At 49.2% G+C, this 144,179-nt stretch overlaps 1 long non-coding RNA gene and 1 pseudogene across 1 annotated transcript; one reads left to right on the top strand and one right to left on the bottom strand.

Annotated features, from left to right (window-relative positions):
• The first annotated feature begins 1,888 nt into the window (after positions 1-1,888).
• Positions 1,889-85,804, top strand: LOC109760660 (protein ENHANCED PSEUDOMONAS SUSCEPTIBILITY 1-like; annotated as a pseudogene).
• Positions 85,805-103,123: 17,319 nt separating this feature from the next.
• LOC141021029 (uncharacterized) lies at positions 103,124-103,958 on the bottom strand. The gene is made up of 2 exons (XR_012181029.1): positions 103,744-103,958; positions 103,124-103,652 (listed from the first exon to the last, which is right to left on the bottom strand). It is a non-coding gene; the product is annotated as an uncharacterized lncRNA (long non-coding RNA).
• Between the last annotated feature and the right edge of the window lie 40,221 nt (positions 103,959-144,179).

Consider the following 144,179-nt stretch of genomic DNA (forward strand, 5'->3'; position numbering starts at 1 on the left):
AACCGTTCATCCTAGCCAATGATGTGGCACAGGTTATCTATGTGAAGGACATGTCTACCAGACGGAGAAAAATAAAAGGTAAGGAAGCGAATACATCATACGATGAGCCAAAACGCCACATAGTTCTTTCAGGAAAAAGGGACATTGTGGGAGTGGAGGGCAAGACAGACATGTCTGAAGATTATGAAAAGTTTCATGAAATTCCTCCCTTCAAAGTCAAGGCTGACCCAAGCATGCTGATAAACTATGAAGATTATCCATGGTTACGGCGCAATAAAGCAAATGACACAAGCGAAGAAAAAGTGAAGACTTTCTCCCGCAACTATTATGATGATACCATGCCAACTTTGTAACAGACGAGTATGATACCATTGTCCGTTTTGTACACGAAGTGCATCCAGTTTTTGCCATAACCCTCTCAACTTTCTTGCACATGCTATGTGGATGAAATGATGATACCATGCCAACTTTCAACCTTTTCAGAGTTCATTTGAAAAGCTTTTCAATTTCAGGGTCTTATAGCTCAAAATAATCAATAAATGCATGAAAAATAGCAAATGAAGTCAGAAAGGGTTGAAAATTGATGATGTGGCTTTGAATGGTGCATTTTGAACACACAAAAAGTCAGGAGTTCAAATAAGTTCTAAAAAATGAAATCCTTTTGTAACAGACGAGTTTCCGTATGAAATCCTGATACTTCGAAAGAGATTGTCCGGTTTGTACACGAAGTGCATCCAGTTTTTGCCGTAACCCTCTCAACTTTTTTGCACATGCTATGTGGATGAAATGATGATACCATGCCAACTTTCAACCTTTTCAGAGTTCATTTGAACTGCTTTTCAATTTTAGGGTCTTATAGCTCAAAATAATCAATAAATGCATGAAAAATGGTGCATGAAAAATAACAAATGAAATAAATAAGTAATTAGAAACAAAATAATATAAACTTTAATAAAATATATAAGTAGAAACAAAATAAAATAAACTTTAATAAAATAAATAAAATTTATGAAACTAAAATTATCAAAGTATTTTCTGTTCAAAACATTATAAGCAACCTCTAGTATTATTGAAACTAAAATTATATAAAATTGATGTAACTAAAATTATCAAAGTATTTTCTGCTCAAAATCATTGAAAGCAAAAAGAATTTTCATAAAGAACTTTTTTTGTTAGAAACTTTAATAGCAAAAATAATTATCATAAAGTAAAATAAATAAGTAATTAGAAACAAAATAAAATAAAATAAATAAGTTTTTTGTTGTGAGTAGAAACAAAAAAATAAATAAAGCAAAAAAAGAAAACAAAAAAACAGGCAAAAAATAAAAATTATGCCACCTACTGGGCCACCACGGCCTGAATACGACTAGAAACTCATCCGTGGGCTAGGATTCAGGCCCGCAGAAGGCCCAATAGGCCCACAAGCATGTACAGAGAGGTTAGGCCCGTAAGCCTGCTTTAGAGAGGAGCTCGACAGCTCAGGCGCACCGCACGTTATAAACAGGTGCGGCTCTCTCTCAGCTAGCGAGGTAGGACTAAACTCCCACCACCACGCCGCTGTGCAAGGCTTTCCTTCCCGGTTGGTGGCACCAACCGGGACTAAAGGGGGCCTTTGGTGCCACCAACCGGGACGAATGCCCCCCTTTAGTCCCGGTTGGTGCCACCAATTGGGACCAAAGGCCGCCGCTTCCCGCCCTTTGGGCTGCTGAAAAGAGACCTTTGGTCCCGGTTGGTGGCACAAACCGGGACTAAAGGGGTCATTGGTCCCGGTTGGTGCCACGAACCGGTACCAATGCCCTGGATATATAAGCAAACACTTAGCAGTTTCGACCAAATCCATCACTTCTTCACCCCCGACGCCCGTACTCCTCCTCGCCGTCGCCGCCCGATGCCCCTGCTTCACGTTGCCATCACCGCCTCCACCGACGCCGTCAGGATGCTCGACATCGCCGTCGCGGCCGCCACCGACGCCGTCAGGCTGGTCAACATCGCCGCCGCCGCTTTCGCCCTCTGCCCCTGCTCCTCCGAGTCGCCCTCGCCGCCCTTTGCCGTCGACGTCACCCCTGATCCACCGTGCCCCGCCGCCCCCTATGAGCACCAGCCTGCTCCCACGCCCCTCCCCTGTCCCGCACCTCTGCGCCCCGCCCCGCCGGCGCCGGCCCCTCCGCCCCTGCATGGTGCACGGGGCGGATGTTTTGTAGATGTTTTTAGATGTTTTTTTAGATGTTTTTAGATGCTATTCTTAGATGTTTTTACATGTTTTTTAGATTATTTTAGTTTATGTTTAGTTTAGTTTTAAGATTAGGAAAAATTCAGATGTGTAGTAATATTTATTTAGATGTGTACTTAATTTAGATGTTGTAATTTGTTCGTAAAAATTGTGCACTTTTGTATAGAAACTTTATTTTTTTTCATATGTACGAAAATGTAGAGTGAAAACGAAAACAAACATATATGAAAAAAAGGAAAAAATGAAGAAGGAAAAGAAAACCGCCCGGCCCGGCCACCACCGCATTTTCATAAAGTGTTTCCACCGAGTCCACGTCGCACCGATCGAGCACCCGCGGCGAAGCAAGTCTTTTTTTAAGGTAGTTCTTTGTTAATGTGAGGGGGGACGTCAGACATTACATGAGGCGGGGGGCGTCGGACATGACATGAGGGGGGACGTCGGAAAAAATAAGAAGAGGAAGAAGAAGAAAAAAAGAAATCTTCCACTCCTCTATTCCTTTTTCTTCTCCACTTTTTTTTCTTCTTCTTTTTTATCGGGAATGAGGGTGTCGAGGATCGCCGAGCGGTCGAGGGTCGGGAACTAGGGCGGAGGGTCGAGGGTCACCGAGGGGTCGAGGGTCATCGAGGGGTCGAGGGTCATCGAGGGTTCGAGGTGTGAGGGTCGTCGAGGGGTCGAGGATCGAGGAACGCCGATTGGTTTTGTTGAATCGTTTGACACTAGCTACACAAACGTGAAGCGTTGCCGAGGCCACCCCAAACCCGGGAGAAGCTAGATCTACATTTGCCACAAATATATCCACCTGCTTCATGTTTAGAAAAGTGTGTATATGTATGTATGTTCTCTGTGTATATATGTTCATATATGCAAAAGTTAGATTTTTAGAAAAGTGAGCACCCACTCTCAACCGTGATAACTTATACCACGGGAGCACCCCCCGGCCATCTCAGCGGAGAAGCAGCGTGGCTTCCACCGAGCTGCTTCAGCCGGAGCATGTCTTGACGGCTCCTGCTAGCTACCCCGTGGATGCTATCACGGAGTCTCAACATTGCCACCTTATGACGCAATGGCAGAACTTCAAAGTCAAGGCGGCTGTTGGCTCTGTTTTACCTCCTGAACGCGGCGCAACCTACCACTGCTGGCCGATTCCAGAAGGATATGCTAGGGTGATGGTGGATGAAATAACAGAGGGATTTGAGGACCTCCAGCTTGACCACCCTACCGGTGAAGGGGACACTCGGCTGGGTTCTGCTCTGAAGACTCCATGCCTATGGCGGAAGGAGCTCATCAACCTTCCGAACTGGACGCCTCCGGCGAGTAAGGGCACTCCGCCTCCTCCTCCGCCTCCTCCTCCGGCGAGTGATCAGGGCACTCAGCCTCCTTCTCTAGCGCGTGGCGGCACTCCGCCTCCTCCTCCGGCGAGTGATCAGGGCACTCAGCCTCCTTCTCCTGCGCGTGGCGGCACTCCGCCTCCTTCTCCGCCTGCGCCGGCGCACCCGAGCAGCCAGCCTCCTCCTCCGCCTCGTCAGCCAGGGCGGAAGAGACCCGCCGCCGCTCCGGCTGCTCCGGCGCGTCGTAGTCCTTCTCCTCCGCCTCGTAAGCAAGGAAAGAAGACAGCCGCAGCCGCTCTGTCTGCTCTACCGGCGTCTAGCAGTACAGCCAGAGGCGGGAGGCAATACAGATTCGGTCCTTCTCTGAAGACTCTAGAGAAGTTACCATACGAGAGGACCGAGGAGGAAACCACGAAGATCGTGCGAGCCGAAGTGACGAACTTCTTTGAAGGGGTGAAAGCAAAGAAACATCCACCTCCGGAGGAGAAGGTAGATCTGGTGAAAGCGAAGCGCACTCTGGCTGCCCTGAGAAAACCACCAAAGTCTCCGCCGAGAGGCAACTATGAGCGCATTATTGCAAAGACATTTGTCGAAGCGGAGCGGTCGGGAAGTACTGTAAGTGATCAAAGGTTAAAAGAACGATGAGCTGGGAAAAAATTGCCCAGCTCGGCGAACAGGCGAACCAATCGTGCCCCCCGCTCAAGGTGTCTAGCGACATCGTCGCTAATGCTCCGAGGATGGTGCCCGGTTATAGCAATCTTGGAGATTACCTTCCCGATGATGTACATTATGATTTCTTGGAGGTGGACGAACACAAATACCATTACGGGAAGCCTCTCGTCAAAGATGAAAGATCTCTAACAACGATGATGCGAAGATTACATGATTGGTACATGAAAACCTCCAGAAAGTCTCGGGTAGGAATACTTTGATGCTGAGAGTTAAAGAGGAGCATGACCTCGTTGGAATTGAGCTGTTGAATGTTCCATTTGAGGAGTTCTTCCAGTTTTTCAATCAAAAGGCCCTCGATAAATCAACGGTCACTTGCTACTGTCTGTAAGTAGTACTACTTCTGTCATTAAGTCTCTCTATATAGGTCAGCTCTTCCATTGCATGTATTTATAATTATCCTCAGTATATTATGCAGATTGAAGATCGCCGAATTGAAGAAAAGACAAATCGGTGATATTGGGTTCATTAACACAAATCTCATAGATGCAACTGAGGTTAAATATCATGCCAAAAATACCGAGGCCAACTTGCTACGATCGTTGGTAATAAATGAAAACAAAGATATAATACTCTTTCCTTACAACTTCAAGTGAGTGTTACTGTCTTATGCATATTCGGTTTCCCTTATTAGTCCAGGTTATAGTAATGTAATTGATGACTTATGCATGCGTGCGCAGCTTCCACTATATTCTCCTAGAGATTAAGCTTGAGCAGGGAGTAGTAACCGTCTTAGACTCAAGACGAAAAGATCCCCAGGACTATGCGGACATGACTCAAATGCTCGAGAAGTAAGTTAAATCGATCATTATCCACCATATCAGCAACTTTGTTCATTTCCTGATATCAAGTAGTTGTCTTCTTTGTCTGGCAGGGTTTGGAGAAAATTCACCAAAAAATCTCCGGGACTGCCGAATAAGCTGCAATTTAGACACCCAAAAGTATGTAATATAGTAGCATGTTCCGCGCATCTCCTAGTGATTCAAGCTCTAGTTTCATCAATACCATTTAGCATGCTTTCTTATCAGTTTGATTGACCTCTATTTCTTGTAAAGTGGTTGTGGCAGGAACAAGGGAATGATTTCTGTGGATACTACGTTTGCGAGTCCATCCGCCACACGACCTGTGAGCGGGGCTACTCTGACGAACAATATGAAGTGCGTAAGAAATAATATTCACAATTTTATTTTATTACCATCATTTGTGTTGAGTTTCATTTATTCATATATATATATATATATATATATATATGTATTGACCCCCTTCTTCAAATTAGATCTTTCGGATGCGGGATGAACTCCTAGCACCAGATCGTATGCGAGCAATTCAAGAGGAATTGGCGGCATTCTTCCTTGACCATGTGATCGCTAAAAACGGAGAATACTATGTGGACCCTGTGTTCTTACAATTTAATTAGGAGATTATATTGTAAGAGATAATTATTGTATATATGTAGCCGGTAGTGTCAGATAGATATACGAGAACTTGTTGTTCGACCAATCTCGCGGAGAAGGAGAGGTGGTCGATATCACTTCTCTCGGTATGCATATGTTCATGACGATCTTCTGTTTCCTTCATTTGCTTACTAGCTAGCGTGTCTACTCCACTCCATAAGTATACAGTACGTAGCGTCGACCAAGCACGGAGATAAGAGAGGACACTTCTCTCTATTAATTAGCTAGCTAACACAATATATGAAACACCTAAATTAACCCCCCAAAACCCCCAACCCCCCCCCCCCCCCCCTTAAGAAAAACAAAAACCCCAGCCCCTGACGCGTGGATGCCTATTGGTCCCGGTTAGTGCCACCAACCAGGACCAAAGGCCCTCCTGCTTGGGCTCGCCGCACCGGCCACGTGGAGGCCCATCTGTCCCGGTTCGTGTAAGAACCGGGACTAAAGGGTTAGGGCATTAGTAACGACCCTTTAGTCCCGGTTCAAAAACCGGGACAAAACGCCCTTACCAACCGGGACAATAGGCCCTTTTTCTACTAGTGATATATAACAGAAAACAGCTCGTACCATAAGTTTCTCGACACAGTTGGACCTGTTCAACGAGTGCAGCAGTGGCACACATTCCCACGTGGCCTTCCACCATTGAAACGCCCCACAAGGACCTCAAGACGATAAATAAAGTGTAGGAACTTGTGGATGTCGATCCAGTCAACTTCAGTGCCATTAGTAACATCCGAGTTATTACAGAGTAACAAATGAGCAGACTGCTTAACTCTGAAAAAACCTACACGTGCCACCAATTATAAGAAAATATTAGTTAGAAGTAGCATCTTCGTGAGAGATTCATTGCTACTTCTAAAGTTAAATTGTGATTAGTTAGACAAAATAGGTGGATTAAGAAGTAATCGAGGCAACAAGCAAGAACCAGATACAAAACTAACATGGATGAACAATTGGAACGACGTCGGGGTGGAAGATCGCAGTGAAGATGAGACCAGGTTCTGCTATTTCCATCAACGTTCGTGCGCCAACTTTCTGTCCGTAACACTTGAGAAAGTTTATCCAAGTTCGGCCATAAAAAAGCAGCGATCTTCTTGGTTCATGAACCCAACTCGGAACTTATATCCATGGTTTGTCTTCACTGTGACCATTAAACTAGTGTATTCAGTAATGGCAAGGCCGAGCATCTTGAGTACATGTGTTCGGGCAGAGCAAATAATACATTGTAGGAAAAATAATATGAGAACACAGCATGTTCAAAAAACCCCCCACCCTCCCGGATAGAAAAGAGGATTCTACGAACATACTGTGCGCGTTTCAAAATGCTGTGTTAGGATGAGAAGGAACAAGTGTGGCGTCTCGCCGAGGGCGCAGAAACTTGTAGGGTACTCGCACTTTGGGCACTTCAAATGAAACACACTAGATTCAGTAGGAAGAAAAATGCATCAACGGCGGCGGCTGCCATCCTAGGATTACCTGCGACCAAGGGACTTGGATTTATCGGGGATGGATGAAGATTCGTACCTGGTTCTCCATGAGAAAACCCTATGCAATCGCCGAGAGGGGGTTTTCTCTGAACAAGCAGACGAGGGAGAAGGGGATTCAGGCCCAGTGAAATATTGCTGCTTCGTCCGTCCAGCTTACTGCTAAAGCTGGAATGGGGGGGTTGTGAATTGACAGCTCATTGGGCATTACTGCGGCGCTACGACTGGGGTGTGTCTACCATGAAGTTGTGCACTTTAATTTGTGCATATGGCAGGTGGACCCCGTCGCCGGTTGCCTCACATATCAGCGAAAGGAAGTAGAAAGACAGGAGTAACTAGTTACACATAAATATATTTTTTGACAGAGAGATACTCCCTCTGTAAAGAAATATACAAATCTTTTATATCACAGGCTCACCTTGTCGAGATATGTACTCCCTCTGCAACGCACGGGCATTATGGGGGTTCAGCTGAGAATATAATACTCAGATCGGCTCACGGTTCTGGACTTTGGGCCGCAGGCCGACCCTGCATGTTTGGGGGCCCATGTGTTCTACCTCAGCACTTTTCATATTGCAAGCGATCGGTACGGCGCTGGTTTTAGATGTTGTCGCAAGGCGAATACACAAAATTGAATAAAGCATGACAGTTGTTGGAATGAAATCGAACGACAGTTCCTAACCAGCAATCAGAGTTGCAATTCTATCAACGATATACCATGTCATAAATAATATTGTCGTACTACTTATACACACAGGACACTTGTTTCACCATGCCAGATTATTACATTAAAAATCTCTCAGAGGATAGATCAGTTTGGCAGTTACGTGCTGCTACTGAAGAATTTCAAAGTTGATTTGGACCAGCTCTCCTTGCCGAGAAAGTTCGATTTTGAGATCATCCCCTACTGCAAGATATGATTTAGATTTGAACCTTGACCATCCTTTAGCATCAATCATCATGCGACCATCCTTTGTACTTACGGTATATTGAGCAGGTTCATTCACACCAAGGCTGCGCATGGTAAGAGAAACTTGGCTGCGGTCGCCCGAATTGTTGAACGACTCCCTCGTTGCTCTAGGAGTTCTCTGTTTGCAAACAATAAGACATACCCAAATAGTTAGATCAACACAGTGAATCATGTGAAACAAAATGGAAAGAAAAAAGAACGAAGCACTTGGGCGGCCAATGCTTATCAAGAAGGTGGACCTGTCGGTTTTCGTAAGGACTTTGGTATATGAAGTGCGAACTGCAGCCCAGTCTGTTGCTAGTGCAACTGCACGGGCCGGAGTAGATGCAAGTGCAAGTGTTGGTGCAGGTGCCGAAGCCGCTGCTGCTGCCGGAGATGGTGCTCCTTGTATAGCTGGTGCCGGTGTCGGAGCAGGTGCCGGTGTCGATGTCCGATCCTCCGGTAGATCAGACTAATCCGCTGACGCGGTCGGTGCCCAATCCTCAGCTGGATCAGATTGAGCTGCTGCCACTGTCAGTGCTAGAGCAACTGCCGGTGCTCGATCTGTGCGAGACAGCGGCGATCGTGTCTGGTCTGCTATGATCAGCTTTCTAACTTGACTAGGATCCGTGACCGTGATCCAGTTTTTTTCTTCATTTCTTTTAAACGCGAGAAGGAATAATTGTGGCATTTTTGTTAAACCAAACTACAGTTCATCATAGGGATTCAGCTTGTACTCAGCCAATAGACTGATCCAATTTTTCCCAGTAATATAAGTGATGGACAGTGCCTTCGTTACTGACACGACATAAGAAGTGAAACCTGCAAAAATAGCCATCTAGAGCAAACCAAACGGTTTATTCTGTGATGACTGTCACACGGCAAAACCTGCATCGTAAAATTGCAGGAAAAGAAAGAAAACATGACATTAAATCAATAAGATTTAGACAGTAAGTCAATAAGATTTACATGATGTGACACGAGTGAATCCTTACCAGGAAATCACTATGTTGAAGTACTAAACAGAGATTGATCGTCCAACTACGCGTGGCATGCAGGGGCCCCGCCTACTCCCACAAGCAGGACAGTCCAAAGGTCGTGACAAATCGTATGGACCGAACATCCATGGGACTGGAAATCCTGGTGGGTGCGATAAACCCTGCAATGCATACAGATATTGCAGTGTAACCATAATTGATAAACCGTCCTCACAAAAAATATGATCTGGATACTTCAAAATATACAGACTAAATTGAGTGGACAGACATTAACATAGACTTTAACATAGACCGTTGACACACCAAAAGCGGCAGTACTAATAAACAATACAGGGTTCACAAACACAAATCAAGTACTGAACAGTAGTACTTACTACAGACAAGCAAAGTTGCACTAACTAAACTCGGCAGACTATTTCTTGCCACCGACCTACGGGATGAACCCCGCATAACTGACTACGCCATGGACTTCGTGTGAGATGTCTACATGCACCATCACCATCTTGTCAACCTTGGAGAACCTAACAGAGTGGTCTTTTGACTCATAAACATGATGATGAAGATAGGCCGCATCAGATTTGTTGGGAAGCTTTACAAGAACCACACCCTTCGTAATCGAAGGCACAGCCAGGAAATTGTTGTGGTCAAGTACAGCCTCGAGAACACGCCTGACAACAATGCTACAGGAAAACACTAGTTCAGGACACGTGGCGACAAGGACACAACAGCTGGATAGTTCAGCAGTAGAACTCATCATCAGGTCTTCCAGTTCACATGGCATGACATTGAGAACTTCATCTCCACCGCGGACCTGGTTCTAATTCAAACAGAAACCATATTTTATTACTACCTCCGTTCAAAAATATAAGATGATTTTCGATATTATACTCCATATATGACTACATATACGCACAGAAATGAGTGAACAAAGACACTAGAACATGTCTTCAAAGGCATGAGAGCAGAGGGATTACATGCAATATCCATAACACAAGTTACTGAGGCAAATATACCCTCTTAAAAGGTAGCATTGATGTTCATAAAGTACTCCCTCCGTCCCAAAATTCTTGTCTTAGATTTGTCTAGATACGGATGTATCAAGTCACATTTTAGTATTAGATACATCCGTATCTAGACAAATCTAAGACAAGAAATTTGGGACAGAGGGAGTAGTTGAAAGTAATCTATAAGAAATCAATGTCAACCTCTCGCATGTTTTGGTCAAAAGAGGAATTTAGAACCGTCATTTGGCACACTAAAAATCCAAGATCACCCAGAAAGTTGTACTACCAGTACTAGTACTGCGTGTTAGATGAAAAAACACGATCAAGATCGAGAAAAAGATCGTCAACAAGAGACATTACCTGGACTTGCTTAATGAGGGATCCCGGAGAGGGGGGCTTGGACAGGGCGATGGCTTTGAGCTTGTCTGCGGTAGTCTCGGCGGCGTGCTTGCGCTTCTTCATACCATGAGCCTCGACGGTTTTGGCCAGAGCCATAGACATCACGTCGGCCGGTGCTTTGGCGTCCATCCAAGAGAGGAAGCTGAGAGAGAAGAGTGAAAGGAGGAACGAGATGAGGGAGAAGCAAAGCGAGTGGGGGTTTTCTTCAAGAGAGGAAGCTGAGAGAGAAGAGTGAAATGATGGTTGCTTCGTCCATCCAACTTACTGCTGGAAAGGAGGGGGTTCTGTGATTTGACGGCTCATTGGGCATTACTGCGGCGGTTCGATCGGGGTAGTCTACCGTCACTCTACTACGGAGTAATTTAGTGCATGGCTGGTCGACCCAGGTGCTGGTTGTCCCACACGTCGGCGAAAGTGAGTAATTTAGTGCATGGCTGGAGGTGGACCCGCACGGTATAGCGTGTCCACTGTTTTTCTGAAGAAAAAAATGATTACAGCAAGCGTTTCCACTCTTACGACGGAGGAGTGCGAAAGACGGCAGCCACTTGAACATACACAGTGCTCCTACTACTAGGCTTGTGCAGTGGTTCATTCGTCAGTACTACACAATCTTGTTGCTAGTGTAGTAAGTATGACGATAACAAATGATGTTGTGCGCATGTCAACTACTCCTATATGTAACATAGTACCGCTTTTTTGACTGTCCGGTCGAGAATGAATGGTGAGATCAATATTAACAGAACTAGGTCCAAAGCGCACGGAGAGTACGGTGCTACAGTACTCCACGAAACATGAACCATATGAAGCACAAATAGTGTTAGGCAGGGTGTATGAAGGGTGCACGGGATGGGAGCAACAGTTCCCTTCTCGACCCACTTTTAGGTGTTTGGCAGAGTGCATGAAGGGTGCATGAGTCCACACTAGTAGGTTGACAAAAATACATGAAGAGGAAACAACTATATTGAGATGAGAATGCAACCAAACACACCCACACGCTCTGTGCTACAGTGACTGATCTGCACCGTCTGAGTTTGATCCAACGGTCATGTTGCACTGAGACATGGACATGCCCATGCAGAGGGCGCCTAAACACCATCGAAGTCCCTCTGCTTCTCAAGGCGCACGACGTTGGTGATGCAGGGTGCAACCGCCCGCAGAGCCCGCTCGCATCGATGGGAGCCAGCTCGTCAAAGACGTCGTCCAATGGCACGAATGGATTCCGGTGACGGAGCCCTGAAAGGATTCGCCCGGCAACGGCGACGGCAGCCCGCAACCCCTCCTTGTCCAGCTCAGCCCCACCATCGCGCGGAGACGGCTCAGCTCCTCGGACATATAGGTGAAGAAGGAGACCAGGTCAGGAAGCCGCAGCTCGTTAAAGTCGACCGGGTGGTCGAACGGGTTTAGCCCGACGGCCGACATCATCGTGCTGGCACGACGGTAGGCATCGCGCAGCCGCAACACGTGCATGGTAACTTGGTTCACCAAGTGGCTGAGGCGATCCTGGACCTCGTCATGATCGGCCCGCTCGCGCTCCAGCCGGCTCCCCTGACGGCCTATCATATCTCCCGCTTTCTGCAGCAACACCGCTGACGCCTCGAGCATCTTTGTGGTGGACGCCTGCCGCTTTTGAAGCTCCGTGAACTGCCGCACATAACGGAGGAGCATGGCACTCCTCTCCTCCTTGAGCTCACGGAGCTCCACATCCTTGGCCCTGAGCTCCGCATCCTTGGCATGGAGCTCTTGTGTCAGGCGCCTCACCTCAGACTCTGTGATCTGCTGCGCCGCCATGGTACCAGGTAGAAGCAATGGGGAGAGGAAGCAAAGGGGGCGAAACGGCTGAAAGGCAATGCAATCTACGGGAAGGCGGAGGGAGCGGGGAATCTTTTGGTTTTCACCAAGGTAAAACACCAGTCGACGACTTCTCACATCAGGGAGCAGTGGGTTTTTACAGGCGGAGTCATCGTGACTAATTGTTGCCGCGCCTGCTCCCGTCAATCAAAAAATTAAAAATCCTGCCGCGCTTGCTCCCGTCAATCAAAAAATTAAAAATCCTGCCGCACCCAAACACCAGAGCAACGCCGCGGTGGATATTTAAATTTACCTGCCGGCAAGTAGATAAAAAAGGGGTGAAAAAACAAATGTGGCGGCGGCCTAGCTAATCGGTCGAATTAGCCCAACTAGCTAGCCACCGTGCTTCACTGATGTACTCAGCGGGAAAGGTGGTGTTTCGTGATTTGACGACTCAGTTACTTGCTTCGGCGCAACGATCGAGGAGGACCCAGAAAACGCGCGGTAGGGCGTCCCACGTCAGGAAGAATAAATGCGTGCACCACCCGGGAGGACCCCGAAACCGCGCGGTAGGGTGTGCCACGTCTCGGCACGGAGGAATAATGTGCCTGTAAAAATATACTATATCAGACGTAGTACCTATGGTTCGACCTCGGGACCCAGCCAGTCGGTCGAAAACACCCCACTAGCCACACGGCTTCATCATGCAAATGTGGCACGGAGGATAGATGTGGTTAGCTCTGTCTCGACCAGCCACAACGTCTCTTGTTCTAGGCGATTCTTCTATTTTCCAAGCTTTTTTTTAGTTGTAATAACACCACGGCAAGCTAGCGCTGCTCTTCGTGTGTGCCCGTGCAAAGGTTAGACGATGGAGAGAAGAGAGATTGAGATCGCAGACCTGGGACCCACCAGTGAGTGAGACAACGGTCATGCACGTGTTGACGAGGCACTCCCTCTACTCTACTCAATGCAAGTACTGTATAAAATCAAGTTATGGGACAAAGCCAACAACCGTTTGTTTTTTCAGGCTATCGACTTACGCTTTGTAGTCCAGGTTGCCAGTTCGAATCTCGTCTTTTAGATTTGTTAGTTTTAGGTCCAAATTTGATTAATGACAAGCGGGACCCCCGTGTGTTGTTCTGATATTTCAGTGTAGGATGGTTTTTTTGAACAAACACTTTGCGCGGTTAGACAAGTAACGGCACGAGTTACACGTATTTTGCAAGTTTACGAACAAAAATGACAGCGGCATAGAATATCACATCCACCCTGCAGCTTAGATACTATGGTGATACGAGTTTTTACACCGTTGGAAGTGAGATCCAATGGCTTGGGAGTAGTCTTTGTAATTATGCGCAATTTCCAAACTCTCCAAAAGTTTTTTTTGCAAATAAAACATTCAGGCCTCGTGTGTGCCGCTGCATCTTCGATCCAACGGCTCCCCGGTGCTCATATTAGGTGCACCCCATAGCTTAATTACCCGCTACGGTGATATGAGCATCTAGGTCGTATGATCAGTGATCAGATGGCACATGCGTAGTACTTGTACTTTCTGCGCATTTCCCAAACTCTATCAGCCGTATATTGCAAAAACATTCAAACCTCCTACTGTGGGCCGTTAGATCTCAGTGAACTCGTATCACCATAGAATCTACGGTGCGGGAGCACCTCATACTCTCCCGTCCGAGAAAACATAAGGTGCTATCGCAGCTTGGACGCTACGGTGATACGAGCTTGGAGGTCGTTTGATCTGAGATCCAATGGCATCTGAGCAGTCTTTGTGCTTGTAAGCAGTGGCCGAACTCTTTTGGGGCTTTTCTGTAAAAAACCATTAGAACCACCGAGGAGGTGTTGGGTCACAAATCCAACGCCTCCGAAGAGCTTGTATCACCAAAGCATCTAAGGTGTGGTTCTTACATATAGGAGAGTACGATGTCCTCCTTTATCTTAGATGCTACAGTGATACGAGCTTCGAGGTCGTTGGATATGGGATCAAAGGGCATCTAAGTAGTTTTTGTACAAATTGTGTGCAATTCTCAAACTCATCAAGGTTTCCTGCAAAAATATTAAGACACATCATGTGAGCTGCTATATCTCATATCTACAAACTCCAAGCAACTCGTATCGGCATATAGCATCTAAGGTATGGGGGCACATGATATTCTCCCGGGGAGGAGGGGTGGGGGTGCACAACCAATCGGTGGTTGGGAGGGTGGGGACAAATATAATCTAGACAACCCTAAACAGAACTCCACAATTTTATCTAAGGTCGAGGGTTTGACCCCCGACAATCATAGCTCCGCCTAAACACAACATTTGCATGTACTGTAGTACTAGACTTAATATTCATGTTTCAGTTTCATGTTCATTTTAAATATTGAAATGAGGACCATGGATGTCTTACATTTTACTCCCTTCGTTCCTAAATATTACTCTTTTTAGAGGCTTCAAATGGACTGGCACATACGGATGTATATAGACATATTTTAGAGTCTAGATTCACTCATTTTGCTCCGTATGTAGTCACTTGTTGAACTCTCTAAAAGACTAATATTTAGGAATAGAAGGAGTATTTTTGAATTCATGTCATACATGCATGGTTTGGAAAAATAGATGCACTATACTTATTGGATTGTTGTTGTGTTCGTGCGTGTGTGTCTCTGTGTGTGTGTGTGTGTGGTCATATGCTTGATACATACAAAGTTTTCTCACCTCCATATTGTTCATCTTTTAAATTTGAATTTGCATTGGAAAACTTACTAGGGATACCATGAAATGTGAAATCCACGTTGAGATCACTATATCACAAACTCACTCTAATTCAACAACATAAATCAATTACCACGTTGAGATTAGTATTTGCAAGGAAAATACGGGTATTGTAATACACATAGATTCATTCGGCAATTTAAAAGGTTCCTTTCGTACCAGCCAGACCTTGGCTCGAGTTGATCCTAAAAAAACCGGGCTCGTGTCCTTCGGTGGCGTGCGTGGTACGCACATTAGGCAACCCCAACCAGTCGAGCCTCAGCGTTTCAAGTCGAAATATCTGGCGGCCAGAATTCCAGCCCTAGGAAATTCCCCTCGTGTCCCCGGTCCATAATGACTACCGATGAACAACGGAGGGATGCTTTAGTAACTAGACAACGTTACCTACCGTGCCGACCACGGTTTAATTCCCTCGGTCGCCGCTCGTCAAGGTCACCCGTCAACTGCATTGCCTAGTACTACTACTACTACTACACCAGGATGAGCACAGAATTGAGCCCGTTTGTTCGTGCCTAGTACTTGAGTTAATATATCACGCAATGCACAGGTACGGAGGGATTATCCTTTTACTCTGCATATATAACTTGTCTGAAGTCTAACTAAGCAAAATGTTTGACCAAATCCTTTCTTAAGAAATACAACAGGACAGATGTATGGCTTGAAAATTTATTGCATGATGCATGTTATGATATTGTTTTGAATCCTCGATCTTAAATTTCAGAAAATCCAAAAGAGAGCATAAATTCATGAAACTAAGCATGGTCACGTGATATGGCACAAATATTACTTCGTAAGTTTTTTCTTCAATTTGAGATAAGCTGCTTATGACAAGTTGCACAAATGAAGAGCCAAGGTATTTTGGAACAAAGACCTGTCATGTTAAGGCGAACGCTTTCACTATTGAAACCGTGGGCGTTTACGTGCCGCCATGAGTCCCCGCTTCTCATTGGCAGGTGCCGTCCGAGCAAGCGTGTGAGTCGGCGGGAGGCGTGTGAGCAGACCGCTGCGCCGGCTGTTAGGGAGGCGTGCGAGCAGACCGCTTTGCAGGCTCACCGGGAGGTGAGCCCTTTGACCAGGCTCCGCCGCCCACCGTCGTCCCAACTGCTCCCACTTTTAATGTCGCTGGCGCCGCAGTTTAAAATCAACCCCGCACTACCCGGTATCGCTACAATCCTCTCTCTTCCTCTCCGATTCTCCTGTCATCTACCTCCAACTAGCCTGACCTAAACGTACGCCATGCCGCATCACGATGGTCTGCCCTTAGTGTTCCAGTTTCCCGAGGAAGACACCCAGCCGGAGTCTCAAGAACATAAGGCGCTTTGGGACGAGCTTGAACTGGCCTTGCGGGAAGACGTCGCGCCTGTCCCCGCTCCTGTTCCGGCTCCCGTCGCCCCGACTGCGCCAGCACCCATCCCCGTGGCATGGATGGGCCGGGAGCCGCACATTGTCGCCGAGCTTGATCCCACGGGGTTCCACGAGGTCCCAGCACCTGTGCACCTGCCAGCGCATGCGCCTGCGTGTGCACTGAGGTGCGCGCCCATGCCGGTGCCCGTGCACACGAATGTCTCCGCCGCGCCGTTGACAGCACCTGTCCCCGCGCGGGTGCCAGTGCCCTCCTCAGCAGCATGGATGGCCGCCGTCGACCGATTCCTTGCACCAACGCCAGTCGCCTCCTCCCGCCAGTTGACTCGCTCCGAAGTCCAGAACATTTTGGCCTTCCTTAAAGCTAGGCCAACATCCAGGAGTACGCCAACAACGGCGCAAGACGCCGCCGTCGCCGTCGGTCAGTGGCCCGACGACACACAGAGCACGGCAGAGGAGCCGCTTCCCACCGCGAGACGCCCCCGCCGCCGCCACGTAATCTAAATTTGCCATGAAAAACGTTCGGATTGCGATGCTTAAAATCCGAACGTTTATCATTTCCGTTTATTTTATATCGATCGTCGTATAATTTCAAGTCGGAGTCAGACTGAATGAAATGTATGGTTTGATCGATTGAATGTTCTGCTAGAGCCGTATCTAATTAAATATAAAACGTCATCAAGCGACATGTATTCCTTGTCATCCAACGACCTAGACTGCTTCAATGTCGAGCGCTCAACACGTTTAGCGTGCAGTTAATTTCATGCCAAAAATAGTGCTAATCACATGACAACACGCAAATAATATCCTAGTAGTTAATATCTGCATGCACTTAATATACTTCCAAATTAATGTACATTGCACATACACACTGACTAGTGCTGCTAGTACGTGAAACACTACTAGGAAAAGGGCTATAGATGGAATGGCCACTAATGGCGCACCAGACATGTGGTGCGCCATTGCTATGTAGCAGTGGCGCACCATGTGCTGGTGCGCCATTAGTGTGAAAGACACTAATGGCGCACCAGACACACGGTGCGCCATTAGTAACAATTTTTTTTCCAAATATACTAATGGCGCACCAGGGCACAGTGCGCCATTACTAGTTCTAACTAGTAATGGCGCACCAGCCACATAGTGCGCCACTACTATATTTTTTTTATTTTTTATTTTTTTGCAAAACTACTAATGGCGCACCAGGGAACAGTGCGCCATTACTAGTTTAAGCTAGTAATGGCGCACTGTTCCACGGTGCGCCATTATTGTATATTTCATGGACACTTGATCTCGATCCCCCTCCATCTCGATCGCTATCCCACCTCGCCAGATCCGGTCCCCCTCGCCGCCGAGCACCCCCCGCACCCTCTACCCCGCTCCACCGGCCGCCGCCGCCGACCCCCCGCACCCTCCCCCGCTCCACCGCCGCCGACGACCCACCGCACCCTTCCCTGCTCCACCGCCGCCGACGACCCACCGCACCCTCCCCCGCTCCACCGCCACCGACGACCCACCGCACCCTAGCTCCCCTGCTCCACCGCCGCCGACGACCCACCGCACCCTCCCCGCCCCGATCCACCGCCGCCGACGACCCCCCGCACCCTCCCCGGCCCGCTCCACCGTCACAAATGAATGCAACTAAAATTGCAAAAAAAACAAATTTGATTATATTTTCAAATAACAAATTTGATGATATTTTCAAATAATAAATTTGATGATATTTTTTCATATTCATAAATATTTTCAAATAACAAATTTGATGATATTTTTTAAAAAATTATTATAGTTTTTGTAAAAAATTATTACTGTTTCATATTCATATTCATTTTCTAAAACATTATTAGATGCAACAAAAAATAATAATTAAAAAAATTACTTATGGCGCACCTCTGGCTGGTGCGCCATTGCTATATAATTTTTTTTACTAATGGCGCACCCATCGTGGGTGCGCCATTGCTATGTAAAAAAAACATTCTAATGGCGCATCGCTCCGGCGTGCGCCATTAGTAAGTTTCCCCCCTTAGCTAATTCCTCCCTCTCCCTCGCCAGTCCACCCGCGCGCTCACCGGCCTGACCCACGACGCCGCCACCCCGACCCCCGCCGCTCGACCCCCGCCGCCCCCGCGGCCCCCACCACTGCAGCTCCCCCGCGCCGCCGCCCCCGCGCCCCCAACACTGCAGCTCCCTCGCGCCGCCGCCCCCGCGTCTACCCGCCGCCCCACCTCGTCTTCCACGCGCCAAATCGAGCGGCGGCTAGGTAAATCCCTCCTGACCCGCCGGCATCCACCTCGACCTCCCTCCTCCCCTCCATTCCCTCCTGACTCCTCCACCTTCCCTTCTCTCTGCAGGATCGGACGAACTCCATCATCGAGCAGAACCGGGGCGAGCTCCAGCCCTACCCACCCGCGTCCAGTGCAGGTATGCTCATCCACCTACACCATCTACCAAAGTCACTGCAATCAAGAGTACACAAAGTCTAGATACACCTGTTAGTTGCTACTCCATGTAACAGTGCTGCCACCATGTTCCTGTCCTGTTAATCAAGAGTGCTACACCATCTAACTGTCATGAGGGATTATGGTGAATTTGTAATGCAATGCCAGTACTACACCTGACGATTTGCAATGCCAGTGTGAATTTGCAGTGCAAAAAAATTGCCAGGTCTGCACAATTGTTGTTCTAGTTACTTTCGAAACAAGGAGAGCTTTGATGTTGACTAGCATGCTGATAAATTATGAGAAACTAAAGTTTCTCAGATATGCCAGCAAGAAAATTCATGTTGTTAAATTCACTGAAAATTCAGTTAATTTGGCTTTACTGAAAACCTTACTGAAACTAAATTTAGTTAGCTGGGTCATCTTCCACTTGAGAGGCTGGAATGATATCAGTGGCAATTATTTCCTATGATATGATGCAGCAGTAGTAGTAGTAGTAGTAGTAGTATATTGTGCTTAGGGCATGAATCATATGCAACAGTAGTAGTAGTATTTTGTGATGAGGTTGGAGATTATGACCCCCAAACTAAATCTCCTAGGACCACAAATCATACCATCTCATCCGTATAAGAAGCTTGAACAACACCTTAACAATGAGGCACTACTAATTGGGCTGCTGTTTCCTCCCCAAAAGAAGGCATCTGTGTGTTGCTTCTCAACCCTGGTGCCTTGCAGGTGAGATCACCTGCTTTACAGCTTTCTCTTGCTGCATAGGAAAGGTATTTTGCAGTGCTCAAGCAAAGTGAGGATAGTTTTTGCACAACAGTTGAATGTAACTGAATTTTTGAACACATGAATTGATTGGCAGAATGTCTTGTTTCAAATATAGCCTATGCATGTCTTGTTTTCTGGTTATGGATATTGTATAGTACTGCATATCTTGTTTTTTGTAATATAATGCTTACCAAAGGTTTCAATATTCTACTGTTACCATTGTTCTTTGAGCATAATTCTTTTTCATTTCCTACTATCCTTATTCTAATTCTCTTAAATTGCTATGTTGTGTGTAATAGAATTAGATCTTGGATCTGCTAGTGGACTTTGGGAGTTTGTTAGCCAGCTTGGTGACTCCAGATTTTTTCTGTGATCTGTGGCTGGCATCTAGACAGCACACACATACATACAGAGGCACATAAATTTTGAAGCTGGAAATAACAAGAAATTGGAGTGCTGAAGATATGCTAGTGCTGAATTTTAGTAGTAGACTAAAATAAATTTTAGAATGACTGAATGTATGCAGCCTGCAGTAGTGTAGCTGTACCAAAATCACATCTGCCCTAATGTATGCAGTCATGTTTTTATGCCATTCTGACTTGTCCACTGGGACTTCTCTCCTGTGATGTCTGTTTTGTTTCTGCAAAAACCCATTCAGTAGTGTGGGATTGTGGATCATTAGCAAGGAAACCGTGCTTTAGTTCAGACTTCAGAGATATTTGCCTTTGCTTCAATAGTTAGTTTGCTCACAGTCTGAGTTGAGCTGATTTTGTTGGGTGACCTATTAGATCTGGAATGTAAGCTCACATAAGTTGAGCTGCTTTTTGTCCATATGAAAGCAGAGGACCATATGGTCTGTGGCCTTTTCATCCATATGAAAGTAGAGGCACATTGTGGTGCTAGTTGGTTGGGTTTTTTCTCCGACCATCGTGTCGTGATGATTTTGCAGGTACCCCGAGAGGCCCTTGAGTTTGCCGGAATGTCGATTAACTTCCGTTCCGGCAAATTCAGGTACTCCATATGCCCTATTTTCAGCAAAGGTCATGCTGAAATTTTCCGTGAATTTTAGCATGACTTTGCTAAAAATAGGACATATGGGGCACTTCCGACTAATGCATGGGCCGGGGTATCTTAGTACTTAATTAAGTAGGATCAACTGCCTCTTGTGTTATACATATAGAAGTGTGATATCTACTCATAGTTATTACTAATGTCAGTTGCTCGTCATCGATAAACCCTAATCTGGTAGGATGACCTACTAAAAAAGCCCATACCACATATTCTATTTGGATGGCCCTGCTAACCCTTGACCATAAATACTTGAGATGGATGTAGCAGGCTTAAAGAAAGAAATGTTTTTAGTCCAACTCCACTGGGCCTGGCTGAAAATGCACAAGCCTGCATGAATAACAATATTCTATTGTAAAGCTAAATTGCTCAAACCAGTTCGAAGGGCGTGTTTTCACCACACTGTGGATTATCTTATTGGACCCAACAGAGATGATGTAGTTTTGAATTATGAACATAGGAAATGTCGTCATCGGACGATGAAAGTCTCCTGGGGGAGTGCGACTGGTGCCACGACGGTCGAGGTCTGTGCGACAGGCCTCACCTGGACGATGATCGGCGCTTCAGCATTAAGCTCGAGGAGACCTTCGAAGTTGAAACGGTACGCAACGACGACAAGTGTTTTTTTCATAATTAAGCATGACTTCAACTATTTCAACGTGTAATTTCATCTTTTACAATTCGAGTATAGTTTATCCCATGCCATGCAAGACGCTATGTCTTGGAGAGGATGGATTTTGAAGATCATGAAAATTTTGAAACGAAGAAAATTCACCTAAGGACACATCATGATGTGGATTTTGAAGTAAATCTATATAATGCTGAGAGCGTAACCCATTTTGGTTGCAAAAATTGGGAAGCATTTTGCAAGATGTATGGTTTTGATGAGGGTATTCTTGTCACCATGGATCTTGGTGATCCTGGCATCGACCAAGACAATATGGACATTTGGGTCCTTGTTGATACGCCTCCAGTTCTACCGCTATGTGAGTTTCTCAAACATAGTTAATTATTAACTAATCTATATTGTTTATTTCAAAATAGTTGACAACTTATTTCCATTGACAGCTTATTTTGATTGTTCAAAAAATGTGCGGAAAATGGTAGACAGAACCCACTCCACCGATGGCTCCGAGTTAACTTATCAGGAGAAAAATCATCTGGACAGATTTTGTACTGGTCTTGAGAATTACAATATCTACAATCAAACTCCTCAACATTATGGTCAATACGTGCCACTAGTGCACGTGTTGAACCACGGTAACTACCATGGAGATACCCTGGTAAGATTTTTTACTATTACGACATCCGTGCATCTTTTGCATACTTCTAAAACTAGTACATCATTGCTAACTATGCACTTATTACTATGTTTTTCAACAGAGAATCCCAGAGGATTGTGTGCCTCATTTGATGTATCAGAATGGCAGCCTTCATGTTTTGAACTTATATCCAGGTCATCCTACGAATCTCAACTGTCCATACCGGATTTCTAGAAGAAGTGGAGACATGCTAATCAGAGAATGGAAAAAATGTATGAACAGTCGTAAGGAGGTTCTTGGAAGCGAAAGGTAGCTCCACGCAAGAATTGGAGACAGGATGATATCCATTCTCCATAATGGAGAGTCAGGGTCTATATTGTTTTATGCTATTTTACCTTAAATAGGGTATTTAGGTCCTGCCTCATACTGATGATCATGTGCTAAGAATAATTAAGTAGGGTTGATTCAATGACTATCAGGATGATGATCGTATGACTTGTTATTAATAACGAGTAGAAGTTGTATGATGATGATTAGTAGGACTTGTTAGGATTAGTATTACTTTCGACAAACTCGCTACTCGCGGTCTCGAGACTTGTAATGTTCTATCTTTGTTCGGTCTTTTTGAATTCGGAGACTAATATGATGAATTGTATTCGGAGACTAATCTTCTATTGTATTCGATGAATCTGTTGTTGCTGTGTGGTGCTGTTTATACTGTCCACTAATATATTTTGTAATCTGTGCAAATATCAGAAAAGAAAAAAATTCCTAATATACATACTAATGGCGCATCACCACAACGTGCACCATTAGTATGCCAAAGGATACTAATGGCGCATCACCCAGCAGTGCGCCATTAGTATGGCAAAGCACATGGGCAAATATGGCCCCCTGGGAGGCATACTAATGGCGCACCGTAGCCTATACTAATGGCGCACTGCCTGGTGCGCCATTAGTATACCAGATACTAATGGCGCACCAGTGGTGCGCCATTAGTAAAAAATACTAGTGGCGTGGTACTAGTGGCGCACCAGTAGTGCGCCATTAGTAGGCAAAACTGGTGCGCCACTAGTAGGCCTTTTCCTAGTAGTGAAACTGGTGCCGTGACTTGTGAACGCGTCCAGATATGGTCAACGGCAACATCGCCCGCGAGTTCCTCCTGTTTGCCTGTGCGTCTAAACGCAGAAGGGGAGGAGAGAAAGAGAGAACAAATGGAACCCACCAGTAAGTGAAGGCGAATAGTACTAAAAATAATATTACATGTTATCCATTAATTAGGTTGTGGTAATATAAAAACATTATGTGAACAAAGGGGGTACAACAAACATTGCTATTGTACGTATGTTGCCTATTGACGTGCGGCTTGAAGGCCCGGTCGCATGTTCGATCCTCGTCCTTTATTTTTTTAATTTGTATATGGGTCCAAATTTGTTTCATGACATGTGGGCCCCTCGGTGTGTAGTTTATAGCACTTTAATTAGTGGGTCAAAATTTGTTCCATTCCAAGTGGACTATCGGTGTGTAGTTTTGTAGCTTATTTATAATAATTAAAGAGAACAACATAGTTTTTTCAATAATACCATGGTGCGACGTTGAAGGTGAGAAAGGACGTGCGAGAGAGTGATGACCAAGCCAGAGGGAAATCAACTAGGGGAGTTGCGTGGGTTGCAACGGTGTTTGGAGTAGTTGTGGGCCGAATGCTACGAAAATATAATCTAAACCGACCGGAATAAATGCCTACACAAATTAATACAAGGTTGGAGTGCCCCTCGCAATGTAAATAGCTCCGGCTTTGCGAGGGATGGAGAGGTAGTAGCTTCAACGCGTGGAAGATACGGTGTGAGAAAGCGAGGTCAATCGAGAGACATATAGATAGAGAGACAAAGTGAGTGTGGTCCGACATTCATTGAACAAATATATATGCTCTGGAGAGATATTGTCCGACTGAGCTTTTTGGCAAGGGTGAGGGCTGTAGGATAGAGCTTGAGAGATGATCCAGTCACAGACGTGTAGATATATTTTGTGCATGGGAGGAAGCAAGGTCAACCGATCACATAGGGTCGCCGTGCGATCGAAAGAGTGAGACGAGTTGGAGAGAGTGACCTAGATAGACGATGTGCGTGAGAGAGTATACAATGTGAATAGGTCGAATTGGGCTCAAACATGGTGATATATCGTTTTTGTTCGAGAAAGAGCGAGGTCAATCGAGACATACGGAGAGAGAGAGAGAGAGATTGAGTGAGTGTGGCCCACCATGAGGTCGAAAGAGTGGCGGCGGCTTGGATGGACTGACCTAGATAGACAATCTGCGTGAGAGAGTATAGAGTGTGTCGATCGAGGCCCGAACAGGGAGATATATCATTTGTGTGTGAAAGAAAACGAGGTTAAACGAGACTCAGATCAAGACAGCGAGATTGAGCGAGTGTGGCACGCCGTGCGGAAGAAAGAGTGAGACAGTCTCGAGGGAGTGACCTAGATATACAACGTGCGTGCGTGCGCACGAGAGGTTGGGGGGGCTAGATAGGCAATGCATGTATTTAGCGCGAGAGGGTGAGAGGGAGAGGGGGGAGAGAGAGAGAGAGCTGGGCATGGGGTGCAATGGCGGGTGTGTGAGGTAAATACATTTGGTAACAGAGTGGAAAAAGGGGTTGCGTAGTTGAAATACTTAGAGATCGAAACATGGAGAGAAAGAATGAACGTGTGTTTGAAACCAATAGCTTCCTAAGGTGGTTAGGAGAGGAAGATTGACCGATACGGGAAGTATGTAGCGTTTGTACGGGGGGGGGGGGGCTAAACACAACATTTGAATGTACATAGTACGAGACTTAATATCAATGTTTCAATTCGGTGTACATTGTAAGATTTGAACCGAGGACCAGGCATACGGGTAATTATTTCGAATTCGTGCCATACTAAGTTTCGAAAAGTTGACATTGACTCAGTTTGTTGTGCTATTTTGTAGGTCATATGTTTAAATCCATCCAAAAGTTTTCTCACTACCATGGTGTTCATCATATACATATGAATTTGTATTAAAAAAGTAGCGTGGATACAGTGAAATGCGAAATCCACGTTAGAATTGGAGATTGCTACGTGACACACACTCTAGTTCAAATAACTAACTACGTGACACACACTCTAATTCAAATAACCAATTATGTGACACACACTCTAATCCATGTTAGCGTGGGTACCATTTTGATTTTTTTTCAAATAACTCCTCATTAATTAATTTATAGTACTCCCTCTGTTCACTTTTATAAGACCTTGAAGACATTTCAGACAATGTGCAAAACAGTTCATTTTAAGTTGTCTGAAATGACTTACAAAACTGAACGGATGGAGTATCTCGTTTCGAATGACTAATTATTGCAAGGAAAACACGGGCATGGTAATACATACAGATTCGTTTGCAAATGAAAGAAGATTCGTTTGCATTCTGAAATGTAGGCGCACCAGGCAGACCAGGGTCGTGTCGGGGTGGACGCTGCTTCGGTGCCTTAAAGGCAACTCCTTTGGGTCACTGACATGTGGGCCACCTACCTGTTGGGCCCACATGTCATGGACACAAAGGCAGGTGTCTTAAGGCACCGAAGCATAGTCCTGTCGAGGTGGTCGCGTGTGTCGGACGGACGCGTAGCACCCAGCCACCCACCCCCCTCCCCCCAAAAAAGGATGACGACAATATAAGTTCGCGCTTCCACGTTTCGGATTGAAATATCTGGCGGCCCCAATTCCAGCCCTACAAAATTTCTCTTCTCCACCGTCCCCTTCCGTGCCCAGATTGCTCAAATCCCTAATTCGCCGCCAACCCACGAATCGCCCCTCGTCTCTTCTCTTTCCCCACCGTTCCCCACCTCTGTGCCGGACGACGACGACGAAGACGACGGTCGCGCTTCACCACCGCACCGGAGCTACCTCATCTACGCCCCCGTCCACCGCACCGGGCGGTCCACCGACAACGTCGGCCTCCGCAACCGACGTGCCTCACAGACACCGAGTTGCACCGCATCAGGTGCGCTTCACCGACGCCGTCTCCCAGCTAACCGGGGCTACTTCACCGAGCACATCGTCGCACCTCCGCCCCCCGAGGCCGTTGGGGCTTCACCAATGGTCTCGTCCACCGCATCGTAGCGCTCCGCTGCCACTCAAGATCTGCATTCGTGCGCGGCCAGCCAACGCCAGCGCATCACCCTCAACGGCTCTGAAGTGACCCGCACTCTAGCTAGACGAGCATGCCCAAACGCCGGCCCGAACTAGGTATCCACACATCACTCCCTTGTGCACTGTTCAACTATGTTTGGATATCCTTTCACTACTCTCTTAGCTTACCCGCCTATGCAACTCTTACTTTAACTCTTATTTCTTCTGGAGATATCATCTGAAACAAGCAAATCCCTTTTTTAGCGAAGCATGATGGCGCTACGGGATCTGGTACACATCCTGCAGACCCGTATAACCTTGTAAGTATCTGTCCTTCGGTACAACATCAAGGTCGATTCCTCTTATTTGATCAACCATTCGCCGTGTCAAAAATGCAGAGGGGGATGCAAGGAGCATAAGGCCTGCACATCCAAGAAAGTGGTAACATGGACTTGTACATGGAACATCCCAAGCGCAAGCAGAGCTGCAGTGAGCCTGTACAACGAGCTAGCGTAAGTCCCTGCATTTCATTTAATTCATACTGGCATTCGTGTATGATTTGTGTGCAGTGGCTGATCCACGAATTCAAGTTACCAGGGGCGAACATTTAACTTAAAAAATACGAAGGCACTTGCACTCCGGAAATCAACATAACTTGAGAAATGCGAAGCTACATGCGCTTTGAAAACCAGCTAATGATCCAAAGTAGTTCAGATTATAAACACTAAATGATGCAAGCACCAAAAAACACAAAATGCAAGATGGTGTACAAGGACTACAAACATGGTATGTACCTGCTTGAATTATTCGTTCTCTGGCTGAAAATATCGAAGTGTAATTGCACGTATAACCAATGCACAAACTGCATATCAATATATCTATCCTGCACAAGTATGCCAATAGTTTCAAACAACAGATTAGAAAAGTATTTATGCTATGTTGTCATGATACGGGGACTTTCCGGTAGATGGCCTCGACATTTCCTGAAGCTATGAAAATGCACTATAATTTTCTTGTCATCAATGCCTGCAAATCTCTGTCTGTCAACATAGTAGATCATCATTACACACTAAATCCTTCAATGAGCTTGCAAAATGCTTTCATTAGATCCCTCATTAGACACTATATGTTCATCACCAGGAGCATGTAAAATGTTTGCATCAAATCCTTCATTAGCAGTCTGTTCATTAGACACTTCAGGCTCAAGAACAACATGAGCTTGTATGTTTGCACCGGAAACTTGATTAGATACATCAGATTCAGTCAGTTCAGTATTGATTGGGGGAGTTATAAAATAAGTAGAAATTGGTTTCATTTTCTCATAGATTCCCTACATACAAGCAGTTTTACAACACCGTCAGGTATAACTATTGGCCAGAAATTGAAGAGTTGAATTAGATATAATCAGGGATATGATGTACCTGCTCGTTGCGCATGCTACTCTTGCAAGCTGCGACTGTCCATTTGCGCAAGCTCGATGCCATGCCCGTGCTACCACCGCTGCCTCCCACGCAGGATACACCCAGGGTTGGATCTTCATATTCTTGTCCTTCCGTTCGCTTGAAGCCCGACGACTGCCCTCCAACGAGGGCGCGAGGAAGTGCTGTGTCAGTCTGTCCAGCGGCGGCTAGGTTAGGAGCGAACCAGATTGGTAGCTGGAGCGAATGAATTGGGATTTTTCCTGCCGTCGATCGATATGGGAGGCGCTCGTTTGGGCCGCGAGCCTGCTATAGGGCCTGCCTTGCACTTATGTTATTGGCCCATCCAAATTGAAACATTTTTCTTCATTTTTTCCATTGCCTGCTTGTGCGTTGGGACGAACAAAACTAGCGTGGGCCAACCTGGACGACTCAAACTAGGTGCACACTTTCCAGCCACCTGAGGCGGCCGCCCATACCAGCCCCTATGGTGGCGTCGCCCCTTTTTGCGCGTATGATTGGATAGTGAAAAATATTCCAGTGGCGCTTTTGATTTACCCACAGAATGGTTGAATTGCTTGTTTCTATGAACTGAGTTCGCCAATAATGTGAAGGATGCCAGTCTTTTCATCCTATTGTAGATTGCTTAGATCTCGATATGCCAAAAGTAATCGCATGAAATATATAGTAAAAGCCAGTGTGATGTGTTTGGCTACAACTAGTCTGACTACACGTCCTCATATATCATATCAAAGACGCACCATCTTACCAGATTAACCATTCGACTTACCCATGCAGTGTGGGAAGAAAGAAGTATTGGGACTGCATATCCAAGCAATTGATGCCATGGACTCCTTCGTACAACCTTGTAAGCGAAAAAGAAGTTGCAGTGTGCCTGTACACAGAACTAGCGTAAGTTCCGCTACCTGCTTCTCGGAATTTTAGTTAGCCACTTATTGCAAAATTGTTCAATTACGTTGCTTGGCTTAATTTAGTTTGCTACTGATTACATAATGGCACAACCGGTTAATCACATTGTAGACTGCGCCTATCTATGTGTTTGATACTTACTATTAAGAATTACCTGTTTGCCTTAACTTAAATATCTACTTGTTTGTTTAATTGCTTTGCTGCTGCAACAGCGGGTTACAATGATGTTAATAACTTCTTTTCAGCATCCAATTGAAACTCTTTAATTCCTTGTTTGTTTAACTGGTTTGCTGTTATAACTCCCAGTTGAGATGTTTTGCTAACTTCTACTTTTTTGAATCCAATCAGAACTTTAATGGCAAAATAGGTTAGCCCAAGATCAAAGAGCGAGGTCCCCATGGACGTTGCATCATCCCATAGCAGTGGCACCGGCCCAATCGTGCATTATGAATTGCCAACTGCTGATGCTCTAGAGGCTAAACTAGTGGTAGAAAGAGATTCTACTTCTGCACTTAGAGATGAAGTTGACATGTTGAGGAAGCAAACAGCACAATCACAAGTAGTACTCAAGACAGCCATTAAATATTTGGTGGATTTCAAAACGAAGCAAGCTGAGACTGACCAGATTGTTAAGGTCCTGATGGAAAAAAGGAAATTAAATTCCTAATTGGTAAATCATAGGTGAAATGTTCTTTCCATAGTTGAATAACCTTTGTGTTGTCTGTTCATGTAATCAATCAAACCATTTGTTTTAGAGATCATGTAATAATTGTTTTTTTTTGTTTTTTGGTTTGTAATTTTATTTGAGCACAAGTCTGTATTAATTGATAAGACTCAGAGACATTTCATTTGGATTGCTGTGCCAGACCTACAAATATGCCAATCGGGCTGAATGTGCATTCAGCAATAGTAGTAGTATAGATGGACCATAAGTGGCACGCATCGGAAAGGGCCAAGATGCTGGCTAAAAAAAGGATGCTGTTGTAGCGAAAAAAAGTACAGCGGCCTGGCTTATGAATGTTAGTTGATATTATTGATCCATATACTCTATAAGTGTTTATATGTCCGTTAGTTCTGTACATTCTTGGTTGATTGACTCGGTATTTGAATCTTGATACATCGCTTGTGTACATATTTAAATGGGAGTACACATTATGCTGCGTGTGACATTTGAGTTGGACATGAAGTGTTCCAAATATTCGAATTCACCTTAAACTGGATTCTGGTTTCTGAATTTGAGTATCGGCATTTGTAAACCATATTCATATATGACAGTGGAATACATCTTTGTCGTCCTTTTGAAGATATATAAAAACACATAGAATGATTTATAAAGATTCATATAGGAATACAAAATGGATTCGTATTTAGTTGCCAGGGTAAACATGGATGCTTATTGTCCCAAAATTCGAAAGAAGCAGGAAAATGTCCACTCCCACGTCGGCTGCCCGAAGCCAAGTGTTTGGGAGATGGAAATTACTGTCTACCCATTACATGGACAATCCATCGGCCCGATTTCCACTACTCTAAATAGGGGTAGGTTAGTAACTTGAATTAGACGTGACACGACCGCCTCTGAGCCCATTCCGACACGGTGGGCGTCAAACATGGGCGGCAAAACTCATTTGATTCAAGCTCGTCCGAAAGACCTCTGTTTCTCCCTCCATTCCCCATTCATACACGGTGGGCGGCAAAACAAACTCGACTCGGCCGAAATCGATTTAGGCAAATATTTTCAATAGGGGCAAGTTTGTAACTTCACTCAGACGTGACACAACCGCCATACCTGTCAGCCCCGTTCATACACCGTGGGCGCCAACCACCCTCTCCTCGCCCGAAATCGCTCTGGGCAAATATTGGTGAGATGCGAGATTACCATCCTATCCCCAACCGACGAGACGTCCAAATTTTAAACGGGGGCTAAGTTCGTAACTTTCCCATATTTCAGACAGGCGCGTCCCAAAAACATGGTTCCCCGTACCTCTCCCTCCATTTTCCCATTCATACACCGTCCGTGCTAGAACACCCCATCCCCACACCAGCCTCCGTCCGCCACCCCATCCATCGCCGTCGTCCTCCACCACATCCATCGCCCCCGTCCTCCACCATGCCGGAGCGCCTACCAAGACCGCGTCATCCACTGCTAGAGATGTACGTTTCTCATCCACGGCGACGGACCAATAGCCTTGCATCGCGTCCTCTCGCTTCATCAGCGCCGTCGTCCTCTTTGCCGGGGCCGCTCACACGACCTTCTCTTCCACCGCAACGGGACTTATCCCCCGATGCACCCGTCTACCGTCGCGGATCTGCTTCAACGCCACCGACAGCCATCGCACCTCCGATGCCTACACGGCGCCGCAAGAGAGGTGGTACTTCATATCTCCTCAACTTTTTGATCTCAACCAGAAAATAGATCTTAACTTGGTTACTCTACTTTCTTTTCAGCTCTTAGAATTTAGTTCTTAGTTCGAAGCAAACAATGGATGCTAAATATCATTTCTCCGGTTTGCAGCTTCAAATCTGCCATGGCACAACCATAATATGGTTTAATTGATCATGCTTAGGGTTTAATTGATCATGTTGGTTCCATGGTGGTTTCATTAATAGAAATCGGAGAGGAAACCCTCTTTTGCTAAAACAAATATGCTTAGAGTTTCCCCCTTTTATGATCACTATACGATCAGAATACGTGCTTTGTGTCATAATAACACTGCTCCACCCATCAAGCTAAACAAGCTTAGTTGTTCAAATACGAATCTGATATTATTAAAACAGAGTTGTTTAATTGGTCAGCTAAATGTTCCTAAATTAGTTTCGAAAATGCATGTTCGCCGCTCGGGTGTGTATCTCTACAGGGTGCCCACGGTGGGCCGGCCCACCCTGGGATTTTGGGTCATCCCAGGCCCCGATTCCCCTATGTTCTACTGCGCGCTTCCGATCTCTACTCGCCACCAATTGCCTGCCACGTCGGCGGCTTGCCGTCCCCGGACGGCATGACTCCAGGAGGAGACGCCGGACTAACAGGAGGCCAGGAGCCGCTCGCCCAACAGCGTCACCGCTGCCCGGGCACGCCGCCGTGCCTACCTTCCCAGTTCGTTCAGGGCTCAGGCGTGCAGCACCAACAAGCCAACCCGATTTATCTTGAGATACATCCTCAACACTCAGCAGCCACTCCTCATCACCCATTTTCTAATTGATTCATTACTCATTAGGCAGGACTGTCATTAGGGTTTGTTGTGTGCTCAGTGCTACCTACACTTAATGGTTTAGATGTATTTCGGTAATCTTTAGTATCTCTAAAGTTCACAGGGTTTTCTAAATTCCGGACCTCGGAACAGAAACTAGTCATTTTGGATTGTTGGTCGTAGTGACATTGACCCAGATTACTACTGCAAGCCAGGTTTGTTGAAAACTTTACTTGTCTTTCTTACACATTCGATATAATATCCAATTATTCATGTCGATTAGTTGCAAACAATAAGTGCTAGACAAACTTCTTCATTCAGATTTTGGACGGTCTCTTACTGCAGTTACAATTCTGCATACTTGTCCTAGTAAGCTCACAAGTAAATGATTTATTCACTACATCTATGCTTGCCTTGTCATATTTGTTGTCAATATTCTTTTAGGGTGGACCACCCTATTTCTAAATACTGGAACCGTAGACATGAGTGAATAGTATTTCTCTATGTGATCTCTTCCATCATGTGTGGGTAACGAACACTGCATTGTATAGAAAGAAAGTGTCATTTCCAACTTTTACATAGGTTTCGATCTTTTACATGGAATACAATCTGCCTACTTGCTTTGTGTCGCACTACCAACACTCCACCCTTGAAGCTAAACGTTACGCCACTCATAATTTCTTAGTTTATTTGTTCAAATACGAATTTCATATGATTCTAATGTTCCTACTTCAGTTTTGAAATGTGTGTCTGCCTGTTATAGAGACATAAGGGGTTTGTTTTTCTGTGTGTGGTCTGGTCAGCACGGTTGGGGAGGTGAACTTTGCATATGCAGGGGTTTATAGGGAGACACTCTCCGAGTTGAATCCGCAATGAATTCCATAGATAATCTGACTACTTTTTATGTTTTCATGAATCTCAGATTCTGAACAGCATCATAATGATTATGAGCTTGCGCGCATGAAAAGAATAAAGCAGAACAATGCCATGGCTGTCAAACTTGGCATTAAGGGACTAAAATCAAGTCTGGATGCAATGCAAACGCTCTCCACCTACAGATTCATGCTCAGAATATGATCCTAACAGTGATTCTGAGCTAGAGGGAGACCTAAGTCAATGCAGCTCCCTAGTGGAGGAGTCAGAGGAAGATGCCCTATCTTATTCACCCATCAAGGTACTTGCTCTAACTTTCCAAGGTTACATTGCTCGCACATATCTTGCAACTAATGCTTTGCATTGCTTCTACTTTGTTGAACTGCCATTAGCTTAGTTTACACATCGTGTATGTGAATACGCCCTGCCTATCCATTTTCAGTACATATTCCATCTGTCATCATACCATATTTATCCATTCAAATGATGTTCTTGTGTATCAGACATTCAAAAGGAAGAGGGCGATTGCTGATCGTGGAGGAGCACAAGCAAAGTATTTGGAAAAGGTAGTGGCACCTGGTAAATCAAATAGCCCATTAGGTGTAGTTGCAATATCACCTGACCCACAAAATACCCCAACTCTAGCAGACTCTAGCCCTACTACACTGGTCATTTCTGATGCCCCAACTCAGCAGACCCCAACTGCAGCAAACAGTATGATTATGCCAGTTGACATAGCACCAGCTGTACGACGCAAAACCCCCATTCCAGCAAAGAGTAAACCAAATCCAGTTGCCAAATCCCTTTTCGAACCAGAGAGAGCCCCAATTGCAGCAAATAGGACCCCTGTTCCATTTCTTCCCAGTTTAGAAGACAAAGCTTATGTTGTTGTTAGGAACTTTGTGCGCATCTTTCCTTCATGGAAAGATTATACCGCAGACACAGAACAATTTCCAGTCTTCCTCCGCAACTTACGCGTAAGTAATGTACTAATGTTATTCTTGGTCATTACTGCATATGCTTCTGCTGACAGAAGACACAAGATTTCATTCTTTTAAATAGGCGAGGAGCAAACTAGATTGTGATGAGGAGCAAGGGTTGGTTGCGCTTTTCAAGCACTCGTTGATGAAGTATCGTTCCTACCTAAGGCAAGCGCACTTCGATGGCAAGCCTCTGAACGAAATTTCTGTAAAGTCTCCGGTGCTACATTTATCCGACGGTGACTGGAATAATCTTGTTACACATTGGTCTCGACTGCAGCGTAAGGTACTGTCTATGATATCACATCCCAATTTGAACTACATTTCTGCATTGCCTTAATGTCTCACTTGTACTAAAACTGTTAGCAGAAGAACATTCGTTCTCAAGGGACCACAGAATCTTGCAACTATACTGCACACTGCATTGCTCTTGTGAGGACCTCTTGCCCTGTATGACCATACTTACTTTCATAGCTGTTTGATTATGTAGCATCACTGCACATGTTAGCCTCCTAATCGTCCATTTGGTGGACATTATAAGATCCGTATGGACTCTTACATAAATTTAGAATCAACCCAATGCTTTTGAAGATGTTTAGCTCTGCAGTCCTCTTGTAAGGATTGAACGTGGTCTATCACTGTACTTACATTAACAGCTACTCCCTCCGTCCCATAATATAAGAACGTTTTGTACAGTACACCAGTGTTCAAAATACTCTTGTATTATGGGAAGAGGGATTGGTTCATTTTGTAGCATTCTGCATCTTATCTCCCTCGCCCACCATTTACTAAAAAAGATCAGATCTATATTTAATCTTACCAACAAGTAGAATACACAGACAATGCCAGTGCAGAAGTCTAGCCCATTGCTCTTGTCAGTACATTTTGTCCTGTAACGCTTGTACTTCCAGGGATTGGTAGTTGATTATGTAGCATCAATCTGCATCTTATCTTCATTATCCTCTATCCCTTCCAGTATTATCATATCTATAATTACTCTCCACAAAATGTAGAGTACAGGCAATGCTTATGAAGAAGATTCTGTGCTGAAATTCTTGAGTTATCCTTCCCTTGACATGGAGAAGGGAATTATAAAGTCGGTGTTAACTGTTAATGTAAGTCAGTCCTTCTAAAGCCTTTATCCTCAACTGCTGTTTAATTTGCTCATACTCCCTATCGTTTACTGCTCTTTAGTTTGCTGTTTCTACCAAAATGCATGTTCGTAAGAACCGTAAGTTCTAAGTTTTACTTGTAAAACCAAATTCCTTATTCATACCATGCACATTACTTAATACTCCCTATATGTATGCTTGTTTTTGTGGATCTATAATCCAGTGTGTGGTGAAGCAGCCCACGTTTGCACCTTTGTCATCTCATGTTTTATCTTACTGATGTGGCTGATGATATGAACAACATGCCATGCACATTATCCAAAATAGATACAATGATTTTCTTTGCCCTTCATCTATGCTTGTTATGTTGACATGGTAATCCAGTAGTGTGGTGAAGCTCCCCGCATTATGAACAATGCCAAATTATGCTATTGATATTTTGAACTTACTCTTTATTTTCTAATTTGAAATTGGATAGAATTGACAGAAAAGTTATCATCTTTGTTTATACACGTGCAAAACCTGTCATCTCCCTGCTTTGTTTCAGGGTGATATGCCTGATGGCATGCACAAGTCTGCTGAAGGCTGTGAGACAAACCCAACATATATTGCAGCAAAGAAGGCAAAACATCTTAAAGATAGCGAGACAACCCCAAAGTCTTCTCTTGATGCAGTGTTCAAGTTACTTGAGACTAACAGTCAGACAAGCTCACAGAATTCGTTGTCTGAATCAGTTAGACTTCTTTAGTCCCAAGTTCTAGCAGAAAGGCATTCTGCAACTCAACTTCGACTTGAAGTCCTATCTATAAGAAAGATTGCGGAGAACACCAATGAGAACCTCATCGCTAAACAGCTACACCTGGAAGCTATGACCGACATGCTAGGCCGGTCTCATAGCCTTGCTCAGCAGCTTGCGCAGCAGTTCCCCCGCAAGGCTAACCTTTCTTGAACTGTCTTGGAAGTGGTCTCGGTTCAGTATTATTTTGTTACGCTGCAATGGTGCCCAGTTTTTGTAATCTGCTTCTTCGTTGCGCTTTATGATCACTGGTGGCGAACTTCGATGCCCAGTGGATGTAATATACCTTAAATCCTTTATTGTATAGTGTACGTTTATTCTTAGTTACTATGCCGTAATTTTTTTATTGTATAGAGTAGGTTTGTTCTTAATTCCTACTAGTTACTGCCATCATTCGCTACCTGAAAAAAACAGATGTAGTCGACCGGACCGAAACATTCGACTCTAACGGGCCAGGTTTTTAGCGGGCCACAATTGGGCCTGCCTGCGTCTTTCTTGGGCCCAAATGATTGGGGCCTTCACACATTGCGCCAGGCCCAAACTTACACCGGCCTATATTTTAGTTGGGCCTTTTGTCGACCCAACGCTTAGTTTGGCCCAGGTAGCGTTGGGCCATTAACAGGCTGAAATATTGTACTGGCCTGTTATGGCCGAGATGAAACCACGGGCCTTTAGCAGGCCAAAATGCACGTTGGGCCTCAATTTTCACTAGTCTTCGACGTGCCTTCAGCAGGCCGAAATGTAGACCGGGCCGTTTTGGGCCCAGTTAGCTCACGGGCCGTTACCAGGCTGAAACATATCTCGGGCCTTAGTTGGTCCACTAATATCATGGGCCTTTAAGAGGCCGAAAGCTTAGCACAGGCATCAACGGGCCGAATTACGCGATAGGCCTTTAACAGGCCCAAAGTCACGTTGGGCTTAACTGTTGCCACCTTTAGCATGGGCCGTTAGTGGGCCCGATGTCCCGTCGAACCATATATGGCCCATGGGCAGCACGGGCCATTCCCAGGCCGAAAGTCACACTGGGCTGAAATGGGCCCATGTCTACATCAGGCCTCTAATAGGCCGAAAGTCACTGGGATGTAGTTGGGCCCAAATATTGGGCGAACAATTAACGGGCCAGATCTGGCTTCGGGCCGTAAATGGGCCCAAATATTGGGCGAACAATTAATGGGCCAGATCTGGCTTCGGGTCGTAAATGGGCCTTTATTAAGCAAGCCGTCATTGGGCTGGCCGACTAGTACCTGATTAAGTTCTACGGTCCTTTGACTGGGCCGGCCTTTTTAACCTATATGGGCCTCTGTTGGGCCCAGCCACGTGTCGACGTATCATAGGCATGTCTCCTCCAATGGACGGGCGACATCTGGCCCACTAAGGAGCTGACAGGTGTTCCCTTCGGCCAATCAAAATTTTACACGTGGAAATTTCCCATTGGTCAGGGCTGTTAACGGGTTATTGGATCCAAAATCCGACCCGATAGCTTAACGGTGTTCCGTTACGGTGGATGCCACGTGTCGGTCACCCTTGATGAAAGCACTTCTGGGACGCGCGATTTATCGTCATGGAAGTGGACACTTCCGTGATGATAATTTTGGTAATGTCATGGAACACTTCTACGACAGCACAGGTATGACTATCTTGATTCTGTCATAAAATAGTCATGGATGTACATGCATGACAAAAAACGCGACCTACTGTGACAAACACGTATCATCACGGAAGTCTATTTTTTTGTAGTGATACTGCTCACGGTTTCTGTACTGATCCTGTCTATCTCCACGTCCCTCACGCCTTGGAGGTGATCTTGGGCTGTGAACCGACTGAACTGTGTCTGCCATTACGGATCTACTATGAATCATATTCCGAGACTGTGACACTGTTGTGCTCTGCTCTCCCGCCGCCCGCAGCAAAGCCCGGATCTGCATCAAACGCCTACCAGCCTCCGACTGGGAAGGCTGAATCGACTCTGCTATTCGGGCAGCAGCTGTGAGATTCTGGATCGGAGTTCGATATACCTGGGTTGGAGGCGGAAAAAGTTGTCGTCGACTGGATTCAGGAACTCGCTACTGAGCACGCTCGTCGAGTGCGTGCTGGAGATTCTCCAGTCGAGTGCGCTCAGCCAAGTTGGCCAGGCGCACCTCCTCCAAGGCCCGGGCCTCGGAGGTTTCTCCAATGATAGGAGTGTGAAGTGCATCCATGTTACGGCGGCGAAGCTCTTCCCTTTGCTGCGAAGAGAGGGGCTCGGGGCGGTACTCCTCGTGGACACGCGACGGATCGCCTCCGCCATCACCACTATCGTCGCGGGGGGAGCCAGGAGGACTGCACGGTCCGTTGACCATCAGGACTTCCGCCGCGGGGTCACTGCTGTCGCACTCGGATGCGGTCTCAACGGAGCCAGTCGAACAGGCCGTAGAGAGTTTCGTCGGGCTCGATTGTTGCGACTTGGGGGGTGGCCAACTAGCGAGCCACCGCGTGCCTCACCCACCGCTGGAGCCTCGACCGACCGGAACGCTTGTGCCGGCGGGCAGCAGGGAGTGAAGACGCCACCCGAGTCGACCGATACTGGGTCAATGGCTGCTCAGGAGGACGCCGCGGACGCACGCGCGAAAGTGCGTTGCCCCGCGGACGGGGAGCGCCTCGACGTCGAGTGGAGCTTCTTGGAGCCAAGCGGAGTCGTCGGCGACGAACACGAGCGCGCCGAGACGGGTCTCGCGGCCTTCGGCCAATCCTCCGCCTGAAACCATGCCGATGGGGATCGGAAATATTGCAACTTCTCCAACAAGTCACAAAGACACCTGCCCCAAGGTGGGCGCCAACTGTCGTGGTTCTAAGTCTGACAGTAGAATGGGGGGCAGGGATGTAGAGGCAAGATCCTAGCTATGGAGAAGCTGTACGCACGAGTTTTACGAGTTCAGGCCCTTCTCGGAGGAAGTATCAGCCCTACGTCTCGGAGCCCGGAGGCGGTCGACTGGATTATATGCGTGTGTGTTACAGGGGGTGCGAACCCTTGTGCATGTGGAGGGGGTGGCTTATATAGAGTGCGCCAGGACCCCGGCTAGCGCACGTTACAAGGGATTTAAGGTACATCAAGAGGGGGGCGTTACTGGTAACGTCCGTAATAAAGTTTTATAAATGGCTATTAAGTCTAGGAGTTAATGCTCGACCGTTGCTGTGTAGAGTGACTTTAGGTCTTCTTTTCGTCGAGTGTTTCTTGTTATGGTCGAGTGATCTTGATTCCCTCGAGTGGAAATGTTTCTGGTCGAGTGGGTGATGGTACCCCTCGAATGCTTCTGGCTTTAGAGTGATGTCCTTGGGGAGGGTATTTAGGTAAAAACCTAATTCCACCGCTGCAACCTTCTATAACCACGAGATCCCATCTTGGGGCCTGTTCCGGAGCTCCGCCGGAGGGGGCATCGATCACGGAGGGCTTCTACATCATCACCATAGCCTCTCCGATGAAGTGTGCACTACAAAAAAATACACTTCCGTGATGATACGTGTTTGTCACAGTAGGTCGCGTTTTTTGTCATGCATGTACATCCATGACAAATTTATGATAGAATCAAGATAGTCATACCTGTGCTGTCGTAGAAGTGTTCCATGACATTACCAAAATTATCATCAAGGAAGTGTCCACTTCCATGACGATAAATCGCGCGTCACAGAAGTGCTTTCGTCAAGGGTGACCGACACGTGGCATCCACTGTAACGGAACGCCGTTACGCTATCGGGTCGGGTTTTGGATCCGATAACCCGTTAACAGCCCCGACCAATGGGGATTTTCCACGTGTAAAATCATCATTGGCTGGAGGAGACACGTGTCAGGTCCGCGTTGGCACAAGTGTCACTCATCCAATGGGCGAGACGCGCATATGATATGTTGACACGTGGACCGGCCCATCAAGTTTAAATGGGCCGGCCCAACGGAAGGCCCACAAGATTTTGCGAACCATAATGGGCCGGCGCATGTGACACCCAAAATTTTTATTTTGGTTTTATCAAAATCTTTTATTTGATTTGAGGAGGGTATTTAAATTTTCTTCTAAAAGTACTTTCCCTCTCAAAAATTTCCTTTTTATGACAAATGTTTTGTTTGGTTTCATCCTAGACTTGGCTATTGGTCTTGGAGGTTTTTCATCTCATGTTGGCTCAAATGTTTTTCATTTGAAAAAAAATATTTGAAAATCTATTAAATAGCCCTATGGCATTTGGAGTGATCTTTTCCCCTTTCAAAAATCCCTCTTGCCATGACCTAAGTGGAAATCCCCTCCCATAAGCCTTTCCCCATCTTTGGATCATGATATACTTCAAATCCCGCAGTTTGAACCTTCCCATAAAGTTTCTTCCATTTAATTCTTATCAAAAATAATTTCTGCTCTCTACTCTACCTCTTGGAGATTTACAAAGGAGCTACCATTTCTACTTTGAGTTTGGCCTCCAAACCAATCTCCCTAGCTAGTTCTTAGAGCCCTCAACCAAGATCCATGAAGATCTACTGGCCTCCAGTTCAAATATTTCCAATTGTGCTTGCTGCAAGTTTGGACCATATTTGCCAAATTTGATGAAATTCAATTGTTTTCTCCTCCTAAAAATCTGAGAAAATTCAGGCAGCCTCTGGATGCATTGAGAGGTCACCTCACCAAGTCCCAGCTCCAGAATTTTTTTTCTTCATGCCAAATCATTTCGTCGAACACCTGCAGAGCATTGTCACTCTGATGTTCAGAGTTCAGATAAACAGTTTCAGTAAACTGCTGTCGTTTTCTTCAGAGCCCGATGTCGATCTCGCCAGTACCGCGGTGACGCCTTGCTCCCTGTCCCCTCCTTCTTATCCCTGCGCCGCACGATCGCCTGGAGGTTTGCGGGCGTCGACGACGAGCAGGAGGAGGTGCGCCACCCCGTGAGCGACGGCAGCAGCGGCTTTGCGGCTGCCAGAGAGAGGCGCAGCATGGACGGCGGCGTCCAGCGCCGCCCAAGCCACCGGAGGCCGCCGCGTGGCCACCCACTCGCCCGTGCGCGCTGCCATCCTTCGTCATAAACTGCTAGGCGCGGAGCGCGCTCTCTGCCACCGCCGTGCCCGTACAGCCGCCCCGTCGAGGATCGGCGCATTACGCCAAGCCCGACCAAGGTTTAGCAGGGGAACGGCACCAGTGAACCACCCTGATTGTACCTAGCCTCCTAAACCCACTGCCTCGCCGTAATCGCTCGCCGGAGCTACCCCGTTCACGGCCACCCCCTCGGATCGCCTATAGATAGAGGCCCCGAGCTCGAACTCGAACCCACACCACCTCTGCACTCCACCAATACCACGCCAAGCCACTGGATGAGCCCCGAGGGAGCCTTCTTCCCCAACTCTGGCCGCCTCGACCCGCCACGGGGTCCAGCTCGATTCACCCCCGTGCGTGCACCTCTACCTCTCAACTCTTGCTAGTAGCTTCCTAATGCATCCATTCTCCTGACCCGCGCTTCAATTTGGAGTTTGCAGCACCCACCGGAGTACTCCACCATCGCCCGAACCACCGTCCGTCGGAGAAAGTGTCGCCGTCGACGGGGTGCTCTCCGACGACCAAGTCCACCACCCACCGACGCGGAAGAACACCCTGAAACTCTTGGTACCCTCCGATCTCTCTGCCTCGCCGTGGTTCGACGCCGGCGACCACCGCAGCCTTCGGGCGCCGGCGAGCTCCATTGGAGTTTTAAACCTGACGGTTGAACCCCCCCGTCAGCCTCTCTTCTTTTTCCCCCCTCAAACCTTTTTCTGTTGGCGCCTTCGGGCAAATGCGTTTTCTCTTTGGGCTGGCGCCTTTTACTCCGAACCATTTTCTGTTTTCTCAAACAAGTCCCTGGTTCTTTTCTGTTTCATCACAGATCAGTCCCTAGACTAAAACCCTTATAACTTTTTAATGAAAGATGATTTTTGAATGCTTCTTTTTCTGTCAGTCTTGTATATTTGTCTAGTTTTTTATAGTATTTATTTGGAAATTTTTTGGGACAATTTTTGTGCACGCGTCGATGTTCCGGAAGAGGTGACGGAGCCGCGAACTTCGCCGAGCTAGACTCCGACTTCCCCAAACCAGGCAAGCATGTTTGAACCTTTGATATGGCGGGTGTTTTGCATGTTTGCTTGAATGGTTTGTGCATGGCATAGGAGCATCGGTGAGTATTTCGTTGCATGCAAGGCAACTGACCGTGTGTTTCAAAGTTATCATGATCTTTGTTGAGAGATGACCTGATCATGTGGTGACACGAAAGGTAGCAAGATGGTATTGTTGTAGCATGCCAGTCTTACGTCATCTGATAAACTCCGACGTTAACGTGGACTGAGCCACGTTACCGTCCTTCCCCTTTCGTGCTGCCACATGTTTTCTGCAAAGGATACTGTTTAGTAAGTTGTTAACCTCTTTCCGTGTACACACCAAATAGAGGGGCCGGGATGAGGGTTCCATGGACCTGGATTAAAGCCAGTCATCCGGTCAGGGGGCATGGGTGTTTCCGGTTGGGACCGAGAGGGGGGCACCCCTTAGAGCGCGCGTATATAAATTTGATCCCATGCTACGCGAGGTTGTAGCCTCCCCGTCTCAAAGTTTTTCTTGAACGTTGCCAAGGGTGATTCCTGGCATCGGAATGTTGAATGGGTGTGTACTGGTTAGATGTGTTTCTTCCAGAACACCGTAAACGGAACTAGTCCCTGTGACTACTGAAATCCGTTGGCTGTGGTTAAAGTACAAACTCTGCAGAGTCAAAACCTTCCGAGTCATCGTGTCTATGGTCAAGGACCATGGCCAGCATATCCATATCTATGTCAGTCCTCGTGGTAAATCCCCGGTGATCAAGCTTGAGTGGTATACCCGTTTGAATTGTTGTTCCTGTGGATGGACTAACCTTTTATTTATCTCGTACCTGAATATTCCTTTGAAATGATTTAAATTCATGAGCTACTGAGATATTAAGTTGTGAAATATAAGCCCTTTATGTGATGTCGCTCAGACGTCCGACTGTGGCACTCTTGTCATTTACTTTCAATATAAGCCCTTTATGTGATGTCGCTCAGACGTCCGACTGTGGCATCTTTAGTGCTTTTTCAGCTTTTTGCAAATGTAGCTATTTTCTGTTGGTCATCATAAATTTATGACATGACTACTCAGAATTTTTGCCTACTTTTGTAGATGGCTGGCAGCAACTGCGAGACTCGGGTGTTCACTAATGTGCCCGAGGGGTTTGTCAAACTCCTCGTCTCCATCACCAAGCTCGCGATCGGGCCAGCGACTCGTCCGGAGTTCACGCTTTACCAGCACAAGCTCAGCGACGACGTGTCTATGTACTAGGCCGTGGTGCAATTCAAGGGAGGACGTTCTGCGTCTCGCCACTTCCGTTTTGTGGGAAGGGCCATGCCTACGGAGAGGCATGCCATGCAGATGGCTGCCCGTGAGGCGATAGCTCGCCTTCGGGACATTCTTCCTTCGATGAAGACTCGTCGCTACCGCTACCTCCCACGCCATGTGCCATATACTTGTCACTATGCATTCGCTTGCCATAGGGGAGAGCGGGATGAAGCTATAGAGATGCTTGTTGAGTATCTCAAAGCTCTGGAGGAAGATTTCGACAACCTCGTGGACGATCTTGTGGCTGCCCGCATGGACTTAGTTCGAGGCGGTTCTGCCAGCAGGAAGGAGCTTCTCCACATGGCACCGCCACTGACGTTCGTCTCGTCCTCAGCATCCTGTTCACCTGCCATTCTGGCCACCGCTCGCCGTCTGCCTACCACTGAGGAGTTCGACCGGGTCATTGCTCCTACTCCAGTCAGAGCTGCACCGCCTGCCGCACCCGCACTACCGCCTGTCGCACCCGCGCCATCACCTCAGCGTAGTGCTACACGCCTGGAGCATATTAGAGAGGAGGTGGAGGTTGAGTCTCTTGCACCGCTGGGTCTTACCCTCGGCAAGGGGAAGGACATCTTCACCATCTCCGACTAAGTGCGCCTAGTCGCCGCGCGTTGTGTCTGCATGTATGATATGTTTTATATGTATGTTAGTAGTTGTGTACGCATCGTGTAGGATCCCGGAGGAGTGAGCTAGCCTTAATAACATGTCAGGAGTGTGTGCGCACATCCTGAGTGATGTATCGTATGTTTGCGTATCGCGTGTAAGATATGTGCTAAGCAGTCCTTCTCCGTGCGAAATCGTTTGTGTCCTTGAAAAATCTTGAGGTCTTTTAAATTTTTGTCTCTGCAAGATTTTCCTTGTGCCACACAGTTTTTCTCTCAAATTTTGCAAAATAATACCCCAGAGTGGAAAATGTCTCGTCCATGGACTCGTTCCATGCCAAATCCCCAAGAAGAAGTTTATGGAACACAGACAAGCAACAACTTCACTCAGGGACAGTCTAGTCAACAGGACAGCGAGGCAGCCTTATCTCAAGTATGCCGCCTTTTCGAACAAAGCCAACGGCAACACCAAGAAATGATGAATCACGTCATCAATATGGGGAATCACCGTGAGCCATACCAACCACACTCCAAGTTGTATGAACTGCAGAAGACACGCCCTCCAACGTTTGCTCACACTGATAGGGCGCTTGAAGCCGATGATTGGCTTCGTGACATCGCAAGAAAGTTGATTATTGCTCAATGTTCTGACCATGAGAAGGTGCTTTATGCACCTCACTACCTCACTGGAGCAGCTGCAGCGTGGTGGGAGAACTTCCTACACATGCATCCCAGCGAACAAAACATCACCTGGGAGGAGTTTAAGGAAGGTTTTCGTGGGGCACACATCCCCAGGAGCATCATAAAAATCAAGAAAAGAGAATTTGATGACCTCAAGCAAAGAGGCATGACAGTGACGGAATACAACAGTCAGTTTACCCAGCTATCTCGTTATGCCTACGATGAGCATATGACTGAGAACAAGAGGATGGAAAAATTCTTGGACGGCCTCGCACCGGCACTAAGATGCCAACTAGTTGTACACACTTTCCCAGATTTCAAAACTCTGGTTGACAAGGCCATTACTTTGGAGAATGAGCGCCGCAGTCTGGAAGATATTCGTAAGCGAAAAAGGGACAAGACGACTCTTGCTCGCAACAACTGAAGCAAGACTGATGTTCAGAGGAATGAAGCGGGAAAATCCACGACTACTGCTCTAAGGCCAACCAGACAGTTTCATTCAAGGGACAAGGACTTTACATACCGTCCAGGGGTCACTTGCTATGCTTGTGGTGAAGAAGGGCACTATGCGAAACAGTGCCCAAAGCCAAGGAACTCAGTCCCCAAGCCGAACAATGGTGGGAATAATCCAGCCCCCAAGCGCAACAATTTCAACCCCAACAACAATCACGGGAAGGGTCACCTGAACCATGTGACCAGGGAAGAAGCGCAGAATGCCCCAGACATCGTGCTCGGCTAATCTCATCGTGTTGGAAAATAAAGGACTGGATGTCATCCTAGGGATGGACTGGTTGACCACCAACAAAGGATTTATTGACTGATTCAATCGGACCGTGATTCTCACTCACCATCACGGCAAGACAATAAAAGTTACCGCTCAAGAGAGACCACGGTCACGACAACCAAAATTGAACAAAGTGGACATTTTAGAACTGAGAAAAGTTCCAGTGGTGTGCGAGTTTCCTGACGTATTTCCTGAAGAACTACCAGGCATGCCACCAGACCGAGAGATAGAGTTCAGCATTGAACTAGCACCTGGCACCAGTCCCATCTATAAGAAACCTTATATAATGGCACCCTCAGAATTGGTAGAATTGAAGAAGCAGATAAAGGAATTACTGGACAAAGGATTTATTCGAGCCAGCTCCTCACCTTGGGGTTCGCCAGTATTATTCGCCAAGAAAAAGGATGGGACACTGAGATTGTGTATAGACTATCGAGCTCTCAATATGGTCACCATCAAAATCAAATATCCGATGCCACGGATAAATGATTTGTTTGACTCGCTCGCACAAGCCAAGGTGTTCTCAAAAATTGATTTAAGATCAGGATATCATCAATTAAAAGTGCGGCCAGAAGATATCCCTAAGACAGCATTCACCTCCAGATATGGATTATATGAGTTCACAGTAATGCCGTTTGGACTGACGAACGCCCCCGCATATTTCGTCCACCTCATGAACAAAGTGTTTATGAAATGGACAAATTTGTTGTGGTGTTCATTGACGATATTCTGGTATACTCAAGGACACCAGAAGAACATGCTGAACATCTCAGAATTGTATTGGGAGAATTAAGGAAACATCATCTGTACGCCAAATTTAGCAAGTGTGAATTTTGGCTAAGACAAGTTGGTTTTCTAGGCCATATATTGACCCAAGAAGGCGTGGCCGTAGACCCAGAAAAAGTCAAAGCGATACTTGACTGGAAACCACCAGCCAACGTGACAGATGTGCGGAGTTTCCTGGGAATGGCCGGATATTACAGAAGATTTATTGAAGGATTCTCCACCGTGGCAGAACCAATGACACAATTGCTCAAGAAAGACAAGAAGTTTGTATGGACGGAAGCATGCGAGAAAAGCTTCCAAGAACTCAAGAAGAAACTAACAACAGCACCAGTTTTGATCGTGCCAGACATACACAAGAGTTTTGAAGTGTATTGTGATGCATCCCGGAAGGGCCTCGGGTGCGTGCTGATGCAGGATGGCAAAGTTGTCGCGTATGCTTCCAGGCAACTACGGAAGCATGAGGAAAATTATCCAACTCATGACTTGGAGCTAGAAGCGGTCATCCATGCACTCAAGGAGTGGAGGCACTTTCTGTTGGGAAATCGTTGTGAAATATATACAGACCATAAGAGCCTTAAATATATTTTCACCCAACCAGAGCTAAATGTACGCCAACGACGCTGGTTGGAATTGGTCAAGGACTATGATGTCGGCATTCACTACCATCTAGGGAAAGCAAATGTAGTGGCAGATGCTCTTAGTCGGAACCCCAGCCCGGGCAACGACGGTCCACAAAACTTGAGGCCTGAGTTTCAGCAGGAGTTCGCTAGACTCAACATGGTGTTAGTCTCTGAGGGCAACGTATCAAATCTGGAGATACATCCCACCCTAATGGAACAAATTAAGAAGGCTCGGCATGGACATCCCAGCATCGGAGGTATAAAGAGGAAGATGAGCCTTGGCAAGGCTTCAGAGTTCATCACAGACAATGAAGGAGTATTATGGTACGGGGACAGACTTTGCGTACCTAACATTGAGGAACTCAAGCAACAAATCCTAACGGAAAGCCACACCGCTCCATACTCGATCCACCTTGGAGGAACCAAAATGTACAAAGACATTCAGGAAAGATTTTGGTGGCACGGTATGAAAAGGGATATCGCCACATTTATTGCTTGTTGCGATTCATGTCAGCGCATTACAGCCGAGCATCAAAAGCCAGCAGGGCTACTCCAGTCAAACAGGATACCTGAGTGGAAATGGGATGAAATTGGAATGGACTTCATCGTCGGACTACCTCGATCGCAACGCGGTAAAGATGCCATATGGGTCATCACAGATAGGCTAACCAAGGTAGCACATTTCATTCCCATGAAGACGACCTACTCCACTCAAAGGCTAGCCAAGCTTTATCTCTCCCGTATAGTTTGTCTGCATGGGGTCCCAAAGACTATAATATCCGACCGAGGCACTCAATTTGTCTCTAAATTTTGGGATCACCTTCAACAAGCTCTGGGCACGCAACTAGCTTTCAGTATAGCGTACCACCCTCAGACTGATGGACAGACGGAACGCGTGAACCAAATCCTAGAGGACATGCTGAGAGCCTGTGTGCTCACCTATGGATCCAGTTGGGAAGAAAGTTGTCGTATGCCGAGTTTGCTTACAACAACAGTTACCAAGCCAGCCTGCAAATGGCACCTTTTGAAGCACTGTACGGACGGAGGTGTCGTACCCCACTAAATTGGTCAGAAACAGGTGACAGTCGTATCTTCGGCCCAGACATGCTCAAGGAAGCCGAGGAGAAGGTTAAACAGATCAGGGACAGACTCAAGACAGCTCAAAGCCGACAAAAGAGCTATTACAATCGAAAACATCGTGAGGTCAGCTTTGAACCCGGTGATTACGTATACCTCCGAGTGTCTCCTATGAGGGGCCTGCAACGGTTCAAAATTAAGGGGAAGCTAGCCCCGAGATTTATTGGACCCTTCTGTATAGTTGCACGAAGAGGCACAGTAGCCTACCAGCTAGACCTACCCAAGGGACTGTCAGACATCCACAACGTGTTCCACGTCTCACAGTTGAGGAAATGTGTGAACATCCCGGAGAAGCAGGTATCTCATGAAAGCATTGATGTGCAACCAGACCTCACCTATAGAGAGTGACCAGTAAAGATATTGGAAGAGTCTAAAAGGAGGACCCGTCAGAAAACGATAAAAAATTTCAAGGTTCAGTGGAGCAATCACACCGAGGATGAAGCTACGTGGGAAAGAGAAGATTTTCTCCTGGAAGAGTACCCACATCTATTTGAGGATCAGCTGAAATCTCGAGGACGAGATTTTTCCTAAGGGGGTAGGTGTTGTGACACCCAAAATTTTTATCTTTTGGTTTTATCAAAATCTTTTATTTGATTTGAGGAGGGTATTTAAATTTTCTTCTAAAAGAACTTTCCCTCTCAAAAATTTCCTTTTTATGACAAATGTTTTGTTTGGTTTCATCCTAGACTTGACTATTGGTCTTGGAGGTTTTTCATCTCATGTTGGCTCAAATGTTTTTCATTTGAAAAAAAAATATTTGAAAATCTTTTAAATAGCCCTTGGCATTTGGAGTGATCTTTTCCCCTTTCAAAAATCCCTCTTGCCATGACCTAAGTGGAAATCCCCTCCCATAAGCCTTTCCCCATCTTTGGATCATGATATACTTCAAATCCAGCAGTTTGAACCTTCCCATAAATTTTCTTCCATTTAATTCTTATCAAAAATAATTTCTGCTCTCTACTCTAGCTCTTGGAGATTTACAAAGGAGCTACCCTTTCTACTTTGAGTTTGGCCTCCAAACCAATCTCCCTAGCTAGTTCTTAGAGCCCTCAACCAAGATCCATGAAGATCTACTGGCCTCCAGTTCAAATATTTCAAATTGTGCTTGCTGCAAGTTTGGACCATATTTGCGAAATTTGATGAAATTCAATTGTTTTCTCCTCCTAAAAATCTGAGAAAATTCAGGCAGCCTCTGGATGCATTGAGAGGTCACCTCACCAAGTCCCAGCTCCAGAAAAATTTTCTTCATGCCAAATCATTTCGTCGAACACCTGCAGAGCATTGTCACTGTCATGTTCAGAGTTCAGATAAACAGTTTCAGTAAACTGCTGTTGTTTTCTTCAGAGCCCGATGTCGATCTTGCCAGTACCGCGGTGGCGCCTTGCTCCCTGTCCCCTCCTTCTTATCCCTGCGCCGCACGATCGCCTGGAGGTTTGCGGGCGTCGGCGACGAGCAGGAGGAGGTGCGCCACCCCGTGAGCGATGGCAGCAGCGGCTTTGCGGCTGCCAGAGAGAGGCGCAGTGTGGACGGCGCCGTCCAGCGCCGCCCAAGCCACCGGAGGCCGCCGCGTGGCCACCCACTCGCCCGTGCGCGCTGCCATCCTTCGTCATAAACTGCTAGGCGCGGAGCGCGCTCTCTACCGCCGCCGTGCCCGTACGGCCGCCCCGTCGAGGATCGGCGCATTACGCCAAGCCCGACCAAGGTTTAGCAGGGGAACGGCACCAGTGAACCACCCTGATGGTACCTAGCCTCCTAAACCCACTGCCCAACCACTCCCTCGCCATAATCGCTCACCGGAGCTACCCCGTTCACGGCCACCCCCTCGGATCGCCTATAAATAGAGGCCCCGAGCTCGAACTCGAACCCACACCACCTCTGCACTCCACCAATACCACGCCAAGCCACTGGAAGAGCCCCGAGGGAGCCTTCTTCCCCAACTCCGGCCGCCTCGACCCGCCACGGGGTCCAGCTCGATTCACCCCCGTGCGTGCACCTCTACCTCTCAACTCTTGCCAGTAGCTTCCTAATGCATCCACTCTCCTGACCCATGCTTCAATTTGGAGTTTGCAGCACCACCGGAGTACTCCACCATCGCCCCAACCACCGTCCGCCGGAGAAAGTGTCGCCGTCAACGTGGTGCTCTCCGACGACCAAGTCCACCACCCACCGACGCGGAAGAACACCCTGAAACTCTTGGTACCCTCCGATCTCTCTGCCTCGCCGTGGTTCGACGGCGGCGACCACCACAGCCTTCGGGCGCCGGCAAGCTCCATTGGAGTTTTAAACCTGACGGGTGAACCCCGCCGTCAGCCTCTCTTGTTTTTCCCCCCTCGAACCGTTTTCTGTTGGCGCCTTCGGGCAAATGCGTTTTCTCTTTGGGCTGGCGCCTTTTACTCCGAACCGTTTTCTGTTTTCTCAAACAAGTCCCTGGTTCTTTTCTGTTTCATCACAAATCAGTCCCTGGACTAAAACCCTTATAACTTTTTAATAAAATATGATTTTTGAATGATTCTTTTTCTGTCAGTCTTGTATTTTTGTCTAGTTTTTTATAGTATTTATTTGGAAAAAAATTGGAACAATTTTTTTGCACGCGTCGATGTTCACGTGAGTATATGGTTTCGTTATATCGTAGGTTCCGGAAGAGGTGACGGAGCCGCGAACTTCGCCGAGCTAGACTCCGACTTCCCCGAACCAGGCAAGCATGTTTGAACCTTTGATATGGCGGGTGTTTTGCATGTTTGCTTGAATGGTTTGTGCATGGCATAGGAGCATCGGTGAGAATTTCGTTGCATGCAAGGCAACTGACCGTGTGTTTCAAAGTTATCATGATCTTTCTTGAGAGATGACCTGATCATGTGGTGACATGAAAGGTAGCAAGATGGTATTGTTGTAGCATGCCAGTCTTACGTCATCTGATAAACTCCGACGTTAACGTGGACTGAGCCACGTTACCGTCCTTCCCCTTTCGTGCTACCACATGTTTTCTGCAAAGGATACGGTTTAGTAAGTTGTTAACCTCTTTCCGTGTACACACCAAATAGAGGGGCCGGGATGAGGGTTCCATGGCCCTGGATTAAAGCCAGTCATCCGGTCAGGGGGCATTGGTGTTTCCGGTTGGGACCGAGAGGGGGGCACCCCTTAGAGCGCGCGTATATAAATTTGATCCCATGCTACGCGAGGTTGTAGCCTCCCCGTCTCAAAGTTTTTCTTGAACATTGCCAAGGGTGATTCCTGGCATCGGAATGTTGAATGGGTGTGTACTGGTTAGATGTGTTTCTTCCAAAACACCGTAAACGGAACTAGTCCCTGTGACTACTGAAATCCGTTGGCTGTGGTTATACTACAAACTCTACAGAGTCAAAACCTTCCGAGTCATCGTGTCTATGGTCAAGGACCATGGCCAGCATATCCATATCTATGTCAGTCCTCGTGGTAAATCCCCGGTGATCAAGCTTGAGTGGTATACCCGTTTGAATTGTTGTTCCTGTGGATGGACTAACCTTTTATTTATCTCGTACCTGAATATTCCTTTGAAATGATTTAAATTCATGAGCTACTAAGATATTAAGTTGTGAAATATAAGCCCTTTATGTGATGTCGCTCAGACGTGCGACTGTGGCACTCTTGTCATTTACTTTCAATATAAGCCCTTTATGTGATGTCGCTCAGACGTCCGACTGTGGCACTCTTGTCATTTACTTTCGATATAAGCCCTTTATGTGATGTCGCTCAGACGTCCGACTGTGGCACTCTTGTCATTTACTTTCGATATAAGCCCTTTATGTGATGTCGCTCAGACGTCCGACTGCGGCACGCACTATCATTTATTTTCCATTATAAGCCCTTTATGTGGTGTCGCCTTGACGCCCGACTACGGCATTGTTATTTCATTTGTATCCTTTCGAGGAGTCATTCAGACACTCGATTGGCCCTCAGTATTACCTTGGGATTTCGGGAGGTCTACCGCCCGACTTCCCTGTTGTTTCCCATGCATTACCATCTCGTTGTCTGAGTGCGCTTTGTTAATCTGTTCATATGCATCATGTTTACATTTGTTATATCTTATGTCCGAACTGTCTTGCGAGTACTTTCATAGTACTCACCTGGCTTGTTGATTTGGCCAGATGTTGACGAAGGCGATCTCTTGGATGAAGAGTTTGATAGTGAGTCCGATGCCTAGAGGAGTCCCAGTCAGTCCCGTGCGATCCTAGATATTGGTCACTTGTATTATATACGCTTCCGTCACCCACAATAAGGATCCTCGAGCCTCACTCCGACGCTCGAAGAGCTGTTAGATTCAGGAGTCATGTCACCCACTTCGCTGTGATATTTCCACCACCGATTTTATCGGGAGTTAGTAGTTATGTCACCCTATCCGCCTTTATGTGTCATTGGCGTGTTTGTAATAAATTGTTGAGCAGTCTCTGCTCAACCTTGTATTATATTTAGTACTCCTGGTTTTTCTTCTGTGATCAAGAAATTGTCTACCCGTGAGAAGGAATTCCTCTCTACTGGTCCGTAAAAGGGATCGGTTTCTCAATAAATATTTTTATTGGAAACCGGTCATGACAGCCCAGCTAAAGGCCCAAGAGATTTTGCGGACCATAATGGGTTGGCCCAGCTAAAGGCCCACAAGATTTTGCGGGCCATAATGGGACGGCCTAGGTAAAGGCCCACAAGATTTTTGTGTGCCATAATGGGCCGGCCCAGGTAAAGGCCCACAAGATTCTTGCGGATCATAATGGGCCTGCCCAGCTAAAGGCCCATGAGATTTCGCCGACATTAATGGGCCGGCCCAGCTGTAGGCCCACAAGATTTTGAGGACCCTAGTAGGCAGGCCCATTAATTGGCTGCCATGTTTTGGGCCAAATGCCGGCCCATATTTGATCCGGTCCATTAATGGCCTGCCACGCTCCGGGCCTAATAGTGGCCCATATGAGATCCGACCCGTTAAAAGCCTACCACATTCTGGGCCAAATTAGGGCCCAGATCAGGTCCGACCCTTTAAGAGGCTTTGGGCTCAATTATGGCCCATATCAGATTCGGCCCGTCAACTGGACACTATGCTTTTCGGCCCACTTGCTTAAGGCCCACTTAGTAATTCGGCCTGACATTAGTTTTGGCCTGTTAAGGGCCCGTTTAACATTTCGGCCCTATATTAATTTCGGCCTGTTAAAAGCTTGTCATATAGTTGGGCCTAACTACGGCCCGGTTTGCATCCGGCCTGCTCGCAGCCGATATCTGATTGGGCCAAACAAGGACCGAGACAATTTTGGCCTGTTAAAAGCCCGTGATTTGATTCACACAATCATAGGCCGGGGTTCATTTCGGGCTGCTGCCAGCCCGTGAGCTGTTCGGCATGTTTCAGGCCCAACCTACATCGTCATTGCATGACGGCCCAATTATGTACCGTAATTTTACGGTTTGGCCGGTTTACTACGAAGATAGGATATATATACAGTAAAATAACTGCAGCATCGTGAATAAGAAAAAACCTAGACTATACAATAAAGAAATTACGGCATATTACATCCACTGGGCATCAAAGTTCGCCACTATGATAATAAAGCACAAGCAGACAGCAGATTACTTACACTGGGCATCAAAGATCGCCACCAGTGCAAATAAACACGCCGACAAAATAATATACAAAACCGATAGCACTTCAATAGAGTTCAAGAAAGGTTAGCCCTGCTGGGGAGCTGCAGTGCAAGCAACTGAGCAAGATGATGAGACTGCGCTTGTTCAACACTTATATCTTCCTCACTCTGAAAGATAAACAAGCAGACAGATGACAGGTTTTGCACATAAAAGTATCAGTTTAATTTACATGGTATGAAGAAGGAACTTGGTTGTACAACTGAAAACTTAAATTGAGAAAGGACAAACTTTTGTTTATGAACTACATAATAAACTTTAAACAAGCAATTTGATGCAAACACCAAATATATACAACAAAGTTTGAAGGCTTGAGATGGACAAACTTACATTATTGGTGAAGACAGGCTCTATAAAGGCCTTGTCCGTGCTGATCGGGGGGCAATTCAAGAAGTTTACCACAGAATCTTCTTCAAAAGCATTTCCTTTATTCTACATTTTGTTAAGAGTAAATATAGATGTGATAATATACGAAAAAATGGAGAATATTTAAGATAAGATGAAGAGTGATGCTACATAACCAAGTAGCTATAAATGTAAGTACAGCGATACAGGAAAAAGGTATAGCCAAGAGCAATGCACAGCTAAACTTCTTCAGTACCAACCTTATGGTAAGGGTAAATATATATCTGATGTGTAGAAAATGGCGGGCAAAGGAAAATAAGCTGCAGAGTGATGGTACATGAACAACTACCTGTCATTATAAGTACACTGATAAAGGACAGCATGTACTTACAAGAACAATGCAGAGCTAAAAAAACATTGGCATTGGATATATTCTACACTAATGTAACCATTCATAGAGATCAGATAATTTGGTGCGAACCATTGATAAGCAAGCTATCATGCATACTTTTGTCACATAATGAACCAGGTATGTATCCAAGTACAGTGATACAGGACAATAGGTACTAACAAGAGCAAAGCAGTGGGCAGCATATTTGCGATATCCTGTCGTTCTTGACAAACAGGAATTCTTCTTCGAACAGATTTCCTGCAAAAAAGATCCGTAAGGCACATGCGGAAAAGTAGAAGTTCAAATTGTCATATGATTTCATAGACAGTACCTCATCCTGGGAACGAGACCAGCGCATAACAAGGTTTTTCCATTCAATCTCTTCTAAATTTAGCACAGGAGACTTCACCAGAAATTCGTTTATAGACTTGACATCAAAGTGTGATTTCCTCAGGTAACACCGATACTTCTGCAATGCTTCCTTGAAAAGCACAAGCAAGCTTTGCTCGTCATGACTATCCAGATTGACCCTTGCCTAGTTACAACAATGTAATGTAAATCATTGATGTGTTCAATCAGCAGAAAACAGGAAAATAATAACCATGAATAATAGCACTTACACGTAAGTTGGACAGGAAGATGTGAAAATGGTGTTTGTCTTCACAATAATCTTCCCATGATGGGAATATATGCACGTAGTCCCTAACAACATTGAAAGCATTGTCTTTTAAACTGGGAATAAATGGAATGGGGTTCCAATCTGCAGGAATTGGCCGTCTCTGTAGTTGGGATAGGTCTTCGGCCGGTGGACTTGTTGTACTTTTTGCTGGAGTGGGATTTTTTTGTGGTACAGCTGGTGCTATGGCAAATGAAATTGGTATACCTTTTGCTGGAGTGCAGGTCCTATGTGGTGGGGCTAGTGGTGTGGCCAGTGAAGTATGGGTACAGTCTGCTGGAGTCGGTCCTACGTTTTGTGTCACTGGTTGTACAGCCAATATAAGTGGGGTGCTGTCTGATTTCTCTGGCACCACCACGTTTTTCAAGGACTTTGCTGGTGCTCCTTCAGGTTCGGCAATCACCCTCTTCCTTTTTGATGTCTGATGCACAAGAACAACATTTGAGTGGAAAACACATGGTATGATGACAGATGGAATATGTATTGATAATGGATGGGCATGGCATCTCGACATATATGATGAGTAAACTAAGCAGATGGCAGTGCAACAAAGTAGAAGAAATGCAAGACAACATATGCAAGATACCCGCAATCAATAAAATATTGCCAAATTAGAACAGGCAACTTGATGGGTGAACAGGACAGGCCATCTGCCTTTGACTCCTCGAGGTTAGAATAGTCATTAGGATCATATTCTGAACAAGAATCAACAGGTGAGGAGCGTATGAGTTTCATTGCATCCAGAATGGCACTCAATGCCTTGGTGCAAATTTTGTAAGTCATTGCAGTGTTTAGCTTAAAGAGTGGACTGCTGCTAGTGCGACACAAAGCAGCTACACGGATCATAGTGTAGATATAACGGGAAAACCTTAAGCATCAGAGTAAAATCAGCAAAGTGGAACTTGCTGGAATATATGTGCTAGTATTGCCGGTACGGCTAGAAAGGCTTCGGATACCAGCTCTCTTCAAGTGAAGGTGCGGTACTGTTAATATCAGTGTAACTCTCAAAGGCGACACAGCTCCCCATATTTCCTTGCTATTCTTATAGGATTCAAGTGGGCAAGCCACTACACATCCTATTCCTATGTTTACAAGATCCTACGAATCAAAGAGGCTCAAAGTGTCCATCACAACCGACCGTATAGACCTCTACACTGCAAATGTCCTTGCTCAACTTCAGTACAAGGAACATACTGTACTACTATCATACTCCCTCCGTTCCAAAATATAAGTCTTGGTAGAGATTTCCACTATGGATCACATACAGATGTATCCAGATACATTTTAGAGTGTAGATTCACTCATTTTGCTCCATATGTAGTCCATGGTGGAATCTATACAAAGACTTGTATTTAGGAACGGAGAGAGTACATATTAAAGAAGAACGGAAGAGGAACATGGTAAAGAAGAGCAAGCAGATTTTGGATAATAAAATGTTGGTTGCGCAATGCCCACACATGATGAACCAGAGCGCATTAAGAATGCAACTCCCAGCTGTCTCGACCATTTCAGGCAGTTGGATGAAGATCCTACGTCTCCTAACCCATCTTCTTCGTCGTCTCTGATTCTTCCCATACAGAACACCGCAAGGGCTGCCGGCCGGACCACCGGCCCCCGCCGCCTGTGTTCCTCCGCCACCCCCACCCCCACCCCCGCCCCAACCCCCACCCGCGTTGAGTTTTCTTTGTTCGGCGAGGCCCCACAACCACCCGAGCCCCTTCGTTCGCACCGGCGAACTCCGGCGAACTCTGGCGAGCTCTGAAAAATCGACTGACCCAATTTTGAAATTTAGTCTACTGTGATTTAACTAGTGTGGAATATAAAAGGGGAAAACCATAAGCATTGGGAGTATAGTGTTGACCGTGCCATGGCGGATCTGAAGGTGCAAACCGGACAAAGGCAACTTCGCAACCAAGACAAGAAATCAGAGTAAAGCAGTGGCGATCTATTTTCTTGCTGCGATAAATAAGTTGAGCAGATACGAAAGAGTACCGCCTCTGGTGCGGCGCCATGTACGCATCTGCTGAGAATTTGACGGTGCTACGGTAGCGATGGCTGTCGGCGGCTTGGAAGCAGATCTAGGAGGGTAGCCGGTGGCGGCGGGGCACGGTGGACGAGACGGTCGTAGGAGCGGCACCGGCAAGGTGGACGACGGCGGGGATGAAGCGAGAGGGCGGGATGCAAGGATCCCGGTCCGAAGCCGTGGATGAGAGAGGTCGATCTCTTGTAATGGACAGCGGCATTGGGGTATTAGCTCCGGCATGGTGGAGGCGGACGACGGTGGATGGGGTGGCGGACGGCGGAGGACGGAGGAGTGTGGGGTGGAGAGGGTGTTTTGGCGCCCACGGAGTACGAATGGGGAAAAGGGAGGTAGAGAGGAAGGGGGGACCATGTATTCAGGGCGCGCTTGTCTCAAATGCGAGGAAATTTACAAACTTAGCCCCCGTTTCAAATTTCTACTACATCACAGCAACATTAGTCGGTTGGGGATAGGACGGTAATCTCGCATACAGCGAATATTTGCCGATGAGAGTTTGTTTTTGGCGCCCACCGTGTATGAATATGAATCGGGGAGGGAGTCGATTTCGGCCGAGGACAGACTGTGTTTTGGCACCCACCGTGTATGAATCCGGGTGAGAGGCGGTTACGTCACGTTTGGGTGAAATTACAAACTTACCCCTATCGAAACCTATAGAAATCCAGCAGATAGGCTTTGCGTGGCAGGGATAGCCAGTAGTTATTTCCATCTCGCAGATTTTGGTTTCGGGCGGTTACTACGACTTTCCCCGCTTCGTTCAAATTTTGCAGAGTGCACGTTTACCGTGCCAACTCAATTTGAATCCCGTTTGTATTCTATTTTTTTCGGGCGGGATCCATTTTCAATTAGAATTACATTCTATATACATCATTTTTTATATATACTTTCAAAAGCACAACAAAGAATTCTGCTCCTTTATATGTATAATATGATTTACAAATACAACGATCTCGAAATCTTAAGGTTGAATTCAAAAAAATTTAACCAAATTATGTTCTACTAAAATTTATGGATCAGTAATATCTACATATTAAATAACATAGATGTGCGTGGATTCGTATGAGTATGCATGTTTGATAGATCAATTTTGGTTCGAGTATGGATTACATGTATCATCATCTCGAATTCAAATATTTGAATCCCTTTTTTCTTCACTCCTTTCACGCCCATGTCTCTCGCATGCATGCTCCTTCAGGTAGCTATCACTCTCTTTTCTCCAGCTCACCCGCACGCTCACTTCATGTTTCTCCTATCCTCGCAAACATGGTCTCTCGACATCTCCCTTGAGAAGTGTCACACTCTCCCTATCATTATACATTACACGGTTTTCATTATCTCTCACGTCTCTACTGTTCTCTGGTATCACTCGGTACCTAAGCTTTCTTTTTCACCGCCACACACACAGTCTCCACTCGTCTTTCACTTTGTCTTTCTCTCTATGGGATTCTCTCACACACCCTATATGTCTCTACATATGACTCATACCACTAAAATTACTCTCTCTCTCCTGTAGACACAACATTTGTTGCGGTCTCCTTTTCGTCTCCATCCCAGACTGACATTATTCATTTGTTTACCGATCAGACAACCCCGACTACCGTCTCCTCTCTCTCTCACAGACACACACACACAACTCCTGCTTCCACTCCCCTTCCTGACTACCGTCTCTCTCACACACACACACAAAACTCTCGCTTTCGCACCCCGACTCGTATTTCTCTCACAAACATTTATCGACTAGCTAGCCTCTAGATAGGTTTATACACCCGCACACTCGTGCTTCCACCATCGTATACATGTCTCTCTCCCGCTCCTTGTATCTATGTAGATTTTTCTTCCCTTCCTGAGACACGCCCTCTCGATCGTGCACACACACACTATCGCCTCATTTTAAGCTGATACCTATCGCACACACAGTCCTTGTGTCTTTGTCACACATGCACTCCGTCCTCCTCCACTCTCCCTCTCTCTCTCACACACACATGGGCCTTTTGCAACAACTAGCAAGATGCCCATGCGTTGCACGGAACATCAAGATGCATTTGTATGAGTAGTTTATCTTGTGGGGGAAAAGGATGAACGAGGGAAGGCCTTATTTGCAAATGTGGAGAGGGGTGTGGGTATCTTTTTGCAAAATTGCCATAGTTTCCTTCCTATCCGTCAGATATAGATCGGACAGCCTATATTGCAGGATGGCAGGCACACGATCATCACCGACAGTGCTTTTTATAAGAGTAGGGATAAAAAATAGAGTTGGTGATGATGGTGGGCCTGCCATCCTGCAATGTAGGTCGTCCGATTTATATCTGACGGATAGGAAGGAAAATATGGCAATTTACCCGCACTCTTCACCACATTTGCAGATAAGGCCTTCCCTCGTTCATCCTTTTCTCCCACAAGATCTTGATGTTCCGTGCAACGCACGGGCATCTTGCTATTAAGAGTAGAAATTAGACATATACCACTTCTCGAATCTTGAAACCAACAACATTCCTCCCTTATCTCATCAAAACCGCCAAAGGAATATATTTTGAGTGAAACATAACATATTTTTAGTGATATACATATTTCAAAACTAGACTTTTTTTCTATCAAATCGGTGAATATGTATTAATCTACTTTGATCGTGTGGCAACGCATTAGCACATTGCTAGTAGTTATCATAATTTTTTGGACACCAGACAAACGGTGGAGTACATATACGAAGAGAAGAGGCGCACGCGCGCAGTCGGCCTCTCGCTGTCTCACACACATGAGTGTTACATAAAGGCGACGTTAACAAATAAACCCTAAAACCCTAGGTGCACGATTGCTGCATTCGCGTGTACCGGGTACGTGGTGGAGCACCTTTGTAGGAATAGTCAGCTCGCGTGATAATTTGATCTGTAGGAGTTGATGGTCGGAACCACAGGTGAACGACTTGGTGCGCGGTGGCTTGCCAGTTGCCACAGATCGAGTAGCCACGTTTAAAATATCGTTTTTTAGTGGGGTTAAGAGTTCCGATTTTCAATGGCGCGTTATAAGTAGTAAGTAGTTTTTTGAACGATTGGTATGGAGCGAAAATGGAATTCATAGTACTACGTACCACCTTGGCGTATGGTTGTATGTTTTTTTTGCGATGGAGGTTGTATGGGTTTATGTTGCGAGATGTTGAACCTGGTAGTTCTAGGGCAAATACTATGGTTTAAATTTAGTTGCTGGTTTTCAGGAATGAAAATCGGAAGGGGAAACCCTTCTTTGATTGAAAAAACTACTACCTCCATTCTGGTTTACTAGTCCCCATCGTACTTTGGGTCAAAGTTTGTCCACGAATTTTACTTGTAAAATGTGAATGGAAAACGAGATTTTGTTATACCCAAACAAAAAAGGACTGGAGGGAGTGATTGCTCTGACACGGACGCGACCTCTCATAGCGCAGGCATTGAACCAACGCGCCGGCCAAGAGGGCCGCACTCGCTGCAGGCCCGGCTGAGCAAGCCTCCTCGCTGCGTGCAACCAGCTTAAGACTGCCCCGCCTGCCTTCATTGAATCCGCGCGTGTGCCGGCAACACGTCCTTTCGCGAGCCGGCAGGCATTTTAGAACACAAAAAATGACTGAAATATAATTAATTTATGCATGGTCTTGACTTGTTGTGCTCGCACTGGTAGCAGGAACTAGTAGAGGATTTTCTTTATTCATAACTCTCCTCACATTTTTTTTGGCTTTGAAGTGAATCATGGTTGTGGACATTATGTATGAATCTGCAGATATCTGTGAACATGAGTTTGATGTGGAAGTTGAACTTGGAATGTCGGGCTTGCGCGTGAACTATACCATATCCAATGCTTCGTCAGCTATTGTTTGGAAAGTAATTGCTGTTATTACATGACCTGAAAAAAAACATTTTGTGCCACATCAGTAGATGCACGGACATCACAACAGGCATGCTGACTGGATAAACATTTGAACCTAGCTATTATGAAGGAAATTTTGTATTGACAACAGTTTTAGATAGCAGGAGACGCCTAGCCTGCTCTGCCTCTGCTAGCTTATTTCTGGCTTCTTCCATCTCTTCTTTGGCTTGGGTGAAGAGAGCATTTGATTACTCTTTTCGCTTCTTCAGGAACTCAGCTACATTCTCAAGGGCTGTTGCACGCTTTTTTTCAGCCTTTACTAATGCCACGAGGACATGAATAGCAGACGACTCCACTTGGCTTGTGTGTAATCCAGCATCATCTGGGAATTTGCTCCTTGTGTCTAATCCAGCATCATTAGGGAACTGGCACCTTGTGTGTAATCCAGCCTCATTTTGTAAACATGATCTCGAGGTTGACCATACTTCCCTCCTCGCAGGAACTGCATCCTGACATGAAGTTACTTCTTTTTTAGATCAATACTCAGAGCAACCTAGATCCATTTAGTAGAAGCCAGATAAACAGACCTCGGAGAAGTGAATTCAAAAGGAAAAAACAGACTACAAGGTGAGAACACCCACTTCCTACATCAAGCTAAAAACGAAAGCATTAGGACGATTAATACTATTCTTATTACACATCGAAGAACACCACGCTTAAGAGAAACAGAAACTACAACATATACACATCGAAGAACACGAGGCTACACGAAAGTAATTGAAAGGGTGTTACTTACCAAAGCTCGTTTTACAGGTTCGGTGCAGCTCCTCTTTAACTTCCCACGCTCCTTGAAGATGTCCCGAATATCCCGTGTTTGCTCTTCATTGCTCCTCTGCATGTTCACACTCGTGGTTTTAAAATCTCAACATGGCAAGAAAAATATACTACTAGTAATACTCGTGCATCTTATGGGCAGCATTAAAGCACTCGTCTGCCATGTTAGAGCATCTCCAACAGAATCGCAACGCGCGGTGCTTTAAAAAAGCGTTTACAGTGCTGAGATCGAGAAGTAGATACTAGAGAGTAGAGGATAGTTCTCAGCATAGATAGAGAAAAAAAGATAATTCAACTACTCCTCGTCGTCCGACTCCTCGGTGATGTCCTCCTCCGACGTCTGACTGTAGGCGTGAAGATACCGATCGTCATCGGATTCCTAGGGCGACACTGCTCCTAGCCTCATGTTGAATTGACCGTCCGCTTTTCGCCTACGCTAGTCCTCGCGATAGGCGGCTCGCTCCGCCCTCCTCTTATCCCTCTCCGCCCTCCTTTGTGCGTAGAACTCGCGCTCTTTGATGATGTCCTGCGGGAAGTGTTGGTGCCACAGCGCCATGGCTTCCTCGTCCATCTCGGCGATGCCAGACGGTGCTCCCGCCTCCGGTTGTCGCGACGATCCTCATCGGCGCTAAGCCGCGGCGGAGGCGCGAGCTCCTGCGCCCGCTCCCGCATCGGCACGTTGGGGAAGTTAAATGTTCTGTGAGGCCACCGGAGGCGCCACACCGCCGCGTCGTATGCGCGGGCGGCCTTGTTGGTGGTGCCGAAATTGCCGAGGCCGAGGCGCATCCCGCGGAACCGGATCTCGGCGAAGAAGCCGCCGGAGGGGCGCGCGCGGCGGCGGCGAGGCGAAAAAGAGCAGGGAGAGAGCGGTGGCGAGGCACAGAGCGGGAGAGAGCGGTGGCAAGGCACAGAGCGGTGGGAGGGCGTTGGATTTTATAAAGCGCGCCGGACGCCGCGCGCCAAAACTAGCGCACGCCCTGCCGCTTTTTCCCGCGCGCGCGGTCCTTTCCCGACGTCTCTGATATCTCTCCTCTCTTCTCTACTGTTATATTTATTTTATATTTAATATTTAATATTTATCTCTACTTCCTTTACTGTCTACTTTTTTTTCTCTATACTTTTTTTCTTGCAATATAGGCCATCCGATTTATATCTGATAGATAGGAAGGAAACAAATGGGAATTTTGCAAAAAGATACCCATACCCCTCTCCAGATTTGCAAATAAGGCCTTCCCTCGTTCATCCTTTTCTCCCACAAGATAAACTACTCATACAAATGCATCTTGATGCGTGCAACGCATGGGCATCTTGCTAGTTCTAAAAACCTTTCCATCATTTGCCACACTACTGGTTGCAGATGAAAAACCTACCCAAGCACAACGCGATACAGGAGCGACGCACAATTACAAGCTAATATTCTGTTGGACAGTCACCACCACGCCCCACTCCTCCTCACCTCTATCATCTTTCTCGACATATAATTTTTTCGATGAAATGGTCGACATACTATTTTCCGATAAAATTCTCAAGATATCATTAGTTTTTACACATGGGATTACTCCTGCCCACGATCAAGAGGAAGACGCTGCCGTCCTCCTCCGAGACTAGCAGGCGGCGGTGATCCTCCAGCGACTCCGGCATGGTGAACGGGTAGCATGTCTCGTACTTGATGTTCTCCGCCAAGGGCCAGCAGTGACCGCTGCACGCATCCGTGAGGCGATGCACCATGTCCGCCGGCGAGCCACAAAACGGCATCGGGCACTCATAGCAGTGGACGAAGGGCTCCTTGGAGGCATCGACCAGGCCGTCCATGAAACGGGAGTGGCTGTAGGGGACGTTGCGCCAGTTGAATATATGAGCAAGTTACTACGAGATTTAATCCGAATAAGCACAAAATAAATCATGACGGCTATAACAGAGATGAAACTAATCATGTGGACTAGCATAGTAGTAGGACACAGAGCAGAAACATGAATTCTACCATGATTTCAAATAGGAAGGACAGAAACACATACGGTGCAACGGGAGCAGCACCGTTGGCGTTGAGGTTGTCGCTCATGTCCAAACACCACGTAGACACGGTCTTTGAGCACGGTTCGTAGTCGTTCCACGCTCGGGCATTGAAGTTTGTAAATATTTTAGATTAGAATATACTACTCCTCCGGTGCTAGTAGTAGAGCAGAGTCCTACTCTACTACTCTACTCAAGCAAGTTAGGGCATAACACTGTAGGGAGTACCAGTACTGTGATCACTCAAGCAAGTTGTCTGGCATCGACATGACCCTACGCTGCTGGTATGTGTCTCGTAAGTCAAGCGGCGTGCTGTAGTCATCATCACATGTCCACTTCCCGCAGCACATATTCGCTTCTCCATCTTTGTCCGCACATAATCTCGTCCAATCTTCCATCCCCGCTAACAATGGCAGAACCGAGCAGCGTCCGTCGAAAGAGTGGCTGGAATTCGCTCCCCAGAGAGGTAATAAATCTCATTGTTTTGCATGTGGACAATCTCAGTACCATGCCGCTCGCCGCGTGCTCGTCGGGGTTGTACCGTTTACTCAAAGCCCTCAGGCCGGAGCTTTTTAAGCCAGCTCCTTGCTTGCTGATGCCGCCTGATCTTTAGAAACGGCGTGTCACGCAGTATAACGATCGTAGGGTGGCGAGCATCAACCCCCTTGACTGCGATCCGATCCCCGTCAGCCTCAACTACATTAACGGTATGTACTGGGTCGGCATGAACACGTCTTGGATGGTGCTCGTCGACGGTCGCGGCAGCTGGATGCTCGTGGAGGTCTACACCTGGCGATTGATCCCCTTCCTTCGATTAACACTGCACTGCTTTGGCACCGCGGCCCAGAATACTCGGAATCTTACAGTAGCCAACATGATACCAAGTTTGATTTGCTCAAGGTTGTAATCTGCCAAGTGCCCACAAGACCTGCGAATTATAAAGACTTCAGGCTAATTGCGTTCTTCAACCACGGTCTCGCCTATCTGACAGGTCACTGCGGTAAGTGGATAAATCTGCAAGTCCATCGGAGGAACATACATCCTCCATGGTTCTCTGATGCCATTGAACACAAGGGCTTCATTTACGCTGTCGACTCCTTCTATGGCTGGACGTATTGCTGGCCTACTCCAGTCATCGCTACAAACGGCTGTTACAGCAGTATGTTACTTTCCTATGATATCATGATGGCGTGCTTATATTACTGTCAACATTTGCTGAAAAAATATTCATGCTCATAACATGTTGTTCTTAAGATTGACTAAATCAAGAGCCCTTTTTTATTTGACTCCAACTTGATATGATGTTGTAGGCCGCCTGGTGTCCCTACCCTTCCTAATCCCAGAACCTTTCAAAGAAAAGCGGCATGGCAGTTGCAGGTGGTTCCTGGCTCGATCAGACGACGGCGAAAGATTGATGATCGTTCGCACGTACCCGACGTGTTGTTTCACGGAATACAATCACAGTCACTGCAAGGTCTTTGAGAAGGATCCCAGCTTCTCTGGGCCTTCAGGAATTTTTGACTGGAGGCTGGTAAGTAGCCTTGGTACACGCTCGCTGTTTGTCGGACTGAATTATCCGATTAACCAGGAGATAACCGACGACAAGGATCATGATGGCAGCGCTGTTTCGTTCATCAGGCAAAATTGTGTGTACACAGCATACCATGCGTCTCTTCATGCACCATACCCTGATATGTGCCGCCACGCTCTGCAGCCCAAAGTAGGAGAGACGGTCGCAAGTATCAGACTTCGACCTGCTGGCTGGAGTTTCCCCCGTCAGGCACCCATCTGGTTCAAGCCGTCAGCCAATCTCCACAGCTTAATAAGTAGTAACGTCTAACTAAGCCAGTTAGTTAGATGCGTACACTTGGTGTAGTAGGATCTTTATTTAGTTTGATGCATACACTTGTTCTTTTTGGTAGCCCTTTTGTAATGATGGTTGATGTTTGGTTTGGAAGAGAGAGCTGCGTCTTCACTCTTCTGGCCTGCTTACTGCTTCTGTTGCACCCCCAGCCCTGGTTGCTGCTGCTGCTGTTTTCAATGTACAATCAGTAGTATATTTCATCTGTTGATTGAATAAATGTGTTGTTAGAACGACAAACACAATGTTTTGGAAGTCGTTGCACGGTTTGATCCTTTAGTGCCCCGTACCGTACGTAGCGCATACTATTTTTCGTACGGAACACATTTTCCACTTGTTGATAACATGCAGCCCACTGATGAAGGCCCAATAGAGAAGCCCATAATTAACTGGAAAGGAGGCTATCACATGAATCCGGCCCAGGTACATGCTCATGGTCCCCTAAACATAAATAAGTAAATAAATAAAGCTAAAAATTCTCATGCACCAGTTCTTTGGGAAAATAGGTAGCTCAGTATTTCTTTTTGAAGAATACCCAAGCTAGGCCTATTTGTTTTCTCCGGATTACTGGGCTGCAAATCTTTCAAGACGAGGAGGGATGCATTCCGGCCTGGCTTAAGAGTATGCTCAATGTCTGTTAAAAGTAATATCAAAAGGGGTTGAAAATTCCAAAAAAATTATAGCAAATGGGATATAAGTTTCTTTTTTTGTTTTTGTTCTTCACTGATATCTTATACGTATTTCATTGGATTTAACATGACATAGTACTAATTTATTTTTAAATTTCTTTTAGTATGGCTATTAACTTTTGGATTAAGAATATTTCGTTCCCCAGCAAAAATTTGCGAATTTTAAAAATTTCCCACATATTTAGTTAATTTTTTTACCCTGGTACTGACCAGAAAATGGCCAGAAATTCTAAAAATGGAAAACGGGCTGCAATAAATTCCATATGAAATAGAAAATGAGTAAAAATTATAAAAATAATAGCAAATGGGCTGTACACGCCACAGATTTCGAGGCTGACTTGTTTACGCAAGGCTTTGTCAGTGAACACACGATTCTAGCAGCAGTGACTGTTGGATGTCCATCCAATGGCCGACGTGCTTCTTCAATCTAAACTTCCTGCTCCAGCCGCCTAAACTAGTGCCAGCGGGACTGCCTACTCCCTCCTCTTGTGGCCCGCTGTGATGCCGCGCAGGCTTCCCCGGCCCACCCTACTCCCTCCGCGGGCCTGGCCGCACGCAGTCAACTGCATCCTTATTACGCGAAAAAAATTGATTCCTCCCATTGACATCTGGGGCGCACTGGTTGGGAGGCTGACCTGTGGGCCTACTAAGTTGACGCGTACGCAGGGATTGTCAACTTAGTCAACAAACGATTCAAGCAGCAGTAACCGTTGGATTTGAATGGAACGGTCCTGCTGCTTCTTCAATCGCTGCTCTTCTTGCACCAGCCGCCCGAACCAGCATCGGGGTGACCGCCTGCTCCTGCCTCCAGTGGCCGGCTGTGCTGCCATTGAGGCCCCATCGCCCCCTACTACTCCCACCGCTAGCCAGGCCCTGCGGCGACGGCAGCCTCACACCGCAGCCGAACCAGTGAACCCTCGTACTCCTCTCCGCATGGGCATCAACTGCCGCGTCTTCCCCGGCTCCGGGTCGTCCCCTTCCTAGGCCTCGCCGTCGTCCACCGTCTTGGTGCTCTCGGTGCGGCGTGGTCAACATGGTCAACGGCATTCCATCGGAAGAGTACTGTACGTGGAGAGGCTGACAGCTGGGTCCACGGCCACATCCCAGTTTTTTTGTGATTTGCCAAGTAAGTCGCTTTGTCGGGCCTGTTGGGCTGCAAATCTTTCAAGACAAGGAGAGCTTTCATTCGGCTGGCCGAGAAAATGGCCCATCAGTAATGAGAAATGGGTTGTACATTTTTAAAACACATCAAACCGGCAATTAGTTTCAAATATCTTTTTTTCATTTTGAGATTTTAAATTACATTAATTTTTATGCGTGGAGAATTTGTTGGATTTCATATTGATATACATTTATTTTTAAAATCAGTTTGAATGTGAGTCGATATTTCGGGATTAAAAACAGTTCGGACCGCACCGAAATATGCAAAATTTCGTATAATTTTTTAACCGTGGCCACAATATGGCCTGTAATGCTAACAAAAAGAATATGGGCTCCAAAAAAACCTTAATAATTAGCAAATGGGCTCTAAATTATTAGAAATAATGGCAGATGGGTTGTATGCTGTTTTCCACAGATTTGAGGCTTTCCTAAAAAATGGTTGACGCACAAGCACTGACTGTTGGATGTCCATCCAACGGCCGTCGTGCTTCTTCAATCTCTGCTCTTCCTGCTCCAGCCGCTCAAACAAGCGCCGGTGGGACTGCCTGCTCCCTCCTCCCCGCGGCCGGCTCTGCTGCCGCGTAGGCCTCACTGCCCCACCGTACTCCCATCGTCGGCCTAACCATCCCTCTACTCACCCACACCTGCTGTTATTCTCTGGCGACGGCAGACGAACCAGTAAACCCTCGTACAGTCGTACTCCCCTCCGCGTGGGAAACAACTGCCGAGTATTCCCTGCCTCCGTGTCATTCCCTTCCTAGGCCTCGCCGTCGTCCACCACCCTGGTGCTCTTGGCGCGGCCTGGTCAACGTGGTCAACGACCGACATGCATCTGAAGTGGACTGTACGTGGAGAGGCCGACAGCTGGGTCCACGGCCGCACGCAAGGAAATGCCTCCTTATTACGCGCCAAATAATGATTCCTCCACCTGACATCAGGGACCCACCGAAAGGGCCTCTGTATTTCGCGAAAAAAACGTTACCGTCGCTGACAGCTCGGACCCACCAGCTATATCTTCGCACGCAAGGAAGTGCCTCCTTATTACGGACAAAAAAATGAATACTCCCCCTACTAGCTGGGACCCACCATGGTGGGAGGCTGACTTGTGGGCCTACTAAGTTGACTGGGATGGGGGCCTTTGTCAACTTTCGTCAATACGAACGATTCTAGCTCTAGTGACCGTACGATGTCCATCCAATGGCCGTAGTGCTTCTTCAACCTCTGGTCTTCTTGCTCTAGCCGCCCAAAGCAGCGCCGGTCGTGCCGCATGCTCCTGCCTCCCGTGGCCGGCGGTGCTGCCACGGAGGCCTCACCGCCCCCTACTATTCCCACCGCTGTCCAGGCCCTGCTGCGACGGCAGCCTCACATCGCAGCCGAACCAGTGAACCCTCGTACTCCTCTCCGCGCGGGCTTCCACTACCACGTCTTCCCCGGCTCCCCGTCGTCCCCTTCCTAGGCCTCGCCGTCGTCCACCACCCTGGTGCTCTCGGCGCGGCGTGGTCAGCGTGGTCAAGGAATGACTTCCATCGGACGTGGACTGTACGTGGAGAGGCTGACAGCTGGGTCCACGGCCACAGAAAGGAAGTGCCTCTTTATTACGCGGAAAATAATGATTCCTCCACCTGACAGCTGGGACCCACCGGACAGGCCACTGTATTTCGCGAAAAAAACGTTTCCCCCTGACTGCTGGGACCCACCAGCTACATCTTCGCACGCAAGGAAGTGCGTCTGGGCAAAAAAATGATTCGCCCCCCTGACTGCTGGGACCCACCAGCTACATCTTCGCAGGCAAGGAAGTGCCTGACAGTCGGGACCCACCTGGTCGAAGCGTACGTAGCGTTGTCATTCTAGTCGCGAACGTGTACGTACATATATACTGGTGGATGTAGAGGCACACACGTGTCGTAGTAGAGGCGCGCACGTAGCATGTACACGTACGTACAGCGGCCAGTGTGCAAGAAAGAAAATACGGCCACGTACGTACATACGGGCAGGGTCTCGAACACCTACTCGCGCATACGTACGGCCAGGGCTCGTGTACATGGCTGGGTCGGAACGGAGAAACAGCGTCGTCGTCGTGTTCATGGTGAGCCAACCGGCTGGGTCGGAACGGAATGCGTCGTCGTGTTCATCGGGTGAGCTTGGACGGAACAGCCGATGGAAACGAGGCCTGGCGTACCGCAGAACGGAGGAAACGGCCTTGTGTTCGACCGGCCACGTTTGAAACGGGATCCTGTTCATCGGGAGGGGTCTAGTGTACCGCAAAACGGAGGAAACGGACCTCCTACGGTCGAAATGGGGGTCCTGTTGATCGGGAGGGGTGTGGCGTACCACAAAACGGAGGAAACGAACTTGTGTTGGAGCGCTACGGTCGAAACGGGGGTCCTGTTCATTAGGAGGGGTGTGGCGTACCGCCAAAACGGGACTCCACGGGATACTGTTCATCTCCACCGTCGACCCCCTCCAGCCTCCATGGGCTACTGTTCATCCACCGTCGACCTCCTCCAGCCTCCACCTGCGACTGTTCATCCACGGGCTCCTGTTCATCCAGCCTCCACCACGCGCTACTCCACCGGCTACTGTTCAACCTGCCCTCTCCACGGGCTCCTGTTCAACCACCCCTCCACGGGCTACTATTCCTCCAGCCCTCCACCGTCTACTGTTCATTCTGCCCTCCACGGGGTCCTGTTCATCCAGCCCCAACCGGCTCGATCGATCGGGGTCCTGTTCATCCAGAGGCAACACCACGGGGTCCTGTTCATCCACCCCCACCGGGAACTGTTCATCCAACCCCCCCCCCAGCAACGCTCACTGTTCATCCAGAGGCAGCATCGATCGGCTTCAGTTAGCAGCAGTAGCGAAGGAATCGCTCGATTGGGTTCAGTTAACATCCATCGATCGATCGCTCGGGTTCAGTAACGCGTAGCCTGCAGTGCAATCGCTCGGGTTCAGTTAGAGCCCAACGCCTCGCTCGGGTTCAGTTAGAGCCAACGCCTCGCACACACGCGCGTACGTGTACGAGAGAAATGTGCATCGCTCGGCCCCCGACCTCCCACCGTAACCGGGAACTCCCCGAAATTTTCCTCGCCCTTGCTTCTACCACGGTTTTTTCCGTCACGGACGGCCCAAAGAATGTCATGCAGCTGCGTCTCCGGCCCGCCCAGGATGAAAAGCCCATTTTCTGTCATGATTTTTTGTCATAGAAGTAGGAGCCCACCACATCTATGATGATACCGGGTTTTGTCACAATTATTGTCATAGAAGTGTCATATGTATGACAGAAAAAAAATTCGTTCGGCACAAAATGTCACGGATGTGTCTTTTTTTTGTAGTGGTGAGTAGTTTACCTCAGACCTTCGGGTCCATAGTTATTAGCTAGATGGCTTCTTCTCTCTTTTTGGATCTCAATACAATGTTCTTGTGGAGATCTATTCAATGTAATCTTCTTTTTGCGGTGTGTTTGTTGAGACCGATGAATTGTGGGTTTATGATCAAGTTTATATATGAACAATATTTGAATCTTCTCTGAATTCTTTTATGTATGATTGGTTATCTTTGCAAGTCTCTTCGAATTATCAGTTTGGTTTGGCCTACTAGATTGATCTTTCTTGCAATGGGAGAAGTGCTTAGCTTTGGGTTCAATCTTGCGGTGTCCTTTCCCAGTGACAGTAGGGGCAGCAAGGCACATATTGTATTGTTGCCATCGAGGATAACAAGATGGGGTTTTTATCATATTGCATGAATTTATCCCTCTACATCATGTCATCTTGCTTAAGGCGTTACTCTGTTTTTATGAATAATACTCTAGATGCATGCTGGATAGCGGTCGATGAGTGGACTAATAGTAGTAGATGCAGGCAGGAGTCGGTCTACTTGTCTTGGACGTGATGCCTATATACATGATCATACCTAGATATTCTCATAACTATGCTCAGTTCTGTCAATTGCTCAACAGTAATTTGTTCACCCACCGTAGAATACTTATGCTCATGAGAGAAGCCACTAGTGAAACCTATGGCCCCCAGTCTATTTTCATCATATTAATCTTCCAACACTTAGTTATTTCCTTTTGTCGGAGATAATGACCACGGGTAGCCTAACCGACTCCCCTGGCTCTTCAAGAAATTATTGGGCCGATCGAGCCTTCAAGCACCCAAAGCACAGGGCCGCCTTCCCCTGGCTGGCTATCCCACGGACCGACTACTGGAAGACGGCCCGGCCCTAAAAACCCTCCCGAAGAGAGCCACAAGATGGCCGACTCCAAGAAGCCGGCCACAAGAGGACTGACTCCCAGAAGCCGGCCACAAGAAGACCGGCTCCCGGCAAGCAGCCAAGATCGCATCCTCAAGGGCTGCACCCACATAACGGTGACGAGACGGGGTGTGGCTACAGTACAGCCTGCCACCCCCGAATCCCGGAGCACGCGTGGCCACAGTGCGCCGTACGGGTCGGCCATCCCCTGTCCAGCCGGATTACCATTGTACCCCTAGGGGTAGGCCTATATAAACCCCCCGGGGCACCCATGCAAAGGGTTGATCTCTTAGTGATCATGCGGAGACCCCGCAGAGCAGGACTAGGGGTGTTATCTCCACGGAGAGCCCCGAACCTGGGTAAGATTCGTTGGCGTGCATGTCTTCGCCTTATCCCGTTTCCAGGCACCGGCGATGTCTTACTGGCTACCACAATGATAAGCCAGGTGCACCGTCGTCCGAAGACATGTTCTGGACGGGAACCCTTTTCCTTCCCAGCTAGCGTAGCCTCGACGCGTTGCAAGGCGTCGATGACGCCTGCGCGGCGAGCTGCCTCGCCGATCTTCTTGGCGAGGCTCGCATCTCCGACGAGCCTGCGTCCGACGCGGGCACAGACTGCCCCGAGAGCCGCCTCGTCAGCCTCCTCGACTAGCTTCACGTCTCCAGCGAGCTTGTTGTGGACCTGGAGTCGGTCGGCTCCACCGACCCGATGCTTGTCGACTCCGACACGGCAACGCTTGACGCCTTCCCCACCAACGTGTTGATCATCGACGACCCTCTTCCTCGAGCCGACAGTGGCAGCAGCGCTGTCACCGAGGTGCTGGTCATCAGCCACGGCGCCGCCTCAGGCGAAAACGCCCACGACGCCCTACAAACGGCGCTACACGACTTATCCGCCCCCATCCCGGCCGACGCCAAGACACTGGAGGCACGCCGCCTCGCCCTCATCACGGAGGGCCAGAAGATAGCATCCATGAGACGCCTCACTGAGGCTCACCAGTGCGAAGTCGACCGCGCTGCCTTTGGCACGCCGCCTCCTGGCGGGCCGAGCCGAGCCGGCATCTTCAAGAAGCGCGGCGCGGCTATCGCCAGCATGCTGGGAGCAGACCGCCCAGTCTACGCCACACCACTCAAGAACCTGCATGCCGCTCAGGCAGCCGTAGACGAGCTAAACGGGCTAGGGGCCGACGAGCTCCCCTACATGACAAGACGCATCCAGCAGCTGATCGATGCGGCCACAGAGCGGCATGAAGCTAGCGCCCGCGGTGAAAGTCCTCCCCCACGCCGAGAGCACGGCGCGACATCCCGGACGCCGACTGTAGACGGCCCCCGCGCGAGAAAAGACAAGGAGCCGGCTGCTAGCCGCAGTCGGACTCGGCTCACCATCGAGCGCGACGCAGAAGGTCGCCCCCGAGCTGTGGAACGACGAGGCGATCCGCCTCCTCCCCCACCTCGTGGGGAGAGATATCCCACCCCGCCGCCTGTTACGCATCCGACTCTCGGCGGCCGACTAGGCCACCGCGAAGGAGTCGGCGAGAATGACGCACGCCACCGGATCGACCACCTAGCGCGATCCCTGGTGCTAGAAGAAGAAGACGATGTCGGCCCACCTTGCTTTGGCCCCCGCATCCGCGACGAACCCTTCCCCAAAGGGTTCTCACTCCCAAGAGACACGCCAAAAAACAACGGCTCCGTGAAGCCGAAAGACTGGTTGATCGATTACTCCACCGCAGTCCGCATAGCGAACAGCAACAGGCGCGTTGCCGTGAAGTACGTCCCGCTCATGGTTCAAGGCACGGCACGCACTTGGTTGAACAGCCTCAAGCCCTACAGCATCAACAGCTGGCTAGACTTCACGGAAGTCTTCATCCGCAATTTCACCAGCACGTCCAAGCAGCCTCCCAAGCCCCGCCAGCTCTCCTTGTGCGTCCAAGGGCCCAGCGAATCAACTTGCGACTACCTCACGCGTTGGACCAAGCTCCACAACTCCTGCGAAGGGGTGCACGAGGTTCAAGCCATAGAGTACTTCACCGCCGGGTGCCGAGAGGGCACCCTCCTCAAGCACCGGCTCCTCTGCGACGAGCCGACTACCCTCGATGAGCTGCTGATCATAGCAGACAAGTACGCCACGGCCGACTCTTCAATGAAGACCGAGCTTCGAGTGGATGCCTCTGGAAAGGTGCTCGCTCCGGCTCCCAAGACGCCGGCTGGTGACTCCAATCGTCGCCCTTACCAGAACGACAACAAGCGCAAGGCCCCTATGCCGCCTTCCACCAGTCGGCAAGTAGCCATAGTCGAAGACGAACAACCTGAAGAGCGGCCCATGCCCAAGAAGCAGAAGGGCGGCAGGCCAGCTTGGCAGCCGGCTTTCTCCTATGTGCAAACCTTTGATGCCCCCTGCAAGTTCCACAGCGGCGTGAAGCCGTCCAACCACACGACTCGGAAGTGTCATTGGCTCACGCGGATTTCCAAAGGCGAAGGGCTGGTGCCGCCTCCACCTGCTGGCCCACCACCTCCAGCCCCTCAGCAGCCGGCTGCTCGACAAGCAGTCGGAGCCATTCAAGACGAGTTCCCGGACGAGCATGCCGCCTACGTCGTCTTTACAAGCCAAACTGAAGACAGCCGCAGTCAGCGCCGACAATGTCAAGAAGTCAACGCGGTCGCCTCTATCAACCCAGAGTTTATGCATTGGTCTGTGAAGCCTATCAGCTGGAGCTGGGCCGATCACCCAGAGGTGATGCCGTCTCCCGGCTCTTATGCATTGGTGTTAGACGCCACCCTCGCGACAGAAAGGCGAGCTGCCCGTTTCTCCCATGTACTGATTGACGGTAGGAGCAGCATCAACATACTGTACCGCGACACCATGGAGAAGCTGAACATCAAGACAAAACAACTCATGCCAAGCCGAAATGTGTTCCATGGCATCGTACCCCGCCTGTCCTGCTCCCCAATCGGCAAGATCAAGATGGATGTTCTCTTCGGAGACAAGGATCACTTCCGCCAAGAGGCAATCTGGTTTGAAGTGGTGGATCTAGAGAGCCCTTACCATGCGTTGCTTGGCCGACCTGCCCTAGCCAAGTTCATGGCTGTGCCCCACTACGCCTACCTCAAGATGAAGATGCCAAGTTCGAAGGGGATCATCACCATAGCCGGAGACTACAAGAAATCCTCCGAGTGTGCTGCAGCCAGCAGCCGGCTGGCCGAGTCCCTCGTGATTGCTGAAGAAAAGAAGATGCTACACCGAGTCGTGGCCATGGCCGGCAAGCAGCCGGCCCTGTCCCCTGACCCCAAGGAATATGATGCTCAAGGCTCCTTCCAGCCGGCCAAGGAAACAAAGAAGATACCTCTAGACCCAGAGAACCCGGAGAGGTTTTCCATCATTGGAGCAAACCTGGACAGCAAATAGGAAGGCGAGCTCGTCGATTTCCTCCGTGAGAATCGGGACATCTTTGCATGGTCCCCAAAGGACATGCCAGGTGTTCCGAAGTATTTCGCCGAGCACAAGCTACACGTCCGAGCAGACGCAAAACCAGTCAAACAACCTCTCCACCGACTGTCGGAGGAAAAGAGAAGGATTGTGGGAGAAGAGATAGCCCGACTTCTGGCAGCCGGCTTCATTATGGAGGTGTTTTTTGCAGAGTGGCTTGCCAACCCGGTCCTTGTATTGAAGGAAAACAATAAATGGCGCATGCGTATAGATTACACCAGCCTCAACAAAGCCTACCCCAAAGATCCGTTTGCCTTACCTCGAATCGATAAAGTGATAGACTCCACAGCCGGATGCGAGCTGTTGAGTTTCTTGGATGCTTACTCAGGCTACCATCAGATCAAGTTGGATCCAGTCGACCGCCTGAAGACCGCCTGCATCACACCATTCGGAGCTTTCTGCTACCTGACTATGACATTTGGCTTGAGAAATGCCGGTGCCACCTTTCAGCGTTGCATGCAGAAATGCCTCCTCAAGCAACTCGGCAAAAATGCCCACGTCTATGTAGACGATATTGTGGTGAAGACGGAGAAGCGCGGCACCCTGCTGGAAGACCTCAGAGAAACATTTGACAACTTGAGCTGGTTTCAGATCAAGCTCAACCCTGAGAAATGCGTGTTTGGAGTACCAGCTTCTAGGCTTCTTGGTCTCCGAACGCGGCATCGAGTGCAACCTAGTGAAGATCAAGGCCATAGAGAGAATGGAGATTCCTACCAAGCTGCGAGACACCCAAATGTTTACCGGGTGCCTGGCCTCCCTGAACCGCTTCATCAGCCGGCTAGGAGAGAAGGCTCTCCCCCATTACCGACTCATGAAAAAGTCCACCCACTTCGAGTGGAACGACCAAGCAGACCAAGATTTTCACGAGTTGAAGAAGATGCTGACCACGCCACCTGTCTTGGCGGCGCCGACTGAGAAAGAGCCCATGCTCCTTTACATTGACGCGACTAGCCGAGTGGTCAGCACATTTATTGTGGTCCAACGCCCAGAAGAAGGTCGGGCTCAGTTAGTCCAGAGGCCGATGTATTATTTGAGCGAAGTACTGTCCACCTCAAAGCAAAACTACCCGCACTACCAGAAGATGTGCTATGGAGTATACTTCACCGCCAAGAAGCTAAAGCCCTACTTTCAAGAGCATCTCATCATGGTCGTTTGTACTGCCCCGCTTGCCGAGATCATAGGCAGCCGGGATGCATCCGGCCGGGTGGCCAAGTGGGCCATTGCGCTGGCTCCTTACACAATCTTCTACCAACCTCGCACTGCCATCAGGTCCCAAGCATTGGCCGACTTCCTTGTCAACTGGGCCGAGACCCAGTACCCACCGCCGGCTCCCGACTCCACTCATTGGCGGATGCACTTCGATGGATCCAAGATGCGCACCGGCTTGGGAGCCGGCATCGTCCTCACCTCTCCCAAGGGCGACAAACTCAGATACACATTGCAAATCCATTTTGCCGCCTCCAACAATGTGGCCGAGTACGAGGCGCTCATACACGGGCTCCGGCTAGCCAAAGAGCTCGGCATCCGCCGGATCCTGTGCTATGCCGACAACGAGCAAGCAGATGCCCTGGCATGAATCGGTTCCACCCGACAAGCTATACCAACTGGCATCTCTCTCCAACGCCTCCTCAAACCGTCTGTCAATCCGTCTCCAGAATCAGACTCCATATTCGTACCGCCTGCCCCTGATGCAGTCGGATCCGACTTGGGGAACCCACCAGGCGGCTCGGGGACTTTGACAGGCGGCCCGGGGACTGCCGTAGTCGCACCCGGCTCGGGGACTTCACAACCCGGCCCGGGGACTGCAGCAGTTGGCCCGGGGACTGCAACGACACAACAGGCGGTGGCTGACTCCAACTCTTCACCACCCAACCAACCCACCCTAGTCGCAGTAGCCGTATTGGCAATAGAAGAAGTCATAGCTCCATCATGGGCCCAACCCATCCTCAACTTCCTGGTAAACAGAGAGCTGTCGGCTGACGAGATCTCGGCAAGACAAGTTCAACGCCGAGCCGGAGCATACACAATAATAAACAGGGAACTCGTGAAGCGCACCGTCACTGGAGTCTTCCACCGCTACGTCGAGCCAGAGAAGGGTATAGCAATCCTTAAGGACATCCACCAAGGCGAATGCGGCCACCACGCGGCCTCAAGATCACTTGTCGCCAAAGCTTTCTGCCATGGGTTCTTCTGGCCGACTGCTTTGGAAGACGCCAAGGAATTAGTCAAATGCTCCAAAGGGTGCCAAGTCTTCGGCTCAAAGCAACACCTGCCGGCTTCTGCACTCAAGACCATCCCCCTCACCTGGCCCTTTGCCGTCTGGGGATTAGACATAGTGGGGCCATTCAAGACGGCGCGCGGCGCCATGACACATCTGCTTGTCGCCATGGACAAATTCACCAAGTGGATTGAAGAGAAGCCAATCAAGAAGCTGAATGGGCCGACTGCCGTGACATTCATCGCAGATATCACCACCCAGTATGGCGTACCACACAGCATCATCACCGACAATGGCATGAATTTTGCCAAAGGAGCACTGGCACGTTTCTGCGCGACACAGGGCATCCGACTGGACTTAGCGTCCGTTGCCCACCCGCACTCAAACGGCCAAGTCGAGCGAGCAAACGGCCTCATCCTCTCCGGCATCAAACCCTGACTGGTCGTACCACTGGAGCGTTCGGCCGGCTGCTGGCTCGATGAGCTGTCGGCCGTCCTCTGGAGTCTGCGTACTACCCCGAACAAGTCAACCGGCTTCACACCTTTCTTCCTTGAATATGGTGCCGAGGCTGTCATCCCAACTGACATTGAGTTCGACTCACCTCGGGTCACCATGTACACGGAGGCGAAGGCCAAGGAAGTGCGAGAAGATGGCGTTGACCTGCTGGAAGAGGGCCGGCTGTTAGCACTCAGCCGGTCCACCATCTACCAGCAGGGTTTGCGCCGTTACCACAACCGGAAGGTCAAGCCAAGATCCTTCCAAGAAGGCGATCTCGTGCTCTGGCTGATCCAGCGAACAGCCGGCCAGCACAAGCTCTCGGCCCCTTGGGAAGGCCCCTTCGCCATCAGCAAGGCTGTAGGCAATGACTCTTACTACCTGATCGACGCACAGAAGCCGAAGGCACGCAAGAGAGATGATTCCGGCAAGGAGTCGGAACGACCATGGAACGCCAATCTCCTCCGAAAATTTTACAGTTAAAAGCAGTATGTACCACGCTACCTTTTGTATTAAGTACAAGACAACAGGCCCCCCGAGGAGCACTCGGGGACTACCATCTTTTATCTATGTATGACGAGTGTCATACCTATGAATGTATTATTACATTTGTTTTTCTGTCCGGCAGCGGGTTCGACCAGTCGGCCCGGGGACTTGCCGCCTTGAGTTATATTAAAGTTCTACCTGCAGTCAGAAAAGTAGTGTGCCGGCACCCAAGCCCTCTCTTGTTGAAAGTCGCAGCTCGAAGAATCGACTGTCCGACTGGCAAGAGTCAAAGGCAGGAAAGGATGCCCACACGAAAAACGGCTAAGGACTAACAAACTTATATAACACAAGCCGGCCTCCTACCCCGCCAACCGGCTGTCAGAACAGCCGGCTGGCCGGATTCCCATTCACCTTGCTACAATCCAAGAAAGCTAGAGTACTTACCCTCCCAAACGGCCAAGCCCTTCCCCAGCCACAGACTGCAGAGCAGCTGTCCGGCTGGGAAGGTGGCGACCAAGGGAGGGCGGCAAAGGAAACAGCCAAAAGGACGAAAAGCAAATACAATCGGAAGCCAAGCACATGCATGATTATATTTACACAAAAGGCCTTCGAAAGGCCGGCATTCAACATAGTTTGAATACACCCCCAGTGGGTGGAACTGCGCAAACTTAACAAATACTGTTCAAAGAGTAATAAACAGGAAAGCAAAGGTGGCGGATCAGGCTAAAGGTGCAACAGGCGAGCCAGGCAGGTCAGTGGAGACGGCAGTGCTGGCTGGAGGAGTGGCCGGCCGGCTGGCGAGTCTCGGCTTGATCATCACCGGCTGCAGGCGGCGCGCTCGCGCGCGCCTCGTTGCTGGAGGCACTATCAAGCTGAGGCTGGCCGGCTGCTCCACCGTCTGGCACGGCGTCTTCACCATCCTCTCCCTCCTCCTCTTCGCCCTCGTCGCTGGAGTCGATCTCCTCCGCCGAGTCCTCACCCTCCGCTGGGTTCAGCCCAAACCACTCCTCCGGCTGAGCAATGCCGTCATCATCCACCTCGGGGGAAAAGGCACTGGTGTCGGTGTAGTCGGCAATCGACGAGGCGCGCTGGATGATAGCTGGCCGCACCGCCTCCAGCTCCTCGTCGGCCTCCTGCTGCCAGGTGGCCAGCTGGTCCAACCTCAGCTCAGGATACCAAGCTTTGACGAACTCCAGCGCCCGCCTGGCGCCTGACAGAGCTGCAGAAGCTTTCCAGGCCTCGAAGCGGCCAACCGCTACCTCCAGCCGGTTGGCAGTCCGACTGGGGGTATGGGGAACCACCTCGCCGGGCCAGAGGGCGGCCAGCACTTGCGCCCCAACGTGCTGAAGACGGCGGAGCATGCGGTGAGCCGGCTGGAGGCAGGCTTAGATCGCTAGAAGCTGCTCTTCAAGCGACCGGCGAGCATCCGGCGCGATCTCAGCACCAGCCTGCCTTTGCGCCTCGCGGTGGGCCTTGATGACTTGGTTGGCGGCAACGGAGTAACCAGGGAAGTACTCTGCGCAAGTAAGAAAGGAAGAGAAAAAAACACAAAATCAAAAATGGACCAAATGGTAGGCGGCAAGCAAAGGAACGAAGAAGAAGGCGGCCTACCGTCAACCAAATCTTTGATCTGGCCATAGCCGTTGATCAGTGATTGCCTTGCCTCAGCCTAGCCCATAGCCTCGGTCTCGTACTCGGCTTGGAGGGCGGCCTCGCTGTCCTGCGCCACCTTCCAGGCCGCCTTATGGCTCTCCTCCTGGTCGGCCAGCTTCTTGACCAAGCGGTCACGCTCCTGAGCCAAGGCGTTGCACTCGGCTTCCTTGGTGCGAAGGGCGGTCTGGGCCCCACCCAACTGCTCCCTCAGGTCGGTATTGGCCTCTACAGATATGGCAATGAAGAAAAAAGCAATAAGAAAGAAGTCGCCAAGAAAGATCCGGCCCGACTGCTCAGCAGTCGGCCCGAATCTCGGGGACTACACCCAGTGGGTGCGCTGACGCGCCCCCACATGAGATAAAAGATGAAGCACTTACTCCGGCTCTCAGCCAGATCAGTGGTCTTCTGGTTCAGCTCCCGGACCTGGGAGTTGAAGGTAGCCGCGCGAAGGTTGTGATAGTCCTACAAATTGGACAGAGGAGCGAATAAGAACAAGATAGCAATCAAAGTCTACTAAGAAGTTCCAAGCCGCCTGCTCAGCAGCCGACTCGGAACTCGGGGACTACACCCAGTGGGTGCGCTGACGCGCCCCCACGGAAGAAATCAAAAACAAGAAAGAAAAAAGCGGGAAGACTCACCCGAATAGCCGTCTGTGTCGCGAGGAACTCTTGATTATACTGCTTCAGCACGGTGGCCTGGGATTGAAGCCGGCTCCGGATTTCTTGCGCCGCCACGTTCAGCGCGGCCGTCCCATCACCCGGCGTCCACCTCGAGCTGGCGCTGGCCATCTCCAGATCCTGGGCCGACGAGCTAGAGCCCGCGGCCTTCTGCGGGTCCGAAGCCGAAGTCACCTTCCCCACGCGCTGGCGCGATGGCGACCGGGCTACAAGGTCTGCCCTCGCAGCCGGCTCGCCCCCAGCCGGTTGCACGGGCGGCGCGCTAGGTCGGCTGCCTTGGTCCGCCCCAGTCGGCGATGGCGGTGCCGCCTCCCTCTCCCGGACGATGATGTCGTCCTCCTCCCTCTCCATCCCCAGCTGGTCGCCACCGGCTTCCTCCGGCGGGGGCTCCGGGATCTCGGGCGCCATAGTGCGCAGGGGGACGACAAGCAGGGCCTCCACCGCCCTCTCTGCGGCTGCAGCCTCCGCTTGGGCCTTGGCCGCCGCGTCGGCTTGTGCCGCCGCCGACTCCTCCACCATCTCCTGCGCCGCCTTGGCAGCGGCTGCCCTCAGCTCCTCCGCCTCCCGCTCCTCCCGCGCCTCCCGCGCATTTCGCTCCGTCGCCGCTTGAAGCTCGGCATGGGGGTCCACGCGGCGGGCGCTAGCGGATCCTCCCGCCGCTCCAACCACGGGGGCGGCAGCGGTCCGCTCAAGAGAAAGCGGAGCCCTGTTTGATGAATCAAGACAAGGACTTAGAAGAATATCAACAAAAAAGAAGAAGGAATACGCGAGAAAATTGACACTTACGCCGAAACCATTTGTGGCTGCTTCACCACCTTGCGGAAGCGGGCAGCCTTCGCGGCTGCCTCGTCCCGCTTGGTCACCGCTGCCGTGCTCTTGGGCTTCTTTGGCCGACTGTCGACTAGGCCCGGCGCGGCCCGGAGCTTCTGCGCGCCGCCTCGGGCAGCCGGCGCGACAGATGAACCCGCGCCATGATCGGACGCCGGCTGGCGGCGCGGGACGACTTCCGCCTCATCATCATCCGGCCAGTCGTCGAAGCTGGCTCCAAGCCCGGAGCAGCCTGCCTCGCCGCCTCCCCCCACGGTGTTGTCGTCCAGAGCGGCCGCCCCCAAGTCGGGGTCGTCCAAGTCGTGCGTCGTCCGGTCGGGAAGATATTGGCGCTCCGCCCCCGCTGCCCCAGCCGCCGGTCGAAGGAGGGGGCTCTACCAAGACAAACCGACTGGTCAGAGTCGGCCAAGGGAAACTTGGTGACAAAAGTAAAGAAGAGAAGATAAAGAAAGCTTACCATAGGCGGGGGATGGGCGCGAAAGTACGACTCCTTGCCAAACTCCCACTCGTCGGTAAGCTTGCAGTTCGCGAGGTAGTTCACCATGAGAGCTACCTCGGCATGAGGCATCTCCTTGGTGCACATCCGACTCGGATCGAGTTGGCCACTCATTTGACAAATCATATGAGGGCGGCCTTGGAGCGGGAGCACCCGGCGCACCACGAAGGCGGCCAGCAGGTCGGGCCCTGTCAGGCCCTCCGACTGGACCATTACCCGGAGTCACGCGACGGCGGTGCCTCCAACAGGCGACAGCGTTCTGGCCCGATAGGACCACTGGGGCCGCCCCCCAGCCGGCGGGCCAGCTACATAAGCCGGCAAGTTGACGAAGTCGCCTTGCGGAGCGACGTTCTTCACATAGAAGTGGGATTTCTGCCAGAGCTTCACCGACTGGATCAGCGTGATGGGAGGAAAAGGGTTGTCGGCTACCGGCCTCCGCACCGCGATGAAGGCGCCGCTCTGAGCCGGCACGCCCTGCATGGCGGTGCCGAGCTTGGACTGGAAGAATTCCCCCCAGAGCTCGAGGGTGGGAAGGACGCCAAGGAAGCCCTCGCACAAAGTGACGAAGGCAGACAGTAGCACCACCATTATTGGAGTGAGGTGGTGCGGCTGGAGCTGGTAGAATTCAAGGAAGGAACGGAAGAAGGCGCTCGCAGGCAGGCCAAGGCCGCGCAGGAAGTGCGAGCGAAAGATTACCCGCTTGCCCTCCTCCGGCGCCGGCGAGATCTCCCTCTCCGGCGCAAGACGGACCCGCACATGGTCCCTGCCGGGCAACCGCCGCGTCTTGCAGAGGAAGTCGATGTGGTCCGCGCGGACGTTGGAGCCGTCCCAGTCTCCGCCGCGCAACATGAGGGAAAGAAGCTGATGAGAAAGGGCGCGGCGACGGCGAAACCACGGCCCCGCGGCGGCGAAGCTGCGGGGTAGTGGGAAGACTAGAGGGACGGCGCGGCGGCGAGGGGCTGCCGCGGCGGAGAGGAAGAGGAAGAAGATGGCGGAGCGAGGGAGAGTGTGCGAGCGTCTGCCGCTCTCCCTCCTCCCCCTATTTATAGCCTCGTGCGGCGAGGCGTGGGGGGGGCGTGGGATTAACTGCGCCCACTCCCCCACGTCCCGCGATTATTGCGCCCTAACGGCGTGAGGAAACTGCCGTTGGAAGGCGAATGGCCCGTTTTGGGCCACAGAAGATCCACACCTAGCCCTAGGCGTGGAAGTGGCGGGCCTCGGCCTGCGGCGGCGTCCCGTCACGCGCGTGGGCTGGCAGGCTCTTCCAGCCGGAGGGTGCCACGTGGCGCGCGGGCGGCAAGCGGCCGGCCCGCAACCCGGCGTGCGCGCCAGCTGGCTCCCGCCTTCAGACTTTAAAACCTCACCAAGACGGCGCACCTGATCAAAGCCAGCTCCTAGCTGCTGGCTCTTCAAGATAGGAAGCTGATTGAGCTTCTCGTCCTCCTTTCAGCCTCGAAGCCCAACCAGCTTCGGGGACTACTGTCGGAGATAATGACCACGGGTAGCCTAACCGACTCCCCCTGGCTCTTCAAGAAATTATTGGGCCGATCGAGCCTTCAAGCACCCAAAGCACAGGGCCGCCTTCCCCTGGCCGGCTATCCCACGGACCGACTACTGGAAGACGGCCCGGCCCTAAAATCCCTCCCGAAGAGAGCCACAAGATGGCCGACTCCAAGAAGCCGGCCACAAGAAGACCGGCTCCCGGCAAGCGGCCAAGATCACATCCTCAAGGGCTGCACCCACATAACAGTGACGAGACGGGGCGTGGCTACAGTACAACCTGCCACCCCCGAATCCCGGAGAACGCGTGGCCACAGTGCGCCGTACGGGTCGGCCATCCCCCGTCCAGCGCAGCACTATTGCCATGTTGACCATGACGCCACCCACGACAGGCTGTCAGTACGGCCCGCGGGCGGCAGGCCCCTTCGGCCAGAGACACGCTCGAAGGCGGCCAAGCCTCCCCCAGTCGGCTGGGGTGAAGCCGGCTCCCAATAGTCGGCTACCTCCCTCCCTCGAAGTATGTGCATCATTAACGAGACAAGCCGAGGTAAGGCTACAGTGAGAGCCCGCCGGGCGGCGGCACTGTAGCCATGCTTACCTCGGCAAAGCCCTCGTCATCAGGGGCGAGGCTACAGTAACCAGCCGCCAGCAAGACCCCCAGGCGGTGGGGCCGGCCTGTCGGCCAAGAGGCCGGCAGCCGGCGGGACCCACCAGTCGGCGGAGAAGCCAGTGAATATAGACACTGACGGCTAGGACCCGCGTCCAGCCGGATTACCATTGTACCCCTGGGGGTAGGCCTATATAAACCCCCCGGGGCACCCATGCAAAGGGTTGATCTCTTAGAGTTTTAGACACCACATAGAGACAAGAGGAGAGCTAGCCTTGCCCTTCTTCTTCCTCTAGCCAAAGTGCGCAAGGAGCCACTTGTAGCCACTTTTTTGATATAGTGATCATGCGGAGACCCCGCAGAGTAGGACTAGGGGTGTTATCTCCACGGAGAGTCCCGAACCTGGGTAAGATTCGCTGGCGTGCATGTCTTCGCCTTATCCCGTTTCCAGGCACCAGCGATGTCTTACTGGCTCCCACAATGATAAGCCACCCGTTGGCATAGGTCGCACCTACCACCCCACACCTTTGCTTTTCTTTTACTTTGCATCTTTATCACAAAAATACCAAAAATATTATCCTATCATATCTATCAGATCACACTTTCGTAAGTGACCGTGTAGGGATTGACAACCCCTTATCGCGTTGGTTGCGAGGATTTATTTGTTTTGTGTAGGTGCGAGGGCCTCGCGCGTAGCCACCTACTAGATTGATACCTTGGTTCTCAAAAACTGATGGAAATACTTACGCTACTTTGCTGCATCACCCTTTCCTCTTCAAGGGAAAACCAACGCAGTGCTCAAGAGGTAGCATCCGTCGGCTTGCCTTCAAATTCTTCTCCAATCTCACCGTCTGCGTCGCTACCGTTGTGACTGCGGGGGGATGTTGAGTAATGTGATTGTATTAGGAAACATAGGTTAGACTAAGAAATATTCTGGCTTGCCTTGTACTCCAAGTAGATCATGTACTCCTATATATATATGCCCACGAGGCTCAAGCAATACAACGAACTATTCCACCAAACCTCTCTCTCCCTTCTAACAGTTTAAACCTATTCAGTGTGGCAAAGCTTTCTAACTAGAATCTAGGATAAATCTTTCAGAATTTTTTGTCCGACATAAATACTAAAAATATGATTTTTTTTAATCACAATAAACGTATTTTCTATATTTATGTTTGACAAAAAAATCTGAAACATTTATCCTAGATTCTACTTAGAAAGCTTTGCCACGCTGCATAGGTTTGAACTTCAAGATATGTTCTATGTGGGAAAAACAAAAAAGAAAAATGTATTTGTACGAATAGCGATGCGGGAAATGGATGGCTAGATAGAAAAGGCCTGGGTGCATGTGCTCTAATATATATTTTCCACACGCTGGCACGTGTGTGCCGGAGGTGGTTCGTCACACGAGCCCCGTGCCGATCCCCTTCCCATTCAGTAAGCTGCAGGACATCGTCCAGCGGTTCAAGCTCCCGTCGGTGCGAGAAGGCTTCTTCACCTTCTCCGCCGCGAGCGTCAAGAAGCTCAAGGTGAGGGCGAATGATGAGATGGCCTGCGGCGCCGCCATCTCCTCGCTCCAGGCCCTGCTGGCGCACCTCTGGCGGGCCGCGTCCCGCACCCGGCGCCTCCCGCCGAGGCAGGAGACATTATGCGCTATGACCATCGGGTGTCGGGGGCGCATGCTCGGCATTCCGCCGGACTACGTGGGAAACGCCATAGAGATCCGTGTAGCTGGCTGCACCGTCGGCGAGATCCTGGACAACGGACAGGGCTAGATGGCGTGGCAGCTGAACCGCGTCGTGGGGTCGTTCGATGAGGCGGGCGTGCAGGAGTGGCTGGATCGCTGGCCCCGGGAGCCCATGATTTTTTTCCCGTCGGAACTCATCGTTTTCTTCTGGCGGCGGGGCGCTGGCGATCTCGAGCTCACCGCGGTTCGACGTGTTCCGGAACGACTTTGGATGTGGGAAGCCGGTGGGAGTGCGGAGCGGCTCCGGGGACAAGATGAACGGGAAGGTGACGGTGTTCGAGGGGCCGGAGCGGGAAGGGAGCATGTCGCTGGAGGTGTGCTTGGCGCCAGAAGCGCTGGAGAGGCTCGTTGCCGACCACGAGTTCATGGACACGGTGTCCGTGCCCGTGCCGCCGGCATGATTGGCTTGTATGTCCATCACAAGAATTTACCTTTCCACAGCGCATGTCGTGCTACTTGGTTCAGGCTGTGTTAATTCAGATTTTTTTTCGAAACGGAGGCAAAAGTTTTGCCTCATCGATTAATTAAGAAGAAGAGAATTGCCCGATTAATTGAAAAAAAACCAGGCGAAAACCTACACAAATAGAGCACGTACTAACTACTCAAATGGCAAGAAATCCCGCAACCGCACAGCCGGCCTTGCCAAACTCTCCGAATGCACAACATCTACAAACCCTGATACTGCTACTACGCCAAGTGAATCCCAACAAGAACACCATGACACAAGACATCATGCACCTCCCAATCCAAGAGGACAGGCCGAAGAGACCGAAGATCATCCATCAAGCAACCAGAGTCGCCTTTCCTATGACGCGGATGGTCGCAGATGAGGGAAGGGCAGCAACATCTGAAACTCCACGCTCAATGGCTAACGCCTGACACCCAATGGACTAGGGCGAGCGAGAGATCGCACCGTCCAAATCACTACTTTCCTTAGCATCAACAATCTGGCTCGACTCCAGGGTGGTGTTGGTGGAAAAGCCACACTCGACATCTCGGGAGGGTCTACCTGTAGTTGCTCGACGCACAAAGGTAAAACCAGGCCCCCACACAACTCCCGAAGCTCGGGCATGATCTGTAGCACCGGAGTCACAACCACATCATTGTCAAGCCCCTCAGAGGCTAATGGCGGTGATCTGGCCCTAGCACGAGGGGGGAAACGACCATGGAGCATGTTTCATGATTGAATTCAGGTTATATTAAAGTTGGAGTACGTAATTCAGGAGCACTTTCCAACTCATTTCGTATGAAGCCAGCGAAAGATGGACATATTTCAAGTTGCATTTTCAAAGATGAAATGCATGTGGTGCGCACTTTTAACCAAGTCCAAAACTTCAGAGTTTCAGAGTGTTGCACGACACTGAAGCAGAAAGAGATGCTGGCAAGTCAAAATCTTTTTTTAAGAGAGTGGTTTTTCTACACCCACCCTTGGTGCATCCACGGTGCACCCACGCAAGAAAACATACCAGAATATTTTGAAAAGATCTGAAACTTTGTGAGAATGATCATCAACAAATGTTAGAGAGGCTTGCAAATTTTTGTGGTCAAATGACATCCGAGGAGCTCTATACAAAAAAGACAAAATTACTCAAAATGTACGTGCACTGTTTGATCAAAATTTGTAATTTCGTCTTTTTTGTATAGAGCTCCTTGGATGTCATTTGACCACCAAACTTGGCAAGCCTCTCTAACATTTGTTGATGATCATTTTCGCAAAGTTTCATATTTTTTTCGAAATGTTTTGATATGTTTTCTTGCGTGGGTGCACCGTGGGTGCTGATGTCTACTACACAACCTTCTTCTTGTAGACATTGTTGGGCCTCCAAGTGCATAGGTTTGTAGGACAGTAGCAAATTTCCCTCAAGTGGATGACCTAAGGTTTATCAATCCGTGGGAGGCGTAGGATGAAGATGGTCTCTCTCAAGCAACCCTGCAACCAAATAACAAAGAGTCTCTTGTGTCCCCAACACACCCAATACAATGGTAAATTGTATAGGTGCACTAGTTCGGCGAAGAGATGGTGATACAAGTGCAATATGGATGGTAGATATAGGTTTTTGTAATCTGAAAATTTAAAAACAGCAAGGTAACTAATGATAAAAGTGAGCACAAACGGTATTGCAATGCTAGGAAACAAGGCCTAGAGTTCATACTTTCACTAGTGCAAGTTCTCTCAACAATAATAACATAATTGGATCATATAACTAACCCTCAACATGCAACAAAGAGTCACTCCAAAGTCACTAATAGCGGAGAACAAACGAAGAGATTATGGTAGGGTACAAAACCACCTCAAAGTTATTCTTTCCGATCAATCCATTGGGCTATTCCTATAAGTGTCACAAACAGCCCTAGAGTTTGTAGTAAAATAACACCTTAAGACACACATCAACCAAAACCCTAATGTCACCTAGATACTCCAATGTCACCTCAAGTATCCGTGGGTATGATTATACGATATGCATCACACAATCTCAGATTCATCTATTCAACCAACACATAGAACCTCAAAGAGTGCCCCAAAGATTCTACCGGAGAGTCAAGACGAAAACGTGTGCCAACCCCTATGCATAGGTTCATGGGCGGAATCCGCAAGTTGATCACCAAAACATACATCAAGTGAATCAAAAGAATAACCCATTGTCACCATGGTTATCCCACGCAAGACATACATCAAGTGTTCTCAAATCATTAAAGACTCAATCTGATAAGATAACTTCAAAGGGAAAAGTCGATCCATTACAAGAGAGTAGAGGGGGAGAAACATAATAAGATCCATCTATAATAGCAAAGCTCGCGATACATCAAGATTGTGCCAAATCAAGAACACGAGAGAGAGATATCAAACACATAGCTACTGGTACATACCCTCAGCCCCGAGGGTGAACTACTCCCTCCTCGTCATGGAGAGCGACGGGATGATGAAGATGGCCACCGGTGAGGGATTCCCCCCTCCGGTAGGGTGCCGGAACAGGGTGCCGATTGGTTTTTGGCGGCTACAGAGGCTTGCCGCGGAGGAACTCCCGATCTATTCTGTTCCTCGAAGGTTTTAGGGTATATTGGTATATATAGGAGGAAGAAATACGTCAGGGGAGCCACGAGGGTCCCACGAGGGTGGAGGGCGTGCCCAGGGGGGTGGGCGCGCCCCCTGCCTCGTGCCCTCCTCATTGATTCCCTGACGTGCACTCCAAGTCCCCTGGATTGCTTCCGTTCCAAAAATAACTTTTCCGAAGGTTTCATTCCGTTTGTACTCCGTTTGATATTCCTTTTCTGCGAAACACTGAAACAAGGGAAAAAACAAAAACTGGCACTGGGCTCTGGGTTAATAGGTTATTCCCAAAAATAATATAAAAGTGCATAGTAAAGCCCATTAAACATCCAAGATGTATAATATAATAGCATGAATACTTCATAAATTATAGATATGTTGGAGACGTATCAGCATCCCCAAGCTTAATTCCTGCTCGTGCTCGAGTAGGTAAATGATAAAAGAAAGAATTTATGAAGTGTGAATGCTAGCAGGTGCACAAGTTTGATCAATGATAATTTCAATCACCTTTTCTAGCATCATTATATGTCATAACAGTAGCTCAGATCATAAAAATTTGCATGATCAAGTAACAAACTATTCACATGTTAAAGTATAGATCATAAACTTTCTTGAAAACAAACAACCGTGTTATTAGTCATCAAACAATTAAAATTCATCTTATTTTCAGGAAGAGTCTATGTCAGAGCTTTGATTCAGCAAACTTCACATACTCAACTATCATTTAGTCTTCCATGATTGCTACCACTCAAAGCATATTTTTAGAACAAATAGTATTCATCGAACACAGAGAAAGATAGGGGCTTAATGTTTCGCCTCCCAACCTTTTACCTCAAGGGTAATGTCAACAGTAATAATTCATGCTCAAATATATTTGAATGGCCATATATGCTTAGAGCTTTCCATCACATGATGCTTGCCAACTAAAGAGTAGGTTGGAATGAGAAGGAATACTACTGACTCTTGCATAAAAGTAAAAGATAGGCCCTTCACAGAGGGAAGCAGGGATTTGCAGAGGTGCCAGAGCTCGAAGCTTTAAAACATAGATGAAAATAATTTTGAGAGGTATGCTTTCATTGTCAACATAACGACCAAGAGTTCCCAATATCTTCCATACTACATACATTATAGGAGGTTCCCAAACAGAAAGGTAAAGATTTTACTCCCCCTCCACCAACATTCACACTCCACGGCTTGTCCGAAACAACAAGTGCCGTCCAACTATCAACATTCCTGGGGGAGTTTTGTTTAAATTATTTGCGAATTTGTTTTTGATCTTTTGATCATAGGACTGGGCATCCCAGTTACCAGCCATTTTCTCGTGAATGATGAGCGGAGTCCACTCATCGTGAGAATAACCCACCTAGCATGGAAGATACTGACAGCCCCTAGTCGCTACATGAGCGATTCGGGCATACAAAACAGATTATTATTTGAAGGTTTAGAGTTTGGCACATGCAAATTTACTTGGAACGGCAGGTAAATACCGTATATAGGTAGATATGGTGGACACTCATGGAAGAAACTTGGTTCAAGGATTTGGATGCACAAGCAGTATTCCCGCTTAGTACAGATATTTTGGCTAGCAAAGGATTCTAAATAGCAAGCACCACATGTTAGAGGATCCATAACAATATAACTTCTATACAAATATACCCAAGCATAACTCATTATGTTGTCTTCCTTGTCCAACTTCAACTAATTTTCTCAGGTTTGAAAATAATTAATGGGGCTCACAATCATAGAAGATGTCCAAGATAGTATATTTATATGTGAAACCTCTCTTCCTTCAATATTCTTTCATGAATTGTTCAAGTGACCAATACAATGTTTGCTAACCTTCAAAAAATTTACCACCTCTACTTCTTATATGTGAAGGCATTACTCCCCATGGGAAAGGCATATGAAACATATATAATTTCAGATTTATGACATTCAAATCATTCAACCCCATTTACTCATAGGATATAAGTGAAGCACACGAGTAAATGACAAACTACTCCAAAAAGATATAAGTGAAGATCAATGAGTAGTTAAATAATTATGTAGCTATGTGAAGACTCTCTATCATTTAAGAATTTCATATCTTGGTGTTTTATTCAAACAACAAGCAAAACAAAATAAAACGACATTTCAAGGATAGCACTCATCATGTGAAGAAGCAAAAACTTAGGCTCAACCGATAGTAACCGATAATTGTTGAAGAAGAAAGGTGGGATGCCTACCGGGGCATCCTCAAGCTTGACCTTTTGTGTCTCCTTAATTCCTCTCATATCACGGTCTTCCTAAACCTCAAAAGCTTCATCCACACAAAACTCAACAAGGACTCGTGAGATAAGTTAGTATAAACCAATGCAAAAACCTTATCATACTATACTGTAATAAATCACTAAAATTATTATTCAACATTGCATACTAAATGCCTCTGCATATTTAATACTCCTATCCTCAAATAGAATCATTAAACAAGCAAACATATGCAAACAATGCAAACATAACAGCAATCTGCCAAAACATTACAGTCTGTAAAGAATGAAAGATTCATCATACTTCACTAGCTCCAAAAATTATGAAAGAAAATTCCCACTGTATTAAATTTATCAGATCCTATTATGCAAAAGGTTTCAACATTTTATCACATTCTGACTTTTCTAGGGAATTTTTGCAACAGCGGTAAACTTTCTGTTTTGAAACAGCAACATGTATACTTGCAAAATAAGCATGGTAAAAGCTATCCTTGACATTTTTATTGAAAAGAAAGATGCAAAAAATTATTCTAAATAACAGCAAGCAAATACTAACAAAATAAAAGGACGCTCCAAGCAAAACACATATCATGTGATGAATAAAAATATAGCTCCAAGTAAAGTTACCGATGAACGAAGACGAAAGAGGGGATGCCATCCGGGGCATCCCCAAGTTTAGGATCTTGGTTGTCCTTGAATATTACCTTGGGGTTCCTTGGGCATACCCAAGCTTAGGCTCTTGCCACTCCTTATTCCATAGTCCATCGAATCTTTACCCAAAACTTGAAAACTTCACAACACAAAACTTAACAGAAAATCTCATGAGCTCCGTTAGCGAAAGAAAACAAAACACCACTTAGGTACTGTTGTGAACTCATTCTAAATTCATGTTGGTGTAATATATACTGTATTCCAACTTCTCTATGGTTCATACCCTCCGATATTACTCATAGATTCATCAAAATAAGCAAACAACATATAGAAAACAGAATCTGTCAAAAACATAGCAGTCTGTAGTAATCTGTATCAAACGTATACTTCTCGAACTCCAAAAATTCTAAAATAAATTGGTGGACCTGTGGAATTTGTCTAGTAATCATCTGCAAAAATAATAAACTAAATATCACTCTCCAGTAAAAAGTTTTAGCTAATCTCGTGAGCGCTAAAGTTTCTGTTTTTTACAGCAAGATCATAAAGACTTCACCCAAGTCTTCCCAAAGGTTCTACTTGGCACAAACACTAATTAAAACATAAAACCACATCTAAACAGAGGCTAGATGGATTATTTATTACTAAACAGAACCAAAAAGCAAGAAACTAAAATAAAGTTGGGTTGCCTCCCAACAAGCGCTAACGTTTAACGCCCCTAGCTAGGCATGATGATTTCAATGATGCTCGCATAAAAGATAAGAATTGAAACATAGTGGGAGCATCATGAAGAATATGACTAGCACATTTAAGTCTAACCCACTTCCTATGCATAGGGATTTTGTGAACAAACAACTTATTGGAGCAAGAATCATCTAGCATAGGAAGGAAAAACAAGCATAGCTTCAAAATTTTCAACACATAGAGAGGAAACATGATATTATTGCAATATGTAGAAGCATATGATCCTCTCTCATAGTAATTTTCAGTAGCATCATGAATGAATTCAACAATATAACCATCACATAAAGCATTCTTTTCATGATCTACAAGCATAGAATTTTTATTACTCTCCACATAAGCAAATCTATTCTCATCAATAGTAGTGGGAGCAAACTCAACAAAATAACTATCATGTGAAGCATAATCCAATTGAAAATTAAAATCATGATGACAAGTTTCATGGTTATATTTATTCTTTATAGCATACGTGTCAACACAATAATAATCATAAATAGGAGACATGCTTTCATCATAATAAATTTGCTCATCAAAACTTGGGGGACAAAAAATGTCATCTTCATCAAACATAGCATCCCCAAGCCTGTGGCTTTGCATATCATTAGCATCATGGGTATTCAAAGAATTCATACTAACAACATTGCAATCATGCTCATCATTCAAATATTTAGTGCCAAACATTTTAATGCATTCTTCCTCTAGCAATTGAGCACAATTTTCCTTTCCGTCATACTCACGAAAGATATTAAAAAGATGAAGCGTATGAGGCAGACTCAATTCCATTTTTTTGTAGTTTTCTTTTATAAACTAAACTAGTGATAAAACAAGAAACTAAAAGATTCGATTGCAAGATCTAAAGATATACCTTCAAGCACTCACCTCCCCGGCAACGGCGCCAGAAACTGCTTAGTTGACGGGGTGTGAGTGCCGCTTACCTAGCCTCCCCGGCAACGGCGCCAGAAACTGCTTGATGTCTACTACACAACCTTCTTCTTGTAGACGTTGTTGGGCCTCCAAGTGCAGAGGTTTGTAGGACAGTAGCAAATTTCCCTCAAGTGAATGACCTAAGGTTTATCAATCCGTGGGAGGCGTAGGATGAAGATGGTCTCTCTCAAGCAACCCTGCAACCAAATAACAAAGAGTCTCTTGTGTCCCCAACACACCCAATACAATGGTAAATTGTATAGGTGCACTAGTTCGGCGAAGAGATGGTGATACAAGTGCAATATGGATGGTAGATATAGGTTTTTGTAATCTGAAAATTTAAAAACAGCAAGGTAGCTAATGATAAAAGTGAGCACAAACGGTATCGCAATGCTAGGAAACAAGGCCTAGGGTTCATACTTTCACTAGTGCAAGTTCTCTCAACAATAATAACATAATTGGATCATATAACTAACCCTCAACATGCAACAAAGAGTCACTCCAAAGTCACTAATAGCGGAGAACAAACGAAGAGATTATGCTAGGGTACAAAACCACCTCAAAGTTATTCTTTCCGATCAATCAATTGGGCTATTCCTATAAGTGTCACAAACAGCCCTAGAGTTCGTAGTAAAATAACACCTTAAGACACACATCAACCAAAACCCTAATGTCACCTAGATAGTCCAATGTCACCTCAAGTATCCGTGGGTATGATTATACGATATGCATCACACAATCTCAGATTCATCTATTCAACCAACACATAGAACCTCAAAGAGTGCCCCAAAGATTCTACCGGAGAGTCAAGACGAAAACGTGTGCCAACCCCTATGCATAGGTTCATGGGCGGAACCCGCAAGTTGATCACCAAAACATACATCAAGTGAATCAATAGAATAACCCATTGTCACCACGGTTATCCCACGCAAGACATACATCAAGTGTTCTCAAATCATTAAAGACTCAATCCGATAAGATAACTTCAAAGGGAAAACTCAATCCATTACAAGAGAGTAGAGGGGGAGAAACATAATAAGATCCAACTATAAAAGCAAAGCTCGCGATACATCAAGATCGTGCCAAATCAAGAAGACGGGAGAGAGAGAGATCAAACACATAGCTACTGGTACATACCCTCAGCCCCGAGGGTGAACTACTCCCTCCTCGTCATGGAGAGCACCAGGATGATGAAGATGGCCACCGGTGAGGGATTCCCCCCTCCGGCAGGGTGCCGGAACAGGGTCCCGATTGGTTTTTGGTGGCTACAGAGGCTTGGGGCGGAGGAACTCCCGATCTATTCTGTTCCCCGAAGGTTTTAGGGTATATTGGTATATATAGGAGGAAGAAATACGTCAGGGGAGCCACGAGGGGCCCACGAGGGTGGAGGGCGCGCCGGGGGTGGGGGGGGGTGGGCGCGCCCCCCTGCCTCGTGCCCTCCTCGTTGATTCCCTGACGTGCACTCCAAGTCCCCTGGATTGCTTCCGTTCCAAAAATAACTTTTCCGAAGGTTTCATTCCGTTTGGACTCCGTTTGATATTTCTTTTCTGCGAAACACTGAAACAAGAAAAAAAACAGAAACTGGCACTGGGCTCTGGGTTAAAAGGTTAGTCCCATAAATAATATAAAATTGCATAGTAAAGCCCATTAAACATCCAAGATGGATAATATAATAGCATGAATACTTCATAAATTATAGATACGTTGGAGACGTATCAGGTGCATCGAGGGTGGGTTCAGCCACTACTTTCCTTTTTTGAAAAGGAGGATGTACCCCCGACCTCTGAATCTGGGCGATGCATGCAGTCATCTATTATATATAAAAAGTATTTGACGGGTCAACCAGAAAAATAGAATTATGCTAGAAATTACCACAAAAATTAGAAAGTTCTGATCGTTTATTTAATAGACTGATATTTTAGAGCCATTTGATATGTTTGAGGTGAAAAAATTACCCACCATTACCATTAATGAAAAAAAAAACGTTTCGTACACCTTAAAAAAGGTTTCATTCACCTTTGCCTTGAAAAAAAGGACTTGTCGATCCTCAAATAAAGGACGGGCCGTTGTCTAATAAAAGGATGACCTGCCGATCAGAAAAATAGGACTAGCGTAGATTGAATATTTTTTTGAGAAGTCACGTGCATGTTTCATACACCTTAAAAAAGGTTTCATTCACCTTTGCCTACCATGAGAATAGGTTCCCATAAAAAAAAATCGCAGGCTGATGCTTTCCATTAAAAAAAAAGGACCTATCGATCCTAAAATAAAGGACGCGCCGTCATAAAAAAATGACGTGCCAGTCAGAAAAATAGGACTAGCGTAGATTGTATTTTTTTGGGAAGTCACGTACATGCATTCTTCTCTTAATACCATGGACGCCCATGTAAAGAAACAAGCATGCATCATGCATTTGATCCGAAGAAACACACGCCCACGGCTAAGTTGGCCCACCCCGGCCCGGTGTATGTACACGTACAGAACAATGCATGTACGCAGCTAGCAAGGCATGTTAAAAAAAAACTAGCAAGGCATGATCAACCCATTAGACTGCTTCCTTCTGCAACTAGCCAAACTAGCAAGGCATGATTAATCCATCAGGCTGCTAGCTTGTGCAAATAGCAGGTAGTGTATAGACAGCTAGCTTGTACGTGTCATGTATGTTGCGGCCGAAAGCATCAGGCTATGAATCACGTCACGTCGTACAAAATACATCAAAAAGTACAACACATACAATCTCTAAATATTTCTATTTTACTATCTTAGGTATTGTGCACCATAAGGAGACATAACCTATTCCATAGGTATGTACTGCATAGAGCTGACGGAAGATGGCACTTCTGGATTGATTTTGCAGCTATGAACTAAATTGACTCCCAATGTGGCAAATTTTTAGAACCGGAAGGATTACAATTTTTAGAGCAAAATATCACTATAAGGTGTTGGTATTAACCGGAAAATCATTATCATATTTGGCACACAGCCGGGTGTCTAAAAGATCAAGTTGAATTAGTATGTCTAAGTTCTATACAGCATCGGCGACTGGCCTCGGTTGTTGAACCCGAGATAGAGGATCATGCGACCCATCCAGAGATAAAACTGGCGAACAAGAGGTAATGTTCATCTCAATGGTGAATATTATCTCATAGCCATTCTCAGGAATCCTCTTGGTAACTATGTGCACACCTTCTTCACATTGCTTTGCCGTTGCACGAGCAGAAATAACAACAAGAGCCAAAAGGGTAGTTGCCGATTACTTAGGAGTAAAGCATGCAAATGTGATTTGATGAGATGTAGCGGTCAGAGAAGACCGATGACAGTGCTCCTCGACAAGCAAGTACATAGTGTATGTGACATCCTTTTTACAGAGAAATATGTTGTGGAAGACCAATGATGGTGAGCCTCGGCAATCAAGTACAAAGTTAAGTTAACCTTCTTGCAAATAAATCCACGTTTTAAAAAAAAAAGGAGGTCATCCCCCGGCCTCTGCATCGGAGAGATGCAAATAAATCCACGTGATGGTGATCCCGCTACGTTCAACTGATTTCTTATCAAATATTGCATATGGTCAAGCAAAACAAGAGACCCCCCCCCCCCCCCCCTAGCAACCTGGAGTGTTACTAAAAATTCAGTTTCTACCTCTGAATTATGTAATTTAGTATTTATCTCTACCAATGTTGCTAGAAGTTAAATTATTTTGCTTCTGAAGCATGTGGTTATGACAAAACATATCTTCTATACTTTTAGATGGTATCAAGAGGCATCAAACTATCAGTAGTAAATTGTCTCACCTGCATTTCTATTGTCTTCTCTATGATTTCTCTTTTATGTATAATCTAAGTGTAAAGTTTCGTGTTGGGTCTAGATGTCTAGCAATTTGCCCCTTCACATTTATTCATGTTTTCTATATATTTTTAGGTTTCAATTCCTGAGAGCACACTAGAGTCCAGAATTTGGAACTAGCTATGAACATTCTTGTGACTCAACTGAACTGTATTTCGTCTGGAGCTCATTGGTAGAAAGCTATTTATCACAATATACGTGGCCTCCACCACATATAGTTCACTAATTCAGTGTTCATGACAACATTTTATGGATGTTCATCATTAAACAAAAGTTTGAATGAATTAAACAAAATTATTACTTTGCAGAAAAGGAATGACCTTCATTTTTGAATCACAACAATAGATTATAAGAAGGCCAGGTTCTTCTCTAATGAAAGATATCATTTGATTTTACAACCATTATTCCCATGAGAGTATATTATTGATTACTCCTATATATTTCACATAGCCTGTTATAAAATAAGACAATCATCACCATTGTTAACAGAACATCGTGTGTCTATATGATCACGACATCATGTAATACATATTGAAGCACAATTTAACAAAAAAATTGGTATGCTCAAAATTCTCACGAAAAAGTGATCCAAAGTTTTTGGCATTTGTACCAATGTAAAATTGCATAGAAAATTCTCACTTAATATGATTCTCAATATGTTATTTTTTTTCCAAAAATAATACAATCCAGTATTTTATAGAAAAGGAAGGTGACATTCAACAAGGAAAGGGATAAATTAAATTTTCTAAAAAAATATTCAGCATCAAACCCATAGTTCTTTGTATTTCATATTTAATTACTAAACATGTTGTATGTAATATGATTGCACACAAGCAAATCAACAGATAAATTCTTAGTTTCTAAACATCCACAAATTGATACACCTTCACAATTATATGTAAATTATTTTCCTATGAATATCAAAACAATAATTAAATAAATCTGAATTTTCACAAGCATTATTATTTCGATTATCCTATATGATTTTTAGGATGATGATCATAATGCGCACACCATGTTACCAACATATTTTATTCTTGGAGAATATTAAAACTCCTGTGAGATTTTTAAGTTTCAGATGAGATGTTGCCCGCCAAACAATATATTCTCACTATGAATAATTACAAATTCTAACCCGCGCATCGAGCGGGCCACTTTGCTAGTTTTATTAATTATTCACAAAGCCCTTACAAGGTAATACATCAGTAAGCCTGAAGCCACCATCTTAGCAACACCTGTCGCTACTCCTATCCCCGTGATGAAGGGGTGCCGAATGTCCGAGCTTAACACCAAACAGACATCACACCAACACCTAACATCTAATGTCGGATGCCCCATCCAAGCCATAATACTTGGACTTGGTTACACACCGGCCCGGCGCATTTTCAGTGGGCACCACATGCACACGCTGCAAGGGCCGTCACTTCATCCATCAATCCCATCCTCAGATCAGATACTGACGTATCTGTTAGAATTGTGTCGAATATTATTGTACAAGGTAGGTTATAGTTGGACTTGGATTTTGACTATGTGTAGACAGGGTATGAGTTGTGTCCATATATAATAGTACACTTGTATCCTAGGCCCCTCATATATAGCGGGGGTAGACACATGATGTAACATATGCCAACATAATAGCACAGGTACGCAGGGGGAGCCGGCGGCGTGTGTTGACGCCCGGGTGGCTGGTGTGCGGTATTGTGACGGTGTCATGGAGAGGAGCACCCGTAGTCAGACCCCGGGGATGTAGCCATATCGGTGAATCTTGTTAACAAATCTCGGTGTCGTGCTTGTGTGATTGCTTGGTCCTCGGTAGATCAACGGAGCACCTTGGATTTATTTTAACAAGTGGTATCATGAGCAAGGTTTGATTTGAGGTTGCGGCTATTGATCTAGAGGTGGAGCAGAATTCGTCGAATTGATCGATGGTCGGCAGTGCGACCGGGAAAGAAAACGACGGGAGTTCTGTTTGTGTCAGAAGTAATCGGAAGCGGCGGCGTAACGTGCGAGCAGCAGATTGATCCGAAGGCGCGGTGGCGGATTCAGATCGGATCGTCGTGTTTCGGCGAGATTGGAGACGAGCCTGCAGTTGGTGCGGTGTGGTCCAGCGAAACGGGCGTCGGTCCGGGTGGCGTACTTGAGCAAGCCGACGGGACGCGATCGAGGCTAGATCGGACACAGTTCAGCGGCGGCGACGTGTACGCAGAGGTGTGCCTCGCGGGCAGCAGGTCCAGAGCGCGTGCGTGAGGGCGGCGGTAAGGGAAGACCGATGTGGCCTTATCCAGTATGAAAGCTGCAAGGCCCACGTGGTGCTTGGGTGATGGGCTGTGATGGGCTAGCCGAGGCGAGGCTGGCCGAGCGGGCCGTGTCAGGCCTGCCCTAGATGGCAGGATGGTGCGTGCGGAGTGCACAGGCAGGCAGGCAGCCGCGTAGCAAGGTTGCCAGAGTACGTGTGGTGCTAAGCCGAAACGTGCAAGACATGAGATTTGTTTGGACAAAAGCTGGATTCGTTTCCGAAGGGAGCTGCTACAGCGTGTTTTTTTGAACATTAATACAAACACAAGCGCTCATATACATGCGCATACACTCAACCCTATGAATGGACACACGCACACCCTATCCCTATGAGCAGTTCCGAAAGACTGAGCCGGCATATCATCTTGAAATTTATGAAGTCACCGTAGACACTTCGTCGTCGACGGGAACGTCTCCTCCTACTAAATGCGCATCGCCGGAAATCCTGAAATAAATCCAAGAATACATGCGAGCACCAGGATTTGAATCCTGATAGGTTGGGGATACCACAGTCCCACTAACCATCCAACCACAGGTTGGTTCGCTCTGCTACAACGCATTAGAACATGAGAGTTCCGATTACCATCAGGTTGATCTATAGCATGCACTAGTAGAAAATAGGCCTTTAGTCTCGGTTCGCAAAGGCCATTAATCCCGGCTGTGCAACCGGGACTAAATATGCGCGACTAAAGGCCCCCCCTTTAGTCGCGCCTCTTACGAACCGTGACTAAAGACCCGTCCACGTGGGCGCCAGGAGTCCGTCGGGGCGGAGAACCTTTAGTCCCGGTTCTCGTGGCTAACCGGGACTAAAGGCCTCCTCCGCAGGTTTAGGGTTTTAGCCCCCCTAAACCTGGTTTCTTTTTAATTTGTAGTGTTTTATTTCTTTATATTTTATTTTGTGTTTTATTTTAATTTTGATAAAGTTTCAGTACACATATTCTACGCTACTATATACATGCATATGAAATTTCAAACAAGAAGAATTCAAGAGGAATATATAATATATATTCAATCTCGGGTGACCATATACAACTTCGAACAAGTTTCCATACACAATTAGGATGGATGACCATATACAACTTCGAACAAGTTTCAATCTCGGGTATGCATATAAATTTCTTCGTCCTCGGTATAGTGTTCTCCTTTAGGATTGATGACTTCCCTCATGGAAAATCCTGCTAATTCATCTTGAATTGGTCGGAAGCGAGCTTCTGGACTAAGCCTCCTCCGCAAGTTATCCGTCCCCTTCCACACGCTATTCGATGCCTTCCGCTCAGAGGTGTGTCTCCGGATGTTCTCACAAACATAGTATCCACATAGATTGGTCCCCGGTGGCTGCTTATCCACATTAACTAACCTTCTAAAATCTAGCTCATGTTTGAATTCACCGACAATTTCTTCTGAGAACCGTCTCCAAACCCTACAGGGCAAAGAAAATTAAATGAACAAGGGAGTTATTAGTTACTTGATATTAGGAAATGAACGAAAGAGACCGATCGATATAGAGCTCAAATGATTGAAAATAATTACTTTTGCAGCATTTTTCTCATGTCGGCCCAACGCTTTGAATCCGAATCCATAGAGTCCATGATTAGAACTCTGGAGGTGTGAAGTTCAATATTTAGCAGAATCCAGTGGAACCTGCGGACACGTTACATGCACAGTCATGCATAACTCATCGGTTAGACATACCATGCATGGAGTAAACAAAAGAGAATGGGCACAAGAGAGAAACACTCACCCAAAATGGTAAGGAAATAGAATATGACTTTTGAGTTGATGTTTCTAAGAAACTTGTACAAGTCTTTCTCCACGTCTTCGGGGTGATTTTGTAACACATGTCCATTAACGATATGTGGGTCAATGAACCCAACATCATGGATGTTTCTTATTTTGCATTCCCAAATCTTCAATCTGCATAATAGCGTACGCAACAATATAGTTAGGACAATATATATATATAGTGCAGGCAATGAAGAACGAGATGAGGTAGAAATAAATCACTTACAGAACGTAGCAACTCAGGATAGATTTGTCGAGCTCGCACAGATTGAACAGCTGGAACAATTCACTCATATGAACTTGTACAGAGTACCGTTTGGTGTGATGCTCCTCTGTAATATCCGCATAAACATATTCTTTGTCGGCCCATATTATGAAATGCTTGTACCAACGTAGCAGATTTCACATTTGTGGTGGTAGACTCTTTTCCCGCGCAGGCTCGACGAGAGGCCCATTCCGCACATATTGTAATGCTATCTCACATACTGGCGCATCCTCAAGGCCTAACGAGGCACGAAGAGTCAAACCCATCTCGGACGCTTGTTTCATGGCACTCGCTACAGTCAATCCAAGTGCTGCCGCAGCTGCTATGATCTCGGGGTCCTCTTCTGGACCAGCTTTCACTATGAGCGGGGGGATCGATTGTTTATTCTACATCCCGAGCTGGTCAACTTGTTTCCCACTTTTTTTACTTTCTTCTTTCTCCTCCTTCAATATTTTTGCTTGCCTACGAAGTTCATGTCCATAGTCGTCAGGCATATTCAGCTCGGCTTGGGACGGTGTCGTCAAAAAATCCTTAGCCCACTTCTTTTGCTTCTCAGTGAATACTTGCTTGGGCTCAGGCTCTTTTATCGCCTTCGTATCCGCCTTCCATTTCTCATAATGAGCAGACGCGTCCAATTTGGTTTCAGCTACACTAAGTTCCCAAGGCCTTGGGAGGAGAGGCTTCAGTGATGGCTCCGGTACCCTTGTGGTCTTAGGTACATAAGGGTCCGGGTTAATAGTCCAGGAGCGGGTTTCCTTGCTGTCCGCCTGCTTCTGCTTCTTCGCTGGAGGTGGATTGGGGGGCGTCGTACCTGCCGGAGGAGGATTGGGGGGCGTCGTACCCGCCGGAGGAGGATTGGGGGGCGGGGGCTGCTTACCCGCCGGAGGTTGTGGATCGGGGGACTGCGTCGAATGGCGTGAAGGAGGTGTAGGTGAACCACCACGACCACCACCACCGCCACCACCACCACCACCACCATCGGAGGGGGGTGGACTTGTTAGCCTTGGCGCCTCGCCTGGAAACACTATGTACTTCTTTTTCCATAGAATGATCTGGCGCTTGACATCTCCAAGTCTTCTCTCCCCTTCGGGTGTAGCTTTGTCATCTCCAGGTCCTCAAACTCTTGGACTATGTCTTCCACCGTGACACGAGCATAGCCATATGCAATGGGGTTGTTGTGGTGGAGTGCTCCAGGTGTACAGGGTAAAGCACTGCCAGTGGCTACCTTCGTGGAAACGTTCCCCACGGGATAATGCAGATCACATTCTTTCATCTCCTTTACATCATCCACGGGGTAGTGAGGCTCCGGTGCACGAATCTCGATCGTCGGTGCATTAGCACCCGGCGGGGCATCCGTGGAAGCCACGCTGCTTCTCCGTTGCTGGCTTCCGCGATCCGCTTCATGATCGGCCCTGCAGCCGATTTTTCTTTTACTAGTTCATGCACGGTCTGCTTCAACTCATGGAGTTCCGATGCAAACTTCGCCAAAAGATCTGCATCCCGGTCCGTCTTTCTCTTATGGCTTCTGTAATAGTACGGGTCATTGTCCTGGGAAAACCCTACTTTCCACGGAATTCTGCCTTTGCCTTGTACACGTCCTCCGTGTTCATCATTCCCGAGGGCTGTTGTCAGTGCGTCTTTCTCTCTGTTGAAGTTGATCAAGCCCTCTTGAGCTTGGGTCCTTGCGTCAATAAGGGCTTGGGTGGGAGCAAACTTTTTCTTCCGGTGAACACACACCCCTGTCTCCGGGTCTAGCGATCCCCCATGCCCGTACCACCAGCTTTTGGCCCTTGGGTCCCATCCCTCTGTACGTAGAGGGATTCCTCGCACCCTCAGGTCCTCCTCCATCTTCTGCCACTTAGGCTCCGAAAGGCGGTATCCTCCTGGCCCCATAATATGATGGAACTTTTTCTTACTCGCATTATCCTTATTTTTTTCGATATTTCCTTGAAATGCTCCGATTTCTTTTGCCTCACAAATTCTGGCCAATCATCTTTCAGTTTCTCATGTTGTCCATTGAAATCCGGAGTCTTGCCCTTGTTGACATAGTCACGGGTTAAATTTTTCTTGAAGTTCCGGAATGCTTCGGCCATCTTCTGAAGAGCGAACTCTTTAACTAGCCTCCTCCTCTCACGTCCACCCGGAACCTCGTTACCGAATTCATCGACTTTGTTGTATTCCGGAGGTAGAATGAAATGTTCCATAAGCTTTCTCCAGCAATCCTTTTTCGTTCTCTTGTCGACAAAACTGAAACCAAGACGTGCCTTCTTTGGCTCCTTCCATTCCTGGACGGTGATCGGGACGTTGTCTCTAACAACGACTCCGCATTGGTTGATAAACTTTGAGGTGTGCTGTAGGGGCTTGCCGGTTTCACTGACAAAATCAATGGTATATGTTTCTCCTGTTTTCATCGCCTTGGATTTGCCACGCTTTGTCGTACTCGATCCGGCCGAGGGCTAAAAAAAGAAAGAGAGTCGCGCGCGTTAATACATATGTATTCACATTTCAGTAAGTTTGTATCACGAGAGGCTCAATGTATATATATACCTCGCCGGAGGTGGTTGCTACTTGCAATTCGAGATCGTCGTTTGTTGACGGTTGACCTCCGTCGACAATGTCCGTTCCTTCACCTTCTTGATCATCGACAATGTCTGTTCCACCGTCAAGGTTCAGAAAAGAAGAGACTACATCCTTTTCTTGCTCATATTCTGAGCCCGGCACATAAGGAATCTCGTTTTTTATGATGCCCATTAAATAACGTTCAGCCTCCGGATCCCTAAGCGGCTCGGCTCTATCGTCCGCCATATGTCACTCCTGCATGTAGTAAAAATTAATTAAGTATAAAGGAATTAAAAAATAAGATTAAGGGGACATAGAGGAGGAGCAGCGACGGTTGAATGATTAAGAGCTATTAAAAAATAAAATTGATGTTTTTTTGGTCAAATTTATACAATTATTCCCAAATAAATTTCCTTTTCTTTTTCCTTTTCTTTTTCCTCTCTGCTCTCTCTTTCCTTTTCTTTTTCCTTTTCAGTTTTTTATTGAGCACTAATTTGCATAGAAGTTTTTGTTGAGCACTGCCAAGTATTTTGTTTTTCCTTTTCTTTTTCCTTTTCTTTTTCCTCCGCCGCCGCTCAAATTTAATGATTTATACAATTATTCCCAAATAAGTTTCCTTTTCTTTTTCCTTTTCTTTTTCCTCTCTGCTCTCTCTTTCCTTTTCTTTTTCCTTTTCAGTTTTTTATTGAGCACTAATTTGCATAGAAGTTTTTGTTTGAGGAGGACGGCAGGCGGCGGCGGGCGAGAAGGCGGGCGAGAAGACGACGGCAGCGGTCCCCTCTTCTTCTAGGCACGCGAGGAGGACGGCAGGCGGCGGCGGGCACCTACGGGAGACGAGGGCGGCGCGGAGAAGACGAGGGCGGCGGCGTGGAGAAGACGAGGGCGGCGCCGCGGAGAAGACGAGGTCCAGGCTGGATGCGTTTGGTGGTTAGCGCGGAGAAGACGAGGGCCGCGGAGAATATATAGGGCAAGCCTTTAGTCCCGGTTGGGGACACCAACCCCGACTAAAGGTACCCTTTAGTCACGGTTGGTGTCCCCAACCGGGACTAAAGGGGTACCTTTAGTCGCGGTTGGTGTCACGACCCGCGACTAAAGGTTCTTTCGCGCCGTTTTCGTTCCCGCGCGGAAAGAGCCTTTAGTCGCGGTTCATGTCACGAACCGCGACTAAAGGCCTTCGGGCCAGCCTGAGGACCTTTAGTCCCGGTTGGCCAGGCCAACCCGGACTAAAGCCCCTCCCGTCCGCCAGCTGTCGACCGAGCGCGCTGGGCCCAGATAGTTGGTCGCGGGTCTCCTCCCGAACCGCGACTAAAGACCCCTTTGGTCGCGGTTCGATTATTTTAGGGACTAATGGGGGCGTATGGAAGCCTCTTTTTCTACTAGTGATGAAAAACTAAAGTACAAGAAGATAGTAAAAAAGAGTCGCTTGAGCTTGCTGCTATACATGTATGAGAAGACTAAAAGGGGACTGCTTCTCGTGTTCTTTGCATGGTACGCTGAGAAGAAGGCATGATGGTTGAAGGTGTTGTTGTTTGACATGGCAGATAAAGGGGGAACAAGGCCGGTGATGTGCGACGCGCCTATAAGGCTCGGAGGAGTCTGGAGTGTGTCGTGCCAAGGATCATGCATACACAGGGCGTCAAGGCAATGCACGGAGATGTGCGGAGGCGGACGCGATGCACGGTGGAGCATGGTTGCAGTCGGATAATTTTGGCTGGGTCGTAATGGACTGTCTGGCGGATCGACGGGGATGTCGGTCAAATCAGAAGACGGTTGTGATTTCAGCGACGACGACATAGGAGCGTGATGCTGATGGTGGCCGATTTCTGGGGCGTGGAAACACGTGGTGCAGGCCTGAGGGCAGCTACGACAAGACTATGGCGTAGGGTTGATTCAAGGCAGTGTACACATGAGAGAGCTTGAAGTCGACGTGGCTCGGGGTAGCATGGCGTAGCTACATGGAGTCATGTTGAAGGTAGAGCTAGAGTCTGATGGACGACTTCACTCCATGTTGATGGAGGGGCTACGGCGTAAGTGCACGGAGAATTGCATCCTATTTCAGCAGGTAAAGCGAGAGACACGTGGATCGGACTACGGCCCAGTGGTCTGATGAAGACGTGATACTTGGCATCGATCGGTGATGATCGGTGGTTCTCTGCAGTAGGGGTTTGAGTGGTGTGGGTTCGCGGCCCTAGAGACTCGACCAGGACAACAGAGGCTCGGCGCGGTGATAGCGACGTGGCGTGCGGTAAGCACGGGACACAGCGACAGGCCAAGGCACTAGTGGTCAGACAGGTGGTCAGACAAATTGTGCAGGGGGTGCTGAAGCAGTGTTGACGAGTACCAGATTCAAGTTGGTGACTGGGTCTAGTGGTGCTAGTTGATGGACATGAGTTGACCATGAAGAATCTGAGAAAGTGGCGGAAAGTCTGAAATTGTCAAAAGCTGAGAGAGTACAACGTCGTATATTCTGTGGTGTTCAGTGCACTTGGCAAAGTGCGGATGACAAGTACAAAAGGAGGCGGAGTGCTATAGCCGTGGGACATGTCAGAAACTATCCGAGAAAAGGATGATACAACTGCGAATTTGTCTCAGGGTGACACAGGGTGACAGTGAAATTCCTTCAAGTTTCAGACAAGCAGTCAAGAAAGAGCGGTGACGTTGAGTTCAGGTAACTTTTATATGTGGTGTCCAATATGCGAGTTGTTCACTTTCACGCAGACAGTTGTCGGTGTGTGATGGCATTGAACGGATTCTCCAGAAGTTGAGAGCACAAAGTAGAGTAATGAGGAACTTAATTTTGCTCGGGTGTGGACTGTGAAGAAAACGAGAAGGGACTAAAGTTGCAGGTGTAGTCACATGGAGTCTGGGAGTAGCAGCGGAGCTCATGGTGTCTCTCAAGTCCAATGTACATGATGGTTCGACGCATGGATGAATCCAAGGTGGTGAAGAATCTTCGCCAAGGTGGAGTTTATTAGAATTGTGTCGAATATTACTGTACAAGGTACGTTAGAGCTGTACTTGGATTTGGACTGTGTGTAGACAGGGTAGGAGTTGTGTCATAATAGGACACTTGTATCCTAGGCCTCTCATATATAGCGGGGGTAGACACACGATGTAACCTATGCCAACATAATAGCACAGGTACGCAGGGGGAGCCGGCGGTGTGTGCCGGCGCCCGGGTGGTCGGTGTGCGGTATTGTGATGGTGTCATGGGGAGGAGCACCCGTAGTCAGGCCCCGGGGATGTAGCCATATCGGTGAAACTCGTTAACAAGTCTCGGTGTCGTGCTCATGTGATTGCTTGGTCCTCGGTAGATCAACGGAGCGCCTCGGATTTATTCTAACAGTATTGAACTTTCCAGGCCTCTCTGCCATCGACACCACCACGACGCCAGACAGCGTCGTCCTCCTGCGCATGTCCATCGCCACCCATCAGATTTGGTATGGATGGAAGTAAGTTTTGATAGGGTTTGGTATGGATGGAAGTAAGTTTTGATACGGTTTGGTACGGATGAAAGTATGCTTTGATAGGGTTTGGTTTGGATGGAAGTGAATTAAGAGGTGGATCTGTTACTGACATGATGCAGCTACTAAAACTTATAAATGGCTTTCCTACTACTACTTTCTTAGGCTAGTTGTATTCTCATTTGAATTTCGTCAACAAAAAATGACTATATACCCAACAAGAATATATACCCACGATCCAGATTCCCTCGTGGAGAATAAAATGGAACTCAAATGGCACAGGGTATTCAGCTTCATGAGCAAAGCAGCCTTCAAGACCCCTGCAGCGCACTCTTAGTCTTAGTAGCAAGATGATTGGTATGGATGCGTTCAAGACGTGCAAACAAACAGAAATGAGTTTCAGGCTAGCTGCTCTATCTGGAATGAGCTGCCGCCATGTTTCAGTTCTTTGTCTTCCTTTACGAAATGTTGCGGTGAGCAGGGTATGTAGATAATCCGCAAGAGTTGAAAGAAATATGCATTACAAGCAAACCAAAAGTGCCGGCACTTGCAAGTTGCCAGGTGGTATGAATTACATATCAGGTGAATTGAGATAAACGTTACTTGTCGGGTGGTAGTGCGATATATGCCAACGGGTGGCTTATCATGGTGGGAGCCAGTAAGACGTCGCCGGTGCCTGGAAACGGGATGAGGTGAAGACATGCACGCCGACGAATCTTACCCAGGTTCGGGGCTCTCTGTGGAGATAACACCCCTAGTCCTGCTCTGCGGGGTCTCCGCATGATCACTAGATCAGAACGAGTAGCTACAAATGCTCCTTGAGCTGTCGGGTTCAAGGGAGAAGAAGAGCAAGGCTAGCTCTCGCTTCCCTCTCTATATGGTGTGTGTGTAACTCTAAGAAGCCAACCCTTTGCATGGTTGCCCCGGGGGGTTTATATAGGCCTACCCCCGGGGGTACAATTGTAATCCGGCTGGGCGCGGGTCCCAGTCGTCAGTGTCTGTGCTCGCCGGCTTCTCCGCCGGCCGTTGGGGCCCGCCGACTGGTGGGTCCCGCCGGCTGCCGGCCTCTTGGTCGACATGCCGGCCCCACTGCCTAGGGGTCTTGTCGGCGGGTGCTTACTGTAGCCTCGTCCCTGATGATGAGGGCTTTGTCGAGGTAAGCGTGGCTACAGTGTGCCGCCTCAAGGGCTCTCACTATAGCCTTACCTCGTCTTGTCTCCTTAATGTGGCACATGCTTCGAGGGAGGGGGTAGCCGGCTTCTGGGGGCCGGCTACGCCCTTGGCCGACTGGGGGAGGCCGGGCCGCCTTCGCGCCTCTCTCTAGCTAAAGGGGCCCGCCGCCCGGGGGCCGTACAGGCGCCTGTCGTGGATGACGTTGAGGCCAGCATGGCTACAGTGCCGAGCCAAACGGGAGATGGCCGGCCCGTACGGCGTCCTGTGGCCATGCCTGCCTCGGGCTTCGGGGGTAGTGGGTCGCACTGTGGCCACACCCCGTCTTGTCACCATTACGTGGGCGTAGTATTGGTGGGTGTGGTCTTTGCCAGCTTCTTGGAGTCAGCACTCTCTACAGCCGGCTTCCGGGAGTCGGCCATCTTGTAGCTATCTTGGGGGAGGTGGCTGAGGCTGGGTCACCTTCTGAGAGTCGGCTTCTAGGGTAGCCGACCGGGGGAAGGCGGCCCAGAGTTTTGAATGCTTGAAGGGTCAAATGGCCTAATAATTTTTGAAGAACCATGGGTAGTCGGTTAGGCTACCCGTGGCCATTTACTCCGACAGTAGTCCCCGAAGCTGATTGGGCTTCGAGGTTGGATGGGAGTCGAGAAGCTCGATCAGCTTCCTATCTTGACGAGCCGGTGGCTGGGAGCCGACTTTGGTTGGGGGCGCCGTCTCGGCGAATTTTTTTTTGGAGTTGGAGGGCGGGAGCTGGCCAGCGCGCGCACCGGGCCACGGGCCGGCCACTTGCCACCTGCGAACCACGTGGCATCCCCTGGCTAAAAAGCCTGCCAGCCCACACGCGCGATGGGACATCTCCACAGGTCGGGGGCCCGCCACGCCCACGCCCGGGCCCAGGCGTGGATTCTCTGCGGCCCGAAGCCGCCCGCACGTCTTCCTGCGGCGGTTTCGGCACGCTTTTAGGGTGTAATAATCGCGAGGCGTGGGGGGAGTGGGTGCAGTTAATCCCACGTCTCACCCCACGCCCTGCCTCCCCAGCTTCACCGTGCGAAGCTATAAGTAGGGTCAGGGGAAGAGCGGCAGGCTCTCGCACGCCCCTCCTCTTTCCACCATCTTCTTCCTCCTGCCCTTTCTTGCAACAACGCCTCGCCGCCGCGCTGTTCCACCACTCGATCCTCCGCCGCCGCGCTCGTTCTCGCCAGCCCCACGCCACGATGCAGCACGGTGGGGATTGGGACGGCTCCAACGTCCATGAGGATCACGTCGAATTCCTCCGCAAGACGCGGCAGCTGCCCGGCGCGGACAAGGTGGAGGTCCGTCTCGCGCCGGCGAAGGAGATTATGCCGGAGCCGCAGGAAGGCGAGCGGGTAGTCTTCCGCTCGCATTTCTTGCGCTCGCATTTCTTGCACGGCATCGGCCTGCCCGTGAGCGCCTTCTTCCGCTCTTGGCTCGAGTTCTACCAACTCCAGCCGCACCACCTCACCCCGAACACGGTGGTGCTGCTGTCCGCCTTCGTCACCTTGTGCGAAGGCTACCTCGGCGTCCTCCCTAACCTCGAGCTCTGGGGGGAGTTCTTCCAGTCCAAGCTGGGCACGCGCATGCAAGGCGTGCCGGCTCAGAGTGGCGCCTTGATCGCGATGCGGAGGGTGGCTGCCGACAACCCCTTCCCCGTCATCACGCTGATCCAGTCGGTGAAGCTATGGCAAAAGTCATACTTCTACGTGAAGAACGTCGCCCCGCAGGGCGACTACGTCAATCTGCCGGCTTATGCAGCCGACCCACCGGCGGGCAGGCGGCCCCAGTGGTCCTATCGGGCCGTGACGCTGACGCCGGCTGGAGCCGCAGCTGTCGCCCGACTACGGGTGATGATCCAGTCGGAGGGCTTGTCGGGGCCCGACCTGCTGGCCGCCTTCGTCACGCGCCGGGTGCTCCCGCTCCAGAGCCACCCTCATCTGATCTGTCAGATGAGCGGCCAGCTCGATCTGAGTCGGATGTGCACCAAAGACATGCCGCACGACGAGGTGGCCCATATGGTGAACTACCTTGCGAACTGCAAACTCTCTGCAGAGTGGCAGTTCGGCAAGGAGCCATATTGCCGAGCTCATCCGCCGCCCACGGTATGTCCTCTTCTTCTCCTTTCCTTCTCTCAGTTTTATTGCCGAGTTCCTTTTGGCCGACTCTGACCAGCCGGCTTGTCTCGTCAGAGCCCTCTTATTCAGCCAGCAGGCGGGTCGGACGCGGAACGCCGATTCGTCCCTGACCGGACAGAGCACGATCTGGAGGACCCCGACTTGGGGGCGGCCGCTATGGACGACAACACCGAGGCGGGCGGTGGCCAAGCCGGCGGCGAAGCAGGCGGCTCCGGGCTTGGAGTTGGCTTCGACGACTGGCCGGACGACGACGAGGCTGAAGTCGTCCCACGCCGTCAGCCGGCGTCTGGCCACGGCGCGGGTTCCTCCGCTGCACCGCCTGCTCGGGGTGGCGGGCAAAAGCGTCGTGCCGCGCCGGGCTTGTTCGGCAGTCGGCCGAAGAAGCCCAGAGGCAGGGCAGCGGCGACCAGGCGGGAGGAGGCGGCCGCGAAGGCGGCTCGCTTCCACAAGGCGGTGAAGCAGCCGCAGACGGTGTCGGCGTAAGCATACTCTCCTTCGTGCATTCTCCTTTCTTTTCTCTGGTAGCTCCTGAATCCTTGTCTTTTTCTCCAAATAACCAGAGCTCCATTGTCGCTCGAGCGGGCTGCTGCTGCCTCCGTCGTTGTGTCGCCGGGAGGATCCGGGAGCACTACTCGCCGCGTGGACCCCCGTGCCGATCTTCAGGCGGCGACGGAGCGGAACGCGCGGGAGGTGCGGGAGGCGGAGGCGTTGAGGGCGGCCGCCGCCAAGGAGGCGCAGGAGGAGGAGGCGGCGAAGGCGCGCGCTGACGCCGCAGCCAAGGCCCAAGCAAAGGCTGCGGCTGCGGCGATGGCGGAGGGGGCCTTGTTGGTCACCCCACTGCGCGTTGCGGCGCCTGGGGCTCCGGAGACCCCGCCAGAAGAAGCCGGCGGTAACCAGCCGGGGCTGGAGAGGGATGACGACGTCGTCATCCTGGAGAGGGCGGCGGTACCGACCCCGCCGACTGGGGCGGCTCAAGGCGGCCAGCCTGATCTGCCGCCTGCGCAGTCGGCAGGGGGCGAGCCGGCCGCGAGGACTGAGCTGGCGGTCCGGACGCCGCTGAGCCGTCACGCGGGGGAGGCTGCGTCGGAGCCGCAGCCGGCCGCGGGCTCCAGCTCGTCGGCCCAGGATGTGGAGGTGGCCAGCGCCACCTCGGGGTGGACGCCGGGCGGAGGGACGGCCGTGATGAATGTGGCCGCGCAGGACGTCCGGACTCGGCTCCAGGCCCAGGCTACGGCGCTGAGGCGATACAACGACGAGTTCCTTGCGACGCGGGCGGCCATCCGGGTTAGTCTTCTTATCTTGCTTCTTTTTGATCTTGGTCTCTTCCGTGGGGGCGCGTCAGCGCACTCACTGGGTGTAGTCCCCGAGTTCCGAGTCGGCTGCTGAGCAGGCGGCTTGGAACTTCTTAGTGGATCTAGCTTTGCTATTCTTGCTCTTACTTTGTTCTTCTGCCTGTCTTGCAGGATTACCACAATCTTTGTGTAGCTGCCTTCAACTCCCAGACTCGGGAGCTGACCCAGAAAACCGCCAACCTAACTGAGAGCCGGGGTAAGTGCTTCGTCCTTTATCTCACATGGGGGCGCGTCAGCGCACCCACTGGGTGTAGTCCCCGAGATTCGGGCCGACTGCTGAGCAGTCGGGTTGGATCTTCCTTGACGACTTCCTCTTATTGCTTCTTCTTTTTCTGCCGTCCTTGCAGCGGCCAAGGCCAGCCTGAGGGCATAGCTGGGAGGGTCTCAGGCTGCCCTTCGTGCCAAGGAGGCCGAGTTTGCCGCCTTGGTGCAGGAACGTGACCGCCTAGCCAAGAGGTTGGCCGACCAGGAAGAGAGGCACAAGGCGGCTCTGAAGGCGGTGCAAGACAGCGAAGCCTCCCTCCAGGCCGAGTACGAGACAGAGGCGGCTAGCTGGGCCGAAGCAAAGCAGACGCTGATCAATGGCTATGGCCAGATCGAAGATTTGGTTGATGGTAAGCCGCCTGCTTCTTCGTCCTTTCTTGCCGCCTGCCGCTTTTGGCTTGTTTTCTGACTTGGTGTTTTCTCTTCTTTCTCTTTCTTTCTTGCACAGAGTACTTCCCTGGCTACTCTACCGCCGCCAACCAGATCATCGAGGCCCGCCGCCAAGCACGAAGGCAGGCTGGCGCCGAGATTGCACCAAACGCTGGCCGTTCGCTGGAGGAGCAGCTCTTGGCGATCCAGGCCCGTCTCCAGCCGGCTCACCGACTGCTCCGCCGGCTTCAATGTGCCGGGGCGCAGGTATTGGCCGCCCTCTGGCCCGGCGAAGTGGTTCCCCGCACCCCCAGTCGGACTGCCGACTGGCTGGAGGTGGCAGTCGGCCGCTTTAAAGCCTGGAAGGCTTCGGTGGCTCGGTCCGGCGCCAGGCGGGCGCTGGAGTTCGTCAAGGCCTGGTATCCCGGCCTGAGTCTGGATCAGCTAGCTACCTGGCGGCAGCAGGCCGACACGGAGCTGGAGCCGGCGCGGCCGACTATCATCCGGCGGGCTTCGGCGATCGCCGACTACACCGACACCAGCGCCTTCGCCCCTGATGTAGATGACAATGGTGTTGCCCAGCCGGAGGAGTGGTTCGGGCTGAACCCGACAGACGGTAAAGACTCGGCGGAGGAGATCGACTCCAGCGACGAGGGCGAAGAGGAGGAGGAGGAGGGTGAAGACGCCGGGCCGGATGGTGGAGTGGCCGGCCAGCCTCAGCCTGACCGCGCCTCCAGCACCACGTCACGCGCGGGTGCGTCGCCTGCCACCGGTGGTGACCAAGCCGAGACCCGCCAGCCGGCCACTCCTTCAGCCGGTGATGCCGTCTCCACCGACCAACCCGGCTCCCGCACCGCGCCTTTAGTCTAGTCAGCTGTCTTTTGTTTTCCTGTCTTGTCACTTTTGGAACAATATTCTGTTAAGTTTACACAATTCCACCCACTGGGGGTGTATTCGAACTATGTCGATTTCCGGCCTGTTGGGGGCTTTATATGTGTATATGACTATGCATGTGTTTGGATTTTCCTCGTTCTTTGCTTTTCATCCTTCTACTGTTTCCTTTGCCGTCCTCCCTTGGTTGCCGCCTCCCCAGTCAGACAGTTGCTCTGCAATCTGTGGCTGGAGAAGTGCTTGGCCAATTGGGAGGGCAAGTACTCTAGCTTTGTTGGATTATAGCTAAGTGTTTGGGAAGCCGGCCAGCCGGCTGTTCTGACAGCCGGCAAGTGTGGTTGGAGGCCCTCTTTTCGCTATATGAGTTCATTAGTCCTTAGCCGTTTTTCGTGTGGGCATCCTTTCTGCCTTGTCTCTTGCTAGTCGGACAGTCAGTTCTTCGAGCTGCGACTTTCAACAAGAGAGGACTCGGGAGCCGGCACACTACTTGTCTGACTTCAGGTAGAACTTTTAATATAGCTTAAGGCGGCCAGTCCCCGGGCCGACTAGTCGATCCCGGTGCCAGACAAGAAATCAAATGTAATAATACATTTATGGATATGACACTCGTCACTCATAGATAAATGAATGCAGTCCGCGAGTACTGTTCGGGGGGCCTGTTGTTTCGTACTTAATACAAAAGGGTAGCATGATACATACTGCTTTCAACTGTAAAATCTTCTCAGGAGGTTCGCGTTCCATGGTCGCTCCGACTCCTTGCCGGAGTCATCCCTCTTGCGTGCTCTTGGTTTTTGCGCGTCGATCAAGTAGTAGGAGTCGTTGCCTAGTTCCTTGTTGATGACGAAGGGGCCTTCCCAAGGGGCCAAGAGCTTGTGCTGGCCGGCTGTTCGCTGGATCAGCCGAAGCACAAGGTCGCCCTCTTGGAAGGATCTTGGCTTGACCTTGCGGTTGTGGTAGCGGCGCAACCCTTGCTGGTAGATGGCGGACCGGCTGAGTGCTAACAGCCGGCCTTCTTCTAGTAGGTCGACGCCGTCTTCTCTTGCTTCCTTGGCCTCCGCCTCCGTGTACATGGTGACCTGAGGCGAGTCGAACTCGATGTCGGTTGGGATGACAGCCTCGACACCATATACAAGGAAGAACGGAGTGAAGCCGGTTGACTTGTTGGGGGTAGTACGTAGACTCCAGAGGACAGCCGGCAGCTCATCGAGCCAGCAGCCGGCCGATCGCTCCAGTGGTACAACCAGTCGGGGCTTGATGCCGGAGAAGATGAGTCCATTTGCTCGCTCGACCTGGCCGTTTGACTGCGGGTGGGCAATGGACGCTAAGTCCAGTCGGATACCCTGCGTCGCGCAGAAACGTGCCAGTGCTCCTTTGGCAAAGTTTGTGCCGTTGTCGGTGATGATGCTGTGCGGTATGCCGTACCGGGTAGTGATGTCGGTGATGAATGTTACGGCAGTCGGCCCGTTCAGCTTCTTGATTGGCTTCACTTCGATCCACTTTGTGAACTTGTCCACGGCGACAAGCAGATGTGTCAAGCCGCCGTGGGCTGTCTTGAAAGGACCCACCATATCTAGTCCCCAGACGGCAAAGGGCTGGGTGAGGGGAATGGTCTTGAGTGCAGAAGCTGGCAGGTGTTGCTTGGAACTGAAAACTTGGCATCCTCTGCAGCTCTTGACTATCTCTTTGGCATCTTCCAAATCAGTCGGCCAAAAGAAACCATGGCGGAAAGCCTTGGCCACAAGTGATCTTGAGGCTGTGGTGGCCGCATTCTCCTTGATGGATATCCTTGAAGATTGCCACTCCTTTTTCTGGCTTGACACAACGCTGGAAGACTCCAGTGACGCTGCGCTTGACAAGCTCTCTGTTGATTACTGCATATGCTCCGGCTCGTCGTTGCACTAGTATTGCTGAGATCTCATCAGCCGGCAGCTCTCTGCTGACTAGGAATCTGAGGATGGGCTGGGCCCATGACGTAGCTGTGACTTCCTCTTCTGTTAGTGCGGCCACCATGACGCGGGGGGGTGGGTCGGGTGGCGTGAAATTGGAGTCGGCCACCGCTTCTTGTGTTGCTGCAGTCCCCGGGCCGACTGCTGCAGTCCCCGGGCCGGGTGCGACTACGGCAGTCGGTGGGGCAGTTGTCGAAGTCCCCGTGCCGCCTGCGGGGTTCCTCCAGTCGGATCCGACTGCATCGGGGATAGGCGGTACGAAGATAGAGTCCGACTCTAGAGACGGCTTGATGGATGGCTTGAGGAGGCACTGGAGGGAGACGCCGGTCGGTATAGCCTGTCGGGTGGAGCCGATCCGTGCCAGGGCATCTGCTTGGTCGTTGTCGGCCCTTGGCATCTGAAGGAACTCGCACCCTTCAAAGTACCCACTGATCTGCTGGACGAGGGATCGATAGCTCGCCATGTTCGCGTCCTTGGCGTCCCAGTCGCCAGACGACTGCTGGACCACCAAGTCTGAGTCGCCGTAACATAGGATCCGGCGTATGCCGAGCTCTTTGGCTAGCTGGAGCCCATGTACGAGCGCCACGTACTCGGCCACATTGTTGGAGGCGGCGAAGTGGATTTGCAGCGTATATCTGAGTTTGTCGCATTTGGGAGAGGTGAGGACGATGCCGGCTCCCAAGCCGGTGGGCATCTTGGACCCGTCGAAGTGCATCCGCCAATGGGTAGAGTCGGGAGCCGGCGGTAGGTACTGGGTCTCAGCCCAGTCGACGAGGAAGTCGGCCAATGCTTGGGACTTGATGGCGGTTCGGGGCTGGTAGAAGATTGTGTATGGTGCCAATGCAATGGCCCATTTAACCACCCGGCCGGATGCATCCCGGCTGCCTATGATCTCGGCAAGCGGGGCGGTGCACACGACCGTGATGGGATGCTCTTGGAAGTAGGGCTTCAGCTTCTTGGCGGCGAAGTACACCCCATAGCACATCTTCTGGTAGTGCGGGTAGTTTTGCTTTGAACTGGATAGTACTTCGCTTAGATAATACACCGGCCTCTGGACTAGCTGGGCTCGGCCTTCTTCCGGGCGCTAGACCACGACAACTGTACTGACCACTCGGCTAGTCGCGGCAATGTAGAGGAGCATGGGCTCCTTCTCAATCGGTGCCGCCAGGACAGGTGGGGTGGTCAGCATCTTCTTCAGCTCATGGAAGGCTTGGTCGGCTTGGTCATTCCACTCGAAGTGAGTGGACTTCTTCATGAGTCGGTACAGGGGGAGAGCCTTTTCTCCTAGCCGGCTGATAAAGCGGTTTAGGGAGGCCAAGCATCTGCTGAACTTCTGCACATCTCGCAATTTGGTGGGAATCTCCATCCTCTCGATGGCCTTGATCTTCACAGGGTTGCACTCGATGCCGCGTTCGGAGACCAGAAAGCCTAGCAACTGGCCGGCTGGTACTGCGAATACGCATTTCTCGGGGTTGAGCTTGATTTGGAATCAGCGCAAGTTGGCGAATGTTTCTTTGAGGTCTTCCAGCAGGGTGCCGCGCTTCTCTGTCTTCACCACAATGTCGTCTACATAGACGTGGGCATTTCTTCCGAGTTGCTTGAGGAGGCATTTCTGCATGCAACGCTGAAAAGTGGCACCGGCATTCCTTAAGCCGAATGTCATAGTCAGGTAACAGAAAGCTCCAAATGGTGTGATGAAGGCAGTCTTTAGGCGGTCTGCTGGGTCCAACTTGATCTGATGGTACCCTGAGTAGGCATCCAAAAAACTCAACAGCTCGCATCCGGCTGTGGAATCTATCACTTGGTCAATTCGTGGCAAAGCAAACGGATCCTTGGGGCAGGCCTTGTTGAGGCTGGTGTAGTCTATACACATGCGCCACTTGTTGTTCTTCTTCAATACCAAGACTGGGTTGGCAAGCCACTCTGAAAAAAACACTTCCATAATGAAGCCAGCGGCGAGGAGCCGGGCTATCTCTTCTCCTACGATTCTTCGCTTCTCTTCTGACAGTCGGCGAAGGGTCTGCTTGACCGGCTTCGTGTCGGCTCGGACGTGCAATTTGTGCTCGGCGAAATCCTTCGGGACACCCGGCATGTCCTTTGGGGACCATGCAAAAATGTCTCGATTCTCATGGAGGAAGTCGACGAGCTCACCTTCCTATTTACTATCCAGGTTTGCCCCAATGACAGCAAACCTTTCCGGATTCTCTGGGTCCAGAGGTATCTTCTTCGTCTCTTTGGCTGGCTGGAAGGAGCCCCGTGCATCGCAATCTTTGGGATTGGGGGACAGGGCCGGCTACTTGCCGGCCATGGCCACAACCCGCTCCAGCATCTTCTTCTCTTTCGCCACTATGAGGGACTCGGCTAGCCGGCTGCTGGCCATGGCACACTCGATGGACTTCTTGTAGTCGCCGGCTACAGTGATGATCCCCTTCGAGCTCGGCATCTTCATCTTCAGGTAGGCGTAGTGGGGCACAGCCATGAACTTGGCCAGAGCAGGTCGGCCAAGCAAAGCATGGTAGGGGCTCTCCAGATCCACGGCCTCAAACCAGATCGCTTCTCGGCGAAAATGATCCTTGTCTCCGAAGAGAACATCCCTCTTGATCTTGCCGATCGGGGAGCACGACAAGCCGGGGACGATACCATGGAACACGGTCTGGCTCGGCATGAGCTGCTTCGCCTTGATGTTCAGCTTCTCCATGGTATCGCAGTACAGTATATTGATACTGCTTCCGCCATCTATCAGGACGCGGGAGAATCGGGCAGCTCGCCTCTCCGTCGCGAGGGTGACATCCAAGACCAGTGCATAGGAGCCAGGGGATGGCATCACCTCTGGGTGGTCGGCCTGGCTCCAGTTGATGGGCTTCTCGGACCAGTGCATGAACTCGGGGGCGCTAGAGGCGACCGCGTTGACCTCTTGATGCTGACGGCGCCGACTGCGCTTGTCTTCGGCTTGGCTTGTGAAGACGACGTAGGAGGCGTGCTCTTCAGGGAACTCATCTTGAATGGCTCTGACTGCCGGCCGAGCCGCCGGCTGCTGGGGGGCTGGAGGCGGCGGGCCGGGAGGCGGAGGCGGCACCAACCCTTCGCCCTTGGAGATTTGCGTGAGCCAGTGGAATTTTCGGGTCGTGTGGTTGGACGGCTTCGCGCCGCTGTGGAACTTGCAGGGGGCGTCAAGAGTCTGCTCGTAAGAGAAATCCGGCTGCCAAGCCGGCCTGCCACCCTTCTTCTTGGGGGCGGGCCACTCTTCGGGCTGCTCATCTTCAACCGTGGCCACCTGCCGACTGGTGGAAGGCGGCACGGGGGCCTTGCGCTTGTGATCGTTCTGGTAAGGGCGCCGATTGGAGTCGCCAGCCGGCGTCTTTGGAGCCGGAGCGAGCACCTTCCCAGAGGCGTCCACTCGGAGCTCGGTCTTCATCGAGGAGTCGGCCGTGGTGTACTTGTCCGCGATGATCAGCAGCTCGTCGAGGGTAGCCGGCTTGTCGCAGAGGAGTCGGTGCTTGAGGAGGGTGCCCTCTCGGCACCCGGCGGTGAAGTACTCGATGGCCTGAACCTCGTGCACCCCCTCGCAGGAGTTGCGGAGCTCGGCCCACCGCGTGAGGTAGTCGCGGGTCGACTTATTGGGCCTTTGGACGCACAGGGAGAGCTGGCGAGGCTTGGGAGGCCGCTTGTACGTGCTGGTGAAGTTGCGGACGAAGACTTCCGTGAAGTCCAGCCAGCTGTTGATGCTGTAGGGCTTGAGGCTGTTGAGCCAGGTGCGCGCCGTGCCTTGCAGCATGAGGGGGACGTACTTCACGGCCATGCGCCGATTGCCGTTGGCTATGCTGACAGCAGTGGAGTAGTCGATGAGCCAATCTTCCGGCTTCACAGAGCCGTTGTACTTGGGCGTGTCTCTGGGGAGCGAGAACCCTTTGGGGAAGGGCTCGTCGCGGATGCGGGGGCCAAAGCATGGCGGGCCGACATCGTCTTATTTTTCTAGCGCCAGGGATCGAGCAAGGCGGTCGATCCGGTGGCGGTCGTCATTCTCGCCGACTCCTTCTCGGCGGCCTAGTCGGCCACCAAGAGTCGGATGCGTGACAGGCGGCGGGGAGGGTCGTCTCTCCCCTCGAGGCAGGGGAGGAGGCAGATTTCCTTGGCGCTCCACCGCTCGAGGGTAGCCTTCCGCGTCGCGCTCGATGGTGATACGAGTCCGGCTGCGGCTAGCAGCCGGCTCCTTGTCTTTCCTCTGGCGGGCGCCGCTCGCAGTCGGCGAGCGGGACGTCGTGGCATGCTCCTGGCGCGGGGGATGACTATCAGCGCGGGCGCCGGCTTCATGCCGTTCTGCAGCCGCGTCGATGAGTTGCTGGATCCGCCTTGTCATGTAGGGGAGCTCATCGGCTCCCAGCCCATTTAGCTCTTCAGCGGCCGCCTGGGTGGCTCGTAGATTCTCGAGCGGGGTGGCATAGACGGGGCGATCTGCCCCCAGCATGCTGGCGATAGCCGCGCCGCGCTTCTGGACGAAGCCGACTCGGCTCGGCCCGCTAGGCGGCAGCGTACCGAAGGCGGCACGGTCGACTTCGCGCTGGTGGGCCTCGGTGAGGCGTCTCATGGAGGCTATCTTCTGGCCTTGCGCGACGAGGGCGAGGCAGCGTGCCTCCAGGGTCTCGGCGTCGGCCGGGATGGGGACGGATAGGTCGTGCATCGCCGCTTGCAGGGCGTTGTGGGCGTTCTAGCCCGAGTTGGCGACGTGGCTAATGACCAACACTTCGGTGACAGCGCTTGTGCCACTGTCAGCTCGAGGGAGAGGATCGTCGAAGACCACCACGTCGGAGGGGTGGGCGTCGAGCGATGCCGTGTCGGAATCGACAAGCATCGGGTCGGTGGAGCCGACCGACTCCAAGTCTGCAGCAGGCTCGCTGGAGACGTGAAGCTGGTCGAGGAGGCTGACGAGGCGGCTCTCGAGGTAGTCCGTGCCCGCATCGGACGCGGGCTCGTCGGAGATGCGAGTCTCGCCGAGCAGATCGGCGAGGCAGCTCGCCGCGCAGGCGTCATCGACGCCTTGCAGCGCGTCGAGGCAAACGCCATCGGGCGCAGCAGGCTAGCTGCGCTCGCGGGGGAGGAAGAGGGTTCCCGTCCAGAACAGGTCTCCGGACGACGGTGTACCTGGCCCCACGGTGGGCGCCAAATGTCGGGTGGTAGGTGCGACATATGCCAACGGGTGGCTTATCATGGTGGGAGCCAGTAAGACGTCGCCGGTGCCTGGAAACGAGATGAGGCGAAGACATTCACGCCGGCGAATCTTACCCAGGTTCGGGGCTCTCCGTGGAGATAACACCCCTAGTCCTGCTCTGCGGGGTCTCCGCATGATCACTAGATCAGAACGAGTAGCTACAAATGCTCCTTGAGCTGTCGGGTTCAAGGGAGAAGAAGAGCAAGGCTAGCTCTCGCTTCCCTCTCTATATGGTGTGTGTGTAACTCTAGGAAGCCAACCCTTTGCATGGGTGCCCCGGGGGGTTTATATAGGCCTATCCCCCGGGGGTACAATTGTAATCCGGCTGGGCGCGGGTCCCAGTCGTCAGTGTCTGTGCTCGCCGGCTTCTCCGCCGGCCGTTGGGGCCCGCCGACTGGTGGGTCCCGCCGGCTGCCGGCCTCTTGGTCGACATGCCGGCCCCACTGCCTATTGGTCTTGTCGGCGGCTGCTTACTGTAGCCTCGTCCCTGATGACGAGGGCTTTGTCGAGGTAAGCGTGGCTATAGTGTGCCGCCTCGAGGGCTCTCACTGTAGCCTTACCTCGTCTTGTCTCCTTAATGTGGCACATGCTTCGAGGGAGGGGGTAGCCGGCTTCTAGGGGCCGGCTACGCCCTTGGCCGACTGGGGGAGGCCGGGCCGCCTTCGCACCTCTCTCTGGCTAAAGGGGCCCGCCGCCCGGGGGCCGTACAGGCGCCTGTCGTGGATGACGTTGAGGCCAGCATGGCTACAGTGCCGAGCCAAACGGGAGATGGCCGGCCTGTACGGCATCCTGTGGCCATGCCTGCCTCGGGCTTCGGGGGTAGTGGGCCGCACTGTGGCCACACCCCGTCTTGTCACCATTATGTGGGCGTAGTATTGGTGGGTGTGGTCTTGGCCGGCTTCTTGGAGTCGGCACTCTCTACAGCCGGCTTCCGGGAGTCGGCCATCTCGTAGCTATCTTGGGGGAGATGGCCGAGGCTGGGTCACCTTCTGAGAGTCGGCTTCTGGCGTAGCCGACCGGGGGAAGGCGACCCAGAGCTTTGAAAGCTTGAAGGGTCAAATGGCCTGATAATTTTTGAAGAACCATGGGTAGTCGGTTAGGCTACCCGTGGCCATTTACTCCGACATTACTGCAGGGAACATACTAAGATTATACTGCCCGAAGTGCTCATTTGGCCTCAGGATGCTAGGATAGACACAGTTCCACAACGACTGGGTCATATTATCTGGACAACGTAGGTGTCGGTGTACAAAAGTAGGGGTCCTATTTGTACCCCTTTACTTGTGCGCGGGCAGTTGCAGTCACGGACCGATGGTCACGTTTGGCGGGGCAGTGGGAGCAAAGACATAAGACGGGCGAAGCAACGTCGAGCCAGAGACACGAAGAGCAGAAGGGCGAGGTGAGTTCCCCCGGCAAGGCCCTTGCCGGGGCGGCCTCCACAGCCCCGGCAAGAACCTTGCCGGGGCAACTTGCCCGGCGCCAACAGGGCTGCCACCCTTGAGCCTGAGAGTTCCAAACACCCTCAACCACATTGGAACCAAATCTTGGGCCGCGCCTCCGTGGTGGCATGCATATCTTTGTGAAGACCAAAAGCACACAAGACTAGATGATAACCAGAAGACGACGATCCTCGGCAAGATCCTTGCCGGGGATACACACGAAACCCCCGGCAAGACCCTTGCCGGGGACGACCACGATGGCACGGCAAGACCCTTGCCGGGGCCCCGGCAAGACTCTTGCCGAAGACATCCGCGGGGCCGCCGCCAGGCCCACATCCGCCAAGACTCCACCGCCGTTCCCATGCAGCTGCCAGCCCACCCACTAGGCGAGCACCTGCGTGGCGACGTGCGGCTATAGGCCAACTCAGCAAGCACCTGCGTGGTGGCATGCAGATGTTCGTGAAGACTCTGCCACCGCACCAACTCAGCAGGCAGCCAGCCAGCGTGGCGCCACACGCCTCGTCAGCTCGGACGCACGTCGAAGCCAGGCTAGGCGGCGACAACTGGGACGAGCTTCCATGCCGTCCCCAATAAAGCAAGAAGGGCACGTCGGCAGTGCATTAAATGTGTTTGTGCTACGGTGCCAGAGGATAGACTCGACCACTGTATTGATTTCCACCTCCTGTGTGCCACTGTGGCAGCCCCTTTGTCTATAAAGGGAGGCCCGCGGCGTACTGAGAGAGGATTCGGACTTTTTGGACCCCGCATGCCTTGTAGCTAGTCCAAGAACACCAGACAAAAATAAACCAGCAGGAGTAGGGTATTATGCATCGCATGCGGCCCGAACCTGGATAATCCCCCTGCGTTGTTCTTCCAATCCTGCTCTTCCCACAGCCCCGCGCCCGCCAACCGTAGCAAAAGGGATTCTTCGTGGTCCCATAGGTGCCGTATCCCCCGACATCTTTGGCGAGCCAGGTAGGGGGCGCGAGCTGTGAGAATTCGGTTTTGACGCCGACGCCTCGACTTCATCATCACGATGGCCCCCAAGAAGAAGGGGATGATGGTGATCAGATCGCCCGGAGTAGGCCCGTCCGCACCAGCGCGGGCGAGCGATGGGGTGGCCACGGATGGCGCCGGAGGCGCCACCCGTGAGCGTCCACGACACTCTGGCACCCGGAGCGGGGCGAGCGACATCGTGCGGGCCCAAGATGACGGGCCACACGCCGCTGGGTCCGGGGGTGGGGCTGTGCTACCCACAGGCAGCGCGGCAACCTCTACGGCACCCCAGCTAGCACCCGCGCCACGGCCTTCCCAGGCCACGCGCGATGAGCAACACCGCGATGCCGGAATCCCAGGGCACCGCCGCGGGAAGATCCCTATGCGCCACTCGCTGGACGCACCAAGCCGGCGAGCGTGCTCGGATGCCGGCGGTAGCGGCGTTCGACCGTGAGACCGTGACAGAGCCCCTTCTGACTTGGTTAGAAGCCGGAGTGCGTCACGTTCTACGCAGCTCTCACCGCCGCCCACGCCAGCGGAAGCGCTGGCGCACGTGCAACTGCTCCTCGACTCCCCCCCGCTGGGGAGAAGCTTGACGAGTGGAGGGCCACCATTCGAAGCCTTGTCAGCTTTGCCAACAAGGTTGGGCCGCTCCCAACGGGACCCTCACGTCGGTGTTATGTCGACCCGGTGCATGCCAACGTTGGGTGTCAGGACCGGATTTTTCGGGATATTAATTTCCCAGGAAATGGCCCTTGTGCTCACCAGCCCCAGGATTACTGTTAGCTGATGAGGCACCAACTTGATACAGAAATTCCAAGCAAAGTACAAGATATGTAGTACAAGACCATTGTGGCCTATGAGTACAACAATTGGTTTCTAGTGGTTGGTGGCGGAAGCGGTTTGAGGTTCATCTGCATCTATGGGACTCCATTTCCCACAAGAACAGCTGACCAGGATAACTCCTATCTTCGCGAGGCTGCTATCACCTTTGCATGGGCTTCGGGGCTGTCATCGCAATGCTCTTCTCCATGCAAGAAATCTGGCCAAGACAATAGCCAGGGACAAGCCAGTGAGTACTTTTGAATGTACTCGCAAACATTATGAACACTGGTATAATATAACAAGGGATAATCATGCTCTGAAATATTCTATGATCATAACGTCAGTGAGGAAATAAAAATCTATGATGCACGCATGCAGGTTGTTCATATAAAACATGAATATGCAATACAGGAGTAGAAATAGAATGCACCGATCGGGTGTCTGAAGCGACGCCTTGAAAGGATAATAATATAAATCATGCCTCAGTCGGGCGTCTGAGTGACACCACATAAAGGGCTTATAAATAAAGGAAATAACAAGCATGCCACAGTCGGGCGTCTATGCGACACCACATAAAGGGCTTATAAATAATTTAAATAACAAGCATGCCACAGTCGGGCGTCTGAGCGACACCACATAAAGGGCTTATAAATAATTTAAATAACGAGCATGCCACAGTCGGGCGTCTGAGCGACACCACATAAAGGGCTTATAAATAATTTAAATAACAAGCATGCCACAGTCGGGCGTCTGAGCGACACCACATAAAGGGCTTATATAAGAATAATCATAGTGAATATCCAGGAGGTAGAACCGTCCCAGGGATACTCAATAATTCAAACAACGTAAATGGCTAGTCCACAATAATAATCATCATCATCATATGTCACAGGCCATAATCAATGTTCTGGTTTAGCAGTTTTTCCTCCGAAGACCGACACTAAGACCGACACTTGACCCATCCCAGGCTGTAGTCCTTAACCATGGACACGGCTATTCGAATAGATGTTTAATCTCTGCAGAGGGTGTACTCTTTACCCACGGGTAACGGATTTCTTTAGTCCATCGGGACTAATTCCGTCTACGATCTTTTAATTGAAAACACACCTAACCGCACACACCAGCCTAACTTACCGGTGTCTGGAATCACCCATGACACCCATTAAGCAAAACTCTAAGTGGGGAGGCTACAACCTTGACTTAGCATGGGATCACAAAATTTATACCGCGCGCAAACTAGGGGAGCTACCCCTTCGGCTACAACCGAAACACCCATGCCCCTGGACCAGGTGGCATGCCTACCGGATGCCTCCGGTATCTTCCACCGTGGCCTCTCTGTACGGTGTGTGCTTGGTAGGGGCTGACAATTTACTGAACCGTACCCTACCTGTGGCAGGGACAAGTGGCAGTACGAAACAAGCATGGGGGTTACTAGAACAAGACTCGATCTATGGTCGACTCAGGAGGTTGAAGTATTTCCTGCAAGATCAACGTAACAAATATATTTCAACCAACAGACAGAATCACCACTCATCATACCTCATCATGCCATACCGGACACAACCGTCCTGACGAGGAACTAGAGACAAGCTCGTGTCTACCCAAGACAGAGACTTTCCCGGCTTCCTTCCGGTAGGCATGAAAGGCATACAAAGATGATTACTATCACAAGCATATCCATTTCTAACAGCAAAGAATCTCCATTATGCACTCATGCGTATGATCGTATCGTCACATAAAATAACGAATGCTCCATGTCAAGGTGGTGTTGTAACCGTATCAAACAACACACAAAAATATTATGCCAGGGTTCAGAATGCTTGCCTTCAAGTTGTGGAGAGGCAGGGTGCATCCCAAAACTTTTTGAAAGTTTTCTTCTCTCTCCAAAATCCTATTTTGAGGAAATTTAAATTAACACATACTTTTAAAACAGTACAAAAAAGTTGTTTGGAAAATTTTCAAATAAATATGAAAATAAACTAGACAGAATTTGAGAAACAACAGAAAAAGAATCAAATCAATTGGACTTATATTTAAAAAGTTATAGCCAGTCAAAGTTCTGTTTTTAATAAAAACCAGAAAAAGAAAACTGTTTGGGGGCTTACGCTTTCCCCTGGCGAAGGTGTATTCAGTGGAATGCGTTTCCACTTAAGCCAGCGTGGGTCGACTCGTGGGTCACTGACAGTGGGTCCCTTGGGCCCACTGGTCAGGTTTGACCAGTCGCTCGCGCCTCCTTCGCCTTTGGCCGAGCGGTGGCGGGGCTCCGGCGATCGCCGTCGACGAACGGCGGCTCCCCACGGGGCCCCGAGGGCAGGGATGGATCCGCCAGTCCAGGGCGGTCCTCCCCGTGGTCGAAGGGCTGGCGGGGACGCAGGGAGTCGCCGGCGGTGAGCTTAGCGGCGGACGGCTTTTCGGGAGCAATTGGGGGTTTGGGCTTCGGTGGTTCCCGAGCGAGTTTCAGGTGCTGGGCCGCTCCGCACGGTCAAGGGGAGTCGGGTGGTGGTGCTAGATGGACGGGAGGAGCTCTACTTGCGACGAATTGAACCGGAGGGCGGCGGCGGCCGAACTGGCCGGAGACGGGGAAGGGAAGGGCTTCTGGCCTACCGGGGGGGGAAGGGGCTCTAGAGAGATGGCCTGAGGCTGCCTGAGTGTTGGATGAGCTCGGGGCTCCCTTTATAGGCGGTTGAGGTCGGTTCCGACGGCGGCCGTGGATAGGATCGACGGTGAACCTCCGTTCTGTAGCTGCAGGGCGACGTGGCGGCGACGAGCGCTTGCCGACGAGCTTGCGGATGAGCTCGAACTGTTCCAGGGGCAGCTGGCGCGCGTGTGTGGCTTGGGCAGTGCTGCCACGGCCGGGGCCTGCTGCGGCCGTCAGCTAGCCGCCATGGCCGACCTGACGCCGGCGCTGTAGGGCGCCAGGGGAGGGCTTGGAGGGTTCTGGCGAGCGGATGAGGACGGGCGTGGCTCTGCGGGCGAGCAAAGGCCAGGGGCAAGATGCGGCGGCTCGGGCGCACGCACGTGCAAAACGCGCGCTCTGGCCGCGCCCAGAGCACGCACGCCAGGTACTCGACGAATTGCCAACGCGTGCTAGAGGGCTTGAATGAGGCTGGTAGTTAACAAGTCTAGGTTAGTGGTGGCTAGGAGACTAGTGGACATGTTGGTATGTCCAGAGGGGCAAGATCATAGTGCAAACATAAAACTATGCCAAAGCTGTCCATGAACACAAGGTGCTCGACAGAATGCCATGGACATCTATGCATCTCTTCTGGTGGCCCAAATCTCCAGGTTGGGGTCTCTTTAGGTGCAAGCGATGAGGGCAAGGCTATTTTGGAAAAACCAGAAACTTGTTAGTGCAAGATTTGCAAATCTTCAGTTCTGGACAGAAAGTGAAGGGCATTGTTGCATGGACCAAAAATACTCCAATGGGTCCAATCTCCTGGACTTAAGGGTTTGGTAGAGTGGTCAAACAGCAGGACAAATCCCAAGGCAACAAGAGCAAGAAAAAATATGGCTGTAGTGCAAAACACTAAACTGGACAAGAATGAAGATGAGGATAATTTGCTCAAATTTTTCAAAGAGCACTCATGGGTTTTTGCATAAAGTTGAATTATATGCATCTACTGCCATCTCCAAACACTTGGAAGAATTTTTAAAGAAATATTTAAATAGGTTGTAGTGCAAAATTACCAACTGGACCAGATTTGAAAATTTGGTGTAGAACTCAAAATCTCCAATGACCAAAAGATATTTTTGCATAAAAGTGATGTGGAAACATCACATGACATCCCCAAATTTTGGTTGAAATTTTAAAGAAGTATTTGAAAGGGTTCCAGTGCAAAAGAGGCTCCATAACTTATGAAAAATCATTTTTAGAAGAATAAAGCTCAGGAAAAACAATTATGCAAATAAGCCCACTGATAAGAGAAATGTTTTTCTTGAGAGGGTATACAAGTCCAATAATATTTTTGGAAGGTTTTCACTTGGGGTAAAAACTCCACAATATCAAAGGAAAGAGAGGTTCGGAAATCAAAAGATAAATCCAGAAAATAAAAATTAAATTTCCTGGCAAACTTTTAATTAACAAAACAAGGTCAAAATTTTGGGGTGTTACGGTGGGGGGGGCAGAGACGCCGCGACTACGGAGCACTCCCCTCCCCAGCAGCCGCGAAAGCAGCCACCGGCCCGTCGGGTCAACGCCTATGAGAACGTTTCCATGGCATCGTCCGACCCACAAACCCGCTACAATCAGCGTCGAGTTCTTCGAGAGTGAGCTCAGGAAGACGCTCGAACTACCATCGAGTGGCGGCGGGAAGCGCGCCAATAGTCGGATCGGCGTGCGGGGCCTGCTATGGACCACCCAGCGCCGGGGTCCCCTGGTGGCCTGCCTTACGAGGTGGGCTGTCCGACCTTTACCCGAGAGCTGCGGCAGTTCCAGTGGCCCTCCCACGGCACGTTCAAGCCTGATGTTGGGGAGACGTACAACGGCAAGACTCACCCGTCGGAGTTCCTCAGCATCTACACCATTGGGATGCAAGCCGCCGGGGCTCGTGAAGATAAGGTGCTCGCCAACTACTTTCCGTTGCCACTTAAGCCCAACGCCATGTCATGGTTGATGCACCTGCTGGTCGATTCCATCTCTTCCTGGTCGGATTTGTGCCACGAGTTTGTTGGCGCCTTTACCGGAGGCCACCAAGCTCCTGGCCTGGCAAGTGACTTGCATGTCATCCCCCAAAAGGATGGTGAGTCCCTGCATAAGTACATACAGAGATTCAGCCATGTGCAGTACACCATCCCAGATGTTCATCCCGCCGCTGTCATCAGTGCGTTCCACCAGAACATACGCAACAGCAAGATGCGTGAAGAGCTGGCGATGAACAAGGTCAAGGATGTGGCCGAACTTTATGTTCTGGCTGATAGGTGTGCTCGGGCTGAGGAGGGGAGGAAGTACCCCGGCGAGGATGCCGGCGCGGAAACCGACTCCACTAACGAAGACGCCGCCGCCCCGACGAAGAAGGGTTGGCGCCGCAACAGGAAGCGTAAGGGCAAAACTATACTTGCTGTCGGCGACCCCGGCGCTGCCAAGAAGGCCAAGGCTGACGACCCCGGCAAGGAGATTGCCGGGTGCGCCGCCTGCCGGGCCTTGGCGGCCGCCGACAAGCCAGGAGGCTCCGACAAACAGTACTGCAAGATCCACCACACCAAGGGCCATGACCTCCAGAACTGCCGACAGGTTGAACTGCTTGCAGAGAAGCAGAAAGCTGAATACGAGAGGCAGGACAAGGAGAAGGGCCAGGATGGTGCTGAGGGGTCCGGCAAGAAGCGTGGTGGCCAAGGAGGTCGCCGCGGCAAAGATAATCAACAAGAGAGGCCCACTCGGGGCCGCGACAAGAAGGAGGAAGACAATGATCACGACGAGGACGACAAGTCCAGCGAGCACGAACTTCAGAAAGGCACATAGGCCATGTGCGTCGATGGTGGCGCCTTGCTGCACGCCTCTCACCGCCAACTGAAGCAGTGGGCGCGTGAGGTCGTTGCGGCAGAGCCGACACTCGATGCCCAGAAGCCACTGAAGTGGTCCCGCACGCCCATCATTTTTGACACCGAGGATCACCCCGACCGCACAACCGCGGTCGGGTGTTTGCTGTTTTTGGTCTCGCCAACAATACACAACCTCAAGGTGACGAAAGTGCTGGTTGACGGTGGGGCCGGTCTGAATTTGATCTCGCTCGCTGTGATCAAGAAGCTGCAGATTCCTGGTGAAGACCTCGAAGAGACGGGCACGTTCCAAGGGGTCAACCCGGGAAGGAGCCAGCCCAAAGGTAAAATCACACTGCCCGTTACATTTGGGGGCGAGCTGAACTATAGGACGGAGAAGATCGTCTTCAATGTCGCCGAGATCCCCTTGCCATACAATGGGATCCTTGGCCGCCCAGCGCTGGCCAAGTTCATGGCGGCGTCCCACTATGCCTACAACACGTTGAAGATGTCGGGGCCGCTGACCATCATCACCGTCCCCTCCGACAAGAAAGATGCGCTCATCTGCGCCGATCAACTCTACCGAGAGGCAGTTGCAGCAACTGCCGCGAAGACGCTTGCTCCTGCCGCTGAAGCTCCAGGGAGGAAGAAGGCCGGCAAGACCCCTTCCGGCAAGACCACTTCCGGCGAGACCTCTTGCACCCACTCCGGCAAACGCACCTCTTCGGAGTGCTGCGCTCCCGTTGAGGACGTGCCAGACAGCTCCACCGGCAAGAGCAAGAAGTCCAAGGCTACACCACCAGAAACCAAGAAGGTGTCCGTCAAGGAGGACGGCACGGGCGGGGCTTTCACCATAAGCTCCACCCGCGACAGCAAATAGGAAAGCGCGCTTGTCGCCTTCCTGCGGGCGAATGTCGATGTGTTTGCATGGCAAGCATCCGACATCCCCGCGTTCCCAGGGAGGTGATTGAGCACCATCTTGCTGTCTGTCCTCATGTGCGGCCCGTCAAGCAGAAGGTCAGGAAGCAAGCTTTGGAGTGACAAGAGTTCATCATAGAAGAGATCAGGAAGTTGGAGGCGGTAGGCCTGGTTAGAGGAGTAGTCCACCCCACGTGGTTGGCTAATCCGGCGGTGGTGCATAAGGCAAATAGGAAGTGGAGACTGTGTATTGACTACAGAGATATCAATAAAGCTTGTCCAAAAGATCCCTTCCCCTTGCCACGCATCGACCAGATTGTAGACTCCACTGCCGGGTGTGACCTGTTGTCATTCCTCGACGCCTATTCAGGATACCACCAGATCTTCATGATGAAAGAAGACGAAGAGAAGACCGCATTCATCACCCCATGTGGTACGTACTGTTTTGTATGGATTCCTTTTGGGTTGAAGAGCGCTGGTTCAACATTTGCCCGAGCGATCCAAATTGGTTTTGAGCCCCAGCTACATAGAAATATGGAAGCCTATATGGAAGCCTATATGGATGATATAGTGGTCAAAACCAAGGACAAGTCCACGCTCGTACAAGACCTATAAGAAACCTTTGAAAATCTGCGCAAGATCAACCTCAAGCTCAACCCAGAGAAGTGTGTGTTCGGTGTCCCGTCCGGCAAACTTCTTGGGTTCTTTGTGTCTCAGCGCGGAATTGAAGCAAATCCCGACAAGATCAAGGCGATTGAGCAGATTGAAGCACCAAAGCGGGTCAAAGACGTTTGTAGGCTTGCCGGCTGCGTTGCCGCCCTGAGTAGGTTCATCTCCAAAATCTGCTGAGCGCGCCCTCCCCTTTTTCAAAGTTTTGAAAAAGGCGGGTCCAGTAAAGTGGACTCCGGAGGCAGAGGCTGCACTGCAAGATTTGAATAGGTATCTCTCCTCCACCCCGATACTAGTCACGCCCAAACCGCAAGAGCCGTTGCTGCTATACTTGGCAGCAATGAATCAAGTGGTCAGTGCCGCACTGGTGGCGCAGAGGGAACTTGATGAAGAGGCAGCAGTAACAGCGGAGCCATTGGGTGGCGGGGCGGGGCCCTCCCCGGCAGAGTTTGACGCCGGCAAGACGGAACCCCCGGCAAGACCCAATCCCGGCAACGCGGAGTCTGAGTAGATGAGCAAAGTAGGACAGAAGAGGAAGATGGTGCAGCACCCAATTTATTTTGTCAGTTCCCTCTTGCAGGTGGCTAGGTCAAGATATTCGGGTATGCAGAAACTACTTTTTGGCCTCCTCATGGCCTCGAGAAAGCTGCGCCACTATTTCCAAGCACATGAGATCACCGTCGTCACGCGCCTCCCGTTGCAACGAATGTTGCACAACCCAGATGCAACTGGTGTTGGGGAACGTAGTAATTTCAAATATTTTCCTACGCACATGCAATATCATGGTGATGCATAGCAACGAGAGGGGAGAGTGTTGTCCATGTACCCTCGTAGACCGACAGCGGAAGCGTTATCACAACGCGGTTGATGTAGTCATACGTCTTCACGATCCGACCGATCAAGTACCGAACGCACGGCACCTCTGAGTTCTACACACGTTCAGCTCCATGACGTCCCTCGAACTCCGATCCAGCCGAGTGTTGAGGGAGAGTTTCGTCAGCACGACGGCGTGGTGATGATGATGATGTTCCACCGACGCAGGGCTTCGCCTCAGCTCCGCAACGGTATTATCGAGGGGTAATATGGTGGAGGGGGGACACCGCACACGGCTAAGAGATCTCAAGGATCAATTGTTGTGTCTCTGGGGTGCCCCCTGCCCCCGTATATAAAGGAGCAAGGGGGAGGCAGCCGGCCAAGGGGAGAGGCGCGCCAAAGGGGGGAGTCCTACTCCCACCGGGAGTAGGACTCCTCCTTTCCTTGTGGGAGTAGGAGAAGGGAAGGGGGAAGGAGAAAAAAGGAAGGGGGCGCCCCCCTCCCTAGTCCAATTCGGACCAGACCATGGGGAGGGGCGCGGCCACCTTTTGAGGCCTTTCTCTCCTTTCCCGTATGGCCCATTAAGGCCCAATACGAATTTCCGTAACTCTCCGGTACTCCGAAAAATACCCGAATCACTCGGAACCTTTACGAAGTCCGAATATAGTCGTCCAATATATCGATCTTTACGTCTCGGCCATTTCGAGACTCCTCGTCATGTCCCCGATCTCATCCGGGACTCCGAACTCCTTCGGTACATCAAAATTCAATAAAACTGTCATCGTAACGTTATGCGTGCGGACCCTTCGGGTTCGAGAACTATGTAGACATGACCGAGACACCTCTCCGGTCAATAACCAATAGCGGGACCTGGATGCCCATATTGGCTCCCACATATTCTACGAAAATCTTTATCGGTCAGACCGCATAACAACATATGTTGTTCCCTTTGTCATCGGTATGTTACTTGCCCGAGATTCGATCGTCGGTATCTCGATACCTAGTTCAATCTCGTTACTGGCAAGTCTCTTTACTCGTTCCGTAATACATCATCCCACAACTAAGTCATTAGTCACAATGTTTGCAAGGCTTATAGTGATGTGCATTACCGAGTGGGCCCAGAGATACCTCTCCGACAATCGGAGTGACAAATCCTAATCTCGAAATACACCAACCCAACAAGTACCTTTGGAGACACCTGTAGAGCACCTTTACAATCACCCAGTTGCGTTGTGACGTTTGGTAGCACACAAAGTGTTCCTCCGGTAAACGGGAGTTGCATAATCTCATAGTCATAGGAACATGTATAAGTCATGAAGAAAGCAATAGCAACATACTAAACGATCGGGTGCTAAGCTAACGGAATGGGTCAAGTCAATCACGTCATTCTCCTAATGAGGTGATCCCGTTAATCAAATGACAACTCATGTCTATGGCTAGGAAACATAACCATCTTTGATTAACGAGCTAGTCAAGTAGAGGCATACTAGTGACACTCTGTTTGTCTATGTATTCACACATGTATTATGTTTCCGGTTAATAGAATTCTAGCATGAATAATAAAAATTTATCATGATATAAGGAAATATATAATACTTTATTATTGCCTCTAGGGCATATTTCCTTCAGTCTCCCACTTGCACTAGAGTCAATAATCTAGTTCACATCTCCATGTGATTTAACATCAACAATTCACATCACCATGTGATTTAACATCTATAATTCACATCACCATGTGATTTCACATCACCATGTGATTAACACCCATAGTTCACATTTGTCATGTGACCAACACCCAAAGGGTTTACTAGAGTCAATAATCTAGTTCACATCGCTATGTGATTAACACCCAAAGAGTACTAAGGTGTGATCATGTTTTGTGAGATAATTTTAGTCAACGGGTCTGTCACATTCAGATCCGTAAGTATTTTGCAAATTTCTATGTCTACAATGCTCTGCACGGAGCTACTCTAGCTAATTGCTCCCATTTACAATATGTATCTAGACCGAGACTTAGAGTCATCTAGATTTAGTGTCAAAACTTGCATCGACGTAACCCTTTACGACGAACCTTTTTTCACTTCCATAATCGAGAAATATATCCTTATTCCACTAAGGATAATTTTGACCGCTATTCAGTGATCTAATCCTAGATCACTATTGTACTCCCTTGCCAACATCAATGTAGGGTATACAATAGATCTGGTACACAGCATGGCATACTTTATAGAACCTATGGCCGAGGCATAGGGAATGACTTTCATTCTCTTTCTATCTTCTGTCGTGGTCGGGCTTTGAGTCTTACTCAATTTCACACCTTGTAACACAGGCAAGAACTCTTTCTTTGACTGTTCTATTTTGAACTACTTCAAAATCTTGTTAAGGTATGTACTCATTGAAAAACTTATCAAGCGTCTTCATCTATCTCTATAGATCTTGATGCTCAATATGTAAGCAGCTTCACCGAGGTTTTTCTTTGAAAAACTCCTTTGAAACACTCCTTTATGCTTTGCAGAATAATTCTACATTATTTCCGATCAACAATATGTCATTCACATATACTTATCAGAAATGTTGTAGTGCTCCCACTCACTTTCTTGTAAATACAGGCTTCACCGCAAGTCTGTATAAAACTATAACCTTTGATCAACTTATCAAAGCGTATATTCCAACTCCGAGATACTTGCACCAGTCCATAGATGGATCGCTGGAGCTTGCATATTTTGTTAGCACCTTTAGGATTGACAAAACCTTCTGGTTGCATCATGTACAACTCTTCTTTAATAAATCCATTAAGGAATGCAGTTTTGTTTATCCATTTGCCAGATTTCATAAAATGCGACAATTGCTAACATGATTCGGACAGACTTAAGCATAGATACGAGTGAGAAACTCTCATCGTAGTCAACACCTTGAACTTGTCGAAAACCTTTTGCGACAATTCTAGCTTTGTAGATAGTGACACTACTATCAGCGTCCGTCTTCCTCTTGAAGATCCATTTAATCTCAATGGCTCGCCGATCACCGGGCAAGTCAACCAAAGTCCATACTTTGTTCTCATATATGGATCTCATCTCAGATTTCATGGCCTCAAGCCATTTTGTGGAATCTGGGCTCATCATCGCTTCCTCATAGTTCATAGGTTCGTCATGGTCTAGTAACATAACCTCCAGAACAGGATTACCGTACCACTCTGGTGCGGATCTTACTCTGGTTTACCTACGAGGTTTGGTAGTAACTTGATCTGAAGTTACATGATCATCATCATTAACTTCCTCACTAATTGGTGTAGAAGTCACATGAACAAATTTCTGTGATGAACTACTTTCCAATAAGGGAGCAGGTACAATTACCTCATCAAGTTCTACTTTCCTCCCACTCACTTCTTTCGAGAGAAACTCCTTCCCTAGAAAGGATCCATACTAAGCAACGAATGTCTTGCCTTCGGATCTGTGATAGAAGGTGTACCCAACTGTCTCCTTTGGGTATCCTATGAAGACACATTTCTCCGATTTCGGTTTGAGCTTATTAGGATGAAACTTTTTCACATAAGCATCGCAACCCCAAACTTTAAGAAACGACAACTTTGGTTTCTTGCTAAACCACAGTTCATAAGGCGTCATCTTGACAGATTTTGATGGTGCCATATTTAACGTGAATGCAGCTGTCTCTAATGCATAACCCCAAAACGATAGTGGTAGATCGGTAAGAGACATCATATATCGCACCATATCTAATAAAGTACGGTTACGATGTTCGGACACACCATTACACCGTGGTGTTCCAGGTGGCGTGAATTTGTGAAACTATTTCACATTGTTTTAATTGAAGACCAAACTCGTAACTCAAATATTTGTCTCCGCGATCAAATCATAGAAACCTTATTTTCTCGTCACGATGATTTTCTACTTCACTCTGAAATTCTTTGAACTTTTCAAATGCTTCAGACTTATGTTTCATCAAGTAGATATACCCATATCTGCTCAAATCATCTGTGAAGGTCAGAAAATAATGATACCTGCTACGAGCCTCAATATTCATCGGACCACATACATCTGTATGTATGATTTCCAACAAATCTGTTGCTCTCTCCATAGTTCCGGAGAACGGCGTTTTTAGTCATCTTGCCCATGAGGCACGGTTCGCAAGCATCAAGTGATTCATAATCAAGTGATTCCAAAATCCCATCAGTATGGAGTTTCTTCATGCGCTTTACACCAATATGACCTAAACGGCAGTGCCACAAATAAGTTGCACTATCATTATTAACTTTGCATCTTTTGGCTTCATTATTATGAATATGTGTATCACTACGATCGAGATCCAACAAACCATTTTCGTTGGTGTGTATGACCATAGAAGGTTTTTATTCATGTAAACAGAACAACAATTGTTCTCTAACTTAAATGAATAACCGTATTGCAATAAACATGATCAAATCATATTCATGCTCAACGCAAACACCAAATAACACTTATTTAGTTTCAACACTAATCCCGAAAGTATAGGGAGTGTGCGATGATGATCATATCAATCTTGGAACTACTTCCAACACACATCGTCACCTCGCCTTTTACTAGTCTCTGTTTATTCTGCAACTCCCGTTTTGGAGTTACTACTCTTTAGCAACTAAACCAGTATCAAATACTGAGGGGTTGCTATAAACACTAGTAAGTACACATCAACAACATGTATATCCAATATACCTTTGTTCACTTTGCCATCCTTCTTATCCACCAAATACTTGGGGCAGTTCCGCCTCCAGTGACCAGTCCCGTTGCAGTAGAAGCACTTAGTCTCAGGCTTAGGTACAGACTTGGGCTTCTTCACTTGAGTAGCAACTTGCTTGCCGTTCCTTTTTGAAGTTCCCCTTCTTCCCTTTGCCCTTTTCTTGAAACTAGTGGTCTCGTTAACCATCAACACTTGAAGTGGTCTCGTCAACCATCAACACTTGATGTTTTTCTTGATTTCTACCTTCGTCGATTTCAGCATCACAAAGAGCTCGGGAATTACTTTCGTCATCCCTTGCATACTATAGTTCATCATGAAGTTCTACTAACTTGGTGATGGTGACTAGAGAATTCTGTCAATCACTATTTTATCTGGAAGATAAAACTCCCACTTGATTCAAGCGATTGTAGTACCCAGACAATCTGAGCACATGCTCACTAGTTGAGCGATTCTCCTCCATCTTTTCGCTATAGAACTTGTTGGAGACTTCATATCTCTCAACTCGGGTATTTGCTTGAAATATTAACTTCAACTCCTGGAACATCTCATATGGTCCATGACGTTCAAAACGTCTTTGAAGTCCCGATTCTAAGCCGTTAAGCATGGTGCACTAAACTTATCAAGTAGTCATCATATTGAGCTAGCCAAATGTTCATAACGTCTGCATCTGCTCCTGCAATAGGTCTGTCACCTAGCGGTGCATCAAGGACATAATTCTTCTATGCAACAATGAGGATAATCCTCAGATCACGGATCCAATCCGCATCTTTGCTACTAACATCTTTCAACATAATTTTTCTCTAGGAACATATCAAAAATAAACACAGGGAAGCAACAACACGAGCTATTGATCTATAACATAATTTGCAAAATACTATCAGGACTATGTTCATGATAAATTCAAGTTCAATTAATCATATTACTTAAGAACTCCCACTTAGATAGACATCCCTCTAATTATCTAAGTGATTGCGTGATCCAATGCAACTAAACCATGTCGGATTAACACGTGAGATGGAGTAGTCTCAATGGTGAACATCACTATGTTGATCATATCTACTATATGATTCACGCTCGACCTTTCGGTCTCTGTGTTCCGAGGCCATATATGTACATATGCTAGGCTCGTCAAGTTTAACCTGAGTATTCCGCGTGTGCAACTGTTTTGCACCCGTTGTATTTGAACGTAGAGCCTATCACACCCGATTAACACGTGGTGTCTCAGCACGAAGAACTTTCGCAACGGTGCATACTCAGGGAGAACACTTTTATCTTGAAATTTTAGTGAGAGATCATCTTATAATGCTACCGTCAATCAAAGCAAAATAAGATGCATAAAGGATTAACATCACATGCAATCAATATAAGTAATATGATATGGCCATCATTATCTTGTGCTTGTGATCTCCATCTCCGAAGCACCGTGCTCGTGATCTCCATCTCCGAAGCACCGTCATGATCACCATCGTCATCGGTGCGACACCTTGATCTCCATCGTAGTATCGTTGTCGTCTCGCCAACTTCTTGCTTTTACGACTATCGCTACCGCTTAGTGATAAAGTAAAACTATTACATGGCGATTGCATCTCATACAATAAAGCGACAACCATATGGCTCCTGCCAGTTGCCGATAACTCGGTTACAAAACATGACCATCTCATACAACAAATTATATCACATCATGTCTTGACCATATCACATCACAACATGCCCTGCAAAAACAAGTTAGACGTCCTCTACTTTGTTGTTGCAAGTTTTACGTGGCTGCTACGGGCTTAGCAAGAACCGTTCTTACCTACGCATCAAAACCACAACGATAGTTTGTCAAGTTGGTGCTGTTTTAACCTTCGCAAGGACCGGGCGTAGCCACACTCGGTTCAACTAAAGTGAGAGAGACAGACACCTGCCGGTCACCTTTAAGCAACGAGTGCTCGCAACGGTGAAACCAGTCTCGCGTAAGCGTACGCGTAATGTCGGTCCGGGCCGCTTCATCTCACAATACCGCTGAACCAAAGTATGACATGCTGGTAAGCAGTATGACTTATATCGCCCACAACTCACTTGTGTTCTACTCGTGCATAGCATCCACGCATAAAACCAGGCTCTGATACCACTGTTGGGGAACGTAGTAATTTCAAATATTTCCTACGCACACGCAAGATCATGGTGATGTATAGCAACGAGAGGGGAGAGTGTTGTCCACGTACCCTCGTAGACCGACAGCGGAAGCGTTATCACAACGCAGTTGATGTAGTCGTACGTCTTCACGATCCGACCGATCAAGTACCGAACGCACGGCACCTCCGAGTTCTACACACGTTCAGCTCCATGACGTCCCTCGAACTCCGATCCAGCCGAGTGTTGAGGGAGAGTTTCGTCAGCACGACGGCGTGGTGACGATGATGATGTTCCACCGATGCAGGGCTTCGCCTAAGCTCTGCAACGGTATTATCGAGGTGTAATATGGTGGAGGGGGCACCGCACACGGCTAAGAGATCTCAAGGATCAATTGTTGTGTCTCTGGGGTGCCCCCCTGCCCCCGTATATAAAGGAGCAAGGGGGAGGCAGCCGGCCAAGGGGAGAGGCGCGCCAAAGGGGGGAGTCCTACTCCCACCGGGAGTAGGACTCCTCCTTTCCTTGTGGGAGTAGGAGAAGGGAAGGGGGAAGGAGAAAAAAAGGAAGGGGGCGCCCCCCTTCCCTAGTCCAATTCGGACCAGACCATGGGGAGGGGCGCGGCCACCTTTTGAGGCATTTCTCTCCTTTCCCGTATGGCCCATTAAGGCCCAATACGAATTTCCGTAACTCTCCGGTACTCCGAAAAATACCCGAATCACTCGGAACCTTTCCGAAGTCCGAATATGGTCTTCCAATATATCGATCTTTATGTCTCGGCCATTTCGAGACTCCTCGTCATGTCCCCGATCTCATCCGGGACTCCGAACTCCTTGGGTATATCAAAACTCAATAAAACTGTCATCGTAACGTTAAGCGTGCGGACCCTTCGGGTTCGAGAACTATGTAGACATTACCGAGACACCTCTCCGGTCAATAACCAATAGCGGGACCTGGATGCCATATTGGCTCCCACATATTCTACGAAGATCTTTATCGGTCAGACCGCATAACAACATATGTTGTTCCCTTTGTCATCGGTATGTTACTTGCCCGAGATTCGATCGTCGGTATCTCGATACCTAGTTCAATATCGTTACTGGCAAGTCTCTTTACTCGTTCCGTAATACATCATCCCGCAACTAACTCATTAGTCACAATGCTTGCAGGGCTTATAGTGATGTGCATTACAGAGTGGGCTGTCACGACCGGTTTTTCAATAAAATAATTATTGAGAGACCAATCCCTTATACGGACCAGCAAAGAAGAATTCCTTCTCACTGATAGACAATATCTTGGTCACAGAAGAAAAATACCAGGAGTACTGAATATAATACAGAGTTGAGCGGAGACTGCCCAACAATTTATTACAAGCACGCCGATAGAACAAGATGACGGATAGGGTGGCAAACTACTAACTCACGATAATAACGGTGGTGCAAATATCACCGCGAAGCGAGTGATATGATTCCAGAAGACTACAGCTCTTCGAGCGTCGGAGTGAGGCTCGAGGAGACTTATTGCGGGTGGCGGAAGCGTATATAATACAAGTGACCAAAATCCGGGATCGCGCAGGACTGACTGGGACTCCTCTAGGCGTCGGACGCGCTATCAAACTCTTCATCCAAGAGATCGCCTTCGTCAACATCTGGCCAAATCAACAAGCCAGGTGAGTACTATGAAAGTACTCGCAAGACAGTTCGGACATAAGATATAACAAACATAAACATGAAGCATATGAACAAGTGAACCAGTGCGATCAGACATAGAGATAATAAATACTGGGTGCCAAGCGAGGGTCTGAATGACGCCTCGAGCGGAAACTGCAGAATAGTAATACTGGTACCAAACGAGTGTCTGAAAGACTCCTCGAGCGGAAAATGCAGAATAGTAATACTGGTGCCAAACGAGTGTCTGAAAGACTCCTCGAGCGGAAAATGCAGAATAGTAATACTGGTGCCAAACGAGTGTCTGAAAGACTCCTCGAGCGGAAAATGCAGAATAATAATGCTGGTGCCAAACGAATGTCTGAAAGACTCCTCGAGCTGAAAATGCAGAATAATAATGCCACAGTCGGGCGTCGGGGCGACACCACATAAAGGGCTTATACAGAAAACAAAGGCAGTGCATGCCACAGTCGGACGTCTGAGCGACATCACATAAAGGGCTTATATTACAGCTCAATAATACAATAGTTCGGGAACATAAATTATCACAAGCACGAGAAAAATATAAAGTTAGTCCATCCACAGGAATAACAATAAATCTGGATTTATCACTTGAGCTTGTTCACCGGGGACAAGTCTTCCACGCGGGTAGATATGGATATAATGATTACACTACTAGATCATGGATACGATGATTTGGAAGGAATTGACTCTGCAGAGTTTGTACTTAACCACAGCCAACGGATTTCAGTAGTCACGGGGACTAGTTCCATCTACGGTGTTTTGGAAGAAACACGTCTAACCAGTACACACCCAATTCAACCTTCCGAAGCCAGGGATCACCCTCGGCAACGTTCAAGAAAAACCTTGAGACGGGGAGGCTACAACCTCGCGTAGCATGGGATCAAATTTCTATACGCGCGCTCTAAGGGGGTGCCCCCCCTCTCGGTCCCAACCGGAAACACCCATGCCCCCTGACCGGATGACTGGCTTTAATCCTGGGCCAAGGTACCATCATCCCGGCCTCTCTGTTTGGTGTGTACACGGAAAGAGGTTACCAACTTACTAAACCGCATCCTGGCAAATGAAACATGTGGTAGCACGGAAGGGGGAAAGAACTATAACGTGACTCCGTCCACGTTAACGTCAGAGATAGTCGGATGACGCAAGGCTGGTATGCTACAACAGTACAACCTTGCTGCCCTTCATGTCACCACCTGATTAGGCCATCTCTCATCAGAGATCATCGCAACTTTGGAACATGCGGGTAGTTGCCTTACAAGCAACGAGGTATTTACCGACACCCATATGCCACGCACAAACTTTCAAGCAAACATACAAAACACTTATCATATCAAATGTTCAAACATGCTTGCCTGGTTCGGAGAAGTCGGAGTCTAGCTCGGCGAAGTTCGTGGCTCCTTCACCTCTTCCGGAACCTACGGCAATCAGGAAAACGGGTACTAAAGTGAAAACCAATGGGTGCACAGAAACTTTTCCAAATATTTTTCAAATAAATCCCATAAAAAACTAGACAAAAATTTTAAGATTGTCAGAAAAAGAATCACTCAAAAATTCCTTTTTATTAAAAAGTTATAAAGGTTTCTGTCCAGGGACTTATCTGTAATGAAACAGAAAAGTTCCAGGGTTTAAACTAAGAAAACAGAAAACGGTTCGATTGGAAATGCGCAAGCTTAAGAGGGAAAGCGTATTTGCCCGAAGGCGCCAACAGAAAACGGTTCGAGGGGGAATAAAACAGAGGCTGACATGCGGGGTCCACATGTCAGGTTTGAAAAGCTCGCCGGCGCCCGAAGACTGCGGTGGACGCCGGCGTCGAACCACGGCGAGTTAGGAGGATCGGAGGGTACCAAGAGCTTCAGCGTCTTCTTCCGCGTCGGTGGGTGGTGGACTCGACCAACGGGGAGCACCACGTCGACGGCGACACTTTCTCCGGCGGGCGGCGGCTCGGGTGGTGGTGGAGAACTCCGGTGGAGGGCTGCAAACTTCGAATTGAAGTGCGGGTCAGAAAGAGGGATGCATGGTGAAGCTACTGGCAAGAGGAGGGAGGCGGAGGAGCACACACGGGGGCGAATCGAGCTGGATCCCGTGGCGGGTCGCGGCGGCCGGAGTCGAGGAAGGAGACCTCCTCGGGGCTCTTCCAGTGGCTAGGCGTGCTCTAGGGGGAGTGCAGGGATGGTGGGTGCTCGAGTTGAAGCTCGGGGCCTCTATTTATAGGCGGATCGACGGGGTGGCCGTGAACAGAGAATCTCCGGCGAGCGATTACGGCGGAGCAGTGGATTGGCAGGAGGTTTGAGTGGCCAGGCAGCATCAATGGAGGTTACTGGAGTCATTCCACAGCTAAACGGAGTTGGTCTTGGCGTAATGGCGTCGTTCCACGGTGAGGTGACCGCACGGGCTCGACGGCGGCAGAGAGCGTGCTCCGCGCCCTGCGGTTCACGACGAGGGTGGCAGCGCGTTCGGGGGAGTAGAAGGCCACGCGGCGAGCTCCGGTGGCTTGGGCGGCGCTGGGTGGCGTCGTCGGCGCCGTGCCTCCCGCTGGCGGCCGCAAAGCCGCCGCTGGCGTCGGTCACGAGGCGGCGCACCTTCTGCTGCTCGTCGCCGACGTCCGCAAGGTGCCAGGCGTACGTGCGGTGCAGGAACAAGAGGGAGGGGACGAGGAGCAAGGCGACATCGGGGCACTATCGAGATCGACAACCCTCTCTGAAGAAAACGACGGTGGGCACTGAACTGAACTCTGAATTTTCTGAACTTGACAATGACCATGCACTGCAGGTGTTCGACAGAAAGATTTTGCAATGAGATAAATTTTTCTGGGGCTGTAACTTGGTGAGGTGACCACTCAATGCACCCAAAGGCTGCCTGATTTTACTTGGAATTTTTGGAGAAAGTTTTGAATGAATTTCACCAAATTTGACAAATCTGGTCCAAATTTGCAGCAAGTGTAGTTTGAAAAATTTGAACTGAAGACCAGTGGATCTTCATGGATCTTGGTTGAGGGTTCAAAGGACTAGGAGGGGAAAAAGGTTTGGGGGCAAAAATCAAGACAGAAAGTGGAGTTCCTTTGTAAATCTCCAAGTGCTAGAAGAGAAGGCGGAAATTTGTTTGAATAAGATTTAAATGGAAATAATCACATGGGGAGGTTCAACTTGCTGGATTTGATGCAAATCATGATCCAAAGGTGAGGGAAGGGTTAGGAGAGAGGATTTGCACTAAGGCCATGGCAAGAAGGAATTGTTGAAAGTGGCAAAGGGTTATTCCAAAAACCATAGTGCATTTGCAAAAAGATTTTCAAAAGTTATTTTCCCCAAATGAAAACATTTTTTCTTGAGTCCAAATGAAAATCAAGAACCTCCAAGACCAAAGACAGATCTTGGGTGAATCCAAATAAAACTTTTGCCATAAAAAAAATATATGAGAGGGAGAGTTCTCTTGAAAAAATTTAAATCACTCCCCTCAAGTCAAATAAAAATCTTTTGAAAAATCCAAATAAAAACTTGGGTGTCACAACACCTACCCCCTTAGGAAAAATCTCGTCCTCGAGATTCCTGCTGATCCTCAAATAGATATGGATACTCTACCCGGAGGAAATCTTCCCTTTCCCATGTGGCTTCATCCTCAGTGTGGTTGCTCCACTGAACCCTGAAAAATTTGGTCGTTTTCTGACGGGTCCTCCGTTCAGACTCTTGTAATATCTTTACCGGCCTCTCTCTGTAGGTGAGATCTGGTTGCATATCAATGTCCTCATGAGGTACATGCTTCTCCGGGTTACTCACACATTTCCTCAACTGTGAGACGTGGAATACGTCGTGGACGTCTGACAGCTCCTTGGGTAGGTCTAGTTGGTAGGCCACCGTGCCTCTCCGTGCCTTTATACAAAATGGTCCAATAAATCTTGGGGCTAGCTTCCCCTTAATTTTGAACCGTTGCAGACCCCTCATAGGAGATA

Source organism: Aegilops tauschii, chromosome 3 (genome assembly GCF_002575655.3).
Source record: "Aegilops tauschii subsp. strangulata cultivar AL8/78 chromosome 3, Aet v6.0, whole genome shotgun sequence".
Taxonomy (NCBI): Eukaryota; Viridiplantae; Streptophyta; class Magnoliopsida; order Poales; family Poaceae; genus Aegilops; species Aegilops tauschii.